This window comes from Salmo trutta, chromosome 15 (genome assembly GCF_901001165.1).
Source record: "Salmo trutta chromosome 15, fSalTru1.1, whole genome shotgun sequence".
In the NCBI taxonomy this organism is placed as follows: Eukaryota; Metazoa; Chordata; class Actinopteri; order Salmoniformes; family Salmonidae; genus Salmo; species Salmo trutta.
In genome coordinates, this window is record NC_042971.1 from 48,905,974 (window position 1) to 49,020,802 (window position 114,829).

Sequence of the window (114,829 nt, forward strand, 5' to 3'; positions counted from 1 at the left end):
CAGCCCTTGCCTTAACAGGAAGCCAGTGTAGGGAGGCTAGCACTGGAGTAATATGATCAAATTTTTGGGTTCTAGTCAGGATTCTAGCAGCCGTATTTAGCACTAACTGAAGTTTGTTTAGTGCTTTATCCGGGTAGCTGGAGAGTAGAGCCTTGCAGTAGTCCAGCCTAGAAGTAACAAAAGCATGGATGAATTTTTCTGCGTCATTTTTGGACAGAAAGTTTCTGATTTTTGCAATGTTACGTAGATGGAAAAAAGCTGTCCTTGAAACAGTCTTGATATGTTCTTCAAAAGAGAGATCAGGGTCCAGAGTAACACAGAGGTCCTTCACAGTTTTATTTGAGACGACTGTACAACCATCCAGATTAATTGTCAGATTGAACAGAAGATCTCTTTGTTTCTTGGGACCTAGAACAAGCATCTCTGTTTTGTCCCGAGTTTAAAAGTAGAAAGTTTGCAGCCATCCACTTCCTTATGTCTGAAACACAGGCTTCTAGCGAGGGCAATTTTGGAGCTTCACCATGTTTCATTGAAATGTACAGCTGTGTGTCATCCGCATAGCAGTGAAATTTAACATTATGTTTTCATATTGGCAACAGTCTGACAGCAGATCATGTAGGAAAAGGTCAGATTACAGTGAGACAGTCTGATGTTCTAGTCTTGATATTTACTCTGTTAGATGAACTCAAGAGGACTAGGCAACACACGGTGTTACAGCCAGTAGTCTGATGCAAGTCACCCCAGACCAAGGTCAATAATAGATCGGGGAGTCAATAACACTTGGAGAGTCTCAGTGGTAAATAACTTCACTGTAAAAGATGGGTAAGATATTTAGGTTTAATGTATTTTGGTTGATGTATGAAAGGGAATACCAAAAAATGAAAATCCTTGAACAGAAAATACATGAAAAGGGTTTTACGGGTGTGTGTATAAGTAAAAATGGAAAGCAAAACCAGCCAGAACACATTGGGGCCTACACACAGACCCCCAATGTGCCCACTTAGATGATAGAACATTCAAACAATAGAACAAAATACTGTACACTTACTGAATCAGACTAAACTGACTACAATCTATCCTACAAAAGTATTGATCAAAATAACCATCTAATACTGTTTAATTTGACTGCATGATTTTGGATTCATTTTTAAGTTGATGAGACTTTGCTTTTTCCCCTCATTCCCCCCAACAGTGGTGGGTTATGGACCAAAACTATCTGAGGCCTGCCTTCATTAATCCAGACAGGACCTGGGGCGTCTCCCTCTCCCTCTGAGAGGGTACCCACCCTGCCTTCGCCCACATCAGGGACGGAGGACAAGACTGATGGCAGAAGGGATGGAAGGAGGCGGGAGAAGGAGGCGGAGAGAGCAGGAGAAGGCCAATTTGTGTGTTAGCCCCTGCAGCAGGACAGGCAGGCACTTAATTCAGTGCAAGCGCATCATTATACGCACCATTTACCAGATGCCCATTTAACATGCAATAATTAGATCACTCAGTTTGGGGAGAAAAGGAGTGAAGAAGCAGGCTACTTAAATGAAGTCCCTTGCCATAACATTAGCTACCCCCTACAGGGTTGATTGTCAAAACTGTTTGAGGGATTAATTCTTTGGAGTGTCGAGGAGCACAAATCGTAATACATGCAGGCTCTTTGTGTTTTGGGTCTTTGTTCTTTTGTCTACATTTATTCTCCGAGATTATTTAAGCATGAACAGTGTGTTTTTATCTGATCTCTACAGTACAAACAAATGCCAGTACTACTTGTCCTTCTTTGACCTATTTTAGAAGAACATCTCTTACAATATGTATTGTTTCCAGAAGCCTCCCTTACCTATTGTCTTCCAATCTTGATATTGCTGTAGTTATATAAGCTGCTACTTTGGAGGAATAACTCCAAGTCCATATTCTTGACTCCATATTGCTCTTAATAAATGGGAAAGCATTCCATCTCTTCATGGATATTTCAATCTCAGTCCATATCTAATTGGCCTAATGTCTTTACCACAATGTTTACTTAATCTCTTCTCCATCATGAAACACACTGCTTGAGACTTTAGTCATCATGCGCCCACACAGTAGTGCTCGTAGTTCAGAGTACCAGTAAATTGAATTCCATTTCATCTGGTCAATTTTATGCCCATTCAATTGATATGAAATATAATTCCTTCAGAGTTTCACTCTGTCTCACCCAGTCAGTCCAGACTACGGTTACAAAATTCCTTGAACTTTCAATAAATTCCCTGGTTTTCCCAGGGAATCAGGAGGGAATAAGCAGGACATCCGGAATCCTCCAACCAGGATTTCTGGAAAAACACAGAATTTATTTAAATTCCTGGAATTTTGCAACCCAGACAGACATTAGATCTGCAGAACCACCAGATATCATATGAAGTGGAACCAAAGCCTCACTGGCCTCCCTATCACCAGAAGCAGATGTTTCCATCCCTTAGCTGAACACCCTAGGCCTTTATTAGAGCCTTTATGGAGATGTTAATGGAGTAATTTATGGAAGATATAAAAACGAAACAGGTCATCGAGAGTCCTCCAGCCTTCTCCCCGGCAGGTTCCAATGTGTGTGCTGTGCTGCAGGCTACGCTGTGCTTCACCCCATTCAGCCGAGTGGAGAGGAGCCATTAAACCCTAGTACCTCGAGTAGGGTTGGAGGAAGAGTGGAGATGAAAGCATGTGAGGGGGTTAATGGGTTGAGGAAGACATGGTTCAGGACGTATCCTCATGCTGTAAAGCAGGGTTCCTTAAACTGTGGGTCGAGACCCAAAATGGGCCCTGGGCATGTGAGAGGTGGGTCGGGAGTTATGGGAATACATACACTATTTTGTTCTTAATTTGGTCGTTGAAGGATGATTTGGGTCACGGGATGACAGTCAAACCCCTGCTGTAAAGCGATACAATATAGTGCTTCTGAATTAGTCATGTTTGGTGCATCAAACACTGCTGTATAGTACCCTCCATGCACCCAGGTGGTGTACTGACTAAACTGCACTGAGGGAATGGGGCTAATGTATGTTTGATGGCACATAGTTTACCCCTCTGTATTGGGTGTCAGAATGGATCAAGTTGACCCTATGAATGTTTCCTGGCCCTGGCTATATTCGCCGTAGTTTTCTCCTCTAATAAAATCTGTAAGTGCCCCATATGTCTCAATAGCATGGTACAACACCACTGGAACAATAGGAAAGGGGATCTCTTAGTGCCATAGCAACCAGTAGACCTGAGATTGGCCTGCAGTTTAGTTTATCTTTGCCATAATATGTGACTGACCATTTACATCAGTTGCCATATCTTTTTGAACTTATCAAATAAAAGGGACATTGTGTGAAATACCTGCATCTCTTTACTACAGTACTTGTGGATGAACACTTCTGGGATATTTCATTTTGATGGGAATTTGGGGTTTTCATTTTATGCTAACAAAACAGCATTGCATGGTTAATTTGTTATTATGCCTGTGTGATGGTTTCTATTGCCCAGAAGACATGCTGGGACCAATAGCTGGGACCATAACAGAGCACTGACACACTGTCATCAGAAGTGACAGGAAGAAAGCTACTGATTCACTTAGAAATGGAAGGCCCAGTTAGTGAGTAATGCAATCATTGTCATATTCACTAGCAGTGTCAGTCATAGATTATTTAGCCATCTAATAACACAAAGAGCTTTTTTATTCATGTGTCACTGGGATTGGCAGGCTCTGATTGGCTGGTTAGCCCATTTTGGTTTGCAGATCAAATTAAACTACCCTCAACCATAATTTCTGGATTAATGTTACATGACAGTCGCAGGCCCATATTTAATGCCGATTTGAAGGCGTCTCTGTGTGTATGTTTGCTTGTTTGTGGGCAGAATAATTTACACAAATGCAGCTTTTTATCACAATATCAAATCATTTCTGGGTAACAATTAAGTACCTTACTGTGATTGTTTTTCAATTAAAATGATCAAAAATAAACAAAATAGCTTACACTAAAAGGACATTATCATATCATTTTGACAATTTCACAGTATTATTCCATCCTCATAGTGTGGAAATATATATAAAACACAGGCAAATCCCGTTTTTCCCTGCACTGGGCCTTTAAGTGTTTCTTTTCTCTCCATATCTACACTTTCAGAAAAAAAGGTGCTAGAACAGCTGAGAAACCTTAAAGGGTTCCTCAGCTGTTCCCATAGGAGAATAACCCTTTTTTGTTCCAGGTAGAACCCTTTTGGGTTCCATATAGATAAGAACCTTCTTTTGGGAACCCAAAAGGGTTCCCCCTGGAACCAAAAAGGGTACTATCTGGAACTAAAAAGGGTTCTGCTATAGGGACAGCCGAATAACCATTTTGGAAGCCTTTTTTCACAGTGTATCTTTTAAATGATAGGCCCTAAGATACTACAATCTCATTCTAATTCTCCCTTTGTTGTATTGTACCAATTAGTAACAAACCGCTGCCGGTCATATTGATCTAAGCAGTGACAAAAGGCATGCAATATAGATATTGATTACCTGTCATGTGTCAGATGACATTAGTTCTCAAGGTCAGCTGTCAATCACCTACATAATCTAGTGGCCCCTGACCCCTTCCCCTGTCCCCACACTCCACCCCAGCCACTCTCCCTGACCCTTCCCCCTGTCCCCACACTCCACCCCAGCCACTCTCCCTGACCCTTCCCCCTGTCCCCACACTCCACCCCAGCCACTCTCCCTGACCCTTCCCCCTGTCCCCACCATCCACCCCAGCCACTCTCCCTGACCCTTCCCCCTGTCCCCACACTCCACCCCAGCCACTCTCCCTGACCCTTCCCCCTGTCCCCACCATCCACCCCAGCCACTCTCCCTGACCCTTCCACCTGTCCCCACACTCCACCCCAGCCACTCTCCCTGACCCTTCCCCCTGTCCCCACCATCCACCCCAGCCACTCTCCCTGACCCTTCCACCTGTCCCCACACTCCACCCCAGTCACTCTCCCTGGCCACTCCCTCTGTGGCCCCACCCTCCACACCAGCCACTCCAGCCAGTCACTCTTCCTGACCAAGCCCCCTGGCTTTCTATGCTCCACCCCAGCCACGCTCTCTGACCCCTCCCCCTGACCACACGCTCCACCCCAGCCACTCCCCCTGACCCCTCCCCCTGGTCCCACACTCCACCCCAGCCACTCCCCCTGACCCCTCCCCCTGGTCCAACACTCCACCCCAGCCACTCCCCCTGACCCCTCCCCCTGGTCCCACACTCCACCCCAGCCACTCCCCCTGACCCCTTCCCCTGGTCCCACACTCCACCCCAGCCACTCCCCCTGACCTCTCCCCCTGGTCCCACACTCCACCCCAGCCACTCCCCCTGACCCCTCCCCCTGGTCCCACACTCCACCCCAGCCACTCCCCCTGACCCCTCCCCCTGGTCCCACACTCCACCCCAGCCACTCCCCCTGACCCCTCCCCCTGGTCCCACACTCCACCCCAGCCACTCCCCCTGACCCCTTCCCCTGGTCCCACACTCCACCCCAGCCACTCCCCCTGACCCCTTCCCCTGGTCCCACACTCCACCCCAGCCACTCCCCCTGACCCCTCCCCCTGGTCCCACACTCCACCCCAGCCACTCCCCCTGACCCCTCCCCCTGGTCCCACACTCCACCCCAGCCACTCCCCCTGACCCCTTCCCCTGGTCCCACACTCCACCCCAGCCACTCCCCCTGACCCCTTCCCCTGGTCCCACACTCCACCTCAGCCACTCCCCCTGACCCCTCCCCCTGGTCCCACACTCCACCCCAGCCACTCCCCCTGACCCCTTCCCCTGGTCCCACACTCCACCCCAGCCACTCCCCCTGACCCCTTCCCCTGGTCCCACACTCCACCCCAGCCACTCCCCCTGACCCCTTCCCCTGGTCCCACACTCCACCCCAGCCACTCCCCCTGACGTCTCCCCCTGGTCCCACACTCCACCCCAGCCACTCCCCCTGACCCCTTCCCCTGGTCCCACACTCCACCCCAGCCACTTCCCCTGACCCCTCCCCCTGGTCCCACACTCCACCCCAGCCACTCTCCCTGACCACTTAAGACAAACATTAGCCGGACAGTAATTAAATTAAGAGCTAGTTTTACCATTGGTTCTGGCTTTGATCAGCAATTCATATGAATCCATGAATACTGTCTATAGACCTAATGGCCTCAGCAGTAATGCAGTCAATATGTAGCCTGCTTATTCCGCATCTTCTGATACTCATTTAGAACATTGTCCATTGGGGAAAATAAACAAGCATGCAAGCATTTATTCTGCACTGCCACATCTTGTAAGTGCAAGTTCTATCATACTGCCACAATGGTGCTCCTCCCAATGTGTGTCTATTTTCTGGTATTTTATCTTTTGATCTTGTTGAAGGCTATTCTGTTTCAAAAATACTCTACTGTGCTCCTCCAAAACTGCCAGGCTGCCTGAGGGTATTTTTTCGAGTCATTACAGGTACATCAGTAGAGACTTAGTTGAGGAGAGGCTGCTGACTTCTACAGAGAAGTTGTTGCACCATGTGTCGATGGAGTGTGAATCTGAGGATGATGTGAGGCGCTGAGCTGAGGCCTCCCTGCTCCGGGCGCAGAGTGACACGTCATGTGTGATCTGACAAATTCTGCTTTGGTCCGGAATCAAAGAGGAGAAAATTGGCTGGAATATGTGTGAGGCAGAACATCAATTTATCTTCTCCAGATAAAAGGTCATCTCTCTGGCTGGCTGTAATATTTTCAAGGGACACTGATGGCTATCAGGGCTGGCAAAGAGGCTGTACACAGCGGGTGTCTAAAAGCAGGAAGTATGATGTTACTATGTGATGATGTTCTCATGTGATGTCATCTTTATGTACCTTAATAATTTTTTCGTTACATAAAGAGACATTACAATGTACATACAGTTAAATTTCCCGTGTGGCTCAGTTGGTAGAGAATGGCCCTTGCACCGCCATGGTTGTGGGTTCACTTCCCACGGGGGACCAGTACAGAGGAGAAGAAAAAAAAATCAAATGTATGCACTTACTACTGAAAGTCTGCTAAATAATTAAAAAGAAATGTCTTTATGTCAATCATTTCAGTGAGATATGAAGGAATATGTGCCAACTTTCAGAAAATTAAGTTCTTTAAATGACAGTTATCCTTCCAATAACTTCAACAACAAAAAAGACAACAACCTTATATTGTCAACTATTGAAAAGCACATTAAATAGAAAATAATGAGATTTGAATGACTTTGACATTAACAGGATGGCTTAGAATAAGGTGTGAAAGTATGTTTTGTACTATGGGCCCTCTTCAGAGATCCGCCCCCTTGGCCCAAGGGGTCCCATTACCTAAATCATCTCCATTAGCCTTTCTCTGTGGGGACTGTCGGGCTGACTGAACCAAACCCACAAACCTGCTTGCACACTTGAAAACAGCTTTTATAATGCCACCTCTCTATTGCCCTCCAGTTTTACGATTTACATACAAATTGATCTTGAGGTAAATCAGATGTCACTTTTCTCCGGGTCACTGATAACACGCTGAGATAATGAAATAAGGGTCCACTGAGTGCTATTCTACCACGGAGATGACCAGATGGGTCTAACTCTTAATGCAGTGTGTGTGTGTGTGTGTGTGTGTGTGTGTGTGTGTGTGTGTGTGTGTGTGTGTGTGTGTGTGTGTGTGTGTGTGTGTGTGTGGTGTGCGCGCACGTGTGTTTACTTTCTCTATGAAGGAGTGAATCATATGTGATCATTCATTTGACAGTGTTTTATAGAGTACATGCCTCCCCTGAATGGGTCTGTGATTGGTTTGATGCGAGCTGTGATTACCTGAGTCTGCTTGCCAGGATGCAGCTCAGTCTAGACCAGCAGCATCCATGCATGGAAAGCCCTCATATTCCATACACATATTCCATACACACAGTAGATTTAGAAATTGTCTACGAATACACGTTTTTCTTACATACAATTTATTCTGGCAGTTGAAGCAGTTACACATTCAGATGACAGTGTTTATCTTCTTTCCAATTTTGAAAGATGTCCAATAGAGTTTAATATATTTCTATGACCAGAATGAAACCTAGAAGCAAACCATTATTGACTACATCGTAATGACATGCAATTCCCCCCTCCAGAGAGAGAGAGGCAGGGGGAATGCATGCAGGGGAGGGCCCAAGGCCCAGGGTAGCACACGGAGAGGGGAAAGAACTGAACAGACCATCGCACCCTATTAATGTTGTCACTGGGAAGTTAATAAGCAGAGCGATATGAGACATGTTTCTGTAATAGGGGACTGGTAATGTGAGGAGCAGTGTGAGACTGCATAGGGGAGTGTAGTTGTAAGCATGATATGTGTTGATGAAGTTCATTATGTCAGCGAGTTATTTAAATAAAAGGCAATGTGGGCATGTGTTCTAAACATGACGCACTGCATGTCCTTATTGAGAATAATGTTATTGCTTATCATGCTTTTTAATTCCTGCCTACTGTGGCAACATCTTCAGCAGAGGTTAGCTATTGTGGGCTCAGATGAGTGGTTCTCCTCTACTCTACCCTCTTACAAATCTAATTGACCAGATATGAGAAGGTATTCCCAAGCTCTCATTCATTGGGGGAATTGTTAATGGTGAGAGATTACAGACCCTTTGTCATGTTATTCACCCTTTTTAACAGGTTTGACCAGAGTTTGTACCCAACGGAGGAAGAAAAAGGAGTAATCTGTCAGAGTGACAGGTCTGAAATGGGACGATGCCTTTTTTCCCTCCCCAGCTCTATACTTTTCACTATTTTAATATTTGTTAAGTAACTCCAGTATGCATGAGTCACTGCCCAAGTATTGGATTTCCAGCTGTCACGCCCAAATCAAAGAGGTGACTGGCATCTTACTGTTAACATCCTCACTCTGTTTCAGGACTGGGCCCTACCTTCTTGTAGGATCTTAATTTGAGTTTCACACAGCAGGAAAATAATCCTGCAGAAACAGGGATGATGCATTTTTTGTTAGGGCAAATCAAGTCAGACATTTTTTAAGTGGAAATTACTAACTATAGAATATTGTTTTTATTTATCCTATATCAAACAAGGCAATTCAGTTTACAATGACAATGACGGCCTACCCCGGCCAAACCCTAACCCAGACAACACTGGACCAATTGTGGTACGCCCTATGGGACTCCCAATCATGGCCGGTTGTGATACAGCCTGGAATCAAACCAGGGTCTGAGATGAAATGCCTTAGACTGCTGCGCCACCCGGAAGCCCAAGCTGTCTTTTTAAACCTTGAATACACTACAAGTTTGCATTTCCTGCCGTTCAGGAAATTTCCTGAAGTAACAGTGATCAAATTAAGATCCAACATCTGTAGTTATCTACTCTACTGTTTTCATTTGTAAAAAAACAAAAATCTAAATTTGTTTTTTTAAATCCAATCACTCAGTTCTGATTGGATTTGAAATGAGAACATTGTATTAGCTGACAATTAATTAAAGATTCCAAACAGATACTGGCAACCGCAGTGAGAATAGCCTATATCAATGCATGTGCCATTGTTTATATGATGCGTGGGTTGCCAGATTTAGCGATTTAGAGTAACTATTTGAAGGCCATCCTCCTCAATATAATTTCCCAGTACAGTATGTCTTTCCCTATCATAACTCTGTCAACAGCATGTATAAAGAGAGACTATAACAGGGCAGTAGTTTATATTCTACTCCCAGTAGGTAGTGGTCGTCTCTCAGCGGGCTGTCTCTGGCCAATCAGTCCTTAACTTTGGCATGCTGAGGGACATAAATCAATAGGACAATAACCTGGATGGCCCTGGCCCTCTCACTACCCAAGGGGCTCCACTTGGAATTGATAAAGGTGGGGACTGACGAGCCCAGAGCCAATAGCAGCACAGCTTTGTAAATTTAACACAAATTGTCCTATTTTATTGGGTTTATGATCTGTAGACCTGAGTAACAGGTGCTCCCAGTTAAAAGGCCTGACAAATGGAACACACAGATCTCCCAGCGCCAGTCAATGTTATTATAAAGATTAAATAATACTGGAGGTGTCGGGGAAAAGGAGTTACTGCCAAAGCTTCTAGATACTATACTATCTGGGTAGGAAACTGCTCACTGCTGGCTCTAGTATGGATTGATCTGATTTATGACACAGACACCCCCTGGTCCACAGACACCCCCTGGTCCACAGACACCCCCTGGTCCGGGCTGAAGACCTCTGGTAGAGTCTCCTAGCTGTAATACACTGCCAGTCACTACACGTACAAACTCTCTCTCTCACACACACACACAAGCATGTGCACGGACACGCACACAGACTCGTATTCTTGCTTGTACTGAATAGGAATGTAACCAATTTAAAATCAAGATAATTCAACATGGACATTGTTATGAATATTGATTCAATAATGGCAACAATTAATCTGTGGAGGTGCAAGGCATCTTCCACTATGCAGTGATTATCTACTTGGTGTTTGTGTTTTGATGTCCATTTGTTTTTCATGAATTATGTGGACGCAACACGGTTATGGCTCCAGCTGTAAACGGCTTTAGATCTCTGTCAGATATGCTGAAACTAACATTAAGGTCTGCACTCTTACAAAAAAAGGTGCAATCCAGGACCTAAAAGGTTTCTTCTTTATTTACAGTGAACAATGCATTGTGCTGCATGACTTGCTCATCTAAATTGATATGGCTGATCAATGTCATGATTATTGAGCTGCAAAAGTCATTATTACGCAAGCCTATTATATTGCAGGCTTTATGATACAACAAAGAATTTGTAGGTGTGAGCAGGATTATTCAGGTGCGTAATATGTGTTAAAAGTGTATAATATAAACATATATTGCATCCATGCGTTTATGCACTGCACTTCTCAGAAGGGAGAAAGAGAGAAACTGTGGAGAAAATATGATTGCTGACTCTAGCAGGCTAAGGGATGTCAAAGACTAAACATCTGGTCCCTGTGTGGGTGATGACATGTCCCCCTGCAACCAGTAGCAGACCCACAAATCCAGTTCCCAGCCAAGGCATGGGCAGAGGCATCATGCAATAGCCAGTTCCAAGCTCTCAGACAGAGACACACACATCTAGTCAGTTCGCTGAAAGACGTCATAACAACCTGGAAACAGAGTCTGACAAAACACCATTAGTGCCAGGGGATACTTTACAGATGTAGGGTATGACAGAGAGAAAGTCAATTCACACACACCAAATCAGAGGTCAACATATATTTGGATTTTTTACTCTTTTGACCTTTCAGTAATTTAGCAGACATTCTTATCCAGAGCGACTTACAGGAGCAGTTAAGGTTAAGTGCCTTGCTTAAGGGCACATCGGCAGATTTTTCACCTGGTCGGCTCAGGGATTCAAACCAGTTATTGGCCCAACACTCTTAATCGCTAGGCTACCTGATAGTCCATCTGTAGATGCTCTACAGATGGTCATCCTATCAACAAACTATCTGTTGATAAGCAACTGCTTGCTAAGGTTTTGGTTAGCGTTAGGGTTAGGTTTAGAATAAGGGTTAGGGTAAGGTTTAAGATTAGGGTTAAGGTTAGGGCTAGGGTTAGTAGATAGTTAGTTGAAATGTTACTAATAGTCTACAGAGTCTGTAGAGCATCTACAGATGGATTATCCAAATAAGGAGTTATTTAGGCCTGTAGTGTAAACAGCCAAATTACAAATATAGTAAGATTTGATAATGATGGATTGATTATAAATGTTTAATAGGTGATTTATATCGGTAACTGATGTGAAAGGCAATTATAGTGACATTAGGTGTTCAACTCCTGGTGGGGCAGTCTGAATAATGGTTTGGTAGATAGCAGATGGTTTGACTGCCAGTAAGTGAATAGGATTTTTGATTATGACTCATTTTGAAAGGGAAATTGAGTTTTCCTGTGCCACACTGTGCTGGCTGTGGAGAGAAGCTCATATATAATTGTCACACCATGCACACAAACGCGCGCACACACACACACACACACACACACACACACACACACACACACACACACACACACACACACACACACACACACACACAGCCATACATCTCCTGAGGCCAAGCTCAAATGTCAGTTTTACTCAACACACCCACCCTCCTCTCGCTCTCTTTCTCTCCCCCTCTCTCTCGCACTCTCTTGCTCTCATGTACATGCACGCACACTCGCACGCACACAGACACAAATCTGTGGGAGGTCCTGGGGGGGACATGATACAGAGATCCCTACCCATTGATATCTCTGTCTGATAACTGTGTGTGAAGGTCATTTGTCCCCCTCCTGGTCCAGCCTTATCGTAAATCACCATGATGAGCATTCATGGAGGCAGCAGACCACTACCCAGACTCCCTCAGTCTTGTATTTCATTACACAGACAGATGTGTACAATAAATAACTCCCTGTTGTGACCATTTCATCCACTACACTCATGATGTTCCACACTGACACATTGCCCGTCAACCCAGCCTCTGTCTGTCTCGCTCTCTCTCCATCCTCAAGCATCTTCACAGTAGAGTGTGTTGCCTTCAGTTCATGCTGTCTTTATTTGTCTCAAGGCCCTTGTTATTGTTGATGGGAGATTAACAGACTTATCTTTGGGCTAAAAACATAGCAAGACAGCTGCCGTTCAAAAATATTATTTTAAAAATCATCCCCTCAAAAATCTTACTAAACCCAAAACGTCCGTGTATCCCTGCACCATGTAGCCATTCCTCAAATTACCAAGAAGCAGCATAGGCATGCAACCCAAGGACACCTTCTCATACAGAGTGAGGAGTGAGAATGTGTGTGTGTGTGTGTGTATGTGTGTGTGTGTGTGTGTGTGTGTGTGTGTGTGTGTGTGTGTGTGTGTGTGTGTGTGTGTGTGTGTGTGTGTGTGTGTATGTGTGTGTATGTGTATGTGTGTGTATGTGTGTGTGTGTGTGTGTGTGTGTGTGTGTGTGTGTGTGTGTGTGTGTGTGTGTGTGTGTGTGTGTGTGTGTGTGTGTGTGTGTGTGTGTGTGTGTGTGTGTGTGCGTATGTGTGTGGTGTGTTTGGACCCTGAGGCGATGACAGAGCGATCAAACTCCACGTGTCAAATATAAATTGCTTTGACCTTTTTCCTCTCCGACTCATAGCTGGGGACATTTTATGCCAAATGGAAATAGTGCTCAGGTCGGCAGAATATTAGAAAAACAGGGACTGGAATGTGGAAATTAACAGAGGTATGTCCTCTATGGGAGAAACTGAAAACTGCAATCCTCTGGGAATGTGCATTTCCTATTTACGAAAAAAATATTCCAGAAACCTTGACATTCATTTCAATACTTCCAACCCTCAAGGTAAATTGTATGGATTGCACGATAATGGTAATATTACGAAGTCTGGGGGGGGGGGGGGGGGGGATAGAGCAAATTATCATATTATAGCATTAGCTCATTTTTATTTAGATAATAATGCAGCTTTACAGTAAGCTAACATTACGCCTACTGCTCCTCTCAACTACAAAAGGTGAAGGGGCAGCTTTGTGTTGTTGTCTAAGGCTTTACCACATTCCCACATTTAAGTTCTTCAAAGTTAGAAAGTATTCATACCCCTTGAATTATTCTACATTTTGTTGTTACAGCCTGAGTTCAAAATGGATTAAATAAATGTTTTCCCTCGCCATCTGCACACATTACCCCATAATGACAAAGGGATAACATGTTTTTAGAAATGTTTACTAATTTATTGAAAATTAAATAAAGAAATACAGTTGAAGTCGGAAGTTTACATACACTTAGGTTGGAGTCATTAAAACTCATTTTTCAACCCCTCCACAAATTTCTTGTTAACAAACTATTGTTTTGGCAAGTCGGTCAAGACATCTACTTTGTGCATGACACAAGTCATTTTTCCAACAATTGTTTACAGACCGATTATTTCACTTATAATTCACTGTATCACAATTCCAGTGTGTCAGAAGTTTACATAAACTAAGTTGAAATTCCAGAAAAAGATGTCATGGCTTTAGAAGCTTCTGATAGGCTAATTGACATCATTTGAGTCAATTGGAGGTGTACCTGTGGATATATTTCAAGGCCTACCTTCAAACGCAGTGCCTTTTTACTTGACATCACGGGAAAATGAAAGGAAATCACCCAAGACCTCAGAAAAAAAATTGCAGACCTCCACAAGTCTGGTTCATCCTAGGGGAGCAATTTCCAAATGCCTGAAGGTACCACATTCATCTGTACAAACAATAGTAATCAAGTATAAACATCATGGGACCATGCAGCCGTCATACCGCTCAGGAAGGAGATGCGTTCTGTCTCCTAGAGAAGAACATACTTTGGTGCGAAAAGTGCAAATCAATCCCAGAACAACAGCAAAGGACCTTGTGAAGATGCTGGAGGAAACAGCTACAAAAGTATCTATATCCACAGTAAAACGAGTCCTATATCGACATAACCTGAAAGGCCGCTCAGAAAGGAAGAAGCCACTGCTCCAAAACCACCATAAAAAAGCCAGACTACGGTTTGCAACTGCACATGCGGAAAAACATGGTACTTTTTGGAGAAATGTCCTCTGGTCTGATGAAACAAAAATAGAACTGTTTGGCCATAATGAAAATCGTTATGTTTGGAGGAAAAGGGGGGAGGCTTGCAAGCCAAAGGACACCATCCCAAACGTGAAGCACAGGGGTGGCAGCATCATGTTGTGGGAGTGTTTTGCTGCAGGAGGGACTGTTGCACTTCACACAATAGATGGCATCATGAGGATAGAACAATTATGTGGATATATTGAAGCAACATCTCAAGACATCAGTCAGGAAGTAAAGCTTGGTCGCAAATGGGTCTTCCAAATGGACAATGACCCCAAGCATACTTCCAAAGTCGTGGCAAAATGGCCTAAGGACAACGAAGTCAAGGTATTGGAGTGGCCATCTCTAAGCCGTGACCTCAATCCCATAGAAAATATAGAACTGAAAAAGTGTGTGCGAGCAAGGACGCCTACAAACCTGACTCAGTTACACCTGCTCTGTCAGGAGGAATGGGCCAAAATTCACCCAACTTATTGTGGAAAGCTTGTGGAAGGCTACCCGAAACGTTTGACCCAAGTTAAACAATTTAAAGGCAACGCTACCAAATACAAATTGAGTGTATGTAAACTTCTGACCCACTGGGAATGTGATGAAATAAATAAAAGCTGAAATAAATAATTATCTCTACTATTATTCTGACATTTCACATTGTTAAAATAAAGTGGTGATCCTAACTGGCCTAAGACAGGGACTTTTTACTAGCATTAAATGTCAGGAATTGTGAAAAACTGAGTTTAAATGTATTTGGCTAAGGGGTATGTAAACTTCCGACTTCAACTGTGTGTGTGTGTGTACAGTGACTTGCGAAAGTTTTCACACCCCCTTGGCATTTTTCCTATTTTGTTGTACAACCTGGAATTAAAATGGACTTTGTAAACTTCCGACTTCAACTGTATATAATATACATAAATATTCACACCCCTGAGTCAATACTTTGCAGAAGCACCTTTGGCAGTGAATACAGCTGTGAGTCTTTCTGGGTAAGACTATAAGAGCTTTCCACACCTGGATTGTACAACACTTGCCCATTACTCTTTTCAAAATTCTTAGAGCTCTGTCATATAGGTTGTTGATCATTGCTAGACAACCATTTTCAGGTCTTGCCATAGATTTTCAAGTGTTAAGTCAAAACTCTAAATCTGCCACTCAGGAACATTCATTGTCTTCTTTGTAAACAACTCCAGTGTAGATTTGGCCTTGTGTTTTAGCTTATTGTTCTGCTGAAAGGTGAATTCATCTTCCAGTGTCTGTTGGAAAGCAGACTGAACCAGGTTTTCCTCCAGGATTTTGCCCTTGTTTAACCCCATTCAGTTTATTTTTTATCCTGAAAAATTCCCCAGTCCTTAATGATTACAAACATACCCATAACATGATGCAACCACCACTATTGTCACATCCTGGCCAGTATAAGGGTTAATTGTTATTGTATTTTGGTCAGGACGTGGCAGAGGGTATTTGTTTTATGTGGTTCAGGGTGGTGTTTTTGTAGTAAGGGCATTTGATTTAGTATTCCGGGGGTTTTTGGGCACTGTTTGAGATTCATGTATTCTATGTTTAGTCTAGGTAGTCTGTTTCTATGTTGAGTTAATTGGGGTGGACTTCCAATTGAAGGCAGCTGTGTGGTGTTGCCTTTGATTGGAAGTCCTATATTAGTTGGGTGTGTTTGTCTGTGTGTTTGTGGGAGATTGTTCTGAGTTTAGCCTTGTCAGACTGTTTGTTGATCGTTCGTTCTCTTTTTGTTATTTTGGTGTTCATTTTGGAATTTATTAAAAGTCAAGATGAGCATACACATACCTGCGGCATTTTGGTCCTCCTTAACCGACGACAACCGTGACAACTATGCTTGAAAATATGGAAAGTGGTAGTCAGTAATGTGTTATATTGGATTTGCCCCAAATGTAACACTTTGTATTCAGGACAAAAAGTGAATAGCTTAGGCAAATTTTTTGCAGTATTACTTTATTGCCAGGATGTATGTTTTTAAATATGTTGTTCTGCACAGGCTCTCTTTTTTCCCTCTGTCAATTTGGTTAGCGTTGTGGAGTAACTACAATGTTGTTGATCCATCCTCAGTTATCTCCTATCACAGCCATTAAACTCTAACTGTTTTAAAGTCACGATTGGCCTCATGGTGAAATCCCTGAGCGGTTTCCTTCCTCTCCAGCAACTGAGTAAGGAAGGACGCCTGTATCTTTGTTGTAGTTAACGTCGTTGTAATGATGGTCGGACCAAGGCGCAGCGTGGTTTGGGTTCATCTTTTATTAAGGTGAACCAGCAACAAGACAAGAAAACAGACACCAACGAAATGTACAGCCTTGTAGGGCTAAAAAGCAACAATACAAAATCAAGATCCCACAAACGACAGGTGGGAAAAGGCTGCCTAAATATGATCCCCAAGCAGAGACAACAATAGACAGCTGCCTCTGATTGGGAACCATATCAGAACCATTGGGAACCATTGGGAACCAACATAGAAATACAAAAACTAGAGTACCCACCCTAGTCACACCCTGACCTAACCAAAATAGAGAATAAAAAGGCTCTCTAAGGTCAGGGCGTGACATTTGTAGTGACTGGGTGTATTGATACACCATGCAAAGTCTAATTAATAACTTCCCATGCTCAAAGGGATGTTCAATGTCTGCTTTTTATAAACATTTTACCCATCTACTAGTTTTTCAATGCCTTGCTCTTCCTTGCAAGGCATTGAAAAACTTCCCTGGCCTTTGTGGATGAATCTGTGTTTGAAATTCATTGCTCGATTGGGGGAACTTACATATAATTATATCTGTGGGGTACAGAGATGAGGTAGTCATTCAAAAATAATGTTAAACACTATTATTGCACAGAGTGAGTCCATGCAACTTATTATGTGATTTTCTAAGCACATTTTTACTCCTGAACTTGTTTAGGCTTGCCATAACAAAGGGGCTGAATACCTATTGACTCAATACATTTCAGCTTTTCATTTTTGATTCATTTGTAAAAATGTTGAAAAACATAATTCCACTTTGACATTATGGGGAATTGTGTGTAGGCCAATGACAAAGAATCTGAATTTAATCCATTTTAAATTCTAGCTATAACACAACACAATTTGTATAAAGTCAAGGGGTGTGAATACTTTCTGAAGTCACTGTAAATGCATCTCATAAAGGGACCTGCCTTCGATAGCCATCTGGTCAGAAGTCATGTTTATAAATGGACCCTTGAGACACTTGACTTTTGAGTTACCAGCCTTGATTACTCTCTTGGCCTAATGCAATATTCATGCATCAGCCTGGGCGGGCATTACTTTCTCTCTTCTCCATTTCCCCATCTCTCCTTGTGCTGTTCTCAGTAATTGAAATTTCTGAAGTGTGGCATGTTTAATAATGGAATTAATTTCCCATGGAAAGTGTGTGAGATTGACAACGCACGGCGAGCAGAGGCAGGGAGTGGATGTATTTTTTTAAGGGAAGAAAATGTCTGACTGCGAGCTAATTTGCCCTGAAGTAGGGTTTATAGATTTCTGATATTATCAAGGACTGGTTTTATTTAGCTTCATGCTTGTGTTGAATTACCTAATGCATGGACTCCTAATGCATGGTTTTGTCCAACATGTCTCTGGACCTACTCACTGCCACAGTCATACTCTGGACCTAGTTTTGTCCCATGGAATAAATGTTGTGGATCTTAATGTTTTTCCTCATAATCCTGGATTATCGGACCACCATTTTATTGCGTTTACAATTGCAACAAATAATCTGCTCAGACCCCAACCAAGGAAGATTAAAAGTCGTGCTATAAATTCTCAGACAACCCAAAGATTCCTTGAGGCCCTTCCAGACTCCCTCTGCCTACCCAAGGACGTCAGAGGACAAGAATCAGTTAACCACCTAACCGAGGAACTCAATTTAACCTTGCGCAATACCCTAGATGCAGTTGCACCCCTAAAAATTAAAAACATCTGTCATAAGAAACTAGCTCCCTGGTATACAGAAAATACACGAGCTCTGAAGCAAGCTTCCAGAAAATTGGAACGGAAATGGCGCCACACTAAACTGGAAGTCTTCCGACTAGCTTGGAAAGACAGTACCGTGCAGTATCGAAGAGCCCTCACTGCTGCACGATCATCCTATTTTTCCAACTTAATTGAGGAAAATAAGAACAATCCGAAATTTCTTTTTGACACTGTCGCAAAGCTAACTAAAAAGCAGCATTCGCAAATGGAGGATGGCTTTCACTTCAGCAGTAATAAATTTATGAACTTCTTTGAGGAAAAGATCATGATCATTAGAAAGCAAATTACGGACTCCTCTTTAAATCTGGGTATTCCTCCAGGGCTCCATTGTCCTGAGCCTGCACAACTCTGCCAGGACCTAGGATCAAGGGAGATACTAAAGTGTTTTAGTACTATATCTCTTGACATAATGATGAAAATAATCATGGCCTCCAAACCCTCAAGCTGCATACTGGACCCTATTCCAACTAAACTACTGAAAGAGCTGCTTCCTGTGCTTGGCCCTCCTATGTTGAACATAATAAACGGCTCTCTATCCACCGGATGTGTGCCAAGCTCACTAAAAGTGGCAGTAATAAAGCCTCTCTTGAAAAAGCCGAATCTTGACCCAGAAATTATAAAAAACTATCGGCCTATATCGAATCTTCCATTCCTCTCAAAATTTTTTGAAAAAGTTGTTGCGCAGCAACTCACTGCCTTCCTGAAGACAAACAATGTATACGAAACGCTTCAGTCTGGTTTTAGACCCCATCATAGCACTGAGACTGCACTTGTGAAGGTGGTAAATGACCTTTTAATGACGTCAGACCGAGGCTCTGCATGTGTCCTCATGCTCCTAGATCTTAGTGCCGCTTTTGATACCATCGATCACCACATTCTTTTGGAGAGATTGGAAACCCAAATTGGTCTACATGGACAAGTTCTGGCCTGGTTTAGATCTTATCTGTCGGAAAGATATCAGTTTGTCTCTGTGAATGGTTCGTCCTCTAACAAATCAATTGTAAATTTCGGTGTTCCTCAAGGTTCCGTTCTAGGACCACTATTGTTTTCACTATATATTTTACCTCTTGGGGATGTCATTCGAAAACATAATGTTAAATTTCACTGCTATGCGGACGACACACAGCTGTACATTTCAATGAAACATGGTGAAGCCCCAAAATTGCCCTCGCTAGAAGCCTGTGTTTCAGACATAAGGAAGTGGATGGCTGCAAATTTTCTACTTTTAAACTCAGACAAAACATAGATGCTTGTCCTAGGTCCCAAGAAACAAAGAGATCTTCTGTTGAATCTGACAATTAATCTGGATGGTTGTACAGTCGTCTCAAATAAAACTGTGAAGGACCTCGGCGTTACTCTGGACCCTGATCTCTCTTTTGAAGAACATATCAAGACTGCTTCAAGGACAGCTTTTTTCCATCTACGTAACATTGCAAAAATCAGAAACTTTCTGTCCAAAAATGACGCAGAAAAATTAATCCATGCTTTTGTTACTTCTAGGCTCGACTACTGCAATGCTCTACTTTCCGGCTACCCGGATAAAGCACTAAACAAACTTCAGTTAGTGCTAAATACGGCTGCTAGAATCCTGACTAGAACCAAAAAATGTGATCATATTACTCCAGTGCTAGCCTCCCTACACTGGCTTCCTGTTAAGGCAAGGGCTGATTTCAAGGTTTTACTGCTAACCTACAAAGCATTACATGGGCTTGCTCCTACCTATCTTTCCGATTTGGTCCTGCCGTACATACCTACACGTACGCTACGGTCACAAGACGCAGGCCTCCTAATTGTCCCTAGAATTTCTAAGCAAACGGCTGGAGGTAGGGCTTTCTCCTATAGAGCTCCATTTTTATGGAATGGTCTGCCTACCCATGTGAGAGACGCAGACTCAGTCTCAACCTTTAAGTCTTTACTGAAGACTTATCTCTTCAGTAGGTCCTATGATTAAGTATAGTCTGGCCCAGGAGTGTGAAGGTGAACGGAAAGGCTGGAGCAACGAACCGCCCTTGCTGTCTCTGCCTTGTCGGTTCCCCTCTTCCCACTGGGATTCTCTGCCTCTAACCCTTTTACAGAGGCTGAGTCACTGACTTACTGGTGTTCTTCCATGCCGTCCATGGGAGGGGTGCGTCACTTGAGTAGGTTGAGCCACTGACGTGGTCTTCCTGTCTGGGTTGGCGCCCCCCCCTTGGGTTGTGCCGTGGCGGAGATCTTTGTGGGCTATACTCGGCCTTGTCTTCGGACGGTAAGTTGGTGGTTGTAGATATCCCTCTAGTGGTGTGGGGGCTGTGCTTTGGCAAAGTGGGTGGGGTTATATCCTGCCTGTTTGGCCCTGTCCGGGGGTATCATCGGATGGGGCCACAGTGTCTTCTGATCCCTCCTGTCTCAGCCTCCAGTATTTATGCTGCAGTAGTTTATGTGTCGGGGGGCTAGGGTCAGTCTGTTACATCTGGAGTATTCTCTTGTCTTATCCTGTGTCTAATTCTCTCTTTCTCTCTTTCTTTCTTTCTCTCGGAGGACCTGAGCCCTAGGACCATGCCTCAGGACTACCTGGCATGATGACTCCTTGCTGTCCCCAGTCCACCTGGCCATGCTGCTGCTCCAGTTTCAACTGTTCTGCCTGCGGCTACGGAACCCTGACCTGTTCACCGGACGTGCTTGTTGCACCCTCGACAATTACTATGATTATTATTATTTGACCATGCTGGTCATTTACGAACATTTTAACATCTTGACCATGTTCTGTTATAATATCCACCCGGCACAGCCAGAAGAGGACTGGCCACCCCTCATAGCCTGGTTCCTCTCTAGGTTTCTTCCTAGGTTTTTGGCCTTTCTCAGGAGTTTTTCCTAGGGAGTTTTTCCCAGCCACCGTGCTTCTTTCACATGCATTGCTTGCTGTTTGGGGTTTTAGGCTGGGTTTCTGTACAGCACTTTGAGATTTCAGCTGATGTACGAAGGGCTATATAAATAAATTTGATTTGATTTGAATTATTTCATACTGTACTGCCCATGAAGATCAGATGTCCATAACTGATTGGAAATGAGTGAGATGCAGTTGAGTGATCCATAAAACAGTTTGAGATTAACATTTTCCATCTCAGCACTGTGAATATGTGTAATATCAACGACATTCATACTACAGAATGTAGTATAGTGAAGAGTCAAAGAATGAAATATGTCACAGTGTTTTTTTTCATCATTTGAGAGGTAGCGAGGAAGAGACAGAGAGAGTATTAGGATGTGACACAGAGTAGAATATGCAAAGTGCTGATACATGGACCAGAAGGAGGAGGGGGATTCCAAGCTGCTTGTTAGGAGATAATGATCAAACTGGGTTGACCTCTGAGGCAGTTAATATGAAGCAGACTGCAGCTCCCAGTGAGCTGGCTCGGGCGTAAACGACAGACTGACCATCTGAGACAGAGAACAAAAGCCTGCAGCTCTCAGTCCAGCCCTTCTCAGCACGGCCACTCACCACGCTGGAGAGACAGGGAACAAAATCTTCATCCCGCTTCACTGGCACATGTTTTAAATCACTAGAGAACATGATGGTGCTATTCTTTCTCTTTCTCTCTGTTTCTCTCTCTCTGTGTCTCTGTCTCTCTGTCTCTCTCTGTCTCTCTCTCTCTCTGTCTCTCTCTCTCTCTCTGTCTCTCTCTCTGTCTCTCTCTCTCTGTCTCTCTCTCTCTCTGTCTCTCTCTCTCTCTGTCTCTGTCTCTCTGTCTCTCTCTCTCTCTCTGTCTCTCTCTCTCTCTCTCTCTCTCACTCTCTCTCTCTCTGTCTCTCTCTGTCTCTCTCTCTCTCTCTGTCTCTCTCTCTCTCTCTCTGTCTCTCTCTCTGTCTCTCTCTCTCTGTCTTTCTCTCTCTCTCTCTCTCTCTATCTTTTATAACACACTCCTTTCGCTCACCATCCACTTTCTCCTTGGTTAGCATCCACTTTCACCATCCACTTTCTCCTTGGTTAGCATCCACTTTCACTATCCACTTTCTGCTTGGTTAGCATCCACTTTCACCATCCACTTTCTCCTTGGTTAGCATCCACTTTCACTATCCACTTTCTGCTTGGTTAGCATCCACTTTCACCATCCACTTTCTCCTTGGTTAGCATCCACTTTCACTATCCACTTTCTGCTTGGTTAGCATCCACTTTCACCATCCACTTTCTCCTTGGTTAGCATCCACTTTCACTATCCACTTTCTGCTTGGTTAGCATCCACTTTCACCATCCACTTTCTCCTTGGTTAGCATCCACTTTCACTATCCACTTTCTGCTTGGTTAGCATCCACTTTCACCATCCACTTTCTCCTTGGTTAGCATCCACTTTCACTATCCACTTTCTGCTTGGTTAGCATCCACTTTCACCATCCACTTTTTCCTTGGTTAGCATCCACTTTCACCATCCACTTTCTCCTTGGTTATCACTCTACCTCCACCATTCTTCTTTTTCCATACCTGTATCTCATTATTTCACCATTTCTCAAACCTCCCCTGTCGCGCTTCCTCTCTCCATCTCCTGCTATCCCATCATTAATATTTTCTCCTTTCTCTCCTCCTCCTTTCTCTGTCTCTCCACCTGTTGTGTGGAGCTGTATGTCTGTCCCTGCAGGCTGGCCGTGGGGGTGGTAGTAGCAGTGTAGTGGGGAGCAGAGAGAGTGGGTTCCAGCTGGGTGATGTGTTCACACATGATGCAGCAGCCAAGCCATAGACATATTAGGATAATGAAATGTGCACAGGCTGTAATTGTGGTAATGGGAGGGCAAGTCCCTCAAGAAGGAAGGCCTGGAGATGAGGCACTGTACTGTACAGGCAACCAGGCAGAGAGATAGGAGGAGAAGAAGAGACAAAGAGAAGAACAAGCCATCAAGCAAATTCGTATTACGAAACGTATTACGAAAAATCGAAAGGTATTACGTCCACGACAATTATGATTTGATGATTATTTTTTATTTTTTATCGAAACGCTAATTGCATCCTGTCAAGAATCTCCCTTTCTTTTCAGTGGAGTTTTTTTTCCTCCATTTACTTCACTGTCAAACTTATCCCTTCAGATCTGATCTGCTGTCTGTCTATAAACGCATGAAGAAGAGCATCCCACATCTGTCACTTCTTAGAGCCAGCTAATTAGCTACTGTCTGAGATTTGTCAACACATTATCACATCCCCTCCTACAGCAGGCTCTGTGCTTGTCAAAGAGACTATCCACACATTTTCCAATTGTTCCGTTATAAAGAGCAGACAAATAACATTTCTCAAAGATGTAAAATGATGAAGAAAATTAAAGAGGGATGGAGTGAGAAAGAGAGAGAAGTCCACTGCATATTCTGGGGGAAGTCAGCTGCATTCTAATCTGTGATGATTACATCTCCTAAAGTGTCAAGTACATTTCCATTTAAAGTGCTTGCTTAAACACCCATGAAGAAGGGCTCTACGCCTGGCCATGCATACAGTTGATGACTGGGGAGTCTCCTAGGATCAGACTCTCACCTCTCCTTCCTCCTCTCCCCTGCTGGAGAACTCCATCATTGATTGGCAAACATTGTGTTAAGAAGGTGCAGGATAAAGGAGCTTAATTAAAAAAAACATACAGTGCATTCAGAAAGTATTCAGACCCCTTCCCTTTTTCCACATTTTGTTACGTTACAGCCTTATTCTGAAATGGACCAAAAATAAAAAATCCTCAATCTACACACAATACCTCATAATGACAAAGCGAAAACAGGTTTTAAGAAATGTTTGCTAATTTATTAAAAATACCTTATTTACATAAGTATTCAGACCCTTTGCTATGAGACTCGAAATTGAGCTCAGGTGCATCCTGGCCAAACTGAGCAATCGGGGGAGAAGGGCCTTGGTCAGGGAGGTGACCAAGAACCCGATGGCCACTCTGACAGAGTTCCTCTGTGGAGATGGGAGAACCTTCTAGAGGGACAACCATCTCTGCGGCACTCCACCAATCAGGCCTTTATGGTAGAGTTGCCAGACGGAAGCCACATGACAGCCTGCTTGGAGTTTGCCAAAAGGCACCTAAAGGACTCTCAGACCATGAGAAACAAGATTCTCTGGTCTGATAAAACCAAGTTTGAACTCTTTGGTCTGAATGCCAAGCGTCACGTCTGGAGGAAACCTGGCACCATCCCTATGGTGAAGCATGGTGGTGGCAGCATCATGCTGTGGGGATGTTTTTCAACTGCAGGGACTGGGAGACTAGTCAGGATCGAGGGAAAGATGAATGGAGCAAAGTACAGAGAGATCCTTGATGAAAACCTGCTCCAGAGTGCTCAGGACCTCAAACTGGGGCGAAGATTCACCTTCCAACAGGACAACGACCCTAAGCACACAGCAAAGACAACGCACGACTGGCTTCGGGACAAGTCTCTGAATGTCCTTGAGTGACCCAGCCAGAGCCCGGACTTGAACCCGATCGAACATCTCTGGAGAGACCTAAAAATAGCTGTGCAGCAACGCTCCCCATCCAACCTGACGTAGCTTGAAAGGATCTGCTGAGAAGAATGGGAGAAACTCCCCAAATACGTGGTGTGCCAAGTATGTAACATCATACCCAAGAAGACTCGAGGCTATAATCGCTGCCAAAGGTGCTTCAACAAAGTACAGAGTAAAGGGTCTGAATACTTATGTAAATGTGATATTTCTGTTTTTTTATGCATTTGCATTTGCAGAAATGTATAACTGGTTTTGCTTTGTCATTATGGGGTATTGTGTGTAGATTGATGAGGGGAAAAAACAATTTAATCCATTTTAGAATAAGGTTGTAAAATGCGAAAATTTGGAAAAAGTCAAGGAGTCTGAATACTTTCCAACTGCACTGTATGTCAATCATGGAGGAATAATAACAATATCCCTGAAAACTACATAGATATAGTATGTGTTGTGAAATGTGTTGGAAAATGCCAGAAAAACACAAGCAACACTAACCGTGGGCATGTAAATCAAGGATCTATTTGTAGAGTAGTAAGAAGCAGCAGATACACTGACATGTGTTGGCGCAGGGTGTGAATTACAGCAACAGTGGCGTTTTTAGGATGAGGCTGGCTGCCTTCCATTGGTATGATGATGATCCAGTCACTTACAGTAGGTAGGAGTGTGCATTAGATTAGAATGCAGCACTGTTGTTTGCCTTTGTGTTCTGCCTCTTTGTCTTTATCGTCAGAGTGCCCTCACCTAGCGCCACATAAATGCCAGTAAACAACATGAATGATGTGTCTTGTACCATGGCCGCCCCTAACGCATATTTATTAAATCACACTTTTCAGCCACACATCAGCCTTCTCCTTTGATTCATACCCCTTAATGAGTTTGCTGATGTAGAATGGCAGGGTGTAATGAAAAGGTAAAGACAAGCAAGCTAGAAAGGCATAAATAAGTCTAGGAGCAGGAGGAATAATGACAGGAGTTTAATGTCCAATTATATTAAAAGGCTTGGAGAGACAAAGGTAGGATGTGGGCTCTGGTGAGTGCGCTGCTCAATGAACCTCTGAGCGACATTGATTAACGCTAAACGGATGTATTACTCCCATCTGCGGCATCCTGATCAACAGCTCTGGCTGCCATCTCTTGCACTGCCGTACCCATCGCTGTGTGTGTGTGTGTGTGTGTGTGTGTGTGTGTGTGTGTGTGTGTGTGTGTGTGTGTGTGTGTGTGTGTGTGTGTGTGTGTGTGTGTGTGTGTGTGTGTGTGTGTGTGTGCACTCATCCTCTCCCCTTAGTGACTTGTGGTATTAAGAGAGCTTGGGAAATTATTTCAATCAGGTTATAACCATTCTCAAGGGTGTCCAACTGATCATTTATTCACCATTTGTTGTTGCTTATTAATTGTATTCATAAGCTAAAAAAAGCTGAGTGAGACCTGTCAACACCTCTGATACACGAGACAGGCCAGACTACCACCTCTATCTGTCCTCTTTCTACCCCCTGCCAGGCAGCCCAGAAGATGCTGTTTACAGGCCCCAGATCAAGCACACACATATCCCTACGAGCTGTAATGAGTGTCTCCCGGAGAGCAGAGAGGTAGGTCACTGCCTCACGGTAAAAGTCTCAGAAGTAAGTCTACTCCCTAAGAACCATACTCTACGATTCAATCCATTTGATCTAAATGTTTTGCTATACTTTCACAATACATTTTATGAAGGGAATTAGCTGATAAAAATAAATAAATTCAATTTTCATCTCCTTTACATGTCTTTATATTGTAATACCTGATAACTCTTGGATGAAAACCAGTAGCTAAATGTCCAAAAACTCAAATTCAATGGATGGTGACAAATGTCTTTACCCATGGACCAGTCCCTTGGCGTGAAGTGCAGTGAATGTCCCACTGGTGACTGTCTCCTGCAGAGGCGGTTCGTTCTGACTCGCCCGTTTGCTTGGAATATTATTTTTTGACCTCACCATCGAGTTTAACAAGATGAAAATGCAGCCGGCAATTACCCTGCATCCTCAGCAGGCTAAAACGAATGCACCAAAATAGTAGGCTACCATGCCGTCATGATCTGCTCTCTGCTGTCAAGAAAAACATGGATGCTGATGTTCTCACAGGAGTCGGGATCATCAAAACAAGTATTAGTCCTTTTCCGTGGTATGTTCACACTCAATTATAAAAAAAGAATATATATGTAGACCAGCTAGCAATGAGGAATCGGCCCCTCTTTTGGGGGGCGGGAACTCGGGTATCGGACTCGGCCCGGAATCAAAATGGATGACTGGCCAGAATCGGCCCAAGCACATCGGGCCGTATCCGTCTACCGGAATTCAGCTGACTTTGCCATCGTCTTACCAGAATCCCCCCAGAAGCGGCCCGATGCAAATTTAAATAAATGTTTATAAAATTACCCAATTTAGTCATTTTAAATATTACTATTATACATTTTATGCATACAAATTATACCCATCCACCAGAAAAAAATAGTGTCGGAAGAAACACCATACATCTGGTTACCATGTCAGTGTGCATGTGCCTGACCCGCCACAGGAGTCAGTACAGCGTGGGTATCGAACCAGCATCTGAAGCAATGCAGTTTGCACTGCGATGCAGTGGATGTTTTTAGTGCTTATCAATTGCCTTGCACAAAGTATCAAAATGCTAAAATACTACTTAAACAGTACTCTTAAAGAATTTAATCGATGTGTAAATTGTATTTTTTGATCAAAGAAAAAATAAGAAAATATGGAAAAATAAATAATGAAATGTTAATTATATAAAGCAGCCTGTGTAATCATCTGCCAGAGAGTAGCCCCGAGCCCCAAGTAATACATTTGGGCCAGGTAACTCACACCGGAATCGGTCAGAGCCTCAAGTAATACATTTGGGCCAGATAACTCTCACCGGAATCGGCCCGAGCCCCAAGTAATACATTTGGGCCAGATAACTCACACCGGAATCGGCCCGAGCTCAATCGCCGCATCCTAGCCATAAGTAATAAAAAAGATTTGAACATTTTCTTTTTACATTAATAAAAATACATACTATCTCCTCTCAACAGTCCCCTTATTCCAAAGGTTTTATTTAGCAATTCAGAGGGTGTCTTTGTATCCCTGTCTTTTAACAAAGCCTGCACTCCTAGTAAAACACTTCAAAGGCCTATCTTGATTGTGCCAAGAGCAAGGAGAGGGAGAGCCGAGTGCTTCTCTCTAATGTAATATTAGAGTAATTAAAGCCAGGGTCCCACAGGATGCTGCTTCCTCTATAGAACTTCATCAAACTAATGACCTGTGCTCTGACACTAGGGGCCAACACTCAAAATCAAACCTTAATTTTGCTCTGATTACAACTGATGGGCCCGTGAGTGGCTGGGAGGGGAGTTAGCTCACTTAGTGGATGGGTTCACAGTTAACAACAAGAGAAACAAAGTTATCAAGTTGTTTTCTCTTTAGAAGTTTCTCTAAGTTCTAGCATATAACAATAGCCACTCCTACACACATCTACGTCCGTCTCACCTCCTCCATCTTTTGCTTTGACACAGACTGAGCATGTTTTTTATTTATTCATAAATAATTTAATCAGTTATTATCATCATGTTACATGATTATAATTCAGGATAATATATTTATATTTATTTATTTATCTATTTAGATAGATATCTATTTATTTATTTATCTATTTAGATCTATTTAGTATTTCTTCCAGCCAGATTATATGGCACCAGTTATGTTTGCGTAGATCTGTCCACAAGAGATTAGTATATTTTTGACAAATCCTTTGTTTTTTTACATACAGATATGCCTTGTTGCAACTCATAAAATAAATAAACTTAATTCATACTGTACATTCATTATTATTTTTCCATTTAATGCATGGAAAAGATCACGTGTGACAACATTCAGGTAACCTTAAGGAAATTCAATAATTATCAAGGTTATTGGTTTTATTTTAAAAGTAACCCAATTACTTTTACTCAGTACTTTTTAATTGAGCTACTTTTTACTTTTACTTGAATAGTTTTTTAACCCAGTATTTTTACTTCTACTTGAGTAAAATGTCATAAAAGTAACAATACTTCTACTTGAGTTGGATATTTCAGGACCCTTTCCACCCCTTGAAAGTCCACCACAGCATACACGAGAGGCTCCTGATCAGCAAGGGGTTTCATAGTGTATTAAAAACACAGTTTGAAATCATTGTGAGGGGTTTTCTCCAGTGGTTTGAATGAGGAATTGGGTTTCCAAGGGAAATGTTGACAGAGGTTGCAAAAGTAACCAAGGTGGATGGGGCTTGGTGAAGGGCCAATATGTTTCTGAATATTTTATGTTGCTGTGTTGCCTAGCAATAATCCATGGTGAAACATCATTTTGGTCAAGCAATCTAATTCTGATTTGTTTTAGTTTTATACATGTTTTCAAGTGTTGTCAGCAAGTATCCATGGTAATGGAACATGTTGAACACATAATAATAATAATAATAATAATAATAATAATAATTTTACATTTCTATATCGCTTTTCATAGAATCTCAAAGCTCTTCAAGAGAAAAAAACAAACAAGCAATACATCATGGTAGGTCAACCAATAGAGGCCAAGTCTTTGAACGCTGCATCCTCCAAAGATGGAGAGGGTCAGTTCATGGCTTGAGCAAATGGAGCTGGTAGATGATAGTGATCTTGTAGAGGGCAAGTCTGGGAACCAGCCTGACTTTTATAGCCACTGAACTTCTCTTCCACTCTGTGTAGCAACCACTTGGGTGATGCCTCACCAGCATTGGGCACTAGAATTTGTATTTTATTTTTAACCTTTATTTTACCAAGTAAGTTGACTGGGAACATATTCTCATTTACAGCAACAACCTGGGGAATAGTTACATGGGAGAGGAGGGGGATGAATGAGCCAATTGTAAGCTGGGGATGATTAGGTGACCATGATGGTATGAGGGCCAGATTGGGAACTTAGCTAGTACACCAGGGTTAACACCCCTACTCTTACAATAAGTGCCATGGGATCTTTTAGTGACCACAGAGAGTCAGGACACCCGATGAATGTCCCATCAGAAAGACAGCACCCTACACAGGGCAATGTCTCCAATCACTGCCCTGGGGCATTGGGATATGTTTTTAGACCAGAGGAAAGAGTGCCTCCTACTGGCCCTCCAACACCACTTCCAGAAGCATCTGGTCTCCCATCCAGGGACTGACCAGAACCAACCCTGCGTAGCTTCAGAAGCAAGCCAGCAGTGAGATGCAGGGTGAAACAGTGGCTTGCGAAAGTATTCACCCCCCTTGGCATTTTTCCTATTTTGTTGCCTTACAACATGGAATTCAAATATAGTTTTGGGGGTTTGTATCATTTGATTTACACAACACGCTTACCACTTTGAAGATGCTAAATATTTTTTCTTGTGAAACAAACAAGAAATAACACAAAAAAACTGAAAACTTGAGCGTGCATAACTATTCCCCCCCCCCCGAAAAAGTCAATACTTTGTAGAGCCACCTTTTGCAGCAATTACAGCTGCAAGTCTCTTGGGGTATGTCTATATAAGCTTGGCACATCTAGCCACTGGGATTTTTGACCATTCTTCAAGGCAAAACTGCTCCAGCTTCTTCAAGTTGGATGGGTTCCGCTGATGTACAGCAATCTTTATGTCATACTACAGATTCTCAATTGGATTGAGTTCTGGGCTTTGACTAGGCCATTCCAAGACATTTAAATGCTTCTCCTTAAACCACTCTAGTGTTGTTTTAGCAGTATGCTTAGGGTCATTGTCATGCTGGAAGGTGAACCTCCGTCCCAGTGTCAAATGTCTGGAAGACTGAAACATGTTTCCCTCAAGAATTTCCCTGTATTTAGCACCATCCATCATTCCTTCAATTCTGACCAATTTCCCAGTCCCTGCCGAAAAACATCCCCACCACATGATGCTGCCACCACCATGCTTCACTGTGAGGATGGTGTTCTCGGGGGGATGAGAGATGTTGTGTTTGCGCCAGACATAGCGTTTTCCTTGATGGCCAAAAAGCTCAATTTTAGTCTCATCTGACCAGAGTACCTTCTTGCATATGTTTGGGGAGTCTCCCACATACCTTTTGGCAAACACCAAACGTCTTTGCTTATTTTTTTCTGTAAGCAATGGCTTTTTTCTGGCCACTCTTCCGTAAAGCCCAGCTCTGTGGAGTGTACGGCTTAAAGTGGTCCTGTGGACAGATACCCCAATCTCCGATGTGGAGCTTTGCAGCTCCTTCAGGGTTATCCTCTACGGGCTAGTGGGCAGTATTGAGAATTTTTGAAAAAATATGTGCCCATTTTTAACTGCCTCCTACACCAACTCAGAAGCTAGAATATGCATATTATTGTTCAGGTTTGGATAGAAAACACCCTAAAGTTTCTAAAACTGTTTGAATGGTGTCTGTGAGTATAACAGAACTCCTATGGCAGGCAAAAACCTGAGAAGGTTTCATGCAGGAAGTACCCTGTCTGACAAGGTGTTGTTGTTCTTGCTTCTGTTTATTGAAGAGTCAGGATCTTAGCTGTAACGTGACAATTCCTAGGGCTCCAATAGGCTCTCAGAACCCGGGAAAAACCTGAACGATGACGAGGCAGCCTCAGGCTGAAACACAGAATCCCCTTTTCCATGTGTCCCATCAGAGGACAATAGAATTAGGCGCGTGCACGAATCGACCCAGTGCAGTATTTTCCTTCGGCTGTTTAGCTAATTGCAGATTCCCGGTCGGAATATTATCGCTTTTCTACGAGATAAATTGCATAAAAATTGATTTTAAACAGCGGTTGACATGCTTCGAAGTCACGTTCTGCGCCATGCGCACGACCGTGATTTACCATTCTGATAGTGTCTAGAACGCACGAACAAAAAGCCGCTGTTTGGATATAACGATGGATTATTTGGGACCAAACCTACATTTGTTATTGAAGTAGAAGTCCTGGGAGTGCATTCTGACGAAGAACAGGAAAGGTAAGACCATTTTTCTTATAGGAAATGTGATTTTGGTGAAGGCTAAACTGGGTGGGTGTCTAAATAGCTAGCCCGTGATGGCTGGGCTATGTACTTAGAATATTGCAAAATGTGCTTCATCCGAAAAGCTATTTTAAAATCGGACATATCGAGTGCATAGAGGAGTAATGTATCTATAATTCTTAAAATAATTATGTTTTTTGTGAACGTTTATCCAGAGTAATTTAGTAAATTCACCAGAAGTTTTCGGTGGGTATGCTATTTCTGAACCTCACATGCTAATGTAAAAAGCTGTTTTTTGATATAAATATGAACTTGATTGAACAGACATGCATGTATTGTATAACATAATGTCCTAGGTGTGTCATCTGATGAAGATCATAAAAGGTTAGTGCTGCATTTAGCTGCGGTTTGGGTTTTTGTGACATTATATGCTAGCTTGAAAAATGGGTGTCTGATTATTTCTGGCTGGGCACTCTCCTGACATAATCTAATGTTTTGCTTTCGTTGTAAAGCCTTTTTGAAATCGGACAGTGTGGTTAGATTAACGAGAGTCTTGTCTTTAAATAGCTGTAAAATAGTCATATGTTTGAGAAATTGAAGTAATAGTATTTCAAACGTTTTAAAAATCGCGCCACAGGATTCAACTGACTGTTACGTAGGTGGGACGAATTCGTCCCGCCGGTCCCATAGAGGTTATCTTTGGTCTCTTTATTTTTTTATAATGGATATAATGTTCAAAGTTTCTGATTTTCTTTTAAAACCAAACCCTGATCTATACTTCTCCACAACTTTGTCCCTGACCTGTTTAGAGAGATCCTTGGTCTTCATTGTGCCGCTTGCTTGGTGGTGCATCTTGCTTAGTGGTGTTGTATACTCTGGGGCCTTTCAGAACAGGCATATATATATATATATATATATATATATATATATATATATATATATATATATATACTGAGATCATGTGACAGATCATGTGACACTTAGATTGCGCACAGGTGGACTTTATTTAACTAATCATGTGACTTCTGAAGGTAATTGGTTGCACCAGATATTATTTGGGGGCTTCATGGCAAAGGGGCTGAATACATATGCACGCACCACTTTTCCGTTTTTTATTTTTCTTAATTTTTGTAAACTTAAATTTTTTTAATTTCACTTCGCCATTTTGGAAAATTGTGTGTATGTCCATTACATGAAATCCAAATACAAAATATATTTAAATTACAGGTTGTAATGCAACAAAATATGAAAAACGCCAAGGAGGATGAATAATTTTGCAAGGCACTGTATGCTGCTGGAAGCTCATCACACAAAGTTCAGAATAGTAGCCAGTTGTCCTCACTACAAGCACTCTGCCTCAATACTGCTGTATTCCTCTGTCTCCCATTCCTCTAATGCTTCATCATTTTTACTCCTCAAATAATGTTCTCAGAAGATCAGGAATGCGCAGCCAGGTGAAACAAAAAAGCTGGCGCTGTGTCCAGATGCACTTTTCAAACAAGTACATTAGCCAGCTAGCTAGCTAGCCAAGCCAAAAAGTGTTAATCTGTCAGTCAATCTGCAAATCTGTGGCTCAATAACACCACATATATGCAATACAAATTCTATGTTATCGAAAACAAAAGAGCTAAATAAAATAAAAAAATACACAAAAAAAACTACTGTATAGAACTCATAGTTTATAGTTTAACCCATGTTCAGCAATCGAGTGCTGATTTTTTTGGGCAGGTTTAGTGTGTGAGATAATAACTAGAGGGAAAACACTTTTTCACAAATAATCATTATCTCATGAATGAACACATAACAAACAGGTGTTCTAACAACTCAAATCAAAACAGGAGTGAATCAATAAAAAAAAAATATAAATATATATTTTTCAAGGTGTTCAAGCTTAAAATACACCAATTCACGATGCAGTGGATGTGGTTTACAGTTCCTGTCTCTTCTCAGATGGGAAAAGAGCATTTGCTATGTGAAGAGGAAAATAAAGGAGTACATTACTGTAAAAATATAAAAGATAATTAACTAGGTGAGCCTAAGGGCTCTTACAAAATGCCTCCCCAAGCAAGATCAGAGAGCAAGAATGACCCCCAGCTACCGCAGACCTGCTTACTGATACAGAAAATATGATTGCTTTTCATATTCCACCGCATTTTGAACATTTCCTATTTTACCTCCAGGACAAAGTGATGCCCAGAACACATTAAAATAGGTGCATTGTGGGAAAAGGGGGCAGGGCGTGTGGGCGTTATTAGATAAATGTATTTTAATCAACAGCATTGAAACATAATGCAACATAAGCAAACATAATGAGGAAATGAAATGCTTGATAAAAGAATCCACCGGAAACAGACTGGAGGTGTGTTTATACAGCTTGTTCAATTTTTATGAAAATGATCCTACCAAAAACCATTTGTACATAATATATTTCACAAACTTGTGTTTCTCTGTGCAACATTCGTCTCCACTTGGCACATTTTTTTATGTTTTATTATTCTTCATTTAACCAGTTGAGTTGACTGAGAATACATTCTCATTTGCAGCAACGACCTGGGGAAAGTTACAAAACATAGACCTAGTTACTGTACATACCAAGATATAAGCAAGAAAAACACAATACAATAATGAAATAAATATTAATAAAAACATTACATCAATCATAGAATCATAAAAAACAAACACATTGTTGCTTAAAAAGGTCCTCACTTAGCCGTCTGAACAGCTTCAGATGCACCACTTCATTCAATTTCAGTGAATTCTGTAGACCGTTGACAAGACACATAAAGATGGCCTGGTCACCTCATTGAATGTGTCCATGTGAATGTTGCCTGTAACAAACAGCCTGTTCTGTACACCCTGCAGTAGGTGTGAGTGTAAGATAGATTGAGGTTTCCGCAACATGCCACCACTCTCTGTATGACACGTTCTACTCTCACCTCTGTGTAGTCTGGGTTGTACAACAACCTAGTCTGTCACTTTGTCTCTCTTCATTAGAGCCACAGAAGAGGACGATGAGACAAAATACGACATGCTGTTAACGTGAACCCCCTCTGGACCATGGTCTTTGACCACATATACATTCTGTAGAAATAATGCAGGCTCACTGACAGACATAGAACAACATCCTGTTGGTGATTTACGTGTACGGTACTGAACACGTTCTGTCAAATACAAGAGTATCTCTTATGAGCTTCTTAATGAGAGGAGCTAGGCTTATTCCTCACCACAGCAGTGTATGGAGCTTCCCTGGGACAGAGGTGTAATTCAGTCCCACTAATGGTGAGGACTAGAGGGAGTGGAGCCAGGACACCTGTGTCTGTCTGCTGGATGAAAATGAATATGGTGAAGATGGATAACATATTCACTCTACTGACACTGCTCTCTGGTGGGGAATCATTACAGAAGTCATTTGGGAATCTCTGAGACTGCTGGAGTTATCTGTGCACGGATGTAGATACAGTAACATTGATGTTGCTTATTTCAACTCAAAACCAGATCTACAACAAATCACCTTTGACAATGCAGTAATCAATATCAATTTACAAATAAAGATAACAAAAGCTAGAACAAAAACACACAAGAAATAAACATAAGAATAAGAAATAAGAAGATGCACCAATTCAGGGTTAAGGTTAGGGTTAGGGGAAGGGTTAAATAAAATGGTTAAAAGGTTAGGGTTAGGGGAAGGGTTAAATAAAATGGTTAAAAGGTTAGGGTTAGGGGAAGGGTTAGATACAATGGTTAAAAGGTTAGGGTTAGGGGAAGGGTTAGATAAAATGGTTAAAAGGTTAGGGTTAGGGGAAGGGTTAGATAAAATGGTTAAAAGGTTAGGGTTAGGGGAAGGGTTAAATAAAATGGTTAAAAGGTTAGGGTTAGGGGAAGGGTTAGATAAAATGGTTAAAAGGTTAGGGTTAGGGGAAGGGTTAAATAAAATGGTTAAAAGGTTAGGGTTAGGGGAAGGGTTAGATAAAATGGTTAAAAGGTTAGGGTTAGGGGAAGGGTTAAATAAAATGGTTAAAAGGTTAGGGTTAGGGGAAGGGTTAGATAAAATGGTTAAAAGGTTAGGGTTAGGGGAAGGGTTAGATAAAATGGTTAAAAGGTTAGGGTTAGGGGAAGGGTTAGATAAAATGGTTAAAAGGTTAGGGTTAGGGGAAGGGTTAAATAAAATGGTTAAAAGGTTAGGGTTAGGGGAAGGGTTAGATAAAATGGTTAAAAGGTTAGGGTTAGGGGAAGGGTTAGAGAAAATGGTTAAAAGGTTAGGGTTAGGGGAAGGGTTAGATAAAATGGTTAAAAGGTTAGGGTTAGGGGAAGGGTTAGATAAAATGGTTAAAAGGTTAGGGTTAGGGGAAGGATTAGATAAAATGGTTAAAAGGTTAGGGTTAGGGGAAGGGTTAGATAAAATGGTTAAAAGGTTAGGGTTAGGGGAAGGGTTAGATACAATGGTTAAAAGGTTAGGGTTAGGGGAAGGGTTAAATAAAATGGTTAAAAGGTTAGGGGAAGGGTTAGCTAAAATGTATAAAAGGTTAGGGTTAGGCATAGCTGCGGGAAGTAGGGGGCTGAGGATGCTGCAGCACTCCCTGATAAAAAAGTCTACCTACATTATGAGATTATAATGGATAAACAGCAGCCAAGCATCGATCAGTCACCAGATGAAATAAGTTACGATGAACTTCACAGTGTGGTGAAAGTGCATGGTGATGAGCTTGATGCTCCTTTTCATTAATATCTGTCTTCCCTGTGGCTCAGTTGGTAGAGCATGGTGTGTGCAATGCCAGGGTTGTGGGTTCAATTCCCACAGGGGGCAGTCCAAAAAAAATCTAATGTGTGCATTCACTACTGTAAGTCGCTCTGGATAAGAGCGTCTGCTAAATGACTAAAATGTAAAGAAGTAAAATGTATCAAGGGTCATATTCTGGTGACATGATGATCGATGCTCGGCTGCTGTTTGACAAATAATCTTGCACTTTTGTACATAATAATCATCATGTAGTAGTCTATACCTGCACTGTATCTGCAAGCTGTTGGCTAGAGTGCAAGTGCCAATACTAAAGTGGGCATATTCGCTATACCTACACAACATTTTTAGTCAGTCTAGAGTTGAAAATGCTACGGAAACCCATTTATCTTGTATTTTTTATTTGGTGCTTGGGAATTTAAACACAAATGTAATTTGTTGTGCACTACGTTTTTAAGCACAAACTTCTATCCACAACAAGTCAATTTGATAGAAACACAATGGGAAAATGTGCATATTGTTTTTATGCAGATTTTTGAATATTTGCGTAAAAATCTGTCGTCAATTGGATGCAGCCTAGCTATTGAGACCCTAAAGACTCTGGCAAGTGCGCTAGTGCAGTGTCATTTTGATTATGCCTGCACAACATGGTTCACCAGCAGCTCTGTATCTATGTACTGTGTCTGTATCTATGTAATGTGTCTGTATCTATGTACTGTGTCTGTATCTATGTAATGTGTCTGTATCTATGTAATGTATCTGTATGTCACGCCCTGATCTGTTTCACCTTGTGCTTGTCTCCTCCCCCCTCCAGGTGTCACCCATCTTCCTCATTATCCCCTGGGTATTTATACCTGTGTTTTCTGTCTGTCTGTGCCATTTTGTAATGTTTGTCAAGCTTACCAGCGATTGTCCTGTCAGCTCCTGTCTTTTTCCAGCCTCTTTTTATCTCGTCCTCCTGGTTTTTGACCCTTGCCTGTCCTGACCCTGTACCTGCCCGCCTGACCGCTCTGCCTGTCCCTGACCCTGAGACTGCCTGCCGTCCTGTACCTTTGCTCCACCTCTGGAATATTGAACTCTGCCTGTCCCTGACCCTGAGCCTGCCTGCTGTCTTGTACCTTTGATCCTACTCTGGATTATCGACCCCTGCCTGCCTTGGCCTGTCGTTTGCCTGCCCCTGTTGTTACATAAACATTGTTACTTCACACAGTCTGCACTTGGGCCTTACCTTGATACCTGATAGTCTGACACTGTATCTACAGTGAGGGGAAAAAGTATGTGATCCCCTGCTGATTTTGTACGTTTGCCCACTGACAAAGAAATGATCAGTGTATAATTTTAATGGTAGGTTTATTTGAACAGTGAGAGACAGAATAACAACAAAAAAATCCTGAAAAAACGAATGTCAAAAATATTATAAATTGATTTGCATTTTAATGAGGGAAATAAGTATTTGACCCCCTCTCAATCAGAAACATTTCTGGCTCCCAGGTGTCATGAATATCTTTAGGAGAAGTAGAGGAGTCAGGCGCAGGACACAGGGCTCAATGTAAACAATCGTGTTTACTTAAATAATCAATAAATCTTCTCAGAGGACAATAGATATCGCGGAGAAAACACCTCCGTTCACACACAACAGGAAACAATTACCGACAAGACAAACAGGAAATGCAGAGGTTTAAATAATGAACATAATTAGGGAAAATCAAAACAGGTGTACACAATAAAGACAAAACCAAACGAACAGTGAAACATCGATCGGTGGCAACTAGTAAGCCGGTGACGTCGACCGCCGAACGCCGCCCGAACAAGGAGAGGGGTTGACTTCGGCGGGAGTCGTGACAGTACCCCCCCCCCCCCCCGACGAGCGGCTCCAGCAGCGCGCCGACACCGGCCTCGGGGACGACCCGGAGGACGGGGAGCAGGGCGATCCGGACGGAAGCGGTGAAAATCCTGGATTAATGACGGCTCCAGGATGTCTTCCGCCGGTACCCAGCTTCGCTCCTCCGGGCCATACCCCTCCCAATCCACGAGGTACTGAAGGCCCCTCGCCCGACGTTTGGAGTCCATAATGGCTCGTACAGTATATGCCGGGGCCCCCTCGATGTCCAGAGGGGGCGGAGGAACCTCCCGTACCTCCGACTGCTGGAGCGGACCAATCACCACCGGCCTGAGGAGAGACACATGGAACGAGGGGTTAATATGATAATCAGGGGGAAGTTGTAACCTATAACAAACCTTGTTCAATCTCCTCAGGACTTTAAATGGCCCCACAAACCACGGACCCAGCTTCCGGCAGGGCAGGTGAAGGGGCAGGTTTCGGGTCGAGAGCCAGACCCGATCCCCTGGTGCATAAACCGGGGCCTCACTGCGGTGGCTGTCGGCACTCGCCTTTTGGCGCCTGATGGCTCGTTGAAGACGTACATGGGCAGTGTTCCATGTCTCCTCTGAGTGCCGAAACCATTCATCCACCGCAGGAGCCTCGATCTGGCTCTGATGCCATGGTGCCAGGACCGGCTGATACCCTAGCACACACTGAAACGGGGTAAGGTTAGTGGAAGTGTGTCGTAGGGAATTTTTGGCCATCTCCGCCCAAGGGATAAATGATGCCCACTCTCCCGGCCGGTCCTGGCAATAGGACCGCAGAAACTCTTGGTTGACTCTTTCCACCTGCCCGTTACTCTCGGGGTGGAACCCTGAGGTAAGACTGACCGAGACCCCCAGGCGTTCAATAAACGCCCTCCAGACTCTAGACGTAAATTGGGGACCCCGATCAGAGACTATATCCTCAGGCACCCCGTAGTGCCGGAATACATGGGTGAATAGGGCCTCCGCAGTCTGTAGGGCCGTAGGGAGACCGGGCAAAGGAAGGAGACAGCAGGACTTAGAAAACCGATCCACAACGACCAGGATCGTGGTGTTACCCCGTGACGGGGGAAGATCCGTCACGAAATCCACCGATAGGTGTGACCCCGGTCGTTGCGGAACGGGAAGGGGTTGTAATTTCCCTCTGGGCAGATGTCTAGGTGCCTTGCACTGTGCGCATACCGAACAGGAGGACACATAAACCCTCACGTCCTTGGCTAACGTGGGCCACCAGTACTTCCCCGTAAGGCAGCGCACCGTCCGACCGATACCAGGATGACCAGAGGAGGGTGATGTGTGGGCCCAACAGATCAAACGATCGCGAACATCAAACGGCACGTACACGCGCCCAACGGGACACTGGGAGGGGGTGGGTTCAGCACATGACGCCCGTTTGATGTCCGCGTCCACCTCCCATACCACCGGTGCCACCAGGCATGAGGCTGGAATTATGGGAGTGGGCTCTGTGGACCGCTCCTCTGTATCATACAGCCGGGACAGTGCGTCTGCCTTGACGTTCTGGGAACCTGGTTTGTAGGAAAGAGTGAAAACAAAGCGTGTGAAAAACATAGTCCACCTAGCCTGGCGAGGGTTCAGTCTCCTCGCTGCCCGAATATGCTCCAGATTTCGGTGGTCAGTCCAAATGAGGAAAGGGTGTCTAGCCCCCTCAAGCCAATGTCTCCACGCTTTCAGAGCCCCGACAACAGCTAACAACTCCCTATCCCCCACGTCATAGTTTCGCTCCGCCGGGCTGAGCTTCTTCGAAAAAAAGCACAGGGGCGGAGTTTTGGTGGGTTACCCGAGCACTGAGATAGCACAGCCCCTATTCCAGCCTCGGATGCATCCACCTCAACTATGAACGCTAAGGAGGGATCAGGATGCGCCAGCACTGGAGCCGTGGTAAACAGAGCCTTCAGGTTACCAAAAGCTCTGTCCGCCTCAGCCGACCACCGCAACCGCACCGGTCCCCCCTTCAGTAAGGAGGTAATGGGAGCCGCCACCTGGCCAAAGCCCCGGATAAACCTCCGGTAGTAGTTGGCAAACCATAAAAACCGCTGCACCTCCTTTACCGTGGTTGGAGTGGGCCAATTACGCACGGCTGAAATGCGGTCAGTCTCCATCTCTACCCCTGACGCGGACAAACGGTACCCAAGGAAGGAGACGGACTGTTGAAAGAACAGACATTTCTCCGCCTTGACATAAAGGTTATGCTCCAACAGTCGACCAAGCACCGTACGCACAAGGGACACATGCTCAGCGCGGGTGGTGGAGTATATGAGAATATCATCTATATACACCACGACACCCCGCCCGTGCAGGTCCCTGAAGATCTCATCCACAAATGATTGGAAGACGGATGGAGCATTCATTAACCCATACGGCATGGCGAGGTACTCATAGTGCCCAGATGTAGTGCTAAATGCCGTCTTCCACTCATCCCCTCCCCTGATACGCACCAGGTTGTACGCGCTCCTGAGGTCCAATTTTGTGAAGAAGCGCGCCCCGAGCAATGACTCTGTCATACTGGCGATCAGAGGTAGCGGGTAACTGTATTTCACAGTAATCTGGTTCAAACCTCGATAGTCAATGCACGGGCGTAAACCTCCATCCTTCTTCACAAAAAAGAAGCTCGAGGAGACAGGTGAAATGGAGGGCCGAATGTATCCCTGTCCCAGAGATTCAGCGACATATGTTTCCATAGCCGCCGTCTCCTCCTGTGACAGAGGATACACGTGACTCCTGGGAAGTGCAGCACCCTCCAGGAGATTTATCGCACAATCCCCCGGTCGATGGGGTGGTAATTGAGTCGCCTTCCTTTTACAGAAGGCGATTGCCAAATCGGCATATTCGGGAGGAATTTGCAAGGTGGAAACCTGGTTTGGACTTTCCACCGTAGTGGCACCTAAGGAAACACCTAAACACCTCCCTGAACACTGACAGGACCATCCCTTGAGAACCCTCTGTTGCCACGAAATAATAGGATCATGAGAAGCCAACCAGGGAAGCCCCAACACAACGGGAAACGCAGGAGCGTCAATCAGAAAGAGACTAATACTCTCTTCATGACTCTCCTGCGTCACCATAGCAATGGGAACTGTGACCTCCCTAATTAGCCCAGACCCCAAAGGACGACTATCTAGGGCATGTATAGGGAAGGGAACATCAACGGGAACAATAGGAATCCCTAATCTATTGGCCAAAGACCGATCTATAAAGTTCCCAGCTGCGCCTGAATCTACTAGCGCCTTATGCTGGGAATGCGGGGAAAACCCCGGAAATCTTATAGATAACCACATGTGAGCAACAGGGGGGTCTGGGTGAGTCGTGTGCCTACTCACCTGAGATGAACCACCAGTGTTCCGCCTACCACCTCGATTACCTGGAAAACCTCCCCAGCACCGACCAGCAGTGTGTCCTCTGCGGTCACCTCTGGTGCATGGAACGATTTCCCCTCCGGTCTCCCTAGTACCAGCCCGCCCAACTCCATCGGTGTTGGGTCTAAGGGACTGGAGGATGGAACCAACGGACCCCGATCTGGACGTCCGCGGGAGGCCAGCAGGTTATCCAGCTGGATAGATAAGTCCACCAGCTGGTCCAAGTGGAGGGTGGTGTCCCTGCAGGCTAGCTCCCTACGAACGTCCTCTCACAAACCACACCTGTAGTGATCGATCAGAGCCCGCTCATTCCATCCTGCACCAGCCGCGAGAGTTCTAAAATCCAGGGCAAACTCCCGAGCGCTCCTCATCTCCTGCTTTAAATGGAACAAGCGCTCTCCCGCTGCTTTTCCGTCTGGTGGATGATCAAATACTGAGAAGTCCTCGTAGTTATTCCGAGTCGGGTCTTCCACCTCCCAGATGGCGTTGGCCCACTCTAGTGCTTTACCAGTCAAACAGGAGATGAGGGCGCTCACTCTCTCGCGTCCCGAGGGCGGCGGCTGGACAGCCGCCAGGTAGAGCTCCAGCTGGAGTAGGAACCCCTGACACCCGGCAGCTGCTCCGTCATACGCTCCCGGGAGCGAGAGCCGAATCCCACCGGATCCAGACGGCGGTTGGATAGGATCCAGAGGTGTGCCGGGCGGTGGTGTGGCTGGGTCAACGGGACATCCTTTCTTCTCCACTCTCTCCATGGTCCGTAGCACGCAATCCATGGCAGTCATAAGATCCTGGATCATACTCGCCTGCTGCTGGACGCGCTCCTCTATCTGAATAGGCGAACTGGCTGCTCCTGCTGACTCCATTGCTGGTCGGTAATTCTGTCATGAATATCTTTAGGAGAAGTAGAGGAGTCAGGCGCAGGACACAGGGCTCAATGTAAACAATCGTGTTTACTTAAATAATCAATAAATCTTCTCCGAGGACAATACATATCGCGGAGAAAACACCTCCGTTCACACACAACAGGAAACAATTACCGACAAGACAAACAGGAAATGCAGAGGTTTAAATAATGAACATAATTAGGGAAAATCAAAACAGGTGTACACAATAAAGACAAAACCAAAAGAACAGTGAAACATCGATCGGTTGCAACTAGTAAGCCGGTGACGTCGACCGCCGAACGCTGCCCGAACAAGGAGAGGGGTTGACTTCGGCGGGAGTCGTGACACCAGGTGTCTTTTATACAGGTAACGAGCTGAGATTAGGAGCACACTCTTAAAGGGAGTGCTCCTAATCTCAGCTTGTTACCTGTATAAAAGACACCTGTCCACAGAAGCAATCAATCAATCAGATTCCAAACTCTCCACCATGGCCAAGACCAAAGAGCTCTCCAAGGATGTCAAGGACAAGATTGTAGACCTACACAAGGCTGGAAGGGGCTACAAGACCATCGCCAAGCAGCTTGGTGAGAAGGTGACAACAGTTGATGCGATTATTCGCAAATGGAAGAAACACAAAAGAACTGTCAATCTCCCTCGACCTGGGGCTCCATGCAAGATCTCACCTCGTGGAGTTGCAATGATCATGAGAACAGTGAGGGATCAGCCCAGAACTACACGGGGGGATCTTGTCAATGATCTCAAGGCAGCTGGGACCATAGTCACCAAGAAAACAATTGGTAACACACTACGCCGGAAAGGACTGAAATCCTGCAGCGCCCGCAAGGTCCCCCTGCTCAAGAAAGCACATATACATGCCCGTATGAAGTTTGCCAATGAACATCTGAATGATTCAGAGGACAACTGGGTGAAAGTGTTGTGGTCAGAAGAGACCAAAATGGAGCTCTTTGGCATCAACTCAACTCGCCGTGTTTGGAGGAGGAGGAATGCTGCCTATGACCCCAAGAACACCATCCCCACCGTCAAACATGGAGGTGGAAACATTATGCTTTGGGGGTGTTTTTCTGCTAAGGGGACAGGACAACTTCACTGCATCAAAGGGACGATGGATGAGGCCATGTACCATGTACCTCCTTCCCTCAGCCAGAGCATTGAAAATGGGTTGTGGATGGGTATTCCAGCATGACAATGACCCAAAACACACGGCCAAGGCAACAAAGGAGTGGCTCAAGAAGAAGCACATTAAGGTCCTGGAGTGGCCTAGCCAGTCTCCAGACCTTAATCCCACAAAAAATCTGTGGAGGGAGCTGAAGGTTCAAGTTGCCAAACGTCAGCCTCGAAACCTTAATGACTTGGAGAAGATCTGCAAAGAGGAGTGGGACAAAATCCCTCCTGAGATGTGTGCAAACCTGGTGGCCAACTACAAGAAACGTCTGACCTCTGTGATTGCCACCAAGTACTAAGTCATGTTTTGCAGAGGGGTCAAATACTTATTTCCCTCATTAAAATGCAAATCAATTTATAATATTTTTGACATGCGTTTTTCTGGATTTTTTTGTTGTTATTCTGTCTCTCACTGTTCAAATAAACCTACCATTAAAGTTATAGACTGATCATTTCTTTGTCGGTGTGCAAACGTACAAAATCAACAGGGGATCAAATACTTTTTTCCCTCACTGTATGTAATGTGTCTGTATCTATGTAATGTATCGGTATCTATATAATTCTTTATGTATTGATGTAAAAAATAGGGACCACAATGGAAATAAGTCCAGACTTTAATTTGCAATCCCAGTCACTTTTAAAAATCTTTGTACTGTGTATGTACTATATATATATATATATATATATATATATATATATATATATATATGTATTTTTTCCCAGACAAATCAAATTAATAAATCAATCCAAACTGTGCAGCAGCCATTTGGTGAATGGAAAGAGTCATCTGTTACAAAACACCAAAAAGTGAAATGACATTCAGAGATTGTCAAGCCAAGCCTTCGATACTGGGTAAGCCTACAAGGTAGGGAGAGAGGTTTGTCGAGATTTACATCTATTTATTGTGGTGTTGAAAACGCAAACCATGATATTGAAGTGCCCGAAGTCGGTATGCTTTGTTTATTGGTTGTGTGGTGCATTGGCACAGAAACCTGTTGTTGGAAAATTCATTGTATACATTTTATATCAGGTATAGGCAACTCCAGTCCTGGTGGGCCAGAAGGGAGACACAATTTCCCCCCCATCACTAATAAACACAGCTGAATAAACTACACTGAACAAAAATATAAAAGCAACATGCAACAATTTCTTAGATTTTACTTAATTACAGTTCATATAAGGAAATCAGTCAATTTAAATGAATGCCCTAGGCCCTAATCTATGGATTTCACATGACTGGGAATACAGATATACATCTGTTGGTCACATATACTTTTTTAAGTAGGGGCATGGATCAGAAAACCAGTCAGTTGTGACCACCATTTGCCTCATCCATCGCGACACATAGAGTTGATCAGGCTGTTGATTATGGCCTGTGGAATGTTGTCCCACTCCTGGATATTCCTGCAGTCAGCATGCCAATTGTACGCTTGCTCAAAACTTGAGGCATCAGTGGCATTGCGTTGTGTGACAAAACTGCCCACTTTAGAGTGGCCTTTTATTGCCCCCAGCACAAGGTGCACCTGTGTAATGATCATGCTGTTTAATCAGCTTTTTGACATGCTGATTATCTTGGCAAAGGAGAAATGCTCACTAACAGGGTTGTAAACAAATTTGTGCACAACATTTTATAGAAATGCTCAGCATATGTGGGAACTCCTTCAAGACTGTTGGAAAAGTATTCCAGGTGAAGCCGGTGGAGAGAATGCCAAGAGTGTGCAAAGCTGTCATCAAGGCAAAGGGTGGCTACTTTGAAGAATCTAAAATATATTTTGATTTGTTTAACACTTTTTTGGTTACTACATGATTCCATGTGTGTTATTTCATAGTTTTGATGTCTTCACTATTATTCTACAATGTAGAAAATAGTCAAAATAAAGAAAACCCCTTGAATGAGTGAGTGTGTCCAAAATTTGGACTGGTACTGTACGTCACAGACTTTGCTCCAAGAGTGCGCACAAGCGCGGGTTTTTACCCATCTCCACTGTTGTTGCAGTCGGCCACATAAATTAATGATATCAAATAACTGCAATCATTTTAGGTGGAAAGGTACACATTTCCTGACTCAAAACCGAGGGTGCTTTTGATAAAAATAGTTCAATTGGCCATATGCTTTCAATAAAACAAAGATTTGTCTACAATTCTCTGATTTCTAGATCGTTCTTTGACTGGCAATGGAGCAGAGCTAGCAATGCCAGGAAAGAGAGGGGGAGAAGGCAAACTCCACCTAACGAGTTCCAATGTATGGAATCAAATGGGAAATGTTTGATTTTAGGTCAAATTCCCCTTTAAGGCCCCCAATATTAACCAGATAATGATCAGTTTGCGCCCCAAAAAATAACAAGTTAGACAAGCCTACTGGGCTAAAAATGGACCAGCCCATCTGGCATTTGCCAGAAATACCAGATGGCAGGTCCACCACTGCACCTGCATCCCACACAGCTCTACTGGACAGATGGGACATGGAGGAAGAGAGATAGAATAGCCTATGTCTTTATCAAGCCTTATAAGACAAGACCTGTATAGAAAGACACCATAGTCATCATTCTACTGCTGAAGTTAGAAAGTGATGTGAAGCACGATCAGGGTGAGATACTGAGATAAAGGTAGCTAATTACCGTCTTAAAAGGATAACACAGCTTCCGGTTAATCAGGTGAGGGGGATGTCATCAGCAGTACATACAAAACTGTGTTATGGGAATGTTCTTTCCAACATACAGGAAGAAGTCTCCACAGTATGGACATATTTGATTTCCCATCTGACACTTTACAAACTCCAAGTCAATTGCAAATAGGTTTTAATTCATTCTATGGTCATACAAACATGCTGTCATACTGTCAAGACATTCAAGAAATGTTAACATCCAATCTCACCAAGTCAAATACTAGTTATTACAGTATGACCTTGGACGCAGATTGTCATTAAAAGTTTGCTTCATCACATGCAATGTGTCTGAAAAAAAACTTTGAACAGGCCTAGCTAGTGTCATTGTCAGGTGGCCTCGTGGGAGTTCCTCCACTCCAGTGAGGGGTAGCTAGTATGACTATATGGTGCAATTAGAGGGGTGACGTGATGGGTGTCCTCCAGGTAGTGTCCCAGTAGAAGTAGGAGGAGGGGGGCTATTAATGACCATCTGCTCAGAGAGCGGCCAGTATCACCTTTTTAATGAAGATGAATGTGTAGATAGGAGGGCCTGACCAGGAGGTGCCATGCAGGGGGCTAATGACACGTGGAGGGTCCACTGCCCAGGCTCCCTAATGAGAGAGATTGGAACTTGAAGACTTAATACAATCAGTATCAGATATGAGCAGAGCAGTACACTAATGTTACAGAGAGATTGAGTAGCCCCTGCATGACTTTACACTTTTCAGTGAGCATCAGCTACACACTTATTAAACACAACTTTTGATGGCCTGTCACATTTAATGTGATGCCATGTCTATTATTCAAGAGGTTGAATACGTTAAAGTGTCAGATAAGGATGTAGAAAGTGTAAAGTTTTATGTAACGGTGACATCTCTTTTTGAAGTGGTTACGCCTCTAGTTTGAAGTGATGCTGCATTTGTATTGTCATTTCAGAGTTCATGCTCAACAGCTCAACATTCCAAGTAGAACTACTTGGAATGTTGAGACTCATCTCCTATGAGTGCTCATATTTACTCACTGCATCAAGAGGAGTCAGTAAGTCACTACTGCAAACGAGAACTATGTTCAACCCAAGTTCAATTCAATCCAATCCAATCTAAAATCCTGTAGGCCTACCTCATTCACAAGCAAGCCTATTGATATTTTTTTTCCCTGGGATGTTCACAAACTCATCTGGCACAGGCCTTGCTTATTTTCTCAACTACCTCTCAAAACTCACAATAGCTCTGGGAAATTGCAGCTCTTTTATGTTTACACATCCACAGATCACCACTGCAGTGGAAGATGATGATGAACAACACTGTGCTTCATGTTTCAAGTTACTGGATTTCCATTCATATGTATACAAAAAAAGTACTTTCATACAACAACAAAAATTCATGAGCTGTGAATGCCAATTTCATAGCTTTTAAAACAGAACAAATGTCCTGTATCTTTTTATTACGTTTTACAAAAATACTCCTCGTTTCCATTGTCTGCCTTAACTTAGGTGTAGTGCTGGCCTGGGAATCCTGTCAGATTGGCAGAGGGAGTCGAGGAGCTGAAGGATGTCTAGTACACTCTTAGAAAAAATGGGTTCCAAAAGGGTTCTTCGGATGTCCCCATGGGAGAACCCTTTTTAGTTCCAGATATAACCCTTTTTGGTTCCAAGTAGAACCCTCTGTGGAAAGTGTTCTATATTGAACCCAAAATGGTTCTACCTGTCACCAAAAATGTTCTTCAAAGGGTTCTCCTATGGGAACAGCCGAAGAACACTTTTAGGTTCTAGATACAGTAGAACCTTTTTTTCTAAGAGTGTATTAGGCAACATATCAGAGGTCCCATATAACTGTGCTGTTAATAACATCCAAAGAGAAGTGAGTTTACAACACATACCCCCAGGCCTGACCCTGCAGGTCTACTGAAATGAAAAACAAGCCTTTGCCCCGACGGCTGTTTTCAACACGAGCTGTTCTGTCAGCAGTATTTTATTAGAATCATCCTGTTCTCAAAGACAACAGTGAGAACAGAAAAAGAACACATGGCCAGAATGAAAGAGTAGGGGCTTCTGTCTATGTCTCTGCATCCATCATCTGACTGCAATCCATACATTTTCCTCAGTTAGTGGTTATTCTGTTGCACAGGTTATAAGTGAAATAGAGTAAGATTGATGGATGGAAGTGAGAGACATTTAGAGGCCCATCTCTTCCTCGCTCATCTCTGTCTGGAGGATTATACCTGGAGGGACTGCCTTCAGAGGGCAGAAGGATGGATGCCTTACACTCCTCCTTTACATTGGCATTCACTCAGTGGATGGCATCATCCATACTTCAGAGGAGCGGAGAGAGAGAGTTTATGGCCTTTAGAGTGATGATGAGGCATTGTTTCCAGGGAGGCTCAGAGTGCCAGCACTTTTTAACACCCACTTCACACCGTTTTTTACAGTGGAAAGCCACTCATGATGGGCTCCCGAGTGGCACAGCGGTCTAAGGCACTGCATCTCAGTGCTAGAGGCATCACTACAGACCCTGGTTTGATTCCAGGCTGTATCACAACCGGCCGTGATAAAGAGTCCCATAGGGTGGCACACAATTGGCCTAGCGTCGCCCGGGTTAAGGTTTGGCCCAGGTAGGCCGTCATTGTAAATAAGAATTTGTTCTTAACTGACTTGCCTAGTTAAATAAAGGTAAAAAAATATTACTTTATGTTACAGGTTGTCCGATATGATATAAAAAAAAATCCATCCTTTACGTAATGGACTTTTGTTGGCGTATCTATTGAATATCTCTTACGTATTCTTGTTTTGCATTCCAGAAAAAATGAATAATGACTCTGTAATTTTAAAATGAAATAAAAGGTATGATTCAAATAAATTGATAACTTTAAATCACTACACATATTCCCTCTGTCTCGCTCTGCCTACACTAAAAGGGTTGAGTCAGCCTGTAGTAACCTTGTGTTTGACTTGTATTGTCATTAGCAAATCAAACATGGAATAATTAGCCAGCAGTCACGTGGGATGTGCATTACAGTAAGTGACTATTTTAATATAACTTCAAGAAAAATCACCAATAGTCTTTCACATTGACACCAGTGCTTTGCTGCTTTTGGAAGTGCTGCTAGTCATTAAGTATGGAATAATTGGTTAAGTGTCAGAAAGCCCATAAGTGCATTAAGTACAAATGGATCTCTTTCCAGAAATGGTTGTCACCCCTTTCCCCTCTCTACACCCCCCCTCTCTCTTTACCAAAGTATTCACTTGTTTACACATAAACTGTTACAGTATATACTGTTTACATTCACAATAGCAGTTTAATGTGTGACACAGAAAACAGCAATATTGTACCTAGACCATCGCTAAGCTACTGTATCTACAGTATACAGTACACAAATACATGGTTGGAAAGAATGCTGAGTTTACCCTAAGGGTTACTTAAACAGTAAATACCATCTACAATGGACATAAACACTATTGTGGTGTTCCTGCTGTATCAGTGTTTGTAGTGAAGATGGAGTCTGTGTTGTTGCTCTGTCCCCAGCCCTACTGCTGTATCAGTGTTTGTAGTGAAGATGGAGTCTGTGTTGTTGCTCTGTCCCCAGCCCTACTGCTGTATCAGTGTTTGTAGTGAAGATGAAGTCTGTGTTGTTGCTCTGTCCCCAGCCCTACTGCTGTATCAGTGTTTGTAGTGAAGATGAAGTCTGTGTTGTTGCTCTGTCCCCAGCCCTACTGCTGTATCAGTGTTTGTAGTGAAGATGGAGTCTGTGTTGTTGCTCTGTCCCCAGCCCTACTGCTGTATCAGTGTTTGTAGTGAAGATGGAGTCTGTGTTGTTGCTCTGTCCCCAGCCCTACTGCTGTATCAGTGTTTGTAGTGAAGATGAAGTCTGTGTTGTTGCTCTGTCCCCAGCCCTACTGCTGTATCAGTGTTTGTAGTGAAGATGGAGTCTGTGTTGTTGCTCTGTCCCCAGCCCTACTGCTGTATCAGTGTTTGTAGTGAAGATGAAGTCTGTGTTGTTGCTCTGTCCCCAGCCCTACTGCTGTATCAGTGTTTGTAGTGAAAATGGAGAGTCTGTGTTGTTGCTTTGCCCCCAGCCTTACTGCTGTTATATTCTGCCACGCTCTGACATTTACAAACACACCGTAGCTAGCTTAGCCAAGGAAAGGAGAGGGAAAGGAGAGGCCAAATCACAGTGGGATCAGCAGAAGGTTGCTGCTTGAAGGAAACATACCCTGAAAGTACATAGAATTGTCATGATAATCTTGTAAACAACATTCAATCACATAATTGACCTCCACAGGCTGCAAATGTTGCCATTTCATGTATTTTAAGAGCTATGTCTGTCCAAAAGGGACACTTAAATACTGTACTACTAGACTCCGAAACCATCTCATTGGTGTACTAACAGTAGCCCCTGCTGGTAAGAGGGAGAACTTTTTACATACAAGGAGGTTACAGAACAGAAAATCATACATAGCATACGTCAGTCCTGTGAGCTGATTAATATTACACACAGTACTATTCATATGCAATTAATTATTAAATGATAAATGGGGAATTAATTAATATTGACAGCAAGAGAGAATAGGGAAAGGGATGTGTGAAATACACAGGAGGCTGGTGGGAGGAGCTATAAGAGAATGGGCTCATTGTAATGGCTGAAATGGAATTATTGGAACGGAGTCAAACATGTGGTTTCCATATATTTGATGTGTTTGATACCGTTTCATTTATTCTATATTGTTGCCATTACAATGAGCACATCCTCCTATAGCTCCTCCCACCAGCCTACTCTGGTGGAATCCTGTTCGTTGAGGATTAATCATACTTCTACTCTCCACTAGATATCTTCATCACACTGACTTTCTGCTGAAAGGTGACATCGAACTGATGAGGCCAAATTACCAATCTGCCTCACTTCCACTCTAATACACAGCCTAAAATTCACAATGCAGAGTTACAGTGCAAATGCAATATAAGTTATCATTCGACATGCATTTCCCCAGTAATACTCTCATTACTTTACCTGCATTTTCTTCTTGACACTTAAACAGATTTAATCAGAGAGGGGATGGGGGCTGAAAGATGACCCACTGATCATAAAAGGCATAATACATCCCTGTACACCTGATAATCTCAGAACCTCCCTATCACACTGATTTGTCTAAAATTATTCTATATCTATGGTACCCACATACATCAAGGTCCCCAATATAGTGTTTTTGACCAGCTCCCTGTCTGAGACAGGGAAAATGCATTTATTTGGCAGTGAGTGGCACAATGTGTCGTATATTCCCCTCATATTCCCCTCACATTTCTCTTGACACTATTATTGACTGTGTTGCCCCTGTCCAGAGGGTTCCTCCTCTATACGGGTTACCAAGCAGACTACTTTCAAGTCACCCTAGAGTAAACACAATGGTTGCTATGCCAACTCGGAGCAGGATCCACAGGGCAAACACTCGAGACGCCAGGAGAAAAGTAGTTAACAATGGAGCCTGAACTGGGGTTGGTGGGGTTGGTGTGGAGGGGGGTTTTGACTAGATGGGATACAGCTTTTGGCAGATTTCACTTTTTGTAGCAGGTTAGCAGAACTTACGCAGCAGGTTAGGAGAATTAGGTTAAGGTTAGGAAAAGGGATAATGTTAGAGAAATGCTAAAAAATGTGAATTTTTTATGTTTATTTGACAAAAGCTGTATCCATTTATAGCCATGACCATGGCACTCTTAGAAAAAAAGGTGCTATCTAGAACCTAAAAGTGTTCTTTGGCTGTCCCTATAGGAAAACCCTTTGAATAACCCTTTTTGGTTCCAGGCAGAACCCTTTTGGTTCCAGGTAGAACCCTTTCCCCAGAGGGTTCTACATAGAAGCCAAAATAGTTATACCTGGAACTGAAAATGGTTCTACCTGGAACCAAAAAGGGGACAGCCAAAGAACCCTTTTGGAGCCCTTTTTTCTATGAGTGTAGACTGGGAACATTTCTAGATGGGGAAATTAAGGTCCTTATAATTATAGCTAAATAAACAGGCTTAAAAAATATGATATTTTTATTTTATTTTTTACCTTTATTTAACTAGGCAAGTCAGTTAAGAACAAATTCTTATTTTCAATGACGGCCTACCCCTGACGACACTGGGCCAATTGTGCGCCACGCTATGGCCGGATGTGATTCAGCCTGGATTCGAACCAGGGACTATCTGGGTACACAGGCAGATCATTCTTTCTTTCATTCATTCTTTCTTTCTCTCCATCACACAAACACACACACAGAGAAAGATACAGCGAGAGAGAGACAGACAGACAGAGAGAGATGACACTTGTCTTTTTCATAAAACATATTCATCTGACCAGCTCTGACCTGTGAATGAACTCCCAAGAATATGAAAAGTAGGCTAGGCCACATCAATCATATGATGTAGCCTAATATTCAGCAAATTGTCCACAATGTTAATAATTTGCCCAGTTGTAAAATACTACCAACGGCTTTTGGATTTGCATAGAGCAGAGTTACAGAACGTCCTCTTGAATATGGAATCATATCTCTCACACACACAAGGGTAAAACGGTAACCGATACACGTCCCAAAACGAATAGCCTACGTAGACTACAAACAAGAGAGCGCGTGCCACTAACTTCCTCACAATTTCTCAAACTCTCAGAGAACATAGAGGGGTATAATATATCGAAACAACAGTGTGGTGATATCGAGAAATGATTGTATAATCTAGATACATTATTTTATCGAAGTCATCGTCACCTTGCCGTTTCCAGTTTTCACCTTGTCAATCTACTGCGCGCGAAAACACAGAAGATAGTTAAAGTGAATACTTTTCAGGTGAGTAAACATGTCAGTGGCTGTATTTCCAATTCAATGGTTTGTTATTGTCATTGACTTTAGTTGACTTTACTGTAAACGTTAAGTCTGCGTAATTTTCTTTCAAATTACTCTGCTAATAAATGCTAATCTAACAATTTACACATTTTGCAAATTACACATCTTCTGTAACAAAGTAACGTTATCCAACAGTAATTTGAAACTGCAATTGGTTTTGTATAAAGTTGTTTTTAATTAAATAACATGTACGATTTTATTGACCATAGCCTATCATGTGTGTTGGACAGAAAGTGCATTAGTGAAAGTGCATTCATTAGGCCTATATCCCCTCTTGAATACACTTATCTTGCAACATCCTGTATTATTATCCTTGTTCATTAACAGTTTGGTCCTAATCACCATATGTGAACTTAGAATTTATTTAATTGTATTACATGCTACATGTATTACATGTAGACATGCTTGAAAATGGATGCAATATTTTGCTTTTGTAGGTGAAAGAATAGAGTAGAGTAGTTGTGACATACTGGCTTGATTCAGTCTTAGTATGTAGCAAAATTTGAAATTGTGTTTTTTACATTGGATAAAAGTAGAGACTCAGTGTTAGAAAATGGTATATCAAACACTACAGTTAAGGAACAATGGGGAAAGTAATTCTGCTTTGAAAGTTGATAAACTTGTAACCTCACTTTTGAGAAAATGGATCTGGAATGTTTTGGTAAACCTACTGGAGAGCTCTTTCTTGTCTACACCCATTCAGCATTATTCACACCCTCTTCAGCCTTAGCCCCACCCATCTCTTTAAGGATTCACATGAGGTCATGTACTAAACAACCAAAGATTTAAAGACTAAAGGCTATTTAATACTACATCTATCGACAGTTGTTGCTGTGAACTCATGAACATTCTATTGTCGTCCGACATCAAACGTGTTGTTATCATTATGAAAAAGTATAAACACAAAAACTACAGACTGGTGGTCCAAAATAGCATAGCCAGTGTATTTCAGCACCAATAAACCCACCCATTTAAAAATGTATTTAGTTTATGTCAATCTAGCAAACCAGGCAACTAAAAGCAACTTTCTAAACAATGTTTCTAGCTTGTTAGCTAGCTAGCTAGTTCAAATAATGGCCATATCATATAGCTGACAACGTCTTCACTTTAGCTCATTTGTCTTCATTATTACAGGAAAATAAACTCACAACAAGATCATTATTTACAAGTTAATGGCGAGCCAATTACAGAAAATAGCTTACCGTTGTGAGTGTGACAAAATAAAAGCAGGGCATTCTACCAGAGAATTTTAGAACTTGGACACTGTCTCGTTGACGTTATATCCTAATTTGATTTTTGTGCAGGTCATGTTCTTCACATTACCGTCTCTGGTAAACACATACTATATCAAATAAAATCTAAGTTATTTGTCACATGCATAGGATACAAAAGGTGTAATGATATGGTTACTTGCATAGTGGAGTCTTTTGTTTAGACATGTAGCTAGCTAGCTAGCTAGCTAAACAATTAGCCATAATCCCAACTCATAACATTACTACCCTGCATGAATCTGCGGGTAGCTAACCAAACAGGTTCAATGTTAGCTAGCTAGCTAACATTAGGCAATAACTAGCAATGCAAATGGCTCTGAGATATGAATAATATTACTACACAGATCATACATGTAACATTAGCTAGCAAGCCAGCCAGCTAACATTAGCTAGCTAGCTAACAGTAAGTTTTAACTTGAAATGAAAACGACTTTCTGACTAAATTAGAAACGTATAATATCTGAAAATGTAGCTAGCTAGACTATCTTACCCGTATACATGGATGGACACTTCTCCCTTTGTCACGGATGCCATGGTTGCCCTTAGTTTTAAGATGTAATCCGGAGACACAACAGCCTTCTGTTTGTTCTCTTTTCGACTCCCTCCCCATATTTGCAATCAAACGCCAGAATTTTCTCCATCTCCTTAGATATCATACTCTGCTTCCACCAGGCATTCCACTGATTTCAAAACTCAGTCCTCCAGAAAGTGGAGATCAACACGTTCCCAGTTATTACCTACACATACTGAGCAGCCCTTTGTTATAGACGGAAGCGTACCAATCGAAACTCATCTCTCGGCAAGTCCAGCCCATTCATTATCTCAGCCGATCATGGCTAGCGGGAAGGTTCCTTTCTTTTTCCGTGGCTGAACAACTAGGCTTGTAATTTAACAATATTATTTGTATTTCCAGATGGCATACAAGTTTGTTATTAAGGCACATGAAAGTTCACATGTTCCAGAAAGCATTTCTGACAAAAAAACACACTTAGATTTTTTTTTAAAGTTTACATTCAAATGCCTCTCCTGTGAAGTAGTGCCGCGCGATATATGCCTAGTTTCCTGAAACGAGTCACATATGGCAACACTAGGCTACCTGGGGCGGCAGGTAGCCTAGTGGTTAGAGTGTTGGACTAGTAACTGAAAAGTTGCAAGATCAAATTCCTGAGCTGACAAGGTAAAAATCTGCCGTTCTGCCCCTGAACATGGCAGTTAACCCACTGTTCCTAGGCCGTCATTGAAAATAAGAATTTGTTCTTAACTGACTTGCAAAGTTAAATAACGGTAAAATAAAAATATTGTTTTGAAGATAACAGTGAATTCTTCCCTATGCCAGTTATAGTTTGTGACTCCCTTATTACTCATGACTATAAAATATGCCTGTCTCACTGGTACATTTCAGATGTCTTTGTCCATATAGACAGACCACTGAGGGCCGAAGATGAGGGAAAGGGAAAGGGGATACATCATCAGTTGGACAACTGAATGCATTCAACCGAGAGATGCTGATTTAGCTGCTGCTCTTCCTCTTCTGCCAGACTCAATCATTACTTTTGGGAAGAGGAGCATTATGGGACAAGCCATTATTTTCTCCTAAACTCTCCAAAGGCTGTTTGTGAAGAAGACACTGGGTCAGACATGAACGGTAAGGGCTGTCACCTCCTGGTCTCCCCCTCTGGTGTGCCCCCTTCCCTGTGCATGATCACAGGACAGCAGGCACCATCCATCAGGATACCTATACGCACCACCCTCTCCCCGGGATGCTGTGCCACCCTGAGCCCGTCTCCGGTGGGTAGTACCCCTCAGCTCCAGGACAAACTTTGGGAGTTCTGTCCTGCTTCCTGCCCTGAGCCTCCGCAAGCAGGTGTTGACCAATGGGAAACAGCCAAATGTTTTAGGTGTCTTACAGATATCAGGGTAAAACGTTCCCACCCTTCAACTCCCACCCACCAGCCTTGCAGCCATTAATCAGTGCTTGGCGTCCGACTGCTCTGACAGTGGTGTCAAAGGTAATTTCTTGTAAGCCTTGTAATAAGCAACGTTAAATACAGAGTAATACATTGACACATGGGTAAACAGCCAATGATGATGTCCTGATCTTCTATGTAAGATAACTGTTATGGACTTGAGCAGCCTCAGATTTTGTCCCATCAGTAGGATATAGTGTGACCTTAATGACCTTAGAGCAGTGGTCATCACTCAGCATGTTAAATGCTGATACACTTGTAAATTAGGATGTCACTCCAAATAAGTTTGAAGTGTCCTATTGAAGTAACCACTTGTGGTTTCCTACCAAAAACTATTATTTAAAACTTAGATATTTTGGATATGCTCTGACAGGACCTATGTTGAGGAACTCTTCTTCCCTCTCAACTGAAAGATCCCAGTGTGCACATGTCCTAGAACAGAAGACAGGCTCACAGTGATATGTTGTAAGCAGAGTTGTTCAATCAGCCCCTCTCTTCTCCCCCCTCTTCAAAGTAGCACTGATTTACTGTACATTGACGTCTTCATACTTCAATTTACCTCAATATCGTCCGCCCACCCTAAGCTCCACTCCACCCCAGACCTCCTTTTTCCCTTGCCTGTTTATTGATAATTAACCAAGCAAAAAGCTTGTCCCCAAATGACCCAAGGAGGAAAAAGAGGAAGAAAATAAATCTCATCTGTAATGAACAGAGCAGAAAGCAGAAAGTGTCTCTGTTCAGGTTTGTTAGGGGGAATTTCAGGATTCATAAGCTTCCACTTACAGAAAAAACACAGAATTCACATGTGATCACATTTTATTGTGTAGTTTCATGTTATCACGTTGCTTTACATGTTCACATCTTATCACATTAACTTCACATAAGAGCACATGTGATCACAGGAAAACATGTTTTTGGAACAATTTACATGTGATCACGTGAAATTCATGTGGTTTTTCCATAAGGGTCTACTGAACACGACAAAAAACATTAGGTTTGTGTTTGATTTCTGTTGAAGATGTCTGTCTCACGGGTCCCTGGTGTGCAAACACAGGTTGCTGTGTTAATATGGTGAAGTGAACTGTGATGGAGATGAACACACCCTGAACCATTGATTCATTGCATCTCTATCAAAGTCAGATACTGCCAGTAAAAACTAGAAATGTGTGTCAGATACTTTTTATTTATTTTATTGAACCTTTATTTAACTAGGCAAGTGAGTTAAGAACAAATTCTTATTTACAATGACGGCCTACGAAAAGGCAAAAGGCCTCCTGCGGGGACAGGGGCTGGAATTAAAAATATATTTTTGAAGTATAATTATAGGACAAAACACACATCACGACAAGAGACAACACAACACCACATAAAGAAAGACCTAAGATACAGTATGATGACAATGGTTGGATGCAAATGACAATGCCACAACCACAATGTAGAAGACTGCAGTAGTTGAAGCGCTCACTACAAATACACACAGTGAGAGTTCTCCACAATCTTCTTTCTATTATATAGACAAGTTGTCTTGTCTATAATTTACTTAGAAAAGCTTCATTCTATCATTAATTAGCTTACGAAAGTGGTTATTTTTAATCTTGTTTCAAGCTGTGTTTAACAATGTTGATTGAAAGACTAGCACAAGCAACAACACTGCAATGTTGAGGCTGGAGTGCTCAGATATAGGCTTCTGATTCAATATGATTTTTGTAATACAGGGTTTTTTCTGGATAAAAAGGGGGCTTAGGTGGTGAGCGTGGCAGGAGGCATGGCGATGGGCGTGGCCGGCACGGCTGAATTTTAGAGGAAACCTCATCTTGGTGTGGAGAAATTCTAGCATTTGCCAATTTCCTGCAATTCTATACATTTCAACATGGAGCTGAGATAAATAAAAAAAATAAGTTTTGAAGCTAATTTCCTGCAATTCTACAAATTTTGCCATGGATAATAATTCTGTGTTTGTTTCCTCAAGCATAATAACAAAATCAATACTGCAAAATTCATAGTTTTTTTTAATTTTCAATTCCTGCTGACTGTCTAGCTTTTATTTTGGTGATTGTTAATTCTCAAAGATTATATTATAAAAAATACTTTACATCTGGTTTTAGTTGTTAAAGTTTACACTGAAAGCATTTTTCCAACCCATAAAATGTAATATTTTTTTTCACTGTTTTGATTTGTAAAGTATATGGTCTAATTTCCTAAGTCCCTGTATAATATGACCGTGGTGGTGAACCCTCAACCCTCTAATGGTGAACTTGTCTCTACCAGGTTACTTTGTCTCAGGACCAAGTATGCAGGTGTTGGGCCAGCAGGTTGGTGCTAACCTCTGGGTTAGTAGTCCCATGGTGGTCCAGAGCCTGGGTCCAGTGTCTCCTGTCACGAGTCAGGCCTACACCTCTGGGCCTCTGGTACCACACCCCCAACCCCCACAAGGCCTGGTGGTACCGTACACAGATGCCAGGTGAGTCAACCTCTGCACCACTCTAGGTGAGGGAGTATACCGCCAAACTCTTGTCATTACACTGATTTCTGTACTCTAAACAAAGTCAACATGCAGTACTATATTAAACAGTTGTGTTACTAATTTGTGAGATTTCCCTTGTACTTCTATCCTTTCTTCAGGTCCTTGCTCTCCAGAGAGTCCCTGGCATCCACCACCCTGAGCCTAGCAGAGACCCACTCAGTTCTGAGTGGCAGACAGGAGTGGCCCTATGGCTATCGGGTCCTTCCTCCACTCTGCCCACAACAGGGTTCCACCCAGGACAGCAAGAGGGGTGAGCTGCTCAGCCTGCCCCCTGGCACTGCCATGTCCGGGGGCACCAGCATCTCCAACTCTGCCTCCCTGCCCTCCTACCTGTTTGGGGGAGATGCCAACAGCCCCCGACAGTACTCAGCCCACTCCAAAAAGAGGGCCCTCTCCATCTCACCTCTGTCAGACGGCTATGGCCTTGACTTCAACTCCATCATCCGTACCTCGCCCACCTCGCTGGTGGCTTACATCAATGGCTCCCGGAGCTCTCCGACCTCCCACCACACCCTTTCACCCCTCCAGCCTGAGGTCTATGGCCACTTCCTGGGGGTGAGAGGGAGCTGTATCCCCTATCTTCAGACTCCAGGCCTCCTCAGCCTCCCAGGATCCACGCTCACTCTGACCCCACTGAGTGACCCCCAACCTGGATTGGAGTGTGGCCGCATGCAGAGGCTGGAGCAGGGCGGGGCACTGGAGAGCCAGATGGCTAACATGGTGGTGGAGCAGCAGTGTCTCCCAGAGGAGGGAGGGACACCACAGAGGGCTGCCAGTAACACTAATGACCTGGTGCCATCTCTACACTTTCAGCTAGAGTTGGCCACCATCATCAGATCAGATAGTCCACCGCAGGGCCCCCCACCTCCTTACCACTCTCACTACCAGCACCGCCACCTCGAAAGACCTCCTAGCCACATCCAGGGTCAGGCTCAGTTCCAGGGCCCTGTCTCTCAGCCCCCCCCAGCTTCCCCTGGGCATGGGACCAGCCTCGTGCCCCATCCCCTGTCCCTCTTCCCCATGCTGGAGGAAGAGGAGGGGGAGCTGGAGGACTACAGTGGGGGGCACTGCTGCCGCTGGGTGGACTGCAGTGCTGTGTATGACCAAAAGGAGGAGCTGGTTAGGCACATAGAGAAGCGCCATGTGGACCAGCGGAAGGGCGAAGACTTCACCTGCTTCTGGGCGGTGTGTCAACGCAGGTTCAAACCGTTCAATGCCCGCTACAAACTCCTCATCCACATGAGAGTCCACTCTGGAGAGAAGCCCAACAAGTGCACGGTACATAGCAAATCAATCTCTGGTGAAGGCCTCAAAAGTGTCTTTAACATGCAAGTGTGTATCTGTTTAGTCATCCACTTCAAAATCCATTGGCTTTACCTGTACCCAATTGCACCTCAGCTTTACATACCATCCCCCTTATGCACAATGGTTAACATCCTTTTTTCCATAAGTGTGTTACAGGGGGTTAGTGAGTGCAGCAGTTCCCTTCCCGACTGTCTCTCCTGTCTACTCTGAGTCAACCAGCCAGGGAAATAGACATCTTGAAGTACGCATGTTGTACCTCTTTAATGCCTTTGTGTGCTCTGATGTACGTTTGAAGGCTAAAGGTTGGGGTCAGAAATATGTTTTTTCTCCTTTTAACTGGTGCCATGGGCTAATTAGCCAGTTCTGTGAAAATTGACATGAGAGTTAACTCAATTACGTAGTTATTAAATCAGCACAAAGACAGCGCAGTGCTTAAGATCTGGCAGGGCACCAGTCAGTAAGCCTCCTGCTCTCTCTCTCTCCCCGTCTGCCCTCCCTATCTCTCTCTCCCTCTCTTGCTCTACCAGGCCTGTCAGTAGCCAATAAGACTTATTAGTGCCAAGTCAGGTACAGACTTGGCTGGGGTTCTGTGAAGGTGATGCCCCCTGGCCCGGTTCTGATCGGTCTGGTTATATGGCCAAGCAGAGAGACAGTTGAATGGAGTTAATCTGAAAGCCATGTATCCTTGGACCTGGTTCTGATGAGGGGATTGGCTGGATTCCCCCGAGACAGATGCTCCCAGGCCTAGTGCGGCTGCTGGTGGTTCTCTTAAATGTGCCGCTAAAGAAGGCCACGTTTTGGTTCTCTTCACTAGTCTCTTTTGATGTTTGTTTTCTGTCGGTTGACAGATGAGTTGTACTGCACTGTATATTAGAGCTGGGCAATATGGACTAAAATCCATATTTTGCCCTAAATTACCTGAATTGATGCGATAATGATATAACAATACATTTATAACATTAATATCTATTATCCTTTAAACTACTACGACTAGTTTTATGGTTGTTGCCAACAATTCTCCTAGTAACAATCACCCATATTAGCAAACTTATTTCAAACGTATTTACATTTCTCTAGTATAGGCTATTTATCGCATTGAACGATATCAGCAAAATGCCTGCGATAAGTGATTGGTTTCGTCAGTGTCGTTAATTTTCAGTTAATCGTCCTAGCTCTACTGTGTTGTAAATGCAGTTAAAGGTATACTTCAGGAGCCATAGCAGCAAAACATCTATGCACATTAGTTGCAGTAATGAGCTTGGGCAATACGGGCAATAAGGATCTTCGAGCTGGATGAGTAGAGTTAACTAGGTTTCCAAGGAGAGAACATCACACTCATACTCAAGGTTTCCAAGGAGAGAACATCACACTCACACTATACTCAAGTCTGGTCGATTGTAGAGATACCCCACACTCTCAACCCCACTGGGAACATACTTGAGGTTCAGATGAGGAATAGACCAACCATTCTCATTCTTTGTCTTGTTTCACCGCTTCTTGGTTAGTCAATTATTAACTGGATGCATACCTGTGGTCGACCTTTCGCTCCAAAACACTCACATATTAGTGCTAACCAGTCCCGTCGCTATGGAGGCTGCAGCTGTAGTCGGATGGGTCTCTGTACCATGCAATCCGACCCCCTACCCAAAAACAGAATAGACATTGGGTGTGTCAGAAATGGCGCCTTATTCCCTATTTATTAAATAGAGTGCCATTTTGTACGTACAGATGTAGGATCTTCATTTGACCCGTATTGTCGCAACAAAATAATCCTGCAGCAACAGGATTTGAACATTTAGTCCATAATGTTGCTTGATTAGTGGTTAGGCTAGCCAAAGTTAGACTACATGAAAAGTGGAATACTGTTACTATAACTGTGTGTTATTACGGGTAGAATCTTACATTTATCACCCTGTTGCTGGAGAACTTTCAATATATTTGAGGTTTAAAAAAGCTTACGGAAAATGTATCAACCCCTACAAAAATGTCCATTAATTATAATCCACACAATAATTCACATTTCCTGTTGCTTCAGGATTATTTTCCTACTGTAGCAAACTGTCTCAAATTAAAATCATACATCTGTATCCATTGTACACCATCCCATCATCCCAGGTTTGACTCAGCAGCATAAGATAAAAAAGTCCTACTGAAAAGAAGTAGAACACGGTCAGTCCATTATTGACAGAAACAGTCAGAAAACCCAGACTTACTCAACAAAAACATTCTAAGCAATCAAATTCAGGATCCTGACAGGATCCAGACTTAGACAACAGAGCCTCTCACAGAGAGAGAGAACCAGGTCTTAGATGCCATGCCAGCCAATTGTTCAAGATTTACGCTCTGGCTTATTGTGAGGGATGATTGACAGGAATAGTGTTGCAAAATTCCGGGAACTTTCAATAAATTCCCTGGTTTTCCTGAAATCCAAGTTGGAGGAGTCTCTGAATTAGGAATGAGTAAGCAGGTCTTTCTTACCCACTTCTCTGTAGTTGGTATTCAGACTTACCTTATGTTGGTGCGTAACGGGCTTTGCAGGTATGGTAATTCAACCGCTGAAAACCCTCTCACTTGCTGGCCAATAGATTTTCTTGTGGAGTTTTCATTCAATAGGGTTTTCAGCACATTTATCTAAAGCTACCCCTTTAAATTTGGTGTACCTTTAATTTGAATTTTCTCAACAGACTCACTGAAAGATAGCCATCTAAAAATACAGATATTCATCTTCTATTCAGTACCATTTGGGAGATTTAAACCAACTTTGTCTGGTATATTATTTGGGATTAGAAATGTATTCATAAATAATTAAACAACAGGTTTAGAGAGAGCCTTTACGCACAAAAAATAATATTGGTGAATCAAAAATACAGTGGTTTGATTTATCCTGAAAGTTACCATATTCAATTGTTCAGTCCCTGAAATATTGGAAAGTGAGAAAAGTGTACAACAGGGGTTGAACAGTAGTCCTATAAATCTACACCAATTCTTGTATTATTTTTAACTTAACAACATGAATTGGGGTATTTATAATATTATATAGGTAGAGAACATTGTAAAGAACAAGTCTGTGTCAATAACTCAGTTATGGCAAAAATGCAGATAAACCCTTCCCATTCATATGCCATTTCCCTTTCATACTGTAAAAAATCTGAATATACATTTTCTTGGTGTTGGGTGTTCTATTCTGCACCAGGTTCAAATGAGTAATAGGTTCACTTGTGTAATCACAGTGTGCATTTGAGTATATCAGTTGTTAAGTAGAAAGAAGACATTCAGACTGAAACCCCAGTAGTTCTGTGTTAATCCACTTAGTTCCTTACAATGGACAGCTTGAAATTCTAGTCCTGCCCACACCACCACAGAATGCAGGCCTGGTGAGATTTCTGGTTTGCCAAGATTTTTAGCGGCATCTCTACAACCGCAAGGAGGGAAATAACTTGCCACCAAAAAAAACGATTCAGACTTCAAAGTATTTTAACAATCCAGCTTCTTCTCAAGTTTCTGTAACTGTTTTTAGCTCTTGTTTTAAAGTAACTGTCCAGTGTTTCCGGAGTTCTATGAAATATGACATAAAATTAATTACAATATGAGTGAAATAGTTTTTCTTCCCCAAAATTGCAATTGAGTATGTAAAAAAAGCAGATTTTCTGTGTTTGAATGGTGTGAGTGTATCCTAACAACAGAATGGTGTGGGTGTAGACCAGTCAGTAAAAATATTTACATGAGTAGACCACTGATTGGCCATCTCAGCCAATGAGCCATCATGACATTGTGTTCTATGTGGAAATAGAAAGGGTTTTTTAAACGGTCTGTTTGAGATACAAATTTGAGGTTGGGTTTTTTAAGTGTTTTTTCTCCAATTCATGCTTTGGCCACAAATACGAAGTGTAGGATGTGTCAACATTATTTGGGTATGAGTTAACAGAATATTAACTTTTTTCACTGGACAGTTACTTTTAAGACCTAAAAATCTCATGCACTAACCTTTTACATTTAAAGAAGATGATAGCAGACAAGAGGATCATTTGACTGAGAATGAGGAGAGGATATGTGAGAGTGAGGTGAGACATGAGAGTCTGAAGAGGATAAGAATGGGAGTTGAGCTGTAGATAAGAGTAAGAAAAATGCCATGTGAAGATGTGATATGTGAGAGAGAACAGCGAGAAGAAGTAAGTGAGGAGAAGAGAGAGAATGGAGATGTGAGAGAAGGGAGATGTGAGAGAGTAGAGAAGAGAGAGTGGAGATGTGAGAGAGTGGAGATGTGAGAGAGTAGAGAACAGAGAGTGGAGATGTGAGAGAGTAGAGAACAGAGAGTGGAGATGTGAGAGAGTGGAGATGTCAGAGAGTAGAGAAGAGAGAGTGGAGATGTGAGAGAGTGGAGATGTGAGAGAGTAGAGAACAGAGAGTGGAGATGTGAGAGAGTGGAGATGTCAGAGAGTAGAGAAGAGAGAGTAGAGATGTGAGAGAGTGGAGATGTGAGAGAGTAGAGAAGAGAGAGTAGAGATGTGAGAGAGTGGAGATGTGAGAGAGTAGAGAACAGAGAGTAGAGATGTGAGAGAGTAGAGAAGAGAGAGTAGAGATGTGAGAGAGTGGAGATGTGAGAGGGGATATGTCAAGAGAGTGGAGAAGAGCGATTGGAGATGTCAGAGAGTGGAGATTTGAGAGAGTGGAGAGAGGCTAAGGCACTACTGTGGGCACTAGACTGACTCTGCTGGCACGATGTGGGCGGGTCATTGTTCCCCAGGGCATGGGAGGCTGCCAGAACCTGTCAGGAGGCTGGCTGTGGCATTTAGCTCCGCTGAGGAGCCATGTTGCTATCTATTCAGACCCTCTGTCTCTCAAAGCAGCTAAAAGGGGACTATTTGCTTTATTAGAGTGTGTGTGTGGGGGGGCACCGCTGGGCTCCTGGCAGTATATTTGTGTGATGCTAGTTCTTAGTTCTTTTCCCATCCCCAGGTTGAATGACTATTTATCCTGCTTATTCTCCCTGGCCTGTGTTTTTCTTATGCTAGCCGGTCTGAATGGTCCGATGCTGATCCCTTTCTCTACACTGTTGTTTTGAGTGTCTGGTCATGGGGTACTTTCCTAGGATGCCACTGTATTAGACAACATTTGGACAGAATATCCTGCTGTGTGTGAAGAAGACTTGTGTAAGACTAAGACTGGTGGCTTTCTCCACTTTCAGTAATACACAACGGCTGTTAGGTCATGTCCCCAGACATGCAGGGCATGGTAAACACCCACAAGGAGAGAGATCGTCATCGTTGCATGGGAGACTCCATCTGTAAGCATTAAAATGCTGGTGAAAATACCCCCAAATTCACACATTTACTATGATACAGTCATGAAGAATCAATTTTCTATCCCTAATAGACAGTTGAGCTCTAATAGAATTCTCAGGCATATCCGCATCCCTCGATTCCTCTTGAGTTACTTAAGGCTTATAAAATAAATCCTTTACTCCATTCCTTTGACATTAAGAACATATGGTTCCCATCAGAAGGAGTCATAATGGCTTTACTGGAATTGAGTTTTGGCATAATGACAGTACTCTGCTGGTGGTTGTGGTTTTGCTCTGCAGGGTGTATGTTCGTGCCTGCTGTTTTCCAACTTCAAGAGAGAACATTTGCGAGTGTAGTGTCTCTGGAGTAGGTAGTGCTTTGCCTGTACTGTACGTTAGATATGTGAATTTCATCAAGATACTGTCCTGCAAGAAGATACCAGCAATGTTGATTCAGATAGAGTTCAGAAGAGAAATACAGTTTGAAGTTAGCGGTATGTTATTACATTAATTAAAGGAATGGGAAATATGTCCCATACGAATGTGATGAGTCAAATATTAAAGGAACTGTATTTAGTCAATTCAGACTGAGGGAGAGGTATAGCTATGCAAGGAATCCAGTCCTGGAGGAACAATAATAAAATGGGTCACGGTTCCATGACTTTACTCTGTGATGCTGAAGTAAGAACATTCCAAGCACCATGACCGCAGAGAGCGGAAAGTGCTAGGCTTGGCTTACAGTAAGAAGCTGTGATGATTCACATGTTTTGAGGGTGAAGTCATTGCAGCGAGGTGGGTAGTACTGCACAAAGGAGAGCTGTTCAGTTCTGCTGACTTGAATTAACTTCCATCCACTACTCCTGAATCTCATAGCTTGTGACAGCGAGTGCAGTAGACCTGGGCAGGGAGCAAGTTATTTTGGCAAGGAACAAACCTCTCTACCTTAGCCCTTCTACCAGTTGGTGGTAGCATTTTTCTACAATGAGTTACTCTGTCATGTAGCTCCTACAAGACCCTAGAGACAAGATCGTTTTTACAGACATTGAGGTCTGTTTACACACAGATACTGAACCCTGCTGGTTACATTGACAACCTCACCTCTTATATAGTGTTTGTCAGTGTTATTTTTTCCCGGATATTGTTTTGTGGTTAGTGCTATCTGGAATCCTTGGGTCGTCCGTACCCTACACCCTAACCTTAACCCCTACCCTAACCATAACCCTTACCTAACCATTTTCAATTTCAATGGGGTATTGTCAGAGTTGGGACATCCCAAGTATCCCAGATAGCCTGGACCATAGATTTCTGGCCCTAGATGTACAGTATAGGTTCATGATAGGTATACTAATTGTACACTATCACTCCTGTCCCTGTGCCCTATGTGTGTGGTTTCAGTTTGAGGGCTGTCAGAAGGCTTTCTCTCGGCTGGAGAACATGAAGATCCACCTGCGCAGCCACACTGGAGAGAAGCCTTATATATGCCAGCACCCCGGCTGCCACAAAGCCTTCAGCAACTCCAGCGACAGAGCCAAGCATCAGCGCACACACCTGGACACGGTGAGTTGAGTGGCATAACTCAGACAGACACACATATGGTGTGACAATGGCGCCGGAGGAGATGGCTGCCGTTTTACGGTCTCCTAACCAATTGTGTTTTTTCACAACTTATTTTGTACATAGTGTTTCTGCCACCATCTCTTATGACCGAAAAGAGCTTCTAGATATCAGGACAGCGATTACTTACCTCATACTGGAAGAAGAGTTTTTCTTTATCCAGTCGGACTTGAAGGACTTACTTCAGACACCCGAAAATGCCCTCATCCCCATCATTCGCAGGAGAAAGAGACAAAGATATTGGGGACGTAGGTCGGGTTGCCTTGTAAGGATCCGACGGTGAGTGGGTAATCTGCCTTTACCATCAGTCCTATCAGCCAATGTACAATCATTGGATAACAAAATAGATGAACTACGACCACGGATATCTAACCAACGGGACATTAAACACTGTAATATCTTATGTTTCACAGAGTCGTGGCTGAACGACGGCATGAATAACATACAGCTGGGTTTTACGCTGCATCAGCAAGATAGAACAGCCGCCTCCGGTAAGACAAGGGGTGGCGCTCTGTGTATATTTGTAAACAACAGCTGGTGCACGAAATCTAATAGTAAGGAAGTCTCAAGATTTTGCTCACCTGAGGTAGATCTCATGATCAGCTATAGACCACACTATTTACCAAGAGAGTTTTCATCTATATTCTTCGTAGCTGTCTATTTACTACCACAAACCGATGCTGGCACAAAGACCGCACTCAATGAGCTATATACGGCCATAAGCAAACAGGAAAACGCTCATCCAGACTTAAATCGGTTTTACCTCATTTCTACCAGCATGTTAAATGTGCAACCAGAGGGGAAAAAAACACACAGAGACGCATACAAAGCTCTCCCTCGCCCTCCATTTGGCAAATCCGACAGCCTATAGGGAGGAGGTCAGAGACCTGGCTGTGTGGTGCCAGGATAACAACCACTCTATCAACGTGATCAAAACAAAGGAGATGATTGTGGATTACAGGAAAAGGAAGAACAAGCACACCCCGATTCTCATCGACGTGGCTGTAGTGGAGCAGGTTGAGAGCTTCAGGTTCCTTGGTGTCCACATCACCAACAAACTATCATGGTCCAAACACACCAAGACAGTCGTGAAGAGGGCACGACAAAGCCAATTTCCCCTCAGGGGACTGAAAAGACTTGTCATGGGTCCTCAGAACTTTAAAAAGTTCTACAGCTGCACAATCAAGAGCATCCTGACTGGTTGCATCACTGCCTGGTATGGCAACTGTTCGGCCTCCAACCACAAGGCTTCCGAGTGGCGCAGCGGTCTAAGGCACTGCATCTCAGAGCAAGAGGAGTCACTACAGTCCCTGGTTTGAATCCAGGCTGAATCACATCTGGCTGTGATTGGGAGTCCCATAGGGCTGCGCACAATTGACCCAGTGTTGTCTGGGTTTGGCTGGGGTAGGCCGTCATTGCAAATTAGAATTTGTTCTTAACCGACTTGCCTTGTTAAATTAAGAAATATACAGTTGAAGTTTACATACACTTAGGTTGGAGTCATTAAAACTCATTTTTCAACCACTCCACAAATTTATTTTTAACAAACTATCGTTTTGGCAAGTCGGTTAGGATATCTACTTTGTGCATGACACAAGTAATTTTTCCAACAATGGTTTACAGACAGATTATTTCACTTATAATTCACTGTATCACAATTCCAGTGGTTCAGAAGTGTACATACACTAAGTTGACTGTGCCTTTAAACAGCTTGGAAATTTCCAGAAAATTATGTCATGGCTTTAGAAGCTTCTAATAGGCTAATTGACATAATTTGAGTCAATTGGAAGTGTACCTGTGGATGTATTGCAAGGCCTACCTTCAAACTCAGTGCCTCTTTGCTTGACATCATGGGAAAATCAAAAGAAATCAGCCAGACCTCTGAAAAACAATTGTAGACCTCCACAAGTCTGGTTCATCCTTGGGAGCAATTTCCAAATGCCTGAAAGTACCACGTTCATCTGTACAAACAATAGTATGCAAGTATAAACACCATGGGACCACGCAGCCGTCATACCGCTCAGGAAGGAGACGCGTTCTGTCTCCTAGAGATTAACGTACTTTTGGTGCGAAAAGTGCAAATCAATCCCAGAACAACAGCAAAGGACCTTGAGAAGATGCCGGAGGAAACAGGTACAAAAGTATCTATATCCACAGTAAAACGAGTCCTATATTGACATAACCTGAAAGGCCGCTCAGCAAGGAAGAAGCCACTGCTCCAAAACCGCCATAAAAAAGCCAGACTACGGTTTGCGACTGCACATGGGGACAAAGATCATACTTTTTGGAGAAATGTCCTCTGGTCTGATGAAACAAAAATAGAACTGTTTAGTCATAATCACCATCATTATGTTTGGAGGAAAAAGGGGGAGGCTTGCAAGCCAAAGAACACCATCCCAACTGTGAAGCACAGAGGTGGCAGCATCATGTTGTGGGGGTGCTTTGCTACAGGAGGGACTGGTGCACTTCACAAAATAGATTGTATGTAAACTTCTGACCCACTGGAATTGTGATACAGTGCGGTATAAGTTAAATACTCTGTCTGTAAACAATTGTTGTAAAAATGACTTGTATCATGCACAAAGTAGATGTCCTAACCGACTTGCCAAAACTATAGTTTGTTAACAAGACATTTGTGGAGTGGTTGAATAACGAGTTTTAATGACTCAAACCTAAGTGTGTGTAAACTTCCGACTTCAACTGTAGCCTTGCTACTGTTATTTTACTGCAGCTCTTTAATTATTTGTTCTTTTACATTTTTTACTTATCTATTTTTTACTTAACACTTATTTTTCTTAAAACTGCATTGGTGGTTAAGGGCTTATAAGTAAGCATTTCACTGTAACGTCTACACCTGTTGTATTCGGCGCATGTGACAAATAACATTTGATTTGATTTGAAAGCCGAAAGTTGTTGGTTTTGTGACATAATTTACATTTTGTGTCTGTGTGTTTGTGCAGAAGCCGTACGCGTGTCAGATCCCTGGTTGTGTAAAGCGCTACACTGACCCCAGCTCCCTGCGCAAGCACATCAAATCCCATTCATCCAAAGAGAGACAGTTGAGGATGAAGGTCAGTATGGAGCTGCCTGGACTCTGCTCTTAACAGTTATACCTGATAATCAGCTCAATCACACTTTGCAGTCAAAGTGTGACTGCAGTCTCAATGTCTCTTTAGACTCTTTAGACACACTCTCACTCTCTGTCTTTCACTGCCTCTTAGTTTCCCCACTTACTGTATGTGATGGGGACACTTCTGTTGTATCACAAACACATCCACTCATACAGTACACCATGCCTACACATAATACTGTATACATCTTCACTAGTTAGTTGATTTGCTTTGCTGTGTTGTAATACTCAGGCTATTAAAAGTTCCTGTTGATAAAAATCATGCTCATTAACTCTATCTTCGAGTTAAGGTTATGTAACCATAGATACTGTACAACCAGACACAGGAGGTGAGTTGTTTCTATTTTAAGAAAGTATAGTTTACAAATGCGCTCTCCCACATTCACAGCTTCTTTCATTAGCAAGTTACTTTATTCTCTACTTGCATTTATGCTGATCTCTGTACGTCTGTTTCTATGTGATTGGTCTAAAGCTGAGGTCATCTATTGACATGAGCCAAGAGGCATTAACGGACTGTCTAACCATCCAACCCCTGCTACCCAGCCTCTCTCCTCTGGACATGATTAACAGCAAGCTGGGCCAATCACCAATACCTTCCCTAGATCTCTACACAGGTACGCATTTTTCACATGCATTGACAGTGCCTTTAGTACAGTAGTTCTGGCAAATATAGCCTTACTAGAATGTGAAAGGCCATGGTTTCATACACTGTATATACAGAAGTAGGTGGACACCCCTTCAAATTTGTGGATTCGGCTATTTCAGCCACGCCCATTGCTGACAGCTGTATAAAATAGAGCACACAGCCATGCAATCTCAATAGACAAACATTGTCAGTAGAATGGCCTTACTGAAGAGCTCAGTGACTTTCAACGTGGCACCATCATAGGATGCCACCTTTTCAACAAGTCAGTTGGTCAAATTTCTGCCCTGCTAGATCTGCCCCGGGTCAACTGGAAATGCTGTTTGTGAAGTGGAAAGTCTAGGTCAACAATGACTCAGCTGCAAAGTGGTAGGCCACACAATCTCACAGAACAGAACAGAACCGTAGAGTGCTAAAGCGAGTAGCGTGTATAAATCGTCTGTCCTCGGTTGCAACACTCATTACTAGTTCCAAAGAAGAACTGTTCGTCAGGAGCGTCATGAAATGGGTTTCCATGGCCAAGCAGCTGCACACAAGACTAAGATCACCATGCACAATGCCAAGCGTCAAACGGAGTGGTGTAAAGCTCACCGCCATTGGACTCTGGAGCAGTAGAAACACTTCTCTGGAGTGATGAATCACGCTTCACCATCTGGCAGTCCGGCGGACGAACCTGGATTTGGCCCATACAGAAATGTTTTGTTGAGATCAGTGTGGAAGAACTTGACTGGCCTGCATAGAGCCCTGACCTCAACCCCATCGAACACCTTTGGGATGAATTGGAATGCCAACTGCGAGCCAGGCCTAATCACCCAACGTCAGTGCCCAACCTCACTAATGCTCTTGTGGCTGAATGAAAGCAAGTACCCGCAGCAATGTTTCAACATCTAAGGGAAAGCCTTCCCAGAAGAGTAGAGGCTGTTATAGCAGCAAAGGGGGAACCAACTCCATATTAATGCCCATGATTTTGCAATGAGATGTTCGACGAGCAGGTGTCCACATACTTTTGGTCATGAAGTGTATGTTCTTATACTCCTTAGTTTGAGTCTGAGTTAGACTTATGCTGTGTGTAGCATTGTTCGGTGTATCCATATCTCTCCTTTGTTGTCTGTGTTTGATAGATCTACTGACCAGTGGGCAGTCTAGCCACTGTGTGTCTCTATCCATCCCTTTCCCTCCAGCTGTTCCACAGGGCCAACCCTCCTCAAAGAGCTCACACCTGGCTCTGCTGCGCCCCCAGCAGGACAGTTATAGGTATACAGCCATAGAGCAGAAAGACTATTATTAGTCTTCTAGTCTATTTATTTTTTATTTTTTTATTTTACCTTTATTTAACTAATCTATTTGAGTTCACCACATACGTTTTTCAGCTTTGACTGTGAGGCAATTCTAGAGTTTGTTTAGTGTCGTTGCCAGTTTTACATTTATATGGGGAGGGAACTTTTGCATTTAGGATAAACAATTATTATTCGTACAATGGTGTTTTTTCTATGGTCAGATTATGACAATTCATAGGCAGCTGTCACAACCTGGACCATGCTAAACTTCCCTGACTTCTGTCACTTAGTATGTGCTGCCGTTGTGGTATTGTGGAAATAATTTTCTAAGACATTGATGGTGAGACCATTTCCATATTAAAACTGTATGTGTCTGTAATATACTGTAATTCTGTTTTAAATGTAAAAAAGTGTAAGAGACAGTCTTGAACTAGAAAAGTGGATACTGTTTAAACCATTCATCATAGTCATATTTAGTCACATATTTATATCGCTGTAATGAAGTATTCTCACCATAAATGCAATAATCAATTTATAATAAACCAGTGGAGGCTGCTGAGGGGAGGATGGCTCATAATAATAACTGGAATGGAGTGTAATGGATGGAACGGAGTGAATGGAATGGTATCAAACACATGAAAACCATGTTTTTGATACCATTCCATTTACTCCATTCCAGCCGTTATTATGAGCCTTTCTCCCCCAACAGCCTCCACTGTAATAAACATATAGGAGTAGGAGTCATGCAAGGATGTTTATAATTGCATTCAATGTTCCTTCCTTGAGACTGAGAATTCAGTCATTTTTCCAGGTCTTGTGTAGAGTTTGAAGAACTTTACATTTCATGTGTTTCACAGTTATGACAAGTGCTGGCTAATGAAAGTTCTGAAGTCATTGCCTTAAGAACTGTTTTTCAGTCTCGCTCCCAATGATTTATCAAATCAAATCAAATGTTATTGGTCGCGTACACATGTTTAGTTGATGTTATTGCACGTGTAGCGAAATACTTGTGCTTCTGGCTCCAACAGTGCAGTAATATCAAACAAGTAGTATCTAATATATAAACTAGATGACTGACAGGGGGCGCTGTTTTGAAGCCCACGCACCTCTATCTTGGCACCACCGCCAGTGTAAAAAAGTTTTTGGAAGCTATAGAAATGCATTTATTAAAGTCAACATTTGTTTTTGCCACGTTTATTCTATTACAGACACCTTAATGCATACTTTTAAATTATATTATGTAAGATAAACATTATATTATGTAAGATAAACTGTCCTCACTACAACAACACAATACTTCAATAAATGTACTATATATACAAAAGTATGTGGACACCCTTTTAAATGAGTGGATTCGGCTATTTCAGCCACACCCGTTGCTGACAGGTATGTAAAATTGAGCACAAAGCCATGCAATCTCCATAGACAAACATTGGCAGTAGAATGGCCTTACTGAAGTGCTCAGTGACTTTCAACATGGCACCGTCATAGGATGCCACCGTTCCAACATGTCAGTTCGCAAAATTTCTGTCCTGCTAGAGCTGCCCCGGACAACTGTAAGTGCTGTTATTGTGAAGTGAAAACCTCTATGAGCAACAACGGCTCAGCCGCGAAGTGGTAGGCCACACAAGCTCACAGAACAGGACCTCCTAGTGCTGAAGCGTGTAGCGCGTAAAAATCGTCTGTCCTCGATTGCAACACTCACTACCGAGTTCCAAACTTCCTCTGAAAGCAACGTCAGCAAAGAACTGTTCGTCAAGAGCTTCATGAAATGGGTTTCCATGGCCGAGCAGCCGCACACAAGCCTAAGATTACCATGCGCAATGCCAATCGTCGGCTGGAGTGGTGTTTAGCTTGCCGCCATTGGACTCTGGAGCAGTGGAAACATGTTCTCTGGAGTGATGAATCACGCTTCACCATCTGGCAGTCTGATGGACGAATCTGGGTTTGGCGGATGCCAGGAGAACGCTACCTACCCCAATGCATAGTGCAAACTGTAAAGTTTGGTGGAGGAGGAATAATGGTCTGGGGGTGTTTTTCATGGTTCGGGCTAGGCCCCTTAGTTCCAGTGAAGGGAAATCTTAACGCTACAGCATACAATGACATTCTAGATGATTCTGTGCTTCCAACTTTGTAGCAACAGTTTGGGGAAGGCCCTTTCCTGTTTCAGCATGACAATGCCCCCGTGCACAAAGCGAGATCCATACAGAAATGGTTTGTCGGTGTTCGAAGAACTTGACTGGCCTGCACAGAGCCCTGACCTCAACCCCATCAAACACCTTTGGGATAAATTGGAACGCCGACTGCAATTCAGACCTAATCGTCCAACATCAGTTCCCGACCTCACTAATTCTCTTGTGGCTGAATGGAAGCAAGTCCCCGCAGCAATGTTCCAACATCTAGTGGAAAGTCTTCCCAGAAGAGTGGAAGCTGTTATTACAGCAAAGGGGGGGCTAACGCCATATTAATGCCCATGGTTTTGGAATGAGATGTTCGACGAGCAGGTGTTCACATACGTTTGATCACGTAGTGTATAATTTTGTCTTTGAAACATTTCATTTAAATACTGTAGAATTCTATTCATTCTACTGCTCCTTAAGGGGAGTGCCAGTATGGCCGACCGGTGGCTTCAAAGCCTCTCACTGGCCAATACATAGCTTCAGCAATCCAGGGTTTATATACATCATTGCTCTTTCCCCTACTGGGTTACCGATTACCAGCGTTCTTGGTATTCTGCAGGGGACAATTATACCTTTATATAGTGACAGACCTTACCTAGTCCTGTTGAAATCTACAGTCCCTTCAACATACTCTGTTGATGGCTCCTGGCAGATACTTTTTTTCTGTCTCAGTGTGTCTAAGACATTGACGGGCAGATATGTGTTTTAATGGCATCACTGGTTGCATAATGTCCAACTCTCTCACAATGTGTCAGACAATGGTGAATAGATGGTTATATTTCTCATCCATCCCGTTAAAGTGGTTTGGTTTTTTAAACGTGTTCACATCTACTTTCTGTGAAGAGAACCTGCAGGCCCAGTTGCATCTGTTGGGCAAGCGACTTGCTATTTTCTATTCATTTTGAGTTCCCATTGGCACAGTCCCTGTAGCCATGACTGATTCCAATGCCTCTCCCCTTTTCTCTATTTTTTTCTCATCTGCAACAAATAAGTACTTAAACATCGGTTGTCATGGCTTTATGGCAGTGGGCTCATAGTTAGAATAATCTGATTAAAATAAAGCACAATTTTCTCCCCTTGTGAAAGACTCCAATAGGCTTTTTGTGGCACGCTGCATCTCAGCTGTGAAGAGAGCTGTTGAGAAGAGGTTTTACAGGTTGGGAATGGCCAGCAACACTGTTGCCTGGTCAGCTCACAAAAAAACATAACTTCTTCCATGCACTTCAAAGGCGGTGAGAAGGAGTGTTTTCTGCCGTTTTGGGCAGCCAGATGCTCATGGCTTCTCACTGACACTGATTGTCCTGGTAGCAGCGGTAGGCCGCAGCATTCACCACAGGATTCTGGGTACACAATCAGCCATTGAAAGCATTGGTCATTGGTCTCAAGGGCCTGCATTAGTGGAAGCTATAGGCACCAACTTGAGTGGTTCAGGAATTCAATAAGTGAATCTGAAAATCTGAAAAATACCATTCAGAGGCTGGGGGAAGAGAATTGCTGTTATTACCTTTCTAGATGTTAAATCGATTGTAAAATCCCTGTTGACATTTTCTTCAATGCCTTTATGTGATTTCGTTATTCACTCATTCAGCCTGTTCATCATTATTCCCTTAATCAATTGCATTGTAAACACCTCAATTATTTTAATTACACTGGTGCCAGTAAGAAAAATGAAAAAGGTTTACAGCTACACAATAAAAGCATTCAAGCAACTCATTGTTTTGCCTTGTGAAGCATTTTCTTATCTCTTACTTTCTGATGCTTAGTTTGGGAAAATATTTTTTTTCAGTCTGGGCAACAAAAAAAAAACTGGTCATTAAGATTTCTCTCACATACCGTCTGCTAAATAAGACACTTTTATCTGGTTATTTAAAGTCGGGAAAGTGTGCTATGTTACCATGCCTCAGTTACGAAGTTGCTGCCTCTTTTAAACAGACGTCTACTTGTGTCTTTTGACTGAAGAGCTGTCAGTAGTTTGAGGCAGAGTGGAGTTCACGGCATCATGATATTGTGTGTCTTTTGACTATAAGAGCTTCCAGTGGTTTGAGGCAGAGAGGAGGGTTAACAGCATCATGATGTTGTGCAGTAGGTATGCAGATGAAATTACAGTGAGCTCCAAAATATTGGGACAGTGACACATTTTTTGTTGTACTCCAGCACTTTGGATTTGAAATGATACAATGACTATGAGGTTAAAGTGCAGACTGTTAGCTATAATTTGTGTATATTTTTTTGACTCACAATTATTTTAAATAAGAATAGAATATGTTTCTAAACACTTCTACATTAATGTGGATGTTGCCATGATTACCGGGAGTATGATATTTGTATGTCTGTAACTTTATCACTCATCATTATTCATGATTCATTCAAGATTATCCAGAGGCTAATCATGGAAACATCCACATTAATATAGAAGTGTTTAGAAACATATGATATTCTTATTTACAACAAAAGTGACTCTAAAATGACACCATTGTAACGGCTGTCTTCGTCGTCAGATGAAACAGAGAAGTCATCGTCGGAAAAGGTGGACCAATACGCAGCGGAGGATGTGTTCATCATTAGAATTTTTTATGAAAACGAGAACACTACAAAAATAAACAAAAGACGACAGCAAAACAGTCCTGTCAGGTACAAAACACTAACAGAAACAATTACCCACAAAACCCAAAGGAAAAAAACATGCTCCTTATGTGTGACTCCCAATCAACAACAACGAACTTCAGCTGTGCCTGATTGGGAGCCACACACGGCCCAAAACAAAGAAATACAAAAAACATAGAAAAAGAACATAGAATGCCCACCCAATGTAACACCCTGGCCTAACCAAAATAAAGAACAAAAAAAACCTTTCTATGGCCAGGGCGTTACAACCATACATTATTTACCATTAATTTATATTGGGCACAAAATAATCTGAAACACAACCAAAACAAATAGCAAATGCATTCAACCAAGCTTGATGTTGTCATTGCGTTCTATGAATATGGGACCAAATGCTTAACGTGTTACTACTTTAATACACATAAGTGAATTTGTCCCAATACATTTGGTCCAATAAAAGGGGGGACCATGTACAAAAAGGGCTTTCATTTCTAAACGGTTCTCCCAATATGGATGAAAATACCTTCAAATTAAAGCTGGCAGTATGCACTTTAACCTCATAACCATTGTATCGTTTCCAATCCAAAGTGCTGGAGTACAGAGCCAAAACAACAACAAATGTGTGACTGTCCCAATACTTTTGTAGCTGACTGTATGTCTCATTTTAACAGCCTGATATTCACTCATATATTTGAAACATTTCAGGTTTGTTGATAGGTCCACCCACCAACTCAACCCCGGGTCCCACCAACACCAACTGCCTGGCCCCTCCAGTCCTCACACTCACCATCCTACTGTCTTATCCCTAAAGACCAGCACACCCCTGAATCATCCCAGTCACACTCCTGTAGTAAACACAGACCAACACCCAGGTAAATGACACCTACTGACTACAGGTACCTCATATGTTTGCTGCATCTATTAGGTGTTAATGTGCTAAATTGGTGATATCAGTCCTTGGAATGTCAAAAGTGACATTCGATAATGCATCACAGAGATCTACATAGAATTACACCTGCACCTACAGAGGGGATTCGCTTATTGACTGTGGAAATGTGCCTGGGGAAAGAAAACAATGGTACAATTCCTCAGGGAAATTTCTACTCCGCAATGAGAGTTATTGTTTGTTTTATTATGAAAAAGTCTATTAAAGAATTGTGTGGGTGGTTTGACATTCTGTAGGTTGATCTTGGCTTATTTCTATCAGTTGTGCAGCTGGTGGCTGATGTTCTTCTACATAGGAAAGAAGAAGCAGCTTCACTCTCAATCATAGCTTAAAATAGATATCACTTTTTTCCTACTGGACAGCAGCACTTAATGTTGACAAGGTGTTCACACAAGCACGCTGTGCACCGTTTCTATTGTTTTTATATATCAGGTGAATAAGAGTTCTTCAATAAGATGCCATGGTGATTGTAGTGGTTCATAGAACTTCAACTAAGTATTATTACTATTATTACTTTTATCTATACCGTATTTAGAGAAAGATATGACCTCTGGTTTTAATATGTCTATGAATGTATGTTCCCACTGGGCACACACTCGTTGAATCAACATTGTTTCCACGTCATTTAAATAAAGTGTTGTTGAACCAACGTGGAATAGACGTTGAATTGACATCTGTGCCCAGTGGGTTGCCTGTTTGTATATAATGTTTTCATGTTTATTGTTCACCTGCCTGGGGACGTAGATTATGTAAATGAGCTGTTAGCTCTGGTGCAACGCATCACTTCTTACTTCTGAGACTTTTATGTTTTGTTGTAAATTGTCCCTGTTCAAATCAAATGTATAAATTAAATTAAAATAAAGCCAAGGCGCTTTTGAAGAAATAAAAATTAATGAAGATGAAAATAGTGTAACATCAGAGAATGAACACAGATACTACAGTCTCCCCCTTCATCTATTCGGAAATTAAAATAACAAGAAGTACCTGTTCTTTTCCTCCTCAGGTTTTAGTGGTCAGATCCAGATGGTGTACTCTCCATTATACAATAACGGTACACATAAATCCACCAAGCAGACGAACTCCTGTCACCTGATGGAGATCCCAGAGTTTGATGATAGCCTTTCTCCAACATTCACCACTCAGAACAGACTAGACATCTCCCAAAGCGCTCTGTTTGGGCTCACAGGTAATAAAGAGACACAAAGGACAATACAGTACATTACGGATCAACATGCATTCATTTGCATCTATCTTATAATAATGACTCTGTGTGTTATTGTTGCATCCACAGTATATGACCTGCAGGGTGCATCACAGGATCTGCTTGTAAACCCAGTGCCAGTGATGTCAGAGGACGCTTATTTACATGTCAGTGCAGTGGACCGTTGCCCTAGCCAGCTCTCCTGTATCTACACTGAGGGGTGACGTCAGCAAATCTACCTCTTTTCTAAAACAGATACTCTGTAATACAACTCGTACAACAACTATATTGTTCTTCAGCTACATGTTCCTTGACATTGACCTGAGTGTGATGCCCATCTTGGGTGAGAACTGTAGACAAGAGCGGACATTTAGTAGCTTTAATTAAATAGGCAAAATGAACATGTCCACATCACTTATTAACTGATATTAGTCAATGAACATTGTTTTCATCATGGCAAGTCATGATAATTCTGCCATCTTTAGATGCTGTCTTCATTCAAGTCAGTATCATCAGATCTCAGAGTCTAAGCCCACAATGAAAGTGCCTCCTAAAGATTGTATACTGAAAACAAATCACAGTTCTGTGGATGCCAATGATATTGAGATTTGGAGGATGTTTTCATGTTTACATTAATTGAATGAATGTGTACAGTTATATCAAAATATTGTCCCTCCATTTATGGAATTATTCAATGTAAATACCATAAGAAGAACATTGAAGGCGTATGTGTGTTGTTCTTTTTCATGTGTGTTGTTCTTCGTAGCATATGTGGCTCAGTTGGTAGAGCATGGTGTTTGCAACACCAGGGTTGTGGGTTTGATTCCCACGGGGGCCAGTACAAAAAAATGCATGAAATGAAATTAATGTATTCACTACTGTAAGTCGCTCTGGATAAGAGCGTCTGCTAAATGACTAAAATGTAAAATGTAATTTCATAAAACAGAATGTCCTTCGATAAATCAAATATATTTTTGTGTGAATATGTTGAGGAATCAGCTTTGAATTGTTGTTTTTTAATTAAAAAAATGTATGATTGAGCCTAGAGAATATTTTAGGTTTTTGCAAGAAGGCATGTCTATCAACTGTTATGCATAAATGTGTAATGGAATAAAGCAATTATGTATTGAAAGGCATTGAGGGACCATTATTTAGACAGAAACTATAAAATGTCCCTCAATAACATAGACATTTGTCTAATAGTCTAATCATTTAATGAGATGATGTATATCACTAAAACATTTTTTTTTATATACATGATCTGTCTGTAGCTTTCACGCTTAGATCGTCTTAAAAATCACAGATGTGTGTGTGCTTGCGACAATGAGAGAGTGGGAGCGGGTTGCCTCCTTTCTTTGTTATCTCAACCACTCTTTATCACCCAGTGGTGCACGGTAGTCCCGCTTTGGGAAAACAACTTGATTCAATGAACTAATGCGATTATTAATACTGTTTTCCATGTTGTAATGTGCGCATAATGAACTATTCTATGACAATATTTATATCCGCAATTTTCATACATTAGATTAAATGAAACATGAACAGTACACTCCTATCCACCTCAATGTTTCCAGACGTCCCACGCTCTACAGAGCCACTGAGTAAATTGATGATTCTCTATATTTACGATAACATCCTCCTTAATTAATTGCAATACCGCTTATAATACTAAAGCTGGTTTTCTTGTATCATCTTTTTATTTCTCAGCACCACATCCATACAACACGCCATCCTTGTAGCTCCTCCTACAGAATACTCAGGTTAGGTTGCGCCCGGTGAGTTTTACAGCAACTGTTGCCCTGTGAGGCAGCGCCATAGTCACCGTAGTCCTGGCGACTGTAACCCACCAACAACAACAACCTCTCGTTCCATCATTACCACCACACCATCCTCATCCTCATCAACCAGTCCTCAGCCCAGGTTTGAATATACTTACTATTTATACCAGCATGTGTTTTCTCTAATTCACGCCAAATGATTATACTTTATAAAATGTCTACCGTGCTATTTTTGTCATAAGCAAATTCATATCTGCTCTCCTTTATTATATGGTTAGCTAGCTGAGATAACGTTAATGTTATTTCCTTCCAGGTAACGTTAGAAAGCAATGTGCTTATTTGCGAAAGTAGCTAAACTAGCAAGCTAATAAACAACGTTTATACGCAAAAAAAATGTTTTATGTTGCTAGCTTGCTAACGTTAGCTATCCTATCCGAGTTTGCTGTGGCTCATCGGCCGTGCAATGACAGCTAACGCTAGCTAGCTTGTTTTGGCTAACGCTAGTTAGCAACTAGCTAGATACAGTCAGAGCAGGTGTCTGATTTGTGTCTTTCAATGACCATCGCCAACTTCCTGGTATGATGGCTGTCAAGATACCGCACATTTTCAGTAATATTATACGAAATATAGGTAGCTACATGCTTTGGCATTTTAAATCAATTCGAGCTACCATGTTCATTCAGTAATTATTGCTAATTGAGGTTAGCGGTAGCTTCTCCCTTTTGTCTTTGCTTGCTAGCATACACTTGGTTAACCAGCTAGCTTCCTTTGTAGCTAGCGTTGCGGAGCAGGTGCCACAAAGGCTTCGGTAGCTAACCCTGTGTTAAGCGAGAGCGGCTAGCCAAGTTAGCTAGCTAACTACTTTAGCGAAATCTTTCAATTGTTATTGATATCATTTTTTGTTGTTGAATGTGTCATCACAATCCATTACCCGTTAACCAGCTAGCTAGTTTCATAAGTCATAACCTATCTAGCTATGGCTAACTAGCCAGTTTGAAATGCCTATGCTATGGCACAGAGCACTAGCTAGCTAACGTTAGAATTGTTTAAACTGATGCAAAAAGTAAAAGAAACAATTGCTATCACATTGACATTTAGCTACAGTTGTAGTGTGTGTGTCAGAGAGAGATGGAATTGTGCTGTGAGCAGGTAGAAGAGTGAAGTTGATACTGTCATCTTGAAGACAAAGCAGAAATAATAAATGCAGTCATCTAATCAAATGTCTTCAATTGACAAGTTACATTAGGCTAATAACTGCTGTTTGGCAGATCAAAAACAAACTGAACCTGATGATGACAGGTGTTTTTTTTTTTTTTGTTGTTTTTTTTAGTTACTTGTGGGGTTGGGGAGGTAGCTAACTGATGGGTTAATGGCAGTGTAACCACCCTTTTTCAGCTCTGTTCTAGACTCACTGGTCGTGTTCCCCTGCTCAGACGTTGTATGCATCAGCCAATGGTTGCATGTTGTGTCATTGACTGACAGATTGCTATAACATATGACATGGTTGGCTGATAGGTAAAATACCTATCCAGGCGTTGTAAGATCTGGCAGATGTCAGCAACAGCTGGACAGAGGAACGCGCCCACTGATTCAACCAAGCAGGGGAAATTTGCCCTAAAACTTACTGCAATGACAGTCATGTCTCTTAATCTCACAAACATTCATGGCACGGAATACGAGGTTCATAACTTTTGAATATTCAATTCTAACTGGGATTGTACCTGGGGTTTTCAGATGTCATTGTGTTAGGCCTACATTCTCTGACCCTCCTTGAAAACGGAGAGCAGTGTAGAGTCGCCGGGACAATGAAAGGGGCAGCAGACAGTCAGGTTCTTAAAGTGGGAATTATTATTGTGTCTGGAATAGACTGGGTGGCTTTGTAGTAATTATCAGGGCTATATCCCAGTTCTCTCCACCAAAGCATAATTAAAAAGGCTTTGAACACCCTTTTTACTCTCTCAAATCTCTGCAATTTGCATTAAGGTGCACCACAAGTTTTATTAATCTGCAACATGGAAATATCCTAGCCATCTTTGCACTGAATGCTAGTTTGGTGTTTGCTCAGTCAAGAGCGGTGTATAGGCCTGCTGCCCAGATCAAAAAATAAAATATCCTCTCATACTACTCCTTACCGACAGACAATTTTTTACTTGATCAATTATAGGCTACATTATTGTATAGTTGTTCACAGCAAATTGTCAATGAAAGTGTAGCGACACATGGATCTATATAGATTATCAGTTTCCTCCTAGTGATTTTGAGGCTCTTATGTCCTCTTGGATGATCATTATAGATGGATTTGGACCCCTCTGCGAGGAAGGGAAAGCACGAGGTTTCTTTATGTTGCATTATCCTTCTTTAAAGTCAGGTCCACTGGGAGTTCTCTGCAGCCAGCCGCAGCCCTCTGGTCCTGCTAGGGGAGAGGAACAGGTGTGTGTGGAGATGGGTGACAGGTGCACAGTAGGTCTTGGTGGGTCTCCTGACCCTAATTGTTTGTGAGCTCCCTCACATTACCTTCCCCTGACAAACAAGCCAAGAAATGACTCTTATAGTGCCTTCAGAGAGTATTCACACCCCTTGACTTTTTCCACATTTTGTTATTACAAAATGGGATTAAAATGTAGTTGATTGTCTTTTTTTCTTGTCAATGATCTACACAAAATGCTCTAATGTGAAAGTGTAAGAAAAATTCTAAAATTTGTAAAATAGAATAATAGTGTGTGTGTGATATATCACACACACACAGTTGAAGTCGGAATTTTACATACACTTAGGTTGGAGTCATTAAAACTCGTTTTTAAATCACTCCACACATTTGTTGTTAAACTATAGTTTTGGCAAGTCTGTTAGGAATTCTACTTCATGCATGACACAAGTAATTTTTCCAACAATTGTTTACAGACAGATTATTTCACCTATAATTCACTGTATCACAATTCCAGTGGTTAAGAAGTTTACATACACTAAGTTGACTGTGCCTTTAAACAGCTTGGAAAATTCCAGAAAATGATGTCATGGATTTAGAAGCTTCTGATAGGCTAATTGACTTCATTTGAGTCAATTGGAGGTGTACCTGTGGATGTATTTCAAGGACTACCTTCAAACTCAGCGCCTCTTTGCTTGACATCATGGGAAACTCAAAAGAAATCAGCCAAGATCTCAGAAAATAAATTGTAGACCTCCACAAGTCTCGTTCATCCTTGGGAGCAATTTCCAAACGCCTGAAGGTACCACATTCATCTGTACAAACAATAGTACGCAAGTATAAACATCATGGGACCATGCAGCCGTCATACCGCTCAGGAAGGAGACACGTTCTGTCTCCTAGAGATGGACGTACTTTGGTGCGAAAAGTGCAAATCAATCCCAGAACAACAGCAAAGGACCTTGCAAAGATTCTGGAGAAAAAAGGTACAAAACTATCTATATCCACAGTAAAACAAGTCCTATATCGACATAACCTGAAAGGCCGCCAAGCAAGGAAGAAGCCACTTCTCCAAAACCGCCATTAAAAAAGCCAGATTACGGTTTGCAACTGCACATGGGGACAAAGATCATACTTTTTGAAGAAATGTTCTCTGGTCTGATGAAACAAAAATAGAACTGTTTGCTCATAATGACCATCGTTTGGAGGAAAAAGGGGGAGGCATCCCAACTGTGAAACACGGGGGTGGCAGCATCATGTTGTGGGGGTGCTTTGCTGAAGGAGGGACTGGTGCACTTCACAAAATAGATGGCATGATGAGGGAGGAAAATGGTGTGGATATATTGAAGCAACATCTCAAGACATCAGTCAGGAAGTTAAAGCTTGGTCGCAAATGCGTCTTCCAAATGGACAGTGACCCCAAGCATACTTCCAGAGTTGTGGCAAAATGGCTTAAGGACAACAAAGTCAAGGTATTGGAGTGGCCATCACAAAGGGTGGGCCAAAATTCACCCAACTTATTGTGGGAAGCTTATGGAAGGCTACTGAAGGAAATACACTCAATTCGTATTTGGTAGCATGTAAACTTCTGACTCAATGGGAATGTGATGAAAGAAATACAAGCTGAAATAAATTATTCTCTCTAATATTATTCTGACATTTCACATTCTTAAAATAAAGTGGTAATCCTAACTGACCTAAGACAGGGAATTTTTACTAGGATTAAATGTCAGGAATTGTGAAAAACTGAGTTTAAATGTATTTGGCTAAGGGGTATGTAAACTTCCGACTTCAACTGTGTGTGTGTGTGTACAGTGACTTGCGAAAGTTTTCACACCCCCTTGGCATTTTTCCTATTTTGTTGTACAACCTGGAATTAAAATGGACTTTTTTGTGGGTTTGTATCATTTGATATGCACAACTTGCCTACCACTTTGAAGATGCAAAATATATTTTTGTGTGAAACAAACAAGAAATAAGACAAAAAAACAGAACTTGAGTGTGCTTAACTATTCACCCCCCTAAAGTCAATACTTTGTAGAGCCACCTTTTGCAGCTGTCAATTACAGCTGCAAGTCTCTTGGGGTATGTCTCAAAAGCTTGGCACATCTAGCCACTGGGATTTTTGCCCATTCTTCAAGGAAAAACTGCTCCAGCTCCTTCAAGTTGGATGGGTTCCGCTGGTGTACAGCAATCTTTAAGTCATACCACAGATTCTCAATTGGATTGAGGTCTGGGCTTTGACTAGGCCATTCCAAGACATTTAAATGTTTCCCCTTCAACCAGTCGAGTGTTGCTTTAGCAGTATGCTTAGGGTCATTGTCATGCTGGAAGGTGAACCTCAGTCCCAGTCTCAAATCTCTGGAAGACTGAAACAGGTTTCCCTCAAGAATTTCCCTGTATTTAGCGCCATCCATCATTCCTTCAATTCTGACCTGTTTCCCAGTCCTGCCGATGAAAAACATCCCCACAGCATGATGCAGCCACCACCATGCTTCACTGTGGGGATGTTGTTCTCGGGGTGATGAGAGGTGTTGGGTTTGCGCCAGACATTGCATTTTCCTTGATGGCCAAAAAGCTCAATTTTAGTCTCATCTGACCAGAGTACTTTCTTCCATATGTTTGGGGAGTCTCCCACATGCCTGTTGGCGTACACCAAATGTGTTTGCTTATTTTTTTCTGTAAGCAATGGCTTTTTTCTGGACACTCTTCCATAAAGCCCAGTGCTGTGGTGTGTACGGTTTAAAGTGGTCCTACGGACAGATACTCCCATCTCCGCTGTGGAGCTTTGCAGCTCCTTCAGGGTTATTTTTGGTCTCTTTGTTGCCTCTGTGATTAATATTACACCCACCACTGCGACCTGTATGCTCTAATCGGCTGGCCCTCGCTACATATTCGTCGCCAAACCCACTGGCTCCAGGTCATCTATAAGTCTTTGCTAGCTAAAGCTCCGCCTTATCTCAGCTCACTGGTCACGATAATAACACCCACCTGTAGCACACGCTCCAGCAGGTATATCTCACTGGTCCTCCCCAAAGCCAACACCTCCTTTGGCCGCCTTTCCTTCCAGTTCTCTGCTGCCAATGACTGGATCGAATTGCAAAAATCGCTGATGCTGGAGATTTATATTTCCCTCACTAACTTTAAACATCAGCTATCCAAGCAGCAAACCGATCGCTGCAGATGTACGTAGTAGAGGTTCGCCGATTAATTAGGGCCGATTTCGAGTTTTCAAAACAATCGGTAATCGGTATTTTTGGCCACCGATTTGCCGATATATATATATTTTTTTTATTTAATTGTATTTATTTTCCCCAATTTTATTTATTATAATTTTTTTTTTTTTTACACCTTTATTTACATTTACATTTAAGTCATTTAGCAGACGCTCTTATCCAGAGCGACTTACAAATTATTTAACTAGATTAAGAACACATTCTTATTTTCAATGACGGCCAAGGAACGGGGGTTAACTGCCTTGTTCAGGGGGGATTCGGGGATTCGTTTTTGCAACCTTACGGTTACTAGTCCAACGCTCTAACCACCTGCCTTACATTGCACTCCACGAGGAGCCTGCATGGCAGGCTGACTACCTGTTACGCGAGGGCAGCAAGAAGCCAAGGTAAGTTCCTAGCTAGCATTAAACTTATCTTATAAAAAAATATCAATCTTAACATAATCACTAGTTAACTACACATGGTTGATGATATTACTAGTTTATCTAACGTGTCCTGCGTTGCATATAATCGATGCGGTGCCTGTTAATTTATCATCGAATCACAGCCTACAACTGTCGTTGCACCAATGTACCTAACCATAAACATCTATGCCTTTCTTTAAAATCAATACACAAGTATATATTTTTAAACCTGCATATTTAGTTAATATTGCCTGCTAACATGAAATTGTGTCACATCTCTAGCGTTCATTGCACGCAGAGTCAGGGTATATGCAACAGTTTGGACCGCCTGGCTCGTTGCGAACTAATTTGCCAGAATTGTACGTAATTATGACATAACATTGAAGGTTGGGCAATGTAACAGGAATACTTAGACTTAGGGATGTCACCCGTTAGATAAAATACAGAACGGTTCCATATTTCACTGACAGGAAAAACGTTTTGTTTTCGAGATGGTAGTTTCCGGATTCGACCATATTAATGACCTAAGGCTCGTATTTCTGTGTGTTATTATGTTATAATTAAGTCTATGATTTGATAGAGCAGTCTGACTGAGCGATGGTAGGCAGCAGCAGGCTCGTAAGCATTCATTCAAAACAGCACTTTCGTGCGTTTTGCCAGCAGCCCTTCGCAATGCATTGCGCTGTTTATGACTTCAAGCCTATCAACTCCCAAGATGAGGCTGGTGTAACCGATGTGAAATGGCTAGCTAGTTAGCCGGGTGCGCACTAATAGCGTTTCAAACGTCACTCGCTCTGAGACTTGGAGTGGTTGTTCCCCTTGCTCTGCATGGGTAACGCTGCTTCGAGGGTGGCTGTTGTCGATGTGTTCCTGGTTCAAGTCCAGGTAGGAGCGAGGAGAGGGACGGAAGCTATACTGTTACACTGGCGATACTAAAGTGCCTATAAGAACATCCAATAGTCAAAGGTATATGAAATACAAATCGTATAGAGAGAAATAGTCCTATAATTCCTATAATAACTACAACCTAAAACTTCTTACCTGGCAATATTGAAGACTCATGTTAAAAGGAACCACCAGCTTTCATATGTTCTCATGTTCTGAGCAAGGACATTAAACGTTAGCTTTTTTACATGGCACATATTGCACTTTTACTTTCTTCTCCAACACTTTGTTTTTGCATTATTTAAACCAAATTGAACATGTTTCATTATTTATTTGAGGCTAAATAGATTTTATGTATGTATTATATTAAGTTAAAATAAGTGTTCATTCAGTATTGTTGTAATTGTCATTATTACAAAGAAATATATTGTAAAAAATTGGCAGATTAATCGGTATCGGCTTTTTGGGTCCTCCAATAATCGGTATCGGCGTTGAAAAATCGTAATCGGTCGACCTCTAGTACATAGCACATTAGAATTAGCTTAATGATTATTTGCACAGCTTGATTGTAAAGTTATTGCTGTGATCTGAGGACTCAGACCATGAGCATCTGAGCATCTGAAAGTCTAAATAGCAGCACCCACCTGTAGCACACGCTCCAGCAGGTATATCTCTCTGGTCACCCCCAAAGCCAATTCCTCCTTCGGCCGCCTCTCCTTCCAGTTCTCTGCTGCCAATGACTGGAACGAACTACAAAAATATCTGAAACTGGAAACACTTATCTCCCTCACTAGCTTTAAGCACCAGCTGCCAGAGCAGCTCACAGATTACTGCACCTGTACATAGCCCATCTATAATTTAGCCCAAACAACTACCTCTTCCCCTACTGTATTTATTTATTTATTTTGCTCCTTTGCACCCCATTATTTATATTTCTACTTGCACTTTCTTCCACTGCAAATCTACCATTCCAGTGTTTTACTTGCTATATTGTATTTACTTCGCCACCATGGCCTTTTTTTGTCTTTACCTCCCTTATCTCACCTCATTTGCTCACATTGTATATAGACTTATTTTTCTACTGTATTATTGACTGTATGTTTGTTTTACTCCATGTGTAACTCTGTGTTGTTGTATGTGTCGAACTGCTTTGCTTTATCATGGCCAGGTCGCAATTGTAAATGAGAACTTGTTCTCAACTTGCCTACCTGGTTAAATAAAGGTGAAATAAATCAAATTCAAATAAATCATGAGCATCTGAAAGTCTAAATCATGAGCATCTGAAAGTCTAAATCATGAGCATCTGAAAGTCTGTCTTTTGATGCTATTGTTGTTCTACATTGTTAAATAGGACCCATTAGTTATAGGCTAGGCCTATTTCATAGGAACATGCAACCACTGTCGTGTGTGTGTGACTCCCTCTCTTGATTTATGTTCAGCCGATTCCTCCCTTCTCCTCTCCATAGATGTTTAAGGCAACACACACACGCACCTCTGTGGACAGAGGACAGGCTGTCAGAAACGGCTAGTTATCAGATCACATTACCACTTACCTGAAGTCAGGTGTAGGGCAAAAATAGGACCATGCCACCTGTTCCCTGGATCCTGTTCCGTTTCCAATCACTTAAAGAGCAGCTGATTAATTCAATTATTCATCCATCCATTTTCATAGCTTAGCAGCATAAACTGGGTGTTTTGTTCTCTTATCTACAGCACAGCAGCCTGTGTACACTACATGTGGATCAGACATTGTTGACTGAACAGGAGACCTTCACATGTTTAAATAAGCCCACCTCTGTCATCTCATTGTGTTTTTACATGACAAGGTGTACTGTATCACTTGTGTAGTCCTGTTCCATAATTGTAAGGGAAAGGGGGAGGTTCGCTCAGGTGGTGCTAACACATGAGCAGATAATGCATTGCTGTAACTCCGATTTTAAGGTGTTTACGTGTCCTCCTAATTTGAACGATTGCTCAGAAAACCAGGTGTTTTAATCGGCGCATGCTTTCCTTTGATTATGATCGTACACCGATTTTAAGATAGTTATGTTAACCACCTTATTGTGCTTAATGCCATACTCTGTCTACTACCATAATCATTTTAAAACCACATTATTGGTGTGCATGGAAACATACTCATTGCCACATAGGTCTAACATGATGCATGCCTCTTTATTTGGGGTTGCCTTTCTTCCACAGTGTTGTTTCAGGACATTCATCAATACATTTTTAGGTTTTGGACAATCCACTTGCTATCAGTCTCATACTGAAAATGGATATAGGAGGCATCAGTATTTTAGACTTTCAGCATACTGTATTCATTTTGGTTACACCATTCAAGTTGCACCTTTATTGGCTCTGATAATGTGATGACATCTTGCCCTGATGTAATAGCCCTCCCCATTTCCTCAGCTGTCAGTCAAATGGGGTGGAAGGAGCCGGGAAGGGTGAAGGAGAGGCTACGCGAGTGTTGCCCTCCTCAGTGGTCTTTGTTTCTACGTGGCTTTGTAGAACATGCAGTTGCTCAGTGGAGCACAGCGCTTAAGTGGGCCACAGGGGAGTGAGCGCAGGCTGAACAAAGTGCCTAGGGATGGGGGGTGTAAGGGGCGGCAGGTGCCCTGTTTACATCCAGAAAGTCATTCCTCTCCTTGTCTCCTAATCATCAGGGGTCTCGTCAGGGGCAGGCTGCAGGGAGCAGGTGGGCTTTGTGTAGTATAGTCAGACAGGGTCCTGCACTTTAGCTCTCCTATGGCAGAGTGCATGGAGCAGAAGAAAAATGGAACCTGTAGAGACTAGAGGAGAGCACGTGACCTGCAGGTATAACCTCTGGATCCATCACTTAGCCATGTCAGCATCATCTCCCTGGCACCGACTGTCACTGTCAAGGTAGTTTCTGTTGTCTGCTGTGTTCCTAGCATCGCTCTGTGGTCAGGTACCTGGGCTTTTGGAGCTTTTTACACCATGTTGTCAGGCTATCAGCAGAACATATGGAAAGTTAACTGAGAGACATTAAAAGGCCATCAACGAATCAGAGATGGAACAATAAGTGAATGAAGTCATATAGGATTTTCATCTTTACCGGATGCTGAGAGCTCTTCAACATGTTGGAAGTCTTTCTGCCTTGGGTTGTATCAACTGGCTAATACATTACAGAAACAAGGGGAATACTTCAACCCCTGCTGTACCATAAAAGTATAGACTATGTTCCTTCCACTGACTGGTTTCAGTTTGAAAGTCGTGACTGACGGCAGAACAACAGCAGCAGAATGTTCTGCCAGTCTCTGGTTCTTTCTGTGAACAGCATGGAACCACCTGTCTGAATCAGTGCTCAAATGTTTCAGTTTTTTAGCAATAAAGGATGGGAAAAAATCCTATTCAATCCAGCCTCTTGAGTTGAATGGGAATGATGTCGCTCTCTGTGCATTCAGACCACAACACCTGTTAACCTCCGGTATATCACTGAAGATGAACAGAGAGAGAGAGAGCGAGATGGTGGAGGCCAGGAGACCCTGGAGAGATGCAGCGCTATTAGGAGACAGGTTAATTAACCAGGAGAGGCTTGGTCATGGAAACTAAGTTGAGCAGAAGAGGGGAGGAGAAGGCGGGAGAAGAGGGGGGCACCGCGGAGGACAGAGGAGGAGGAGGAGAGGTGGCTGTTCTATGATTAGCCTACATGCAGCGTTACTGTGAATGTCTCCCTCTGCCCAAGTCCTCATCTCACTATAGCTCTGTGTGTTCAAGGTTTGGTCGTTAGCCAATAAAGATGGATTCTAAATCACTGACACCCTGCATTTTGGGACATTTATGGATGTGTTCCAATGCAGAGGTGAGAGAAGGAAGTAAAGAAAGGTGGTTTGACAGTGGACATGACCAGATGTTCACAAAATTAACCTAAATGTGTTTGGCAATAAATAAATCAAAGATGTCTGAATGATACAAAGCAGTTGGAAGTTGTAAAGAAATCCAGATTTGTGAGAGCAGAGAATGATAGTGCAGCTCATTAGGGCTGTTAAATATTAACTGGATTTTATTGCTATGAACACAGAGACAAGAACTCGCTGCTTGGACCACTGACTCATACACTACCTTAGTGACCTGAGTACATTCTGTACAGCTGGCAACAGTTGCCTGTTGCATGAGTACAGCAGCTATAATATCACAGGTACAGTCTGTGTGATGGGTTCCTAGTACCGTGTGACTTACTGGAGCAATTAGGGTTAAGTGCCTTACTCAAGGGTACATTGGCAGATTGTTCATCTAGTCGGCTCCGGACTCGAACCAGCGACCTTATTGGTTACTGGCCCAACACTTTTAACCACTAAGCTACCTGCCATTTCTGTGGTACTGTGAATGTAAAAGTGAATGTTGTGCATAGACGATTGGTACAGAAGCCTTCTTCCTCTCTTGCCAGGAGCTGAATGATCACTGCTCATTAGTCAACCTGTATATTATTATAATAATAATAATAATAATAATAATAATTATATAGTTAATGTCAAATCATCAAGGTTTTCTGTCTCTGTGAGTGATACTGATTTTCAAATCCCAAACCCATGAAAACAAAAAGGAGAGCTGCACATTCTAGGAGCTCAGATGCAATGATTGAATAATCTAATATCCAGCGTTTGGACAGACAAGCTGTCTTCATCAGGGTGTAATGACAAACACTGCGGGTCACTAGTTTATATAGTTTCAAAGGACACACAGGTGTCTGTGATCATGGCCGGGTGTGGCTTGATGTCATTGGTTGATTTACAGATATAAATAGAACATATAAAAAACATGAATGGATAGCATATAGTCATAGATACAATTTGGCTAAATAGGCCTACAAACATTTACAATGAATATCAAAATCACAAGAATGGCTTCAGATCAAAGTCTATGTTGAGACCGAAGGGAGCAAAGGGTCTTTAAATTAAAGATCCAGGCAGCCTCTCGTTTTAACAATAAATTGTCGAGGTCCCCCCCTCTCCTAGGGAGGGTGACATGTTCGATGCCAATATAACGTAGGGACAAAATAGTGGTTCACTTCCAAAAAGTGGGCTGCAACTGGGTAAGTCAAGTTTTTGCACCTAGTGGTGCTACGATGCTCTGAGATACGTACTTTTAATACGCGCTTTGTTTTACCCACATCATTTTTACCACAAGGACAAGTTATAAGATAAATAACTTCCTTAGTGGAGCATGTGATAACACCTTGGATTGGGATCTGTTTCCCTGTTTTGGGGTGTTTTGAAGGATCTGCATTTATAAGTGCCATTCCATTGAGCACAGCCATTATACCTGTAGTTTCCATCCAGTATGGGTGTGAAGGGATATTCTGGGGTGGAAAATCAGTTTACCACCTGATCTCTGAGATTTCTGGAGCAATTCTTGCCGTCTTTTGGATGGGACGTTAAATGGGTGTCCTGACTCTCTGTGGTCACTAAAGATCCCATGGCACTTACTGTAAGAGTAGGGGTGTTAACCCCAGTGTCCTGGATAAATTCCCTATCTGTCCCTCATACCGTCATGGTCACCTAATCATCCCCAGCTTACAATTGGCTCATTCATCCCCGTCCTCTCCCATGTAACTATTCCCCAGGTCGTTGCTGTAAATGAGAATGTGACTTACCTGGTAAAATAAGGGTTAAATAAATTAATACAAGTGCCTTACGCAAGGGCACATCAGCAGATTTTTCACCTAGTCGGCTCAGGGACTCAAACCAGCAACTTTTTGGTTACTGGCCCAACACTTTTTTAACCTCTAGGCTACCTGCCATTTCTATGGTACTGTGACTGAATCTGTGCATAGATGATTGGTACAGAAGCTTATTTCCTGTCTTTCCAGGATCTGAATGATCACTGTTCATTAGTATATAATAATAATAATATTGGCAAATCATCTAGGATTTCTGTAATATTGATTTTTATACTCCCTGACCCAGACACACTGACACACATTGAGAAGAAGGTTGCTTGTGGAGTTTGTTTAGCCACTGTGGTGCTAGGCCAGAGTTCAGAGCTTGTGGTTCTCTGTAGTCCCCTCCGTCTATGGCTCTGGTGGTACCCAGTTGACCAATGTGTCCTCTCTCTCTCCTGCAGGCGCCATGCAGACCCCTGAGGCAGGCGCTGAATCCGCCTCCACTGTCCACACCGCCGTGCCTGTGCAGCCTGCAGGCTCCGCCCAGCAGGTGACCTCTCAGGTGCCTGTCCAGCAACAGGTTTGTGTGTGTGTGCGTGTGTGTGCGTGTGTGCGTGTGAGCGTGTGTGTGTGAGTGTGTGAGTGTGTGTGAGTGAGTGAGTGAGTGAGAGAGAGTTGAATCTAACGCTTCGATGTGTTGTTGCAGGCCCAGACTGTTCAACAGGTTCAGCATGTATACCCAGCACAACAGGTGCAGTACGTGGAGGAGAACAGCGGCGTCTACACCAACGGGAACATGTGAGTGTTTAGTGTTGTTCACCCACTTTTTGCCACCAGTCTGCTGCAGTGGCACTATACATAGTTGCTTTAATGTATTCTCTGTAGTCAATGGCAACAGCTAAAGTCACTTCGCAGCAGCATTTCTGCCACACAAACATGGCAGGCACAGGGGAAGTACAAGCACAGTGAAGTACTGTTTGAATATGTGCAGTCACCTGGAGATGACCAGGAGTATCTAGAAGTGCTACGGAGTCTTCTCCTGGGCTTGGGGGACAGGATACACTCTCTACTGACTATCCCAGGCTGTGGCTGTCCCATAGTGACAGACACACAGTCACAGACAGACAGCGGTCTCTGAGGGAGGGGTACAGCCCGGCTAACAGGCGAGCTGAACACAGTCTCACTTCAGGGCAGAACAAGTGAGCTGAGCACACACTTACACACTATCTATTTGAGTCTGTTAACTGTGTTAGTGCCACATTCTTGTCTCCTCCTCCACAGAAGTAGAAAAGAGACAGAAGAGACAGAAAAGAGTACAGTAACGTCTTCTACATGGAAAAGGACAGTGGATATTTCTTACAGTTCAGATGATTTGTCAACAAGAATCATGCCAGTGCCCCAAACTTTCCTCATATCCTGGTGTCTCCCCTGACAGTTTTGAAACTGCAGTAAAAGTGCAGTAACTGCAGTCAACTTTATTTTGGACGCAGTAATTGCAGAATAAAAAACTGTTATTTTGGACACAGCATACTGCAGTTATACTGATCTCTGACTGCAATATTTTTTCGTACGGTCAGAGTTCTGGCATATGTCTTAAGGTTTGAGAGAGAATACGCTTCTGGTCCACTTGAATTGAGGCCTTGTATCATAAAGGTAGTTGTGTCAAGCCACTGAAGGGTGCCATTATATCAGAGGCCAGGTTAATGGAGGGACTGCAGTCAAAACGACAAACACAGAAATCTCTGTCAGCACGGCCACTCCTCAGGTGATTTGAGTAACTATGGAAACTCCACTTTCAATAACACAGGAATATTGCATGTCCACGAAGGCTCAGAATGGTACAGCTAATTCACATCCAATAAGCACTCTACAACTCTATTGAAACTTGCCTTCATGTAAAGGGCAATTATCCTGAACTTATTGCTCTGGGGGGGGAAAAGTGTAACTTTTTCCTCCATTATTTTTGCCCAGACGGACGTACTCGTACTCCGAGCCCCAGCTGTACAGCCAGAACAGTGGAGGGAGCTACTTTGACACGCAGGGCAGCTCATCCCAGGTGTCTACGGTGGTGTCATCCCATGGCATGGCCAACAACGGAGGGGGGAACGGGGGGCTGACCATGGGTCTGGCTGGGGGGCAGATCATCAGCAGCTCTGGGGCCTACCTCATCGGGGGCAACACCATGGATAACTCTGCCCCCCACCCAGCAGCCCAGACCACCCGAGCCTCCCCGGCCACTGTGAGTGTACGGCCCCCCTCTACTTACTATTCTCTGTCCTGTCTGTCCCTGTCTGTCCCTGTCCGTCCCTGTCCGTCCCTGTCCGTCCCTGTCCGTCCCTGTCCGTCCCTGTCCGTCCCCGACGGCCAGGCCTTTCTCTTCTGCCTGTCATAATGCATATCTGAAGCCTTTCTTCAGTAACTATAGCACCACTTAGCTACTTCATGTCGGTGTCTGAGAATGTCTGTAATTGTGTTGTCTCCCTATTTCCTGTGGTCTTCTCAGCTAGTACTTCAGTTTTCTATAAACGGAATTTCCTCTTGTGCTGTGTTTTAGCTAAGGTTTAAATAAATAGTCATCTCCACCATAATATCTGTTGGTTCTGCTTTACTGTGTAGCAAAGCGTTTCGACTTGAGTGCAGTCCACCGCAGTGGATCTGTGCTACCTTCTGGTGGCTGAATATGGTAGTTTCACAGCTTCTGAGATCATTTCTTATATTATTGTGGTGTTAACTTTTTTTCATTGTTTTGCTTGACTTTCAAAAGAAGACGTTATGTCCATGTACAGGCAGACAGACAGTAAATTTAATTGAAGTTTAAACTGAGTTTGCAAAGCTGGGCTTTTAGGAGTAATTTGGGTGATGCTTGCTTTAGGATCTGTCCTGGATTTTCAGATTTTCTATGTGTGTCAGTACTTTCATTGTTCTACTGCAACTTTGTCCTTTGTTGTTTTTGTTTTTCCTTCCATTTTTTTGCTCCTTGGTCTATCAGATTGAAATGGCAATTGAGACGCTCCAAAAGACTGAAGGTTTATCCAGTCAGAGAAGCTCGCTGCTCAACAGCCATGTAAGTCACCACTCTAAACGCCTCACCTTGTCTGCATAGCTGTGCTCCCTCTCTTCTAGTATCTCCAGCTTTCTCTCTCTTCTAGTATCTCCAGCTCTCTCTCTCTCCCTCCTAGTATATCCAGCTTTCTCTCTCCCTCTTTTAGTATATCCAGCTCTCGCTCTCTCCCTCTCTTCTAATATCTCCAGCTCTCTCTTCTAGTATCTCCAGCTCTCTCTTCTAGTATCTCCAGCTCTCTCTTCTAGTATCTCCAGCTCTCTATTCTAGTATCTCCAGCTCTCTCTCTCCCTCTCTTCTAGTATCTCCAGCTCTCTCTCTCCCTCTCTTCTAGTATCTCCAGCTCTCTCTCTCTTCTAGTATCTCCAGCTCTCTCTCTTCTAGTATCTCCAGCTCTCTCTCTCCCTCTCTTCTAGTATCTCCAGCTCTCTCTCCCTCTCTCTTCTAGTATTTCCAGCTCTCTCTCCCTCTCCTAGTATTTCCAGCTCTCCCTCTCTTCTAGTATCTCCAGCTCTCTCCCTCCCTCTCTTCTAGTATCTCCAGCTCTCTCTCTCCCTCTCTTCTAGTATTTCCAGCTCTCTCTCTCCCTCTCTTCTAGTATTTCCAGCTCTCTCCCTCCCTCTCTTCTAGTATCTCCAGCTCTCTCTCTCCCTCTCTTCTAGTATTTCCAGCTCTCTCTCTCCCTCTCTTCTAGTATCTCCAGCTCTCTCTCCCTCTCTTCTAGTATTTCCAGCTCTCTCTCTCCCTCTCTTCTAGTATCTCCAGCTCTCTCTCCCTCTCTCTTCTAGTATCTCCAGCTCTCTCTCTCCCTCTCTTCTAGTATCTCCAGCTCTCTCTCTCCCTCTCTTCTAGTATCTCCAGCTCTCTCTCTCCCTCTCTTCTAGTATATCCAGCTCTCGCTCTCTCCCTTTCTTCTAGTATCTCTAGCTCTCTCTCTCCCTCTCTTCTAGTATCTCCAGCTCTCTCTCTCCCTCTCTTCTAGTATTTCCAACTCTCCCTCTCTCTCTTCTAGTATCTCCAGCTCCCTCTCTCCCTCTCTTCTAGTATCTCCAGCTCTCTCTCTTCTAGTATCTCCAGCTCTCTCTCCCTCTCTTCTAGTATCTCCAGCTCTCTCTCTCTTCTAGTATCTCCAGCTCTCTCTCTCCCTCTCTTCTAGTATCTCCAGCTCTCCCTCCCTCTCTTCTAGTATATCCAGCTTTCTCTCTCCCTCTCTTCTAGTATATCCAGCTCTCGCTCTCTCTCTTCTAGTATATCCAGCTTTCTCTCTCCCTCTCTTCTAGTATCTCCAGCTCTCTCTCTCCCTCTCTTCTAGTATCTTCAGCTCTCTCCCTCCCTTTCTTCTAGTATCTCCAGCTCTCCCTCCCTCTCTTCTAGTATATCCAGCTTTCTCTCTCCCTCTCTTCTAGTATATCCAGCTCTCGCTCTCTCTCTTCTAGTATATCCAGCTTTCTCTCTCCCTCTCTTCTAGTATCTCCAGCTCTCTCTCTCCCTCTCTTCTAGTATCTTCAGCTCTCTCCCTCCCTTTCTTCTAGTATCTCCAGCTCTCCCTCCCTCTCTTCTAGTATATCCAGCTTTCTCTCTCCCTCTCTTCTAGTATCTCCAGCTCTCTCTCTCCCTCTCTTCTAGTATCTCCAGCTCTCTCTCTCCCTCTCTTCTAGTATATCCAGCTCTCGCTCTCTCCCTTTCTTCTAGTATCTCCAGCTCTCTCTCTCTCTCTCTCTCTTCTAGTATCTCCAGCTCTCTCTCTCTCTCTCTCTCTTCTAGTATCTCCAGCTCTCTCTCTCTCTCTCTCTCTTCTAGTATATCCAGCTCTCTCTCTCTCTCTCTCTTCTAGTATCTCCAGCTCTCTCTCTCTCTCTCTCTCTCTCTCTCTTCTAGTATCTCCAGCTCTCTCTCTCCCTCTCTTCTAGTATCTCCAGCTCTCTCCCTCCCTTTCTTCTAGTATCTCCAGCTCTCCCTCCCTCTCTTCTAGTATATCCAGCTTTCTCTCTCCCTCTCTTCTAGTATCTCCAGCTCTCTCTCTCCCTCTCTTCTAGTATCTCAGCTCTCTCTCTCCCTCTCTTCTAGTATATCCAGCTCTCGCTCTCTCCCTTCTAGTATCTCCAGCTCTCTCTCCCTCTCTTCTAGTATCTCCAGCTCTCTCTCCCTCTCTTCTAGTATCTCCAGCTCTCTCTCCCTCTCTTCTAGTATCTCCAGCTCTCTCTCCCTCTCTTCTAGTATCTCCAGCTCTCTCTCCCTCTCTTCTAGTATCTCCAGCTCTCTCTCTCTCTCTCTCTTCTAGTATCTCCAGCTCTCTCTCTCTCTCTCTCTCTCTTCTAGTATCTCCAGCTCTCTCTCTCTCTCTTCTAGTATCTCCAGCTCTCTCTCTCTCTCTCTTCTAGTATCTCCAGCTCTCTCTCTCTTCTAGTATCTCCAGCTCTCTCTCTCTCTCTCTCTCTCTCTCTCTCTCTTTCACTCTGTGGTGATGGGGATGACTCCTGTGCTCTGATTTAAATGTTTCACTCCTTCAGTTAATTGTGCTTTTAATGCCAGGTCAGTGGGTGATGGTATTTTACAGATAAGTGGGGGAGGGTGACACATGGGACTATCTGCTAGTGACATACCTGTGTGTAATTAACACCATACCCCCCCCCCCCCCCCCCCCCCCCCCCAGCTGCAGTGGCTACTGGATAACTATGAGACAGCGGAGGGGGTGAGTCTGCCTCGCTCCACCCTCTACAACCACTACCTGCGCCACTGCCAGGAGCAGAAGTTGGACCCGGTCAACGCTGCTTCCTTTGGGAAACTCATCCGCTCCATCTTCATGGGGCTCCGCACGCGACGCCTGGGCACACGGTGAGCTACTGAGAGAGCAGACATGCTCTAGTATTGACCTCTCTCTCTCCTCTTCTTCTAGCCTATCTACGTCTCCAGTCCTCCAGTCCTGCTCTCTCTCTCCTCTTCTTCTAGCCTATCTACGTCTCCAGTCCTCCAGTCCTGCTCTCTCTCTCCTCTTCTTCTAGCCTATCTACGTCTCCAGTCCTCCAGTCCTGCTCTCTCTCTCCTCTTCTTCTAGCCTATCTACGTCTCCAGTCCTCCAGTCCTGCGCTCTCTCTCCTCTTCTTCTGTCCTATCTACGTCTCCAGTCCTCCAGTCCTACTCTCTCTCCTCTTCTTCTATCCTATCTCTGCATCTCCAGTCCTCCAGTCCTGCTCTCTCTCTCCTCTTCTTCTAGCCTATCTACGTCTCCAGTCTTCCAGTCCTGTTCTCTCTACCTCCCCTTCTTCTATCCTATCTCTACGTCTCCAGTCCTCCAGTCCTGCTCTCTTTCTCCTCTTCTTCTGTCCTATCTACGTCTCCAGTCCTCCAGTCCTGTTCTCTCTACCTCCCCTTCTTCTATCCTATCTCTACGTCTCCAGTCCTCCAGTCCTGCTCTCTCTCTCCTCTTCTTCTATCCTATCTCTGCATCTCCAGTCCTACTCTCTCTCCTCTTCTTCTATCCTATCTCTGCATCTCCAGTCCTCCAGTTCTGCTCTCTCTCCTCTTCTTCTATCCTATCTCTGCATCTCCAGTCCTACTCTCTCTCCTCTTCTTCTATCCTATCTCTGCATCTCCAGTCCTCCAGTTCTGCTCTCTGTATCTCCTCTGACTCCTACAGTTCACTATTTCCCTTTTCCTTGGCCTTTACTTTTTCCTTGTCTGTCTTCATTAGGATTTCTTGTTTGGTATTACAGCATGTTTTTGATTGGTATAGTGTTCTTCAGTACTGAGAACAGTTAGCTGATCATTTCTGACTGTGTGTGTTGCAGAGGGAACTCGAAGTACCACTACTATGGGATCCGGTTGAAGCCGGACTCTCCTCTCAACAGACTGCAGGAGGACATGCAGTACATGGCCCTCAGACAGCAGCCTGTCCAACAGAAACAGAGGTACAACACACACACACACATACAGGCTTTCATACGCACGCACACACACACATACAGTACTGACTGAGGCATTGTTATTGTAGGTTTAAGCCGATGCAGAAGGTTGATGGTGTGTCTGGGGAGAACTTCTCAGGCGGAGGCCAGCACACCCCCAGTGCAGCGGAGCAGACTGTCATCGCACAGAGCCAGCACCACCAGCAGTACCTGGGTGAGCGAGCCGTGTGTACGCTTACTAACTGACTTGCAGCGTCAATAGATTGATACCGTTTGATGCTCCCAGAAGGTCTCTTTATTGACACAGTTTGTTTGATAGTAAGTGCTCCTCTGCTGAGTTCTTTAAGTAGTCTCCTAAGTGTTCCCCTGTCGGTTATATCCTGCACTGAACCATTGATACCATTTTCTCAGCCTTTAGAATTTCCTTGTTAAATATCTACCCTGTTTGTTTCTCTGCTTTTTACTGGACTGATAACGTGAGTTGTTGTTGACCTTGATTTCCATGTGTCCCTCCTGACAGACACATCGCGGGCGCTGCCAGACTTTGTGGAGCTGGACCTGGGAGAGACCAATGTGGACAACGTCGGCCCAGATGACATCAAAGCTCTTCAGTCACTCTACAGAGAGCACTGTGAGGTCAGAGATTATCCATCACCTCTAACAACATTTCACATCAAAGTTTTTTATTATTCTAAATGTGCAAATGAATGGAAGCTTTCTTTGGCATGCATGATATTTCCAAGTCTTCATCTCCACTAATCAAATTTTATAGATCACATACACATGGTTAGCAGATGTTAATGTGAGTGTAGCGAAATGCTTGTGCTTCTAGTTCCGACAGTGCAGTAATATCTAACAATTCCCCGACAACTACCTAATACACACAAATCTAAAGGGGTGAATGAGAATATGTACATGTAAGTATATGGATGCACACCAGATCATCCATGCTAATCAGATTGACCGGGAATGAGCATTGTGTGATGTTGACCATGTCGTGTGTCTCTTGCAGGCCATTCTGGATGTGGTGGTGAACCTCCAATTCAGTCTAATAGAGAAGCTGTGGCAGACTTTCTGGCGTTATTCTCCTTCTGACTCAGTGGAGGGCGCCACCATCACAGAAAACAGGTCAGCTCTCTCTCTCCGTCTCCCTCTCTCGCTCTCTCTCCGTTTCTCACACACACACTCTCTCTCACTCGTTATCTCTCCCTCTCTCTTGTTGTCATTAATCATTGTCCATTAGGGATGGATCGAGATTTACAAAATGGTTACCTGGAGGAAAATGGGAGAGGGTCATGCTTTTTAAATTTCAGTCAAAGGAAAGGTTTAGTATTTTAATGTAGTCCAGGGGAAGGTCATGTAATTGATGAAATGTAAATATTTCTCTGTGTGTATCAGTTTTCTGTGTGTATCCAGAATGGTCCACCACCCAAAGGACATCCAGCCAACTTAACACAACTGTGCGAAGCACTGGAGTCAACATGGCATCCCTGTGGAACGCTTTCGACACCTTGCAGAGTTCGTGCCCCGACGAATTGAGTCTGTTCTGAGGGCAAAAGGGGGGAGGAGTGCAACTCCATATTAGGAAGTTGTTTCTAATGTTGGGTATACTCAGTGTAAACCTGATGCCGCCCCTCATCTCTGATTCTCCGCTGGGTGCCCAATATCAAGTACGCCTATAGGCTATTTAGTGTGGTCTCAATCAAATGATCCATAGCCTATAGGCTACAAAGTCCATGATCGGAGAACCACAGGGCAAAGTTATATTTGTAAGATAGCTGCTGGGATGGTGTAAATCAAACTAGGCTGCATTACACACTGTAATGGATATTCCAACCTTGAGCCCCGGCCTGCTCTGCTCTCGCTGATCCAAAACGTTTTTGTGAGCTGTCTAACCAATGGCTGTGCTGTGTAGGGCTACGGTGGCAGTTCAGGAGGAGAGTCAAAGGCTTCTTCCAAATAAAATCTTTGACTAGGCATTGTCCAAAAAATTCACTAGCTTGCGCACCAACTACCTTGTTACTACTAAGCTATATGGAATTGTTTTAAGGTCATACCAAGGATCATTTTGCGATTTGATTTTGAATTTTAAGACCCCTTGAAGTATCGTAAAAATTATTGGATGGATAACATTTTTTGGCCTTACTGCTATTAGCCCATAGAAATGCATTGAATAACAGATTCACTACATGGAACAACAGATAGTCCCTCCCCCGAAAACAAATCTAAAGGAAGTTTGTTCTGAAGGATCTGTCCTACATCTGAGAGATAAGAAAGATCAGGAAACAATCTTTTTTACATCTTTTTTGGCACTAAACAGTCTCCATATACTGTACTTCCATAAATTGTTTCAACTGGTAGCGGGGGACCGTCAGACGAATATTGAGGCCTGTGGGCATCTTAGAGCAAAACCAACATGTTCGTGAGAGTCTCACCTTTACATAGAGGGGTCATATTTGTGTGTAGCCCAAACTGTAGCCCAAAATTCCTGCGTTTGCCATGTAATGCTTACAGGACGAAGAACAGTTTTAAAACTGCATATCTAAGGCTATCTGTCTGTCCAAGAAATTAGGGTAAATGGTAGACATGTTCTCTGCTATCCACTTTGTTTTAATGAATATTTTGGGTATGGGGAGGGTCACTTTTTTTCAAGTGTTCAGGGAGGGTTTAGGTAAAATGTATTTTGCTGAAGGGAGGGCCATCCGTTTTCATTTCAGAGAGGTCTGATTTTCTTCATGTAACCCTTATTATAAATAACGTTCACTCCCTTCAAAAAATGTCCATTAGATAAATATGTCCATTAGAAACATATTTCATTATAGTTAGCCTAAACTCTTCATCCTCTTGAATGCTTCAAATATCCTTTTGGTAGGGAAATGTTTCAAATCTCTTCCAAATGGACAGATGTCTTTTGATGGGAGAGATGTAATGTGGCTGGTCAAAGGTCAACCCCATCCCCGGACAGTAGGGCCAGTGAGATTGAGGTGAATCTGATCCAGTATATGAGAGTATGTGTAACTTCTGAACTCTGTCTCCACAGTGGTGTGAGTGAGATTGAGGTGAATCTGATCCAGTATATGAGAGTATGTGTAACTTCTGAACCCTGTCTCCACAGTGGTGTGAGTGAGATTGAGGTGAATCTGATCCAGTATATGAGAGTATGTGTAACTTCTGAACTCTGTCTCCGCAGTGGTGTGAGTGAGATTGAGGGCCGTCTGCCCTGCTGCAGACTGCTGGTGCTCTGTAGGAACGAGGCTGTGCTCAAGTGGATGAGTTCCTGTGACCACCTGATGTACCAGGCCCTAGTGGAGATCCTCATCCCTGATGTCCTCAGACCCATCCCCAGTGAGTGGCTGTCATACACAGTCACACACACTCACTTTCTCACTCATCCGTAGTTGGGTATCAGAATTAACATTTTGGTCATTAAATAGACTGCTGTGATTTGTATCTGTCCTTCTAGGTGCCTTGACTCAAGCCATCCGCAACTTTGCCAAAAGCCTGGAAGGCTGGCTCAACAATGCCATGAACACCATTCCACAGAGAATGATCCAGACCAAGGTAAACACACACACACACACCTACTTGCTCACTTACTTAGACACATTTTGGCAAACCAACTTAAATTGCCTATTTTTGTATTATTTGCTTTGATCCTGACTTTCCTCTTTTATCTGTTCGATTTGGTCTGATTCTAATTGGCTGCTGTTTGATTGGCTGCAGGTTGCCGCTGTTAGTGCCTTTGCTCAGACGCTGCGTCGCTACACTAGTCTGAACCACCTGGCCCAGGCAGCACGCGCTGTGCTGCAGAACACCTCTCAGATCAATCAGATGCTCAGCGACCTCAACCGCGTCGACTTCGCCAACGTGCAGGTCCGTCCGGCTGTCCGGCTGTGGTTTTGTTTGATTGTCTGTGTATTTATTTAGAGGGATACATCTGTCCTTTCTCTGCTTGAATTTGCTGTTTATTTGATCAAAGGATGCGTGTGCATCTGTGTATTTGCAAGTCCACACTGAACCATCCCATCTCTCTCTCTTCTTTCTCTCTTTAGGAGCAGGCGTCGTGGGTGTGTCAGTGTGAGGAGGGTGTGGTTCAGAGGTTAGAGCAGGACTTCAAGGCCACACTGCAGCAGCAGAGCTCTCTGGAGCAGTGGGCTGCCTGGCTGGACAACGTGGTCACCCAGGTCCTACAGCCCTTCGAGGACCGGCCCAGCTTCCCCAGGGCGGCACGACAGTTCCTGCTTAAGTGGTCCTTCTACAGGTCAGCTACTGTACCATCCATATAAATAGAATGAGATCATAGACATTGAATGAGATCATGGAAATAGAATGGGTTCTGTGAGTTTTCAAAAATGTTCAATTTCTATGTTTTTGCCCTCTTACCCAATTGAAGTAATGTGTTGTATTGTTTCTCATATTCATTGAGCTAGATAGCTATGTCAGCTTATTGGAGGATTTCCAGTGGTTGATGAGGATCTCCTGTTCATCTCTTTGTCAGCTCCATGGTGATTCGGGACCTGACCCTGCGGAGCGCGGCCAGTTTCGGCTCGTTCCACCTGATCCGCCTGCTCTACGACGAGTACATGTTCTACCTGGTGGAACACCGCGTCGCCCAGGCAACCGGCCAGACACCCATCAGTGTCATGGGAGAAGTAAGGGCCAGAAGAAATGATCACGCAAATATATATATACTGCTCAAAAAAATAAAGGGAACACTAAAATAACACATCCTAGATCTGAATGAATGAAATAATCTTATTAAATACTTTTTTCTTTACATAGTTGAATGTGCTGACAACAAAATCACACAAAAATAATCAATGGAAATCCAATTTATCAACCCATGGAGGTCTGGATTTGGAGTCACACTCAAAATTAAAGTGGAAAACCACACTACAGGCTGATCCAACTTTGATGTAATGTCCTTAAAACAAGTCAAAATGAGGCTCAGTAGTGTGTGTGTGGCCTCCACGTGCCTGTATGACCTCCCTACAACGCCTGGGCATGCTCCTGATGAGGTGGCGGATGGTCTCCTGAGGGATCTCCTCCCAGACCTGGACTAAAGCATCCGCCAACTCCTGGACAGTCTGTGGTGCAACGTGGCGTTGGTGGATGGAGCGAGACATGATGTCCCAGATGTGCTCAATTGGATTCAGGTCTGGGGAACGGGCGGGCCAGTCCATAGCATCAATGCCTTCCTCTTGCAGGAACTGCTGACACACTCCAGCCACATGAGGTCTAGCATTGTCTTGCATTAGGAGGAACCCAGGGCCAACCGCACCAGCATATGGTCTCACAAGGGGTCTGATGATCTCATCTCGGTACCTAATTGCAGTCAGGCTACCTCTGGTGAGCACATGGATGGCTGTGCGGCCTCCCAAAGAAATGCCACCCCACACCATGACTGACCCACCGCCAAATTGGTCTTGCTGGAGGATGTTGCAGGCAGCAGAACGTTCTCCACGGCGTCTCCAGACTCTGTCACGTCTGTCACATGTGCTCAGTGTGAACCTGCTTTCATCTGTGAAGAGCACAGGGCGCCAGTGGCGAATTTGCCAAATCTTGGTGTTCTCTGACAAATGCCAAACGTCCTGTACGGTGTTGGGCTGTAAGCACAACCCCCACCTGTGGACGTCGGGCCCTCATACCACCCTCATGGAGTCTGTTTCTGACCGTTTACACATGCACATTTGTGGCCTGCTGGAGGTCATTTTGCAGGGCTCTGGCAGTGCTCCTCCTGCTCCTCCTTGCACAAAGGCGGAGGTAGCGGTCCTGCTGCTGGGTTGTTGCCCTCCTACGGCCTCCTTCACGTCTCCTGATGTACTGGCCTGTCTCCTGGTAGCGCCTCCATGCTCTGCACACTACGCTGACAGACACAGCAAACCTTCTTGCCACAGCTCGCATTGATGTGCCATCCTGGATGAGCTGCACTACCTTAGCCACTTGTGTGGGTTGTAGACTCCGTCTCATGCTACCACTAGAGTGAAAGCACCGCCAGCATTCAAAAGTGACCAAAACATCAGCCAGGAAGCATAGGAACTGAGAAGTGGTCTGTGGTCACCACCTGCAGAACCACTCCTTTATTGGGGGTGTCTTGCTAATTGCCTATAATTTCCACCTGTTGTCTATTCCATTTGCACAACAGCATGTGAAATGTATTGTCAATCAGTGTTGCTTCCTAAGTGGACAGTTTGATTTCACAGAAGTGTGATTGACTTGGAGTTACATTGTGTTGTTTAAGTGTTCCCTTTATTTTTTTGAGCAGTGTATATATACACACACACAATTGTAACAGTCCCATTACCTTTAGGCTCAGTTTCAGTATGGTTTCTGTGTGATGTTTAATGTATTGCAGTTCGATGACCTCAACGCCATGTCACCTGCTAACATAGACAAAGGTAAGCCAACCCCAAGCTGTGTCTACAGGCTAAGTCTCTGTAGGTTTCTGTGTCTACAGGCTAAGTCTCTGCAGGTTTCTGTGTCTACAGGCTAAGTGTCTGTAGGTTTCTGTGTCTACAGGCTAAATCTCTGTAGGTTTCTGTGTCTACAGGCTGTGTCTGTAGGTTTCTGTGTCTACAGGCTAAGTCTCTGTAGGTTTCTGTGTCTACAGTACATGGAGTTCTTAAGATCTTTGAGATATGTCTGTCCAGCATGGCTGTGGGTCATTTCAGCTTTCAGGAGCCTTAACTCTTCTTACCTTGGTCTCAACGTGCTGTCACTTAAAGAGCAGCGCCTTCAATTATTACCCATTGATTTAGTTAACTGTAACAGTAAAATGTTAATAAGAATAGCAATTTTTTTGTGTGCAGCCTTTCCTGTCAAAACAATGGTCCCTCAGGACTACTGAGAATCCTGGAGAATCATTATTTTAACCTTGTACCTCTGGTCTTCCTGCCCATCTGTCTGACTGACCTTGTCCCTCTGTCCAGACGAGGTGAGTGAGATGGACAGTGACCTGGAGGAGGACATGGAAGAGTCTGGGGAGCCGCTGGCCAAGCGGGAGAAGGCTGAGGTGGAACATGAGCACCAGGTGATCCAGGTGATTCAGGTGGGGGCTCTGGAGGACGGCAGTAACCCCGTGGTGGGGGTGCTCCAGCCAGGCATCCTGCACTCCCTGCCCCAGCCCCCCCAGAACCATGCTGAGCACATCCTCACCTCCGCCGCCGCCGCCACCACCACCATCCGCCACTGCAGTGCCACCGGCAACACCTACGCCTCCGTCTGAGAGGGAGATGACACCCCCCCCCCCCCCCCCCCCCTATCCCCTCCCCCGGGCAACCTCTCTTCTCTCTGTCTATCTGTCTCGCTGTCACACACGTCTGCACTGTCCCCTCTGTCGTACGCTGTGTTTTCTCTGCACTCGTCTAGACACACTCCTCCCCCCTCCACCCTGACCAGTAGGGGAGCGTGAAAAACATCACGACCACAGCTGGCGTCACACAAACAGTGGAGGGATGAGGGATGAGTAGAGCTAGATGGGAATGTGGATCTGCTGGGGAGAGTCATGTGGACGGGCTGTCTCTGTCTGTCATGTGGCTGTCCTCTGGGTCAGGGAGGGGGATTGGGGGGGGGGGGGGGGGGGTGTACATGCGTGAGACACTGGCTGACCCTACTGTAGCTGTGTAGAAGGGAAGGTCTCCTTACTTAGAGATTCACATATTTCCTGATGTTTAAAAGCTCAAATCCAAGCCACCAGCCCCAGAAGAACAACGGCATTGATTGACAGAAAACACTTGGTTCTCTCTTAGATTGGCTTGTTTAGTATATATCTAAACAACCACACAGGTGCTATTCTCTTACACTACCAGATGTTCAGACAGAATTCAGTTGAATGACATTTTTTTAAAGTCATGAATCTTTCGAAGCTTTGTTGAGATATGACATTTGGTGGATTATGATCGCTTATTGCTTGTAATGTGTTGTTTGGCATCCTATGATTTATTGAATAGTGTATAATTGTAGCCATGATCCCCTGATAAGCACTAATGGCTTTTAGCCATGAAGTTAGTTCTGCCCATGAAGGAAGACATTCTGTTATTTATGCTGTTACTGTGTAGAGACAGAGAGACGAGGTTTGACAGACAAGCTGTAGTACACCACTTCTACAACACTGGCTTTTCTACGCACTTCATGCATAGTGTGGGGTGCGCTTGACTTATGGCCTGGGTTTGGTTGGGTTTAGATGCTCGATAGTGTGACAAAATTATATTAGTTGGACTTATTATCTACTGATATGTTCTTAGTACAGTAGGTGTGTTTTTTGTAGATTTCTTGAGTTCTGAATGGACCAAAAACCAACCAACCAGAGGAAACTGGCAGCCGAAAGAGAGCCATCATGGCCGCCACAGTTACCACGGCGAGGGTGCTGCGTGTTCTGTTTCCTGTCCCAACAGTGCCGTGTTGCAGAGCAGAGTGAATGTCAGGGATTCTATGTACCTCGGCTTCATCGTAGTGCCTTAATAACCCTTACTGCAGCTGTCCATGTAGTCCTGACTGATTGTGTGGTTGAGGGAAAGGATAGCACACACACACACACACACAGAGACACACACAGCTCCTCTGCGTTACTGTCCCAGCCACAACTTTGTCTCTCTGGTGACTTGTGGCTGGATTTGGGCTGGCTCATCAGTGTTACTGCAGGGCTGGAGAGATGCAGGTTCAGAGGTGCTTGTTGAGTTCTCTATGCTGGTTCTATGAAATGTTTTGTTTGTTTGTTCGTACCTGCTCTCACTCTTTCCACACTCAAGGCCTGCTCCTGCTTTGGCCTCTGCTATTGGGTGAAGTGTGTGTGCATGTGCAGATGGGAGGACTTGATTGAGTTGTTTGAATGTGTGTGTGTATGAATGAGTCTGAACATGTGTTTGAGCACACCCACTAGTCACCCTACCTCACACCAGCGTTGCCAGCCCTTTGACACGTACAGCACAGTCACCAAACTTGTTCTGACATACACATAACCGTATTACTCCTTCAACACTGCACACTAACATTATACATGCCTCTTACACCACACACAACTAAAATACACACTCATTTCAGCCCCTTCCGTTCTTAGTCCACAATGTCATCACCCCTTATTCTATCCGTTCTAAAGTGCATATTTGTATAGCGGACCAAAAGTAGATATTTTCTGATATTTAAAGATATATATATAAGGATGATACAATGTATTGATTTTGTTTGTTTTCATGTGTTTGATCTGATTGTCATCTGTGATTGTTTCTTTTGTAGCTCTTCTGTGATTGGTTGATTGACTGTGAAATGGGTGGGGGCATGGGGACCAGCTTCTCTGATGACACTGGATACACATTTTGTACTTGAACTGTTATTGATAGCTTTTAGGAAATGGAGAACACACAGGAAAAATGTTGAACTGGAAGAATCTTGTTGTTGATACTACTGAAGTTACCTTTCTGTTTTTTAACTCTCATCTGGAGAACTGTCTGCACCAATGCTTTGCCTCAACTTAATTTATTAGTATTCATAGTGCTTTTGTTTTACTATTTGAGAAATTATTCTTAAGTTATGCACATGTATCCATGCTTAAACCAGTCTTGAAAATGGAATTATAACTTCTGAAGAATTTACTACTGAGAAACAAAATGTACCTGCAAAAGGACTGGAATTATGTTTTCAGTGGAAGTGGATTTATTTGATAAATTACATTTTCTTTACAGGTATATGAGAAAGGACAAGTAGAATTATATTGCCTTTCATTTGTTTTCACGGAAGATAAAGTGCATTCACTTTAAACTGAAGGTTATCGACCTTGCTTACAGGTAATTGAAGGCCTTTGGGCATTTGTTTACATGCCAAACTCTGACCTCACAGAAATTACAAGATCTTTCTTAATGACTGTACTGTCACCCAACATGCCGTTAGATATGGCTCTTGGACTTTGACCTTCTTGTCATGAAAATACTGAAGATGTTAAGATTAAATGTGTATTCATTTGTGCCTGGAGTGCAAACGGCTTACAGATGTGCTTTAGAATCTTGAAAGTGCTTTTTTTTGGTCTTGCATGCCTTTTTTTGTGCTGCTAGAATCTGTTGGTTTATCTAATTAGTTATTTTTTTTTATATGTGCCAGACAGTAAATGCTGTATTCACTCTGTAACCTCATCAAACCTGCCTGTTTTAACATCAGTTGTGTTTTATTCATAGTTGACCATTCACAAAAAGTCGTACATTTATATTTGTTTAAGATTGAACATTTTAGGGCCTTCCCCTTTTGGTTCCTTGATAATTGAGCCCATTTCCAACGTAAAAGGTTAGATCCAGCAACTGCAACAAAAAAATGAAAAGGAAAAAATCTGGACATATCAGCTACTCTCAAACTATGTCAGTTGGGAGGGGTGAGAATACGGCTGCTTCACTGATCCACAAGAGACCCAGTGCCTTTGATTTTGCCCAGGCAAGGGGGGCCTACGTCTCTGGTCTGACTCCATGGTTCCAGATACAGGCTATTTAGACAGACGTTCTATGGTAGTGAGGTGAAAATGGCTGCTCACGGTGAGAGGAGGATATGGGCCTGAGGGATCGTACACTTCTACCCTTGATCCTGATCTCATCCAAACTATGACTACTGGTCAATTGTTACTGACCAATGACCACACAGGACAGTTTACAATGGATGGAGCTTGCTCCAGATATTTGCTGTTGGACTGAGCATTAGGAGAGAAGTACTATTGTATAGATTTACTGTATCACTAAACTAACAAAGATTGGAGTATAACTGGACTGGGATATTTGCCAATAGCAACACTACTATCACTTTCATTGTTGTCACGATCATTTCCTTTCGTTGTATGATATTCACTGATTGCTGTATGTTTGCTTTATTCAGTATGATTTGGAATATTTTCCTGATCTATTTTAAGTGCCATTTGACAGTCTAGTGAGTTGTGGCCTGCTGTAGCACGCTCTAATGCAAGCACACGCATTTGGCAGTGGATTTATGGGGAAACCTTTTAGTTGAAAACTCCCCAGATGTAACCAACATGTAAATATAGACAACATGGGAAGAAAGGATATTTATTTACTGTCTCCTTAAATATTTGTTTTGTTCTTTTTGGATGAGTTTTATTTCAGCCAAAAAAACATTGATTTCTCTTTTTCCTCGTTTTGGATAATGTATTGTATTCATATACAGGTAGCTGCCACGATAATGTTAACACTTCAGTAAATGAGGGATACAAAGTAGGTGGTTCTACAAAGGTGTGGTTCTTGAATTAATTAAAATGAAGCAATGAACATCCCACCATGCTTAGGGTCATGTATATAAATGCTGGGCAGGCCCTTGTTTTGGCTAGCATGGCTGTGCCCCTATCCACAGGGCACTAGTGGTCACCTGAATGGTTTTGATGAGCATGAAACGATGTAAACCATATGCCATGGCCGTCTGTCACCAGATCTCAACTCAAATGAACACTTGTGGGAGATTCTGGAGCGGTGCCTAGGACAGCATTTTCCACCATCAACAAAACACCAAATGATGGAATTTCTCGTGGAAGAATAGTGTCGCATCACTCCGATAGAGTTCCAGACACTTGTAGAATCTACAGTGTTTTCAGAAAGTATTCACACCCCCAGATTTTTTTCCAAATGTTTTTGTGTTACAGCATGAGTTTAAAATTGATTAAATTGAGATGTTCTTGTCACTGGCCTACACACAATACCCCCATAATGTTAGACATTTTTACAAATTCATTTAAAATGAAAAGCAAATGTCTTGTGTCAAATATTTATGGCAAGCCTAAATATGTTCAGGAGTAAAAATGTGCTTAACAAGTCTCACAAGTTGCATGGACTCTGTGTGCAATAATAGTGTTTAACATGATTTTTGAATGACTACCTCATCTCTGTACCCCACACATACAATTATCTGCAAGGTCCCTCAGTTGAGCAGTGAATTTCCAACAAAGATTCAGCCACAAAGACTAGGGAGGTTTTCCAATTCCTCACAAAGATGGGCACCTTTTGAGCATGGTGAAGTAATTAACTCGCCATGAGGCAAATGTTGACATTAAAACAGTTAGAAAATTGAGGATGGATCAACAACATTGTAGTTACTCCACAATACTAACCTAATTGACAGTGAAAAGAAGGAAGCCTGTACAGATTAAAAAATAATGCTGCAAAAAAATGTGGCAAAGCAATTAACTTTTTGTCCTGAGTACAACGTGTTATGTTTAGGGCAAATCCAATACAACACATTACTGAGTACCACTCATCTCATTTTCAAGCATAGTGGTGGCTGCATCATGTTATGGGTATGCTTGTAATCGTTAAGGACTGGGGAGTTTTTCAGGATAAAAATAAACGGATTGGAGCTAAGCACAGGCAAAATCCTATCATATGTTTGTTGTGTAGTAAATATTTCAGCTTTTATTCTAATTTGTTTTTTTCTTGTAAAGCACATTGTATTGCATTCCATGTCTGAAATGTGCTGTGTATAAATAAAGCTTGATTTGATTAGAGGAAAACCTGGTTCAGTCTGCCCCCAGACACTGGGAGATAAATTCACATTTCAGTAAGACAATAAACTTAAACACAGGCCAAATCTTCACTGGAGTTGCTTACCAAGAAGACAGTGAATGTTCCTGAATGGCCGAGTTACATTGTTGACTTACATCTATGGCAAGATCTGAAAATGGTTGACTAGCAATGATCAACAACCAATTTGACAGAGCTTGAAGACTTTTTTTAAAGCATAATGGGCAATGTTGCACAATCCAGGTGTGCAAAGCTCTTAGAGACTTACCCAGAAAGACTCATCTGTAATCGCTGCTGAAGGTTATTCTGTGTTGACTCAGGGGGTTGAAAACTTATCTAATCAAGATATATTTGTTTTATTTTTGTAAACAACTTCTTTTTTTATACAAATGTTAGATTTTTTTATTACGCTTTGACATAGTATTTTGTGTAGATCGTTAACAAAACATGGCAAATCCATTCTAATCCCACTTTATAACAAATTGTGGAGAAAGCCAAGGGGTGTGAATACTTTCTGAAGGCACTGTATGCCAAGGTGCATTGAAGCTGTTCTGGCTCGTGGTGGCCCAACGCCCTATTAAGACACTATGTTAATGTTTCCTTTATTTTGGCAGTTACCTGCATATACATACTGTATATCTCAAGTGACTTTCTTTTTGTGTGTTGTTTCAAGTTACCTCTTAGCTAGTATATTATATCTTCTTAAATTGGCAAGAGCTAACCAATAAGTGTAGGGTGATTTGTATTGTGTATTTTACATAAAAGATGAGGAAAACTGGGAAACTTTTATATTTATAAAGGCATATATTAACATTTAGTTTGTCGTAATGATGAAAATATAGGAACTATTAAAGACACGTAGTTTGGTTTTCTGAATATTTCAGACTTGAGCTCAGGCTAGCTTAGTGTTGTTTTCTTAAAATTTGTGGCTTGTCTTTTAAATTAATAAACTTTTTCTTGTTGAAAATAATTGTCATGGCTGTTGTATCTCAATTAAGTTGTCATAGAGAATGGACACACCGAGAAGATGAACGGATAAAAGCAGTGGGCGTGTTAGTGATCACCTGCTGTATGGCGAACGGTGGCGATTCAACATGTAAAATTGTCTGGAAATTAACAGCACATATTCTGGTGAGAGGCAATAGGACAGCCACCCGCTGCTTACAGGAAATATCTACTCAAACCATCTTTTGGTCTTTTTTTTCCATTATTCCAGTCAATACAGTCCCAAAATGTTTTGCATGTCAGCAATCAAGTTAAGATATATGATACAAAACAATGTACAAGTGACACTTGTGCGTTCAAGACAACTGGGAGCTCTGAGAAATAGGTTAAATAATGACGTCAGTGAGCTTCAGGTCGGAAAGTGAGTTCTAGAAAGAGGTCAGTGTTCCCAAGTTGGATGACTGTTCAAAACTATTTTTCCCAGTCGGAGCGCGAGTTCCCAGTTCTTTTGAACCCCCTGAAGTCGGAGAGTTCCCAGTTCTTTTGAACCCCCTGAAGTCGGAGAGTTCCCAGTTCTTTTGAACCCCCTGAAGTCGGA

At 43.0% G+C, this 114,829-nt stretch overlaps 2 protein-coding genes across 4 annotated transcripts; both read left to right on the forward strand.

Annotated features, from left to right (window-relative positions):
* The first annotated feature begins 52,843 nt into the window (after positions 1–52,843).
* On the forward strand, positions 52,844–80,611 carry LOC115149220 (zinc finger protein GLIS3-like). The gene is made up of 10 exons (XM_029691881.1): positions 52,844–53,475; positions 59,039–59,231; positions 59,393–60,572; positions 67,276–67,437; positions 70,455–70,565; positions 71,097–71,238; positions 72,389–72,521; positions 78,034–78,200; positions 79,278–79,460; positions 79,566–80,611. The coding sequence occupies exons 2-10, from the start codon at positions 59,062–59,064 to the stop codon at positions 79,697–79,699; spliced, it is 2,382 nt and encodes a 793-aa protein (XP_029547741.1). The 5' UTR covers positions 52,844–53,475; positions 59,039–59,061; the 3' UTR covers positions 79,700–80,611.
* Positions 80,612–81,259: 648 nt separating this feature from the next.
* Positions 81,260–108,043, forward strand: LOC115149221 (transcription factor RFX3). 3 transcript variants are annotated; one of them, XM_029691882.1, is made up of 17 exons: positions 81,260–81,395; positions 94,291–94,409; positions 94,536–94,627; positions 95,801–96,074; positions 96,819–96,893; positions 99,544–99,725; positions 100,679–100,798; positions 100,882–101,006; positions 101,313–101,428; positions 101,805–101,920; positions 103,983–104,137; positions 104,256–104,353; positions 104,516–104,665; positions 104,845–105,053; positions 105,291–105,444; positions 107,148–107,190; positions 107,722–108,043. In XM_029691882.1, exons 2-17 carry the CDS (start codon positions 94,296–94,298, stop codon positions 108,015–108,017), a joined length of 2,319 nt encoding a protein of 772 aa, XP_029547742.1. In that variant the 5' UTR covers positions 81,260–81,395; positions 94,291–94,295; the 3' UTR covers positions 108,018–108,043. The 3 variants fall into 3 exon arrangements, with proteins under 3 accessions (XP_029547742.1, XP_029547743.1, XP_029547744.1); XM_029691883.1 differs by having other exon boundaries at positions 95,801–96,068; XM_029691884.1 differs by having other exon boundaries at positions 94,291–94,391.
* Positions 108,044–114,829: the final 6,786 nt, after the last annotated feature.

What these genes read in the sequence shown, in the direction of transcription:
- LOC115149220 (XM_029691881.1), top strand. Translation starts at nt 59,062, where the DNA reads ATGCAGGTGTTGGGCCAGCAGGTTGGTGCTAACCTCTGGGTTAGTAGT. An exon ending in GTACCGTACACAGATGCCAG is followed by an intron (nt 59,232 to 59,392) that starts GTGAGTCAACCT and finishes TCCTTTCTTCAG; the next exon opens with GTCCTTGCTCTCCAGAGAGT. An exon ending in AGAGACAGTTGAGGATGAAG is followed by an intron (nt 70,566 to 71,096) that starts GTCAGTATGGAG and finishes ATTGGTCTAAAG; the next exon opens with CTGAGGTCATCTATTGACAT.
- LOC115149221 (XM_029691882.1), top strand. Translation starts at nt 94,296, where the DNA reads ATGCAGACCCCTGAGGCAGGCGCTGAATCCGCCTCCACTGTCCACACC. An exon ending in CCTGTCCAACAGAAACAGAG is followed by an intron (nt 100,799 to 100,881) that starts GTACAACACACA and finishes TTGTTATTGTAG; the next exon opens with GTTTAAGCCGATGCAGAAGG. An exon ending in ACCTGCTAACATAGACAAAG is followed by an intron (nt 107,191 to 107,721) that starts GTAAGCCAACCC and finishes CCCTCTGTCCAG; the next exon opens with ACGAGGTGAGTGAGATGGAC.